Source organism: Ranitomeya imitator, chromosome 4, assembly GCF_032444005.1.
Source record: "Ranitomeya imitator isolate aRanImi1 chromosome 4, aRanImi1.pri, whole genome shotgun sequence".
In the NCBI taxonomy this organism is placed as follows: Eukaryota; Metazoa; Chordata; class Amphibia; order Anura; family Dendrobatidae; genus Ranitomeya; species Ranitomeya imitator.
Window position 1 is genome coordinate 674,454,208 of NC_091285.1, and position 144,179 is coordinate 674,598,386.

At 44.0% G+C, this 144,179-nt stretch overlaps 2 protein-coding genes across 2 annotated transcripts; one reads left to right on the top strand and one right to left on the bottom strand.

The window, feature by feature from the left end:
- Nucleotides 1-37,046: 37,046 nt before the first annotated feature.
- LOC138674682 (uncharacterized) lies at nt 37,047-80,119 on the top strand. Its single transcript, XM_069762497.1, has 5 exons — nt 37,047-37,236; nt 48,780-49,426; nt 56,474-57,823; nt 79,592-79,725; nt 79,834-80,119. The coding sequence occupies exons 1-5, from the start codon at nt 37,047-37,049 to the stop codon at nt 80,117-80,119; spliced, it is 2,607 nt and encodes an 868-aa protein (XP_069618598.1).
- A 4,637-nt stretch (nt 80,120-84,756) lies between these two features.
- LOC138674349 (tumor necrosis factor ligand superfamily member 6-like) lies at nt 84,757-96,532 on the bottom strand. The gene is made up of 4 exons (XM_069762203.1): nt 96,320-96,532; nt 89,321-89,360; nt 86,853-86,894; nt 84,757-86,233 (listed from the first exon to the last, which is right to left on the bottom strand). Exons 1-4 carry the CDS (start codon nt 96,527-96,529, stop codon nt 85,818-85,820), a joined length of 708 nt encoding a protein of 235 aa, XP_069618304.1. The 5' UTR covers nt 96,530-96,532; the 3' UTR covers nt 84,757-85,817.
- Between the last annotated feature and the right edge of the window lie 47,647 nt (nt 96,533-144,179).

Sequence of the window (144,179 nt, forward strand, 5' to 3'; positions counted from 1 at the left end):
AAAATACAGTGCTTTCAGACCTCAAATAATGTAAAGAAAACAAGTTCATAACAATTTAGAAACAACAATAGTAATATTTTTACTTCGGGAGAGTTCAGAAATCAATATTTTGTGGAATAACCATGATTTTTAATCACAGCTTTCATGCATCTTGGCATGCTTTCCGCCAGTCTTTCACACTGCTTCTGGTACATAAATGTAAGCAGCTCTTCTTTGTTTGATGGCTTGTGACTATCCATCTTCCTCTTGATAACATTCCAGAGGTTTCAATGGGGTTCAGGTCTGGAGATTGGGCTGCCCATGATAGGGTTTTGATGTGGTGGTCTCTTAATTTTTGCCCGAGCTGTATACTGAATGTGGAGGTCACTTTGGAGGCTGCATTTGCATTCAAAATCTTGATAGGGGTTAGATAAAGTCCTAGGAGACCTGGTAGTGCTACACATAGCTTTCAGGTCATTTGTAATTTTTGCAATTTGTCTTGAATCAATTTGCAATATATTAATTTTTTTATAACCAATTCTGTGAATTTCAAATTTTAACTTCACAAGATTTGCTCATTTTTAGCTAAGAGATTTCATAACTTGGAAAAGAACATTACAGTTCAGCTCCTATAGCATGTATATATACTGTAGCTACTGGTCTTTGTTTATTAACGTCCAACATCAAGTCATAACTAATTGGACAGAAATACTTTGTGATGATGACATGACGATGAGCTGGAAGTTGTAAAGGACTTCAACTTACTCGGATCGATGATAATTCAAGATACAGTAATAACATCGGAAGTCAATAGGAGAATAGCTATGGACAAATAAACAATTAAGTCACTGGATATGGTCTTCAAATCAGGGAACATTTCACTAGTGATGAAGACATGGTTCGTACATAGTTTGGTCTTTTCTGTGGTAACATATGGCTGTTTAACCTGATCAATAAAAAAACAAGAATCGACACCTTCAAAATGTGGTGCTGGAGAAGGATGTTATCAATACCATGGATGGCAAGAAGAACAAATAAATCAATTTTGGAACAAATCAAGCCAGACATGTCACTGGAAGCAAGGGTGACCAAGCTATGACTTGCCTATTTTGGACGCATCATACGAAGAGAGCAATCACTGGAGAAGGACATTATGGTCGTGTAAGGAGAAGACCCGGATCAGTCGTGCCTACTCCGTGACGGATCCGGAACTTTTGGGGCTGCCACCCAGGTTGCACGAGGGAAAGCATAAGACCCCGGACCGACCTTTACACTCTGGAGCAGGTGGTGCAGCTAAGATAAAAGAGCTGCAGTGTGCGGGAAATCAGGCAGACTTGATGGGTACGTGCAGCGCGCAGGAGGGCAGTGTCAGGGCTCCTACTGCAGAGCATTCAGACAGAGCAGGCCCAAGCCAGAAGGGTCTGAGAGCCGTGACCAGAGACTGCCGACAAAGACTTATCTGGTCCCCGCTGTTACCGCTGACCATGAGTGACAAACCCCGCAGACCAGACATAGACGCGCACATGCATCTACAGGGAAGCCAGGTCTCCCGCCGTGAGTGGTTTCCCATTCTATCTGCTGACAACCGTTTATTGTCTCTGGACTCTGACAAGGTACAGGACTGTGCTCTTTGCTGTATGTCATTTCTCAACTCACCGATCATCGACCGGACCACGAGGAAACACCGCTGCCGCCAGGATCCAGGATGCCATCTTCTGTAGGACTACACCGGACCCCTTACGCGCCAAGGCCTTGGCTCCAAAACGCACATCCCCAAAGCCTCATGCTGACATCGTCAGACTGATAAGTTTGCTATTCTTGAACTGCTTACCCTATTCACTACCCCTGTTTTCCCTGAGTTCTAAGTGTGGCGCCCCTGGGGTCCAGTCGCCATAGAGGTACTGCTACTCATCCAGAGGAACGGTAACCCACTCTCAGGTAAGGAGGGAGCACCACCCAGAACTCTAGCACTCACATCCAACACACACCAGTTCAGTCGGGGCACCTGGGCGTACCCTTGGGGAGAAAGGCCTCATCCCAGACTGGATGGGGAGTGGGTGGCGAAGGTAGAGTAGGGGAGGAGCTAATTAGGAGGGAAAGTTAGGCGGATTGTGAGAGCAGTGGAGCCGAGCAGACATGCGGCTCCTGACAGAATGAACAGAGAATTGAGAGGGAGAGACAGAAAGAAGCTCCCAGAAGGACAGAAGGGTTCCTAGGGGCATGGGAAGTGCAGAAGCCACCCGTGGGGCCCGTATCCAGATGTGGGGAGACCAGGTCGCAGTTAGTGGAATTTTTCAAGCTCAGCTAAGAAACCAGAAGCTGTGGCTTTTGCAAGAAGCACAGCCACATCCATCCATAATTCACCAAAAAGGCAGCCGTATAGAATCCAGGGGACTCAGAGAACATCACTCGAAAAGGTTTGTGGCTGCTGGATTGGGACACTGTGGGTTAGGTTCTGGGCAGGAGAAGTGGAAAGCCAGTGTAGTGAGATGCTCCGAGAAAAGTGTATGAAAGGAGTCCTGGAAAGGTGCATCTCAATCTACCTGGGAGTTTGCTGGACCACTGACTTGGAGAACACAGCATCTGGCTGACTTTTGTGGACTGGATAACTGTGAGTAAAAGTGGAAACTGCATCTTATTGCGTCCTTGCGTTATTCTTACAACACTTGCTTTGCCTACCACAATCACGATCATCTCATCACTTATACATACAGTTGCCCTGGGGTTTAGCTCTACCTGTGGAGAGCTGTACCAACTCTGCTGCATCACCAACAGCCCCAGCGAACTCTGAAGCAGGGTCGGCTAACACCTTTATTGCCGAGTACCACAAGTGGCGTCACAAACAAATCCCCTTTCCCATAAACTTTAGTTCACCTTTAATTGGACGCCCAGGGCCACAGACTGGGTCACTGCTGCCATAACCACATCCCCTTTAAGAATTGTCCGACCCGGCCCCAGTACCCCACTGCCCTTGGGGACGCTCCACAAACCCTTTGTTCAATTGTACTGTTTTACCCATTTTCTCCCTGCGAGGAGTATACCTGTTAAAAGTAAATCCCACGTTAAGCCTTGCTCTACCTCCGACCCGTTACTGCATCTTGCAACCTACTCAGTCGGAAGAATAGAAGGAACAAGGCAAAGAGGAAGACCAGTAACCTGATGGCTTGATACTATTTACATAACAGTGGAGAAGACATGGGTGGACCTATCTTGGCTTGCACAAGATCGATCTTCCTACAGAGCGTTTATCCATCAAATTGCTATGTCTCAAGATTGAGTCGAAGACAGTTAATTAGAGATGAGTGACCCCATGGATGTCCGGGTTCACCGGGTTCAACATACACAGAGTAAAATGCTCAGTTCGGACCTGAATCGACCTGAACCTCGACCTGAACCCAATACAGTCATGAGGGTGAGTCGCCCGCCAGGGCAGTCGAGTACTCGGTACCGGGTCTGGTCCTTAAAGGGGATGTCACGGTGGCAGGGACACGGTCTGTGGCCCAGGGGACTCAAGCTAAAGGGGAAGGTCTTTAAAGGGATTGATAAGGTGGTAAGAGTTCGTGACACCACCTATGGTTCTCTGTCAGAGGTGACCGACGCTGCTTAAAAGGGTCCTCTGGGGTGATGTTACTGCAGCAAAGATGGTGATGCTTCCCACAGGTGAAGCGGGGGCTCCAGGGCTCCCAAGGTGTATGGCAAGGATGGCATAGTGGATGCCGGCAAATAAATGGAGGACAGAGCGTTGTAACGTTTTTACCTGGTTTACTGGTGGTAGCAGGCCACAATCCAGGGTACCAGGAACGGGTGATGATATGGTCTGGCTGGCCTGGAGGCAAAGATAATCCCTCTCCCAGGTGAGGTCCTAAGCCTTCCTACTCACGCTCGTATGCTAGGTCCTTGCTGCCTGTGGCTTGCTGACAAAGTCCTCTCTTTCCTGTCCTGGGACAGATACCCATATGGTGGGCAGTCCAAGCCTTTTTATAGGGTCTCTATCATGACCCAGGCTCTTCATGTACTGCTGCACCTTCAGGTGTGGGTGCGGGCAAATTACTTAAAGTCCTTTACCTTCCGGTTCTGCCGTGTGCCTGGAGTACAACACAGTCTCGGGCTCCCGATGCCCGGTTCCTGCACTCCAGCTCAGAGGGTGCCCAGTCACAGTTCCCCTCTAAACCCTTTCCTTCGCCTGTGCTTCTTTCCTCAGATACTCATTACATTCCAACCCTTCAGGCTATCTTCTGTCCTGGAGCTGCGGCTCAGTCCTGGCTGCACGGCTCCACTCTCTGCTCTCACTCCCCACTCCTTCCACTGTCTCTACACAACTGCCTTCCTTGATCTCCCTGGACCAACTAACTAACTCCTCCTCCAGACCAGAATACTTAAAGTTGGGGAAGCTCCCCTGAATCTGGGTTCAGAGCTCCCCCTTCTGGCCTGGATTCAGAATGTGTTGCATGTAGGTGCATTACCTGGTAAAGGGCAGCACGGTGGCGCAGTGGTTAGCACAGCAGCCTTGCAGTGCTGGAGTCCTGGGTTCTAATCCCATCCAGGACAACATCTGCAAAGAGTTTGTATGTTCTCTCTGTGTTTGCGTGGGTTTCCTCCGGGTATTCCGGTTTCCTCCCACATTCTAAAGACAAACTGATAGGGATTCTAGATTGTGAGCCCCATCGGGGGCAGTGATGATTATGTGTGCAAAACTGTAAAGCGCTGCGGAATATGTTAGCGCTATATAAAAATAAAGATTATTATTATTAAAGGGAATCCTCCTTGCCTCCAAGCATGATATTACCCTCCCCGAAAGGAAGGCAACATCACTGTAACAACCGGTTACCTGGGATGTTACAAGGGCACAAACTTAGGTGCTTTAAAATGGCAGTAAAATGGTCAGAGTCAGGGCTGGAGGGCTGCAAAGAAAGCTAAATGGGGGTAAGAGCAGGACAAATTCCCTGCAAACAGTTGTGGATAGGGAAATTATTTAAAATAACACAGAATGAAAACAAAGAAAAAAATAATAATCTTGAACGACTAAGCTGCAGTCCAAATGAAGGAGATGGACATAGGTGGAAGAGGCAGGGGAGGCGATATCTAACATTGTTTTTGTGGGAGCTTTGTTTTTGCTAGGGAACTGAATTAAAAAAAACATAGAATAAAAAATAACAATCTAAAACCAGAAGGTGGAGGTCTAAGTGTAGGAGGAGATTGAGGTGAAGGTGTAGGAGGAGGAGATAGCCAACCCTCGTTTTTTGGGGGTTTTTTTGGAGAGAGGGTACTCAGAAAACAGGCAGCGTAATGATCTGCTGGCCACTGCCACTGTAATACTCTGCACTTGATTTTGTTGAAAACAATGAGGATAGCATGCTATAGGGTACATTGCCATGTTGCTGCTGGTGGTGGTGTAGCTGCTCCAGAGAGAGAGAGGACGTGGTCAATCTGTGCCCGTCACCGCTGTGCTCTGCTTTACGGCCGGCGCTGACACAGTCAGTGCAGGGAAGCTATCGGCCGGAGCACGTGGATTAGCAGCGCTCCTGCCGAAAGCAGTTTTAACCCTGTGGACGCCGGGGGACGTGACAGACATCAGAATGTGAGTATGTAGTGGTTTTTTTTTTTTTTTACTTTTACAATGGTAACCAGCGTAAATATCGGGTTACTAAGCGCGGCCCTGCACTTAGTAACCCGATGTTTACCCGGGTGCTGCAGGGGGACTTCAGCATCGTTGAAGACAGTTTCAACAATGCCGAAGTCTTTCCCCTGATCGTTGGTCGCTGGAGAGAGCTGTCTGTGTGACAGCTCCCCAGCGACCACACAACGACTTACCAAAGATCACGGCCAGGTGGTATCGCTGGTCGTGATCGTTGGTAAATCGTTTAGTGTAACGGTAGCTTAAGCTCTTATGGTCAGTGGGGTCCTCTCTCTCTCTCCTGTAGAGTCTAAGCTCTAATGGTCAGCGGGGTCTTCTCTCTCCTGTAGAGTGTAAGCTCTTATGGTCAGTGGGATCCTCTCTCTCCTGTAGAGTGTAAGCTCTTATGGTCAGTGGGGTCCTCTCTCTCCTGTAGAGTGTAAGCTCTTATGGTCAGTGAGGTCCTCTCTCTCTCCTGTAGAGTGTAAGCTCTTATGGTCAGTGGGATCCTCTCTCTCCTGTAAAGTGTAATTTCTTATGGTCAGTGGGGTCCTCTCTCTCTCTCTCTCCTGTAGAGTGTAATTTCTTATGGTCAGTGGGGTCCTCTCTCTCCTGTAGAGTGTAATTTCTTATGGTCAGTGGGGTCCTCTCTCTCCTGTAGAGTGTATGTTCTTATGGTCAGTAGGGTCCTCTCTCTCCTGTAGAGTATAAGCTCTTATGGTCAGTGAGGCCCTCTCTCTCCTGTAGAGTGTAAGCTCTTATGGTCAGTGAGGCCCTCTCTCTCCTGTAGAGTATAAGCTCTTATGGTCAGTGAGGTCCTCTCTCTCCTGTAGAGTGTAAGCTCTTATGGTCAGTGGGGTCCTCTCTCTCTCCTGTAGAGTGTAAGCGCTTATGGTCAGTGGGGTCTTCTCTCTCCTGTAGAGTGCAATTTTTATGGTCAGTGGGGTCCTCTCTCTCCTGTAGAGTGTATGTTCTTATGGTCAGTAGGGTCCTCTCTCTCCAGTAGAGTATAAGCTCTTATGGTCAGTGAGGTCCTCTCTCTCTCCTGTAGAGTGTAAGCGCTTATGGTCAGTGGGGTCCTATCTCTCCTGTAGAGTGTAAGCTCTTATGGTCAGTGGGTTCCTCTCTCTCCTGTAGAGTGTAAGCTCTTATGGTCAGTAGGGTCCTCTCTCTCCTGTAGAGTATGAGCTCTTATGGTCAGTGGGGTCCTCTCTCTCCTGTAGAGTGTAAGCTCTTATGGTCAGTAGGGTCCTCTCTCTCCTGTAGAGTATGAGCTCTTATGGTCAGTGGGGTCCTCTCTCTCCTGTAGAGTGTAAGCTCTTATGGTCAGTGGGGTCCTCTCTCCTGTAAAGTGTAAGCTCTTATGGTCAGTGGGGTCCTCTCTCTCCTGTAGAGTGTAAGCTCTTATGGTCAGCGGGGTCCTCTCTCTCCTGTAGAGTGTAAACTCTTATGGTCAGTGGGGTCCTCTCTCTCTCCTGTAGAGTGTAAGCTCTTATGGTCAGTGGGGTCCTCTCTCTCCTGTAGAGTGTAAGCTCTTATGGTCAGTGGGGTCCTCTATCTCCTGTAGAGTATAAGCTCTTATTGTCAGTGGTGTCCTCTCTCCCCTGTAGAGTGTAAGCTCTTATGGTCAGTGGGGTCCTCTCTCTCCTGTAGAGTGTAAGCTCTTATGGTCAGCGGGGTCCTCTCTCTCCTGTAGAGTGTAAACTCTTATGGTCAGTGGGGTCCTCTCTCTCTCCTGTAGAGTGTAAGCTCTTATGGTCAGTGGGGTCCTCTCTCTCCTGTAGAGTGTAAGCTCTTATGGTCAGTGGGGTCCTCTATCTCCTGTAGAGTATAAGCTCTTATTGTCAGTGGTGTCCTCTCTCCCCTGTAGAGTGTAAGCTCTTATGGTCAGTGGGGTCCTCTCTCTCCTGTAGAGTGTAAGCTCTTATGGTCAGTGGGGTCCTCTCTCTCCTGTAGAGTGCAATTTCTTATGGTCAGTGGGGTCCTCTCTCTCCTGTAGAGTGTAAGCTCTTATGGTCAGTGGGGTCCTCTCTCTCCTGTAGAGTGTAAGCTCTTATGGTCAGTGAGGTCCTCTCTCTCCTGTAGAGTGTAAGCTCTTATGGTCAGTGGGGTCTTCTCTCTCCTGTAGAGTGTAAGCTCTTATGGTCAGTGGGGTCCTCTCTCTCCTGTAGAGTGTAAGCTCTTATGATCAGTAGGGTCCTCTCTCTTCTGTAGAGTGTAAGCTCTTATGGTCAGTGGGGTTCTCTCTCCTGTAGAGTGTAAGCTCTTATGGTCAGTGGGGTTCTCTCTTCTGTAGAGTGTAAGCTCTTATGGTCAGTGGGGTCCTCTCTCCTGTAGAGTGTAAGCTCTTATGGTCAGTGGGGTCCTCTCTCTCCTGTAGAGTGTAAGCTCTTATGGTCAGTGGGGTCCTCTCTCTCCTGTAGAGTATAAGCTCTTATGGTCAGTGGGGTCCTCTTTCTCCTGTAGAGTGTAAGCTCTTATGGTCAGTGGGGTCCTCTCTCTCCTGTAGAGTACAAGCTCTTATGGTCAGTGGGGTCCTCTCCCTCTCTCCTGTAGAGTGTAAGCTCTTATGGTCAGTGGGGTCCTCTCTCTCCTGTAGAGTATAAGCTCTTATGGTCAGTGGGGTCCTCTCTCTCTCCTGTAGATTGTAAGCTCTTATGGTCAGTGCGGTCCTCTCTCTCCTGTAGAGTGTAAGCTCTTATGGTCAGTGGGGTCCTCTCTCTCCTGTAGAGTGTAAGCTCTTAAGGTCAGTGGGGTCCTCTCTCTCCTGTAGAGTGTAAGCTCTTATGGTCAGTGGGGTCCTCTCTCTCCTGTAGAGTATAAGCTCTTATGGTCAGTGGGGTCCTCTCTCTCCTGTAGAGTGTAAGCTCTTATGGTCAGTGGGGTCCTCTTTCTCCTGTAGAGTGTACACTCTTATGATCAGTGGGGTCCTCTCTCTCCTGTAGAGTGTAAGCTCTTATGGTCAGTGGGGTCCTCTCTCTCCTGTAGAGTGTAAGCTCTTATTGTCAGTGGGGTCCTCTCTCTCCTGTAGAGTGTAAGCTCTTATGGTCAGTGGGGTCCTCTCTCTCCTGTAGAGTGTAAGCTCTTATGGTCAGTGGGGTCCTCTCTCCTGTAGAGTGTAAGCTCTTATGGTCAGTGGGGTCCTCTCTCTCCTGTAGAGTGTAAGCTCTTATGGTCAGTGGGGTCCTCTCTCTCTCTCCTGTAGAGTGTAAGCTCTTATGGTCAGTGGGGTCCTCTCCCTCTCTCCTGTAGAGTGTAAGCTCTTATGGTCAGTGGGGTCCTCTTTCTCCTGTAGAGTGTAAGCTCTTATGGTCAGCGGGGTCCTCTCTCTCCTGTAGAGTGTACACTCTTATGATCAGTAGGGTTCTCTCTCTGCTTTAGTATGTAAGCAGCGTGTCATGTTTCTTTAGTGGTGAAGTTCCCAGGGGCACAACAGGCTTCAGCTATAGTCTAGTAGAAGAGATGTTGATTTCTGCATAATGGCACAATTCTTTGTGTTGGAGAGTCACTTAAAATTTGACCCAAAGAACGATAAAAGATTTAACAACATTTTTTAGATACTTTTTACCAATCTTGTGAGGTTTGCAAAAAAAATAAATGAATACAAGCAAGGATATGATGGGCAGAAAAGTTCTTAATAGCTGCACATTTCCTTCCTTATTTTTCTTGTGCAACGATCAGTGCGGTTTGTGTCGTCATTTAAGTTACTGCCGTGGAACGTTGTGTGGACATTAATATGTACAGACTGGTCAGTGAGCCACCGCTGAGGTGTCTGAACAACGTTCATGGAAAATTATGTATCCCACACGATCCGGCGCCTTCCCTTTCTGGTGAATTCAGACATATGATGTTCGTCCTTCGTTTTCGAAGATGACCATGACTTCAGGGTTAGAAGAGAATTAATAGTTATGGGTCCGGAGGTGGCTGATGAGTCCAATCCGGGCCCTGAAGGTTCGCCCACATACTTGACATACGAAAGCAGATGTTGTCAGTACACCAGATTCTGCTTGTGCCTTGCGTACAGCACGCTTTCTTTTTGCGTCACAGATTTTCCTATCTTCAGCTGCACGTGCTCCTGAGGTGATCCTGCCCCGCCAACCTGGACGATCCAGGGCAAGCTCTTCCCATTCATTGGTGTTGACTTCCAGGTTTTTGAGAGACACCTTAAGGCAGTCTTTATAGCGCTTCTTCTGCCCCCCAACTGCTCGCTTTCCTTGGCACAGTTCTCCGTACAGCAGTTGTTTCGGTAGTCGGCTGTCCGGCATTCGGACCACGTGTCCAGCCCACCTAGCTTGGACTTTCAGCAGGAGAGTGTAAACGCTGCAGAGCCCAGTTTGTTCCAGAATTGCCGTGTCTGGGACATTGTCTTGCCACCTGATGTGGAGGAGTCTGCGGAGGCAACTCATGTGGAAATGATTAAGCTGTTTAGCATGCCGGCTGTACACTGTCCAGGTCTCGCTAGCATAGAGAAGTGTGGTGAGGACCACCGCGCAGTAGACCTTCAGCTTGGTGGTAAGGCTGAGTCCCCTTCGTTCCCAGACATTCTTACGCAGTCTCCCGAAGGCGGCACTGGCTTTGGCGATTCTGTTGTTAACCTCAGCGTCTATGGTTACTTCACGGGAAAGTGTGCTGCCTAAGTAGGTGAAGTTATCGACTGCTTTGAGGTTTTGCTCCTTCACCGTGATACGTGGCTCCTTGTACAGTTTTCCTGGAGCCGGTTGATACATAACTTCGGTTTTTCTAATGTTGATCTCGAGACCAAAACTGTCACAAGCTTGCGAAAAACTGTCCATTTCATGCTGCATCTGCTGTTCCGTGCTAGCGATAAGTGCACAGTCATCAGCAAATAGTAATTCATGGATAACAGTCTCATGCACTTTCGTAACCGCCTTCAGGCGTTTTGGGTTGAATAGCTTGCCATCAGTCCTGTACCTAACCTGGATTCCATCTTCACAGTTGTTAAAGGCATCACTTAACATTGCAGAGAACAGCATACTGAACAGGGTTGGAGCCAGCACACAGCCTTGTTTTACGCCATTTGTTACTGGCAAAGCCTCAGATACGTCTCCATCGTTCAGAACCTTCACCATCATGCCATCATGGAACTGCCGGATGACTGAGATGAACTTGCTCGGGCAGCCAAATTTTGCCATGATCTTCCACAGGCCATCTCTACTGACTGTGTCAAAATCCTTGGTCAAATCAACAAAAGTTACATAAAGGTCACGGTGTTGCTCCTGGCACTTTTCCTGAAGTTGACGTGCTGAAAAGACCATATCTACTGTTCCACGTTTAGCACGGAAACCACACTGGCTTTCGGGTAATAGTCCTTGCTCAAGGTGATGTAAAAGGCGGTTGAGCAAGACACGAGCCAATATCTTGCCTGCAGTGGACAGAAGGGAGATGCCTCGATGGTTGTCACAAGATTGGCGATTACCTTTCCTCTTGTATATGTGGATTATGCTGGCATCTTTCATCTGTTGCGGAACCTGTTCCTTTGTCCACATATATTGGAATAGCTTGGTCACCGTTTGCATCAGAACAGGGCCGCCAGATTTATATACCTCAGCAGGTATAGCATCATTTCCGGGTGCTTTTCCACAAGAAAGTTGTTTTACTGCTTTCCTGACTTCATCTCCACTTGGAAGAACATCAAGCTCCTTGTTGATTTCTACCTGGGGCAGGCGAGCAATAGCCTCATCATTGATATTGGCAGGGCGATTAAGAATATTATTAAAATGCTCAGCCCACCGTTCCAGAATTTGTTTCCTTTCTGTCAGCAGCTTAGTTCCATCTGCGTTAAGCAGAGATGAAGAGCTTGATGACTGGGGTCCATATACAGCTTTGAGCGCATCGTAGAAGCGTTTCTGGTCATGGGTATCTGCATAGCCCTGAATTTCGTCGGCCTTCTTGCTAAACCAGATAACCTGCATCTCGCGTTGCTTGATTTGTACCTTTCTTTTTATGTTGGTAAAGGCACCTTTCTTAGCTAACGACGTGGGGTCATTTTGGTACACCTTATACCGCTGATGTTTCTCTTCTAGGAGTGTCTTTATTTCCTCGTCGTTTTCATCGAACCAGTCTTGATTATTTCTGGTTGCTGATCCAAGATGCTCCAGAGCAGTATTATAAACAGCATCTCTCAGAATTGTCCACTGTTCCTCAACGCCAATCTCCTCTGCCTGTAGTATATTTAACAGTCTGCCATCAAGGTCATTGGCAAATTCCCTTGCAATTCTTTTATTTTGCAGCTTATATATATTCAGCCTCTTTGTCGTTTTCTGCCCTTGGGGTCTCCTCGCAGGCAGGATGCGGAGTCTGCACTTAGATACAATGAGGCGATGGTCAGTCCAGCAGTCTGCACCACACATGGCCTTCGTCACTCTAAAGTCCATCTCATCCCTTTTCCTGGCAATGATGTAATCAATGAGATGCCAATGCCTCGAGCGTGGGTGCATCCATGATGTCTTCTGGCGGGTGGGTAAGCGGAATAAAGTGTTGGTGATGACAAGGTCATGTGTGGCACACATCTTGAGGAGCAGCAGGCCATTACTGTTACACTTGCCAGTGCCGTGTCTCCCAATGACCCCTTCCCAGTTTTGATGGTCTGTTCCCACTCTGGCATTAAAGTCTCCAAGTATAATGAGCTTGTCTGCCTGTGGGATTGCTGAAATAAGTGTGTCAAGTTCATCATAGAACTTATCTTTAATGTCATCCGGATTAGTCATCGTGGGAGCATAGGCACTGATCAGAGTCGCGCGTTTCTTGTTTGTAAGTGGGAGCTGAAATGTCATCAGACGGTCGTTGATGCCCTCCGGAAGCCAGGTAAGTTTACGAGCAAGATGAGTTTTGATAGCAAATCCCACGCCTGCTTCTCGTTTTTCAGTGCTGCCTCGACCACTCCAGAAGAATGTATATCAACGATCAGAGCGGTTTGTGTCGTCATTTAAGTTACTGCCGTGGAACGTTGTGTGGACATTAATATGTACAGACTGGTCAGTGAGCCACCGCTGAGGTGTCTGAACAACGTTCATGGAAAATTATGTATCCCACACGATCCGGCGCCTTCCCTTTCTGGTGAATTCAGACATATATAAAAATCTATATATACAGCTCTGGCAAAAATTAAGAGACCACTGCAAAATGTTCAGTTTGTCTGATTTTTCTCTTCATAGGTATATATGTAAATTGGTATGGCATGTAAATTGTTCTTTTATTCTATGAACTTCGGACAACATGTCTCCGAATTTCCAAGCAATAAATTTTGTATTTTTTTTTTACGAAACGGAGAAATGGTCAAAATTTAAAAAAAAACACCCAGTGCTTTCAGACCTCAAATAATAATGCAAAGAAACCAGGTTCATAATCATTTAGAAACAACAATACTAATGTTTTACCTCAGGAAGAGATCAGAAATCAATATTTTGTGGAATAACCATGATTCTTAATCACAGCTTTCATGCGTCTTGGCATGCTTTCCACCAGTCTTTCACACTGCTTTTGGGTGACCTTATGCCACTCCTGGTACAAAAATGTCAGCAGTTCTTCTTTGTTTGATGGCTTGTAACTATCCATCTTCCTCTTGATTACATTCCAGAGGCTTTCAATAGGGTTCAGGTCTGGAGATTGGGCGGCCATGACAGGGATTTGATGTGGTGGTCTCTTAATTTTTGCCAGAGCTGTAGATCAATATAGGGAATCTCAATTCACTTATGGATTGCAAAATAATTGTTGGTGACTGGCCACCATTGTTCCAGATTGGCTTGAGATTATAGATCTTGGTCAGAAATCCCCTGCTTAAGAAAAGACCAAGATTATTCTGACGTATTAGAGGGCAAAATAAAGGACTGACCCGATTCCCAGTATTCAGACGGACACTAATGTAGAAGTTACCAGATTACGTCCCCCAATTGGAGTACCCCTTTAAAGGGGTTGTGGCAGCAGCTATCAGGTGACATGAACAGCGCATCATTAGAGAAACATCCAATGAAGAGTTGTTCCATCAGACAAAACTCGAGTGAGCATCGAAGAAAGGACGCCTACGAGTGTCTGAAACGAGTTGCTGCATAGGTCGTCACGTGAACCTCGTCATTCACTTCGAACTTTAGAAAGATGTTCTAATTAACTTTGGAATATTATGAAGCTGGAACATCACTATTCTTTCTAAAATTTGCAGTTGCCTCTTCACATGGTTTTCCCTAGGAAATCAAATTTGCCGAAAAATTATTCTTCACAAATTTAATAACCCTTATTATGTTCTGGAATCTGTCCAAAGACCAGAGTATAATTAATGTAATATATATATATACATATATATATATATATATATATATATATATATATATACATCAAGAAAATCCTTATACTCACCTCACCAGTAACTTTTGCGGCCCCTCCGCTCCTACTCATCATTGCCACCAGGCCGGTCGTCATTGAATCTTTTGATCCCCTGCTGATTTCCAGGCTTCTCACATTGTACCGAACTTCCAACATTCATGAGGCTTGGAGGGTTCTGCTCAAGAGTGTAGGATGTCACGGTGTCATGATGGGCAGCACAATGACTCAGTGGTCAGCAGCACTGTTGCTTTGCAACGCTGGGGTCCCGGATTCAAATCCCACCATGGCCAACATGTGCAAAGAGTATATATGTTCTCCCAGTATTTGTGTGGGTATCCTCCGGTTTCCACACCCCAAACACATGCTGATAGGGAATGTAGATTATGAGCCCCAGTGGGGACAGTGATGATGATATCTGTAGAGCTCAGAACTCTCCCTGCCCCATGAAAGCGGTAAGTCCATCTTAGTTTGAGATATGAGCAGCAGGGATCGTAAGATGCTGCGAAGACCGGACGGGCAGCGGTGAGTAGAGGAGGAGCAGGACAGGTGAGTTTTGTGAGACTGTTTTATTTTTTTAACTTTTTGATGGCCCAATATATTTCTGAAAAATGGACCATTTTGCTAGATCAACATAGCACCGAATTACAAAAAAAAAACAGCATTTTGGCAAATGCATGTTTTTTTGGAAAATTTGCGTAAAATTTAGTGTTGAGCGAATATACCCATTTCTCGAGATTTCCCGAGCACGCTCTCCCCGGTGACCTCCGAATGTTTTTTAGTGCTCGGAGATTTAGTTTTCTTCGCCACAGCTGAGTGATTTACAGCTATTAGCCAGGTGGATTACATGTGGGGATTCCCTAGCAACCAGGCAACCCCCACATGTACTTATGCTGGCTAACAGCTGTAAATAATTCAGTTGAGGCAATGAAAACTAAATCTCCGAGCACTATAAAAATACTCGGAGGACACCCGAGCGTGCTCGGGAAATCTCGAGTAATGAGTATATTCGCTCATCATCACTAGTAAAATTCATTTGCGCTCAAATTTACTCCCTCATCTCCATTAACGATGCCTTGCTGTATGATATCGATCACCGCCACAGCACTGATGAAAACCAATGAGAGGTAAATTTTTAAATGGAACCTGTCAGGGTGATTTTACTACTGAAACTAGTGGAATGGCAGGATATATACCAGCACAACAGTATAATTGATACCTGTCTTGTAGTAATCTGATGTGCCAGTGCTGAGAAATTTCAAGCTACATGCAAACTAACCTGGAAGTGCATAACAGGCGTATCAGTATTTTTGGAATATATCAATACACCCACCTTGCTCTTAAAGGCTAATTTGCATGTTGCTTTTAAGGCAAATCGGATTACTATAAGGCTGGTATCAAGTAGGACTCAACGATCTCAGTAGTTTCAGGAGTAAAACCATCCTGACAGGTTCCCTTTATCTCAGTATATATATACTAGATGGTGGCCCGATTCTAACGCATTGGGTATTCTAGAATATGTATGCATGTATATAGCAGCCACATAGTATATAGAACAGTCCACGTAGTATATAGGAGCCATGTAGTATATAGCAGACAAATACTACGTGGCCTGTGCTATATACTATGTGGCTGCTGTATACATACATATTGTAGAATACCCGATGCGTTAATACAGGCCACGCAGTATATAACACAGCCACGCAGTATATAACAGTGGCCACGCAGTATATATAACACAGCCCAAACAGTATATAACAAAGCCCACTTACTATATAACACAGCCCACGCAGTATATAGCAGCCATGCAGTATATAACACAGGCCACGTAGTATATAACACTGGCCACGTAATATATAGCACAGCCCACGCAGTATATAGCAGCCACATAGTATATAACACTGCCCACGCAGTATATAACAGTGGACACGTAATATATAGCACAACCCACGCAGTATATCACACAGCCCACGCAGTACATAACACTGCCTATGTACTATATAGCAGCCACGTGGTATCTAACACAGCCCACGTAGTATACAGCAGTGTGGGCACCATATTCCTGTTAAAAAAATAATTAAAATAAAAAATAGTTATACACTCACCCCCTGGGATCCACCGAAGCTCCGACGATAGGCGCGCAGCTGCCGCCATCTTCCGTTCCCAGGATGCATTGCGAAATTAAACCGGATGACTTAGCGGTCTCGCGAGACCGCTAAGTCTTCTGGGTAATTTCGCAATGCATCGCCGGGAACGGAAGATGGCGGCAGGCGCGAGCGGCTCGGCAGACTGCGGAGGGTGAGAATAGCAGGTTTTTTGTTTTTTTATTATTTTTAACATTACATTTTTTTACTATTGATGCCGCATAGGCAGCATCAATAGTAAAAAGTTGGGGACACACAGGGTTAATAGCAGTGGTTACGGAGTGCATTACCCGCGGTATAATGTGGTCCGTTACCGCCAACATTAGCCCTGTGTGAGCGGTGACTTAAGGGGAGTATGCGGGCGCCAGGCAGTGACTGCGGGGAGTAAGGAGCGGCCATTTTCTTCTGGACTGTGCCCATCACTGATTGGTCGTGGCTGTTTTGCCACGACCAATCAGCGGCTTGGATTTCCATAACAGACAGAGGCCGCGACCAATGAATATCCGTGACAGACAGACAGACAGAAGGACAGATGGAAGTGACCCTTAGACAATTATATAGTATATATATATATATATATATATATATATATATATAACATTTTATTTTATTTTTTTTTCACTTTCATTACCAGTCTGTTTTTGTTTGGCCAAATTTCCTGACTTGACTTCCCTTTTACGTTTCCTTATGAGACGTTTGTAAAGGCGGAATGTTTTCTCTAAACGTCAATGTTCTTAATACCTTTGTTTTTGTCTTCCTGTCTTCACTACTTCCTTATTCAGCCATAATGATTTCTGTTTATTCCTGGATCTATTGTTACCAAAGGTTATAAACCTGCTATATGATTCTTGTAATTGTAGATGAACGCAATTTGAATTATTTGACGCCAATCGAATGAGCCCCAACTACCATTTAAAAAATCTGCTTTTATGATCAACTGGCATCTCATGATCCCAAGGAAACAAAACTGGAAGCAAACGGATTAACCTGAGTTGCCGTCGAAGAAGGATGAGAACAGCGCTCCCGAGGCTTGTACTGATGTAAATGGAGGGTACTGGATGAGCGGCACTCCTGCACCCTGCTGCTGCGGCATGCCTCAGGAGCGCTGCCCGCACGGGTCGTTCAGCAATACACAGGCCCACTACGGATGTCACAGCCCCTGTGTGCCACTATCGCTTTGCATTACAAAACAGCATACTCCCAGCCTGTTCCAGGTTAAGCGTCAGCTAATATACCAGGGGACTTGCCCTCCTACCCTATGCCTGCCACCTACATATGTATCCTAGCGTGCATCAAGCAACCCCATGAATAAGGCCCGAGAGAGTCGAAACGTTGGGTTTTGTGGCAACCTGTTTTGTGAACACAATAAACTGGTTATATATTTGCATCATACCATCTTCAAGTGTGCGGTAATTTTTGATATTGGACTGTTTTGGACCATACGGTCTGTTTTACCAGCACCTACTTACCTCTGACCTGAATGCACACCATTATTTCCTTTATGCTATTAACCAGTCCGCCGCTGGATTCCTGGATGTTCCTATCACTTGCACTCTGCCTTTCTTTTCTAGCATTACTTGCCCCTGGGATGTCCTGTTCCCGTCTGTGCAGCTTCCCAGACTCCCAACCCAATTTTTATCTTTGAATCTTCCCCGTTTTCTCCTCTGGGAATGAAAGTATGGCTTTTTTCTCCATACCTTTTTCAGGCCATCGGCCTTGGACGTAACAGGATGGACCACCGACATTTGTCACGGTCGTCATCATGCTGCGTTTTCTGTTATGAACTGGTGATTCAGAACCACAATGGACCTGGTGGTTACGAGCACAGAAAATGACCTGATAGTTGCTAATCACATAGGACGAGCTCTGAGACGTGGGAACTCTGCTGACCGCAATCCCTAATCCTATCCTACTACACTAGAGGTAGCCGTGGAGCGCTCCTGACCAGACCTAGGCGCCTCGGGCACAGCCTGAGAAACTAGCTAGCCCTGAAGATAGAAAAATAAGCCTACCTTGCCTCAGAGGAATTCCCCAAAGGAAAAGGCAGCCCCCCACATATAATGACTGTGAGTAAAGATGAAAATACAAACACAGAGATGAAATAGATTTTAACAAAGTGAAGCCCGACTTACTGAATAGACCGAGGATAGGAAAGATAGCTTTGCGGTCAGCACAAAAACCTACAAACAACCACGCAGAGGGCGCAAAAAGACCCTCCGCACCGACTAACGGTACGGAGGTGCTTCCTCTGCGTCCCAGAGCTTCCAGCAAGCAAGACAAACCAATATAGCAAGCTGGACAGAAAAAATAGCAAACAAAAGTAGCACAAGCAGAACTTAGCTTATGCAGGGCAGACAGGCCACAAGAACGATCCAGGAGAAAGCAAGACCAATACTGGAACATTGACTGGAGGCCAGGAACAAAGAACTAGGTGGAGTTAAATAGAGCAGCACCTAACGACTTAACCTCGTCACCTGAGGAAGGAAACTCAGAAGCCGCAGCCCCACTCACATCCACCAAAGGAAGCCCATGGACAGAACCAGCCGAAGTACCACTCATGACCACAGGAGGGAGCTTGACCACAGAATTCACAACAGTTTTCCCTCCGTTTTCTTAGTATCCATGTGACCTTCAGCCTTCTGGCCCTGAACCACTGCTTCAATAACTCTTATCTCCTGCAATCAACAATATCTCTAACTGTATCTTAAACTAGGAAATACTTCCCCCTATATTCTTTGCGTCTGGAGGAGAGAAGGTTTTTCCACCAACATAGAAGAGGATTCTTTACTGTTAGGGCAGTGAGAATCTGGAATTGCTTGCCTGAGGAGGTGGTGATGGCGAACTCAGTCGAGGGGTTCAAGAGAGGCCTGGATGTCTTCCTGGAGCAGAACAATATTGTATCATACAATTATTAGGTTCTGTAGAAGGACGTAGATCTGGGTATTTATTATGATGGAATATAGGCTGAACTGGATGGACAAATGTCTTTTTTCGGCCTTACTAACTATGTTACTATGTTACTATGTTACTATTACCAGTGCCCTTCCCTAACTGGGGCTGTTCCCATCTATGTTAACTATTACCTTACTGTTCCTAACTACTTCCAGAACTACAGTACCCCCCATTGTACTTTCCGATTTACTAACTATACTTATCACTATATCTTATGCCTATTCTCAAAACCTAACGTTACACTGTCCCTATCTAATTACAATAAAACACATTTGAGTAATAAACATGAGTCATCCACAATAAAACTGTTATAAAAATATATAAGCATTATTCACATTGCTATGAAAAGCATACCCTTTTTATTAGGACGGCAAGAAGCGCGTGCTTGTCCCTAACATTCTCTTACATAGCAAAATGGTATAACGAACCTTGTCTTTGCAGGAGCTACAAATCCCCCAAATTTTTCTGCAAAACAAAATTTCTCAAAAATTTTGCAACTTTGGGTATTTTCATACCAGTTTTAGCCATTTGACCCAAAGTGGGCTAATCTGGGGAGTATCTGGGTTGGGACAGAATATGGCAAAGCAAGCCTGACAAATTCATGAAATGTGCTATACTACCTTATGCCAAAAATGTATTCTAGTCCCTGACTGAAGTACCATTTCAGGTTAACGGAGGAGCATGCCAGTGATAGAAATGTGCCTAATTCATTAAGCGGCATGCATCTCATAATGAATTAGATACATCTTGACTTCAGTTTTTCTGTGTACTAGAAAACTGATCAAGTTTCATCAGTGATCCTATTCAGAGTTTCTTCTGAGTTTGATCCGAGTTTTTTTCGAGTGTAGATATTTTTCTTTTATGCGGCAGTCTGTGAAAATTGGACTACACTCGGATGCCTTCCAGGTGCTGTCCAATTTTTCCACAGACCAACAATGTATTGCCAATTTGGACCTGACATTCTATTTTGCACAACCCATTCGGGCAATGGAAAATCGCAGACATGTGATTGACCCCATTCACGATCGTAGGTAAAAGTGCTATCCTTGAAAAATTTGCCTTGCACTGCACTCAGGCACAAAAAACGGAAGTCTAAAGGAGGCTTTGGACTTGTTCGCATTGAAGAGTTTGAAAGGGGTTGGATACAGTCCTAGGAGACCTCAGAATGTTCTACATGTCTTTTCAGGATATCTGGAGGCTTTGATGTACTTGCGACTCATGACAAAATTGAATTACTGTGAATCAAATTTTGGGGAGAAATTTGGAGAATGTGGAGAATTTTAATCTGCAAAATATTTTCTCATATCTAGTTGTAGGATGCTAGCAAGTGCGTAGGATGCAGTGACACACAGGAGGCAGAACAAGGGTTAACAGGTTTCTTACGGGCACAAGGGGGCACAAGGGGGCATTCTTTGCGTCTGGAGGAGAGAAGGTTTTTCCACCAACATGGAAGAGGATTCTTTACTGTTAGGGCAGTGAGAATCTGGAATTGCTTGCCTGAGGAGGTGGTGATGGCGAACTCAGTCGAGGGGTTCAAGAGAGGCCTGGATGTCTTCCTGGAGCAGAACAATATTGTATCATACAATTAGGTTCTGTAGAAGGACGTAGATCTGGGGATTTATTATGATGGAATATAGGCTGAACTGGATGGACAAATGTCTTTTTTTCGGCCTTACTAACTATGTTACTATGTTACTATGTTATGTATTGGAATAGTAATGGTACAAGCAGGGCGGTAAGGAATGTGATTGGAGGATAAGGGAAAAGTCAAATGCAATAGAATGTAAAAGGTTAACTTATCAGTCTATGTGCGCTGGAGGAAGGCGGCTGGAAGATCCCTTGGCGGCACCTCAGATGGTACGAGATGTCTCCGATCTGGTCCCGCAGATGAGCGATACACTTTCTCCTTGTGATGACGAATCCTTCAGGTTCTTCGTTATGTGATCTCCTGATTCGTGCACATGGTGAGGCAAAGGTGATGGTCAGCGGCACAGAAGAAGAAGCAGAGAGTTCAGTGAGCAAGACCACAGTAGGAACACACAGTCCAGCGGACACCGCCACAGGCATGGGCCGGTCCTCAGCAGCCACCGCAAGGATGGGACTAAGCGGCGCCTCCGCTGTGGTGAGGGGAGAGAAGGTCCGTACTCTATCCTGGTCACTACCCGGTGAGGAAGTCTCTCTGGGCTGAGGGTAGGAAGCATCAGCAGTCTGGCTAGCTGGGGGTATAGGCACAGTTAGTGGGCGTGGGTCCGTGAAGAGGAAGTTAAACGTCTTACTACTCACAATCTCAGTCCTTGCCAAGTGTCCTGTCTTCCCGCTCAAACTACTATTTATGTCGGAACCGCCCCCATCAGTCAGGTGCCATGTACTGCTGCGGTCAGCAATCTCTTCCCCCTGCAACACTGTTGACAGTCCCGACGATTCTGGCCCAGATACTCAGGAGATACCATAAACTTGGTTCTCCTCCCTACATAGTCTGCAGGACTCACAGTCACAAACACAATTGATAGTTTTGTTGCCCAAGTAGCTAAAATTAATTTCATATAAGAGCTTTTGAGAAATGTTTGTTGAAGACAGACATTAATTTGTAATCAGTAGAGATGAGCGAATCTTTAGAAATTCAGTTTTGACAAATTTGCAGCATTTTCCCAGGAAATTCTATTTGTGGCAAATAAAGGCCTCCAATTGGCCTTAAAATGCTAATGACACTTTTAGATTTTCCTCACACACTAATGTTCTTCATTACTGTGCTTTCTCTCCCTATCTCATTCTCTCCTGCTGAAGAGTGATATCCAGATTTTCCAGAAAATGGCAGCTGTGTTCCCTGTCTCTGCTTTTATGCAGGCTATGATCAATCCCTCAATGTACTTTAGGTACTTTACCATATTATGTGATATCTGCAAGACATTAAGGAGACTCTTGTCTGATGTCATGTGATCCTTCTGTGACTGATGCAATCTTCTGTAATGTATAAAATGGAACTCTACCATCTGGGAATATTTGCAAGTAGAATATTGTGAATTGTGAAAATTCACTGGGTTCACCAAATTCCTAAAAGTTAGACAGAAAATCATTTCGCTCATTTCAGGTGCTCTCATACCAATGTGAACTGATGGCCAAAAATGTAAAAGATTTCCAGAGTGCTTGCATTGGAAATGTTGCCAATTACTTTTGTGGACACAGAGGCTTTCCGCAACCTCATAATGGCAGCTGTCTCTTGGTACTTGGTCCCCTGCTGCCACTATTTTTCTTTGTGTGCCAACCCCACCTTCCACCAGCATCTGTTCCATAACATCACTTGTGCCTTGACCAACGCAGTTTCTGGGAAGGTTCACTTAACAACAGACACATGGACAGAGATGCTAAGTTTCACTGACAGCACACTGGATACCTTTGTTGAGGCCGGAACCGAGTACACCCTCGCATAGCACATGTGCTACCAACGCCGAGGATTACTGGCCATAGTTTCATCAGGGTTTTGTTGACTTTGTACACCAGTTCCTACATTCCTTCCTCCTCTTCATCCTCCATCTCCGAATCCTCATCTCAGAGCATGTCATCCATATTGGTCACAAGCTGGAAGCACTGCAGCACTGCCTCGGTGAAGCGGCAACACGCTCTGCTGAAACTAATTGTCATGATTCCTCGAATCAGTGTGTCTGGGACTCAGTGATGGACGGCTCTGTCATCCTATCTAAAGTTTGTCACTAATTTGTCCTTGGATTTCATCACTAATTTGCTTTTGTCTGGTTAAAAAGCTGTTATTTGGGTGGTTGTTGCCTCCTGCTGTGATTGTTTGGTGAATTTTCTAGAATGAGTTCTGGGTGTCCTGGAGTAGAGGTGGCCATACAGAAAACTTGGGAATGTCTGGAAGGAGGTTCAAAGGAATATTGTGGTGACTCAGCTTCGTCAAAGGCGTAAGGCCAATAGGAGACATTTGGCAGGTTCCCCTTTCAAAGCTGGTGAGAAAGTTTGGTTATCGTCCAAGACTATTAGGCTAAAAGTACCTTTGGTGAAGTTGGATCCTATATTCATTAGCCCATATGAGATTCTGGAGGTAGTCGATCTGGTTGCCTTTAGATTAAAACTTCCGCAGTCCCTTTGAGTTCCTAATGTTTTCCACAGATCCCTGTTAAAGGAGTTTGTTCCTTCATTGTTGTCTGTTTCTCTTCCCCCTCCTTCAGTGTCTGTCGATGGAGGTTTGGCATAAGAGGTGCAGAGGATCATGGATTTTTGGAGGGTCTGAAATTACAACCCATATCTTGTTCATTGAAGGAGGTATTGACCTAATGAGAGATTCTAGGTTCTAGCTAATTTGGGGAAGGCTGATCACTTGGTGGGAGATTTTCATTGTTGGCTTCCGGGGATATCTGGGGTTCTAGTAGCCCCTTCCCTAGAAGAGGGGGTGCTTTCACGATTCCTCCTCTCAGTGTATCTGAGATAGTCAACTCTGCCATCCTATCCAGTGCTGGGGCATGATGAGCTGTAGGTGCTTTGAGTGACAGCTCAGTTGACTCATCTGAGACTGGGAGGAACAGAGATTTCTCCAGGTGCTCCCTGTTCTTAGTAATTGCCCTGCTGTTTAGGTGAGCTGTCTAGTCCAGGTGTATGTGCCTTATTTCTGCTAAGTGAGTACTGATCTATTACTGCCCGACCCTTGGACCATGTTCTGTTGACCTGTTTGCTTTGCCCCTTTGCTTAGATCTGCTATTTCTCTGGTATTCTGACCCCAGACTGTGACCTGACTTATGCCTTCATCTTTTCCCTTAGTTTACTATGTGCTCTCTTGGTACTGACCCCGTAACATCTGACTTCTCTGCTTCACGACCCGTCCATGAGTAGTGTCTAGTGTCACATTAAGTTGATTGTCACCTAGACAGCACACCACCACAGAGTTTTGGTAAGGTATAATAGACCAGACAGATCTCTGGCTCTCACTGCTGAAACTACAGCCAGGCATGGTCATTTGTGATAACAGCCGTAACCCAGTGGACATTCTGAAACATGGCAAGTTCGCACATGTACCATGCCTGGCCCACATGGTCAACTTAATGGTTCAACTGCTTCTGAAAACCTACCCAGCTATGCCTGAGCTACTTGTGAAGGAACACACCATGTGAACCCATTTCAACAAGTCAGCTACAGCTGATGCTGGTCTGGCAGTGCTGCAGTAGCGCTTGCAATTGCCAGCTCACCGCTGATGTGCAACGCTACCACGGGCTAGAACTTCACAATACACACGTTGACAAGGCTTTGTGAGCAGCATAGAGGACACCAGTTGATTATCAGCTACAATATGCCTGTTGGTATTCCGGTTACCCGCCGCACATAACAACCAACGAGTGGGCATGGATGTATGACATATGTGAGGTTCTTTAATAAAACTTTGAGGAATCAATCGAAAGCGGCGATGACACAATAATCAGATCCTTAGGTAGCCAAGGAGGAGAGGGAAGAGAGACATATACCAGGTCCAACAAAAGCAAGGGAACACCGTCAAAAGTCTGAGACAATTTCATTACACATTCCCAGCACCCAGGCCATGATGTATGGAGTTGTCTGATAACGAGGGAAATGTTTTTGAAGATGGTGAAGGAGTATCTAGTTGACCATACCAGTGTCCTTTCTGATTCCTCTGTGCTGTACAACTATTGGTCATCCATGCTGTACACATGACATGAGCTGTCCCTCTACACCTTGGAAGCGCAGGCCTGCCCTGTCACTACTGTTTTGTCAGAGCAGGTTTTTAATTCTGGCAGGAGCACAATAACAGATAGGCGCATCTTTCTGTCAACTGAAAATGCTGACAGGATGTGTATGAGACCTACCCCTACAATTCCCTTGCAGCGCCCCAGAGACCTGGTCGTTGCAGTATGGCGCTCTGCCGCTAAGGGGAGCAGCGGTACGTCTGATGGCACTAAGGAGTTCTCCTGACCAGGTATCACCAGAACACATTGCACTTCACACTCCGGCCACTAGGGGGAGAAAAAGGCTTTATTTATTGGGCCTCTCCTCACACTGGTAAAACTAGGGGCTGGGGAGGAAGTTAGTCAGAAGCTGACTGGGTTGGAACCAGGCAACATCCCGTGGCAGGGGGTGTTGCAGGGAGAAGGCACAGGGGGGTCCCTGTCAGGCGTGGGAACCTGGCAGGTGCCTAGCGAACAGAACAGAACGTTACGGAACCGCGCCTGCACACCTTGCAGCGGTATCCTAAGACAGAGACATGAAGGGAAGGATATTGTGGAACAGTGTAAACGAGATCAGCACAAAGGAGAGCCAGTAAGAGTCGTGCCGAGAGAGGAAGGCAACATCTTACTGAGGCGCGTAGTCGGTGGCCGGATCACTGTATGAGTAACTGCCTTCAGGCCTTACTTCAAATTCCACTGGACAGTTAATCATAGGTTGGCTGTCTACCTTCTACACCTACGAAGACATAGGGGGCAACATTGGGAGAGGGGCGTCTCTAGGGTCCCGGAAGACCTCCAAGCCTTCCCGTCAAACGGGTGGCGTCCTAGCCAAAATATACCTGGGGACGTTAGAAACTAGCAACATCTGGAACCAAAGAACGAGAGAGAGAGAAAGAAAGCTGTAGAGAACGAATGAGAGCAGCAGTTGTGAGGACTATTCCGAATGCTCAGCAAGGTAGGACTACAACACACAGGCGCTATTGGTAGGCAACGATTTCCATCTGCGAGGGAAACTCTGGATGTGCCCATCGGACCGGCCGGTCCCTGATAGCCCGGTTGAACGTGCTCTGGACTGAGTATATTGAAGCCTTCAGTAAAAAGGTAAAGAGACTGAAACCTTGTGTCCTCGTTATTGCCTGCACCTCACACCATCACCATCCACCTTACTGGGAAGCCCTGGGGATATACTTCACCTGTGGGAAGGTACACCATCCAGCTGCCATTCCATCACCCCAGTGGACCCCACAGCAGCGTCGGTCACCCTGACCGAACACCACAGGTGGCGTCAAGAACCCCTGACAGACTGTACTACCACCTTCATTGGACGCCCCTTAGCAGGGTCACAACCGGGTCCAGCCATCGTGACGACCGTAGAACCGAAGGAGAAGGGACCGGTACCGAGTGACTTATGGCCCTGTGTCTGGGGGCGCTCCAACTTGGCGTCACGAACAGGATCCTACTTAAGCCTGAAGAATTGGGTCATGTGTGCCTTGGAACTGTGATTGAAATGTGTTGGACTGTGATGTATTGCAAAGACTGTGAATTGCTATTGACGCATGATTCCCGCCAAAACCGCCGCCATTGCCGCGCCACGAGGAGCGCAGGAGAAGAAGGAGGGCGTGTCATGGGAGGAGATCGAGAAAACGGCGCGAACAGCAGAACCCACCCACTCCAAATACGGCTGCAGGAGGACGAGTTCAGGAATGGAGGAGCTCAAACCCCAGAGGATGATGGAGCCTCGTGCGTGTGCTGCAGACCCAGGAGCGGAGCTGATGGCCAGCGGGTACCTGAGTGACGACGAAGTGGCCCCGGAGCACCGCGGCCCAGCGGAGCCGGCCCAGGGCTTGCCATCACAGGGGAACCCGGATCCCCTGGAGTTGCCGGAGGAGGCCCCGGACCATCTGACTCCAGACGAGGGGTCGGCGACGGCGAGTAAATGGAAGTCGGAGCTGTGCTGGAAGGCCGCCCAGGGGGAGCCGTGGTCAGGGCCGCAGCGGACTCCAGCGTCCTCATCAGCGGAGCTGATCGACATCGGTGGAACCTCATCAGATGCAAGTACCAACAGCGCCCCTGCCCCACCGACCGTTCCGGCTCCGGTGACCGCTCCCCAGCCCATTGATGACTGGTGTCCCGCTACTGAGATCGTGGTGGCGGCCCTTTACGCCATGAAGGGGATCCTACCCCCACTACCGACACCTCTGGGGATACCAATCAACATCAGCCAGGGGAGTGGTCTTTGAGTGGAATGCTCCCCGGTTTCAGCCTGACGGGTCCCGACAGGAGGGCTCCTACGTCATCAGGCTCACCTGGGATCAGTATAGGCGAAGCCTGATCTCACAATGGGAAGATCGGGAGCGAATGGAACAGACTGTCCGACCCGAGGAACGAGTGCCCCTCGTCAATTGCTGCCCTGAGAGTTTGATAAAACAGGGGATTGTGCTGGCCTTCCATCGGGGGAGGGGTTGTGGCTTCATATTAGAGCCAGGGCTGCTGACCGAGGTCTATGTGACTAGCTGCAACGTGGAGACCCAGTCCCGCAGTATACCTCCACTCTGAAACTTGTACAGAGGGGACCATGTAACCTACACCCGCCACTGGAGTGAGCGAGGGTGGTATGCCAAGAGAGTCAAACGCTGTGCGTTAGTGGTCGCACCATCTACGATCACGACTGAAACTGGTGGCGGGACTCCACTGACCCCTGACCCCACAGGACCCAGCACTGCCACCTTGGCGTGTGGTGTCCTGCTTGCGGAGTCTAACACCGGCATCACCGCTCGTGCCCAGACCGCTGCTGATCCGACGACGGTGCTGGACTGTGACACAGGGCCAGACCTTCCCCGGCCGGGACGTGGTCACCACCGGCTGAAGTCGTGTCACCTATTACAGCACTAAACCTCGAAAACCCGATTTGTACATAGTTCGTTGTTTCCTGCTGCTACCTTCAACCCGTCCAGGGTTAACTCCTAGGGATCCCTTTGTTTACCTGGGATCCCTATTGTTTTCTATTGTTTTCTTTTCTACTGTTAACCAACGTTCATCATTGTTTTAAAGACTGTCGGATCATGGACGGTGAATGATTCAAAACTGTCTTGTAAATAGTTTGCACCTTCTTAAAGGTGCTCCCTACTGGTTTTATAAGTCGAAGAAGACTTTGCGAAGACCTGATGCAGAAGGACTTGCTGATTGCGAACTTGCTGCTGAAAGAAATTCCGCACCAGAGACTTGGGTCCCTCTTAAAGGGAATGTTTGACGATTACTTTCATAGAGGTTGAAACGTTAATAATGTTGGAGAATTTAGATAGTTAATAATGTTGGTAAAGATTGAGGACAGGAAAGCCTGGAAGTGAACCCGTAGGGGTTAGAGAGAGGGTCCTCTTGAGAAACGTAGAAAGATGGTTGGTACAATGACAGTAGGCCCAGCCAAGGAGCTAGGCGGTCCTGCATTGGGAAGTTAGAATGGAAAGAAACGAGTTATGTAGCATTTTATAGTAGGCCTTTAGTGGGTTCAGCGAACACGCCCTTAAAGGAAGAGTTAGTTATTTGTTCAAAATTTGCACTTAAGTAGAATACCCGGCTGGGTACTAAAGGTTATTTATAGTCTAAATGTTATTTAAAACTATTTAATCTTGTTATTGTTTGCAACGTTCAAGCGTCCTTACCTCCCATAAAGGGAAGCACCTTTTCTAATTACTAATTTTTTGTATGTCTTGCACTGTATTATATTGTTGTTCTTCTTTCCAAGTCCAGGAGTACTGGATTTAACCGGGGGGGGGGAGTGCAGCGCCCCAGAGACCTGGTCGTTGCAGTATGGCGCTCTGCCGCTAAGGGGAGCAGCGGTACGTCTGATGGCACTAAGGAGTTCTCCTGACCAGGTATCACCAGAACACATTACACTTCACACTCCGGCCACTAGGGGGAGAAAAAGGCATTATTTATTGGGCCACTCCTCACACTGGTAAAACTAGGGGCTGGGGAGGAAGTTAGTCAGAAGCTGACTGGGTTGGAACCAGGCAACATCCCGTGGCAGGGGGTGTTGCAGGGAGAAGGCACAGGGGGGTCCCTGTCAGGCGTGGGAACCTGGCAGCTGCCTGGCGAACAGACCAGAACGTTACGGAACCGCGCCTGCACACCTTGCGGCGGTATCCTAAGAGAGAGACACGAAGGAAAGGATATTGTGGAACAGTGTAAACGAGATCAGCACAAAGGAGAGCCAGTAAGAGTCATGCCGAGAGAGGAAGGCAACATCTTACTGAGACGCGTAGTCGGTGGCCGGATCACCGTAGGAGTAACTGACTTCAGGCCTTACTTCAAATTTCGCTGGACAGTTAATCATAGGTTGGCTGTCTACCTTCTACACCTACGAAGACATAGGGGGCAACATTGGGAGAGGGGCGTCTCTAGGGTCCCGGAAGACCTCCAAGCCTTCCCGTCAAACGGGTGGCGTCCTAGCCAAAATATACCTGGGGGACGTTAGAAACTAGCAACATCTGGAACCAAAGAACGAGAGAGAGAAAGAAAGCTGTAGAGAGCGAACGAACGAGAGCAGCAGTTGTGAGGACTATTCCGAATGCTCAGCAGGGTAGGACTACAACACACAGGCGCTATTGGTAGGCAACGATTTCCATCTGCGAGGGAAACTCTGGATGTGCCCATCGGACCGGCCGGTCTCTGATAGCCCGGTTGAACGTGCTCTGGACTGAGTATATTGAAACCTTCAGTAAAAAGGTAAACAGACTGCAACCTTGTGTCCTCGTTATTGCCTGCACCTCACACCATCACCATCCACCTTACTGGGAAGCCCTGGGGACATACTTCACCTGTGGGAAGGTATACCATCCAGCTGCCATTCCATCACCCCAGTGGACCCCACAGCAGCGTCGGTCACCCTGACCGAACACCACAGGTGGCATCACGAACCCCTGACAGACTGTACTACCACCTTCATTGAACGCCCCTTAGTAGGGTCACGACCAGGTCCAGCCGCCGTGACGACCGTAGAACCGAAGGAGAAGGGACCGGTACTGAGTGACTTGTGGCCCTGTGTCTGGGGGCGCTCCACCCTTACATATATGTTTTTAGCCCTCGCACTTAGTACATAGGCTTTACCAGTCAAGGAGTCTCATTCCTTTAATATGGGAAAAATGTTTTCAGAGGATTTCATCCTGTTTTCCAGGTTGTATTTCAGTCCCTCTTAATTTTTGACAGTCCTTGCAATGTGTGCAGGCACGGACTGGGGCTGAAATTCAGCCCTGGCGTTTAAAATCACACAGGCCCATGCTGTTCCCGTCCCCAAGCACCGGATGGAATATATTACTAATCTTTCCCTGGATGGAGGAAACTAAGATTTACTAAAAGACCAATATACTAATGATACCTGTGGCCTGCTGGAGTAAGTGATAGAATTAGCGACTTTGTGCTCCATCACAATTCTTAACATTATGGGTATCTTGAGAACACTGATTCTGTTAACAACATTGCAGACAAGGCAGTCCACAACCAGGCAGGCCCTTCTGGCATTTGCCAGAATTGCCAAATGGCCAGTCCGGCCCTGACTGTGTGCATAGGTTTTATGAGTCTAGGAGTCCCACTAGCTAACATTTTTAACAGAATATGTATGAGGCCCTCCTTTATGTCTAATACAGGGTGTATCGGAGTAAGTCTTCCTTCTAATTTGTTGCAGTTCTTGCATTGTCCGCATTGGCTTTGCGAGTTTCAAAGACCCTTCTTCATAAATTAAACAGGATGTGCCTGACCATGTCACACCCACCACATGACTAGATAAGGCAATAAAATGTTAAAATTACAAATACCGGTGACAACTGGTGGGTGTAGTTTTATTTCCATCTCTAATATGTCATCTACTGTAGTTATAGTCGACGGGAAAATTTGATGAGAGATGGTCTGGATGGCCAGGCTATTAAGGGTGAAGAAGCTTTTTTTTTTTCAGCTTTTTAATTTTGCCTCATATACAAGTCATTATACAGGATAGAATGTTTCCTAATATTTTTTCCTGTGAAATCCAATTTATCTTCGGTTTTGTATGTTTTATTGTCAGACCAAAAAAGTGGTGCAATACTCTGACACCATTGTTGGGAGTCAGAGATGCATCCAGGCATCTTCATCATGCGGTTCCCATTCAATTTGATTGCTGTTCCATTTGTATCAGTGATTTTCCTGCCTTCCTGTTAGGGTCTTACAGAAAAAAGTTTCCCATTGACTTCCATTATTCGAGTTACTCGAGTCAAGCCTGTCCAAGCGACCGACATGCTAGATTTGAGTACCGGGCACTCAAGCATTTTAGTGCTTGATCATCATTACTTCTAACATTTGCAACGACCATCAATGGTTTTATGGTTTGGTTTCATAATTTGATGAGAAATTTGACCTGACTCATCTCCTGACGTTTTTGTGCCCGACTATAATTTTAGATTTGATTCAGGATATTGCTTCATGATGATGATCTGAATGAGGATGTCAGACATTATCTGAACAAATAAGATAATTAATCATACATCACAAGAACATCTAAGAAGTCAAGCTTTTGGGGAACAGAACACAAAGTCCATCTGTACCTTCCTCATTCTAAGAAAACATACAGATGTGCGGCAATCAAATAATGTAGCACTAAGTGATCTGAATAATAATAATAAACCCACAAAACACCCAAACAAGTAGAAACAATGGAAATTACAAGTAATGATCAAATATCGAAAGAAGAAAGATAACCATAGAGAAAAATATCAGACCGTCAGAACTTGGGACTGTCCCTGGAAATTACAGCTCCACATGGTCCAAGTCCACCAACATGTAAACATTCGACAAGTTCATTTTATTTGACTTAGTCAACATAAGTTTGCTTTTTTAAACCCCTTGTGGCAATTGAAGATTTTTAGACATTAATATTATTTTCCTCTTTGAAATCTATTGATCAACACATTTTGGCAGGGCCATTAGAAAAATGATGGTATGCTATACATCTTTTGTACAGATTGTTCAGATGTTGTAAAATGTTGTGTTGTAGGCCCTCAATAAATTTTATCCATTCTAATAATGTATGTTTGTGTGTTTTTTGGTGTGTTTTTTGGTGTGTTTTTTTTCATGTTTTTATATTTTTTGAAATGTTTAATTTCATACTATAGCAATAAATATTTGGATGATCCTAGGAGGTCCTTCAATAATGTCAGGGCAATGTGCCCTTAAATAATGTCAGCTTTGTTTGAGGGATTGCAGTGATGCCATCAGAGAATGACCATTTTCTCTGCCAAGAATTGATTATGGCACTCATGATGACACTAAAGGTTCCTTCACACTCAGCGACGCTGCAGCGATACCGACAACGATGTCGATCGCTGCAGCGTCGCTGTTTGGTCGCTGGAGAGCTGTCACACAGACAGCTCTCCAGCGACCAACGATCCCGAGGTCCCCGGGTAACCAGGGTAAACATCGGGTTACTAAGCGCAGGGCCGCGCTTAGTAACCCGATGTTTACCCTGGTTACCAGCGTAAAAGTAAAAAAAACAAACACTACATACTTACCTACCGCTGTCTGTCCCCGGCGCTCTGCTTCTCTGCACTCCTCCTGCATTGACTGAGCACAGCGGCCGGAAAACAGAGCGGTGACGTCACCGCTCTGCTTTCCGGCTGACCGACGCTCACAGCCAGTGCAGGAGGAGTGCAGAGAAGCAGAGCGCCGGGGACAGACAGCGGTAGGTAAGTATGTAATGTTTGTTTTTTTTACTTTTACGCTGGTAACCAGGGTAAACATCGGGTTACTAAGCGCGGCCCTGCGCTTAGTAACCCGATGTTTACCCTCGTTACCAGTGAAGACATCGCTGGATCGGTGTCACACACGCCGATCCAGCGATGTCTGCAGGGAGTCCAGCGACGAAATAAAGTTCTGGACTTTCCTCAGCGACCAACGATCTCCCAGCAGGGGCCTGATCGTTGGTCGCTATCACACAGAACGATTTCCTTAACGATATCGTTGCTACGTCACAAAAAGCAACGATATCGTTAACGATATTGTTATGTGTGAAGGTACCTTAACACCATCCTTGACTCAGTCTTTATTGACTCTGTGCATTAGTAACTCTTCACTCTTATGATAAGGCTGGTGTAACACGATACCAACAAGAGACAATGTGGACCATCTGGTTTGTCAACTAGTCAGGGCTAAATCAAGGAGCAGAGTCTAGGGATAGTGAGTAGTTCACATGTGACCTCCACATAAAGGTATCAACTTTCCCACAGGAAACTTCCAAATTGTTACCCCAGGAATAATCGCTGATGGCCAAAGTTGCCACTAGGTTGGTATGAAGATCAAGGCCTACTACCAAGGTAGTAGACTGAACCAGATGTCAGGAAGATATAGATTTCTCATTATTAACAGGCAGGCAAAGGTCAGGACACACAACAGACCATGTAGGAGGTCAATAAACCGATGACACATGGACCTTAATGGTAAGGCCCAAAAGAAATGGTGCATGATCACTTATCAAATCTGGAGAAGCAAGCCATTGGGCAATGGTAAAGATAAATGGTGCCACCGGGCAATGGAGGATGGTAAGGATTATTGGCACTGCTGATATTTATAAGTTACTCAAGAGGAGATGCCAAGCATGAAGGCAGAGATCATGGCATTGAATACAGGAAAGGGTCAACCGCTTGAATCAGAAGTGGCACAGGAGTGGATGTCATGCAGGACAGATGGTTTAGGGTCACCTGTGGTCGCCACTAATTACGTCTCCCTAGTCCGATGAATATTGGACTATCTGAATATAAAATAGTATCTCCGTGGCTGTTACTCATGATAGATGACTAGCGTGTTATTGTGACTACTTTTTATGTCCAGCCCCGCTAACAACTGTCGGTAAGTTAGTAAATAGGTCAAGGTCTGCTGGAAACAGGAAATTCTCTTTTTATACTTTTATAAAGTCTTATGTTTAAAAACTTTTTGAAATTGTCAAAATATTAAATATCAATCTATTTTCGATAATTAGGATTAAATATCCCAGACAGGCGAAAACAGCAGAAACTCCCACAGTGGATCCCATTTTGTAAACTACACCTCTCAATGAATTCATCTAGGGAAAGGGTGTATTTTTAACCCTCGAATTATTTACAAATTGTATAACATTGGGCTGAGTAAATTAAATATTTCTATTTTTTACCACTAAAATGTTGCTTTGACCCCAAGTTTGCAATTTTCAAAAGGAGTAGTAGGAAAAGACAAACAGTGCAATGTGTTATGCAATTTCTCCTGAGTACATCAATACCCCATAAGTCATCAAAACTACTTTTGAGGCACAGAAAACAGAGCCAGAGTATGACTTGAAAACATGCATGATGTAAGAGCATGTTCACACTGGCTATGGAAACAAAGAAAAAACAAAGAAAAGACAATATGTGCATATACCCTAATGAAAATAAGTAAGTAAAAAAGCAAGCGCTTTAAATAACACAGGCTACTTAGTAAACGCTGTTTTTGATCAAAAAAGCATGAAGCTGTCCAGTGAGACAAGGTGTACCCAATTGGGACAGTAACTATGCTCTCTAATGTTATTATTATTATTATTATTTATTATTATAGCGCCATTCATTCCATGGCGCTTTACATGTGAGGAGGGGTATACATAAACTTAAACAATACAAGTCATAACTGGTACAGGAGGAGAGAAGACCCTGCCCGCGAGGGCTCACAATCTACAAGGGATGGGTGAGAATACAGTAGGCGAGGATAGAGCTGGTCGTGCAGTGGTTTGGTCGATCGGTGGTTACTGCAGATTGTAGGCTTGTCAGAAGAGGTGGGTCTTCAGGTTCTTTTTGAAGGTTTCGATGGTAGGCGAGAGTCTGATGTGTTGTGGTAGAGAGTTCCAGAGTAGGGGTGATACGCGAGAGAAATCTTGTATACGATTGTGGGAAGAGGAGATAAGAGGGGAGTAGAGTAGGAGATCTTGTGAGGATCGGAGGTTGCGTGTAGGTAAGTACCGGGAGACGAGGTCACAGATGTATGGAGGAGACAGGTTGTGGATGGCTTTGTACATCATGGTTAGGGTTTTGTACTGGAGTCTCTGGGTAAAGGGGAGCCAGTGGAGGGATTGACAGAAGGGAGAGGCCGGGGAATAGCGAGGGGACAGGTGGATTAGTCGGGCAGCAGAGTTTAGAATAGATTGGAGGGGTGCAAGAGTATTCGAGCGGAGGCCACAGAGCAGGAGGTTGCAGTAGTCAAATGGTGTACACTATTGTAAATGTAAAATTTGGAAGTATAGTGGTCTTTTGATTAAGCCTCAAGGACTCCTACAATCAGTGATGGTCTTATTGAGTTCAGAGTTCAATGGGGTTATGATGCAGTACTAGAGACATCTACACTTAAATGTTTGGTTGGGAATAAATACCTGGTCTTTACAAGGTTCTTGCATAAAGCCACAAACTTAGGTAAAAGCCAAGAATGACTAAGGTGGTGCTCATATTACTACAGACAGAACCAAAACTTATACAAGATTTCACATGAATTAAAGAGGTTGTCCACTACTTTAGCATTGATGACCTATCCTTAGGATAGGCCTTAGGATAGGCCATCAATGCTAAAGTAATGGACAACCTCTTTAATGTCAAATTTTGATGAAATCAGATGGAAGGATTGGTTTCACAAAGAGTAAAAAAATAAAAATCTATTAGGGGCAAATTGAATTTTCCTTGAATTTCCTGAAAAGTTTGAATTTGTAGAAATCTGGTTTCTTTGCCATTCACTTTGAGCTGGGACCTGAGGCTTTGTGGATAAATCTCACAAGGTGAACCTTACATCTTTGCTATGCTGGGAAGGTCTCAATCCCATCCTTGGGGCCAGTGGAGTCCCACCACAAACCTAAGAATATAAATAGATGAGCTTATTATGTTTTTATACAGCATAAGCTAAAACATTTTTGCTTTCACCATCGGAAACACTTTATGATGACATTTTTGTAGTTACAACTGAAGAAACCCTGGAGGAGATCCTGAAAATCCTTCATGAAGAACTGAGCCAATTATAGAAACGGTGGATGCGTGGGGAAAGGCTGTGAAACTTTTGAGCAATAAATCACTTGACAGGAATATTATTGTTGGTGACGATTCAGCAGGGATTTTCTTTGTTTTCTTGCATCGACCATTTTTGGTTTTTGTCAGCTTAAACTAAACATTAACAACTTCCCTGTTTCTATTTCAAAGGGAAATTTATAGTAGAAGCATGACATGGTATTTTCTATGTTATGGTCAAGAAGTGTACAAATCATAACCGAAGTAAAACGAGGCCACGTTCAGAAGCTTTTTGACACCATTTCACTCCTTAATACTCAGAACAGATGGTTCCCACCTGCCCCGTGAGGAAGACCAGCCTCGAATTGGCTCACTCTCTCCACAAACCACATGAGCTGATTTTGTAGAGCATACGTCTTTCACAACATAACTGTTTTAATGCTACCACTCTACCATACAAAGTACACTTCTACTGTACAGTCCATCCATTTAGAGCTGCTGACAGTGCTCTCTAGATAGTGTAACAAAACTCTATACATCCATATTGGCAAATCATGCAGCTGCTTTGCAGTTCTAAAACAAAGGTTGCCACCTCTTTTGACAGGAATCTTTTTAGATCTCCTTTCTTTATGAATAGTGGGGTAGATCCACTCACTTTGTCTCTTTAAGTCTTTCACAGGTTTATTATGTACACGCAACACAAACCACAGTGAAGTAAAAATATACGCGGCACTTAGAGCAAAACAGGAAAACAAAACAAAATGGTATATTACAGTCCATACATCAGAGGGGATCCTCCCGCTCAGGAGAAATCAGTATACAAAGGTTCAGCTTCCTTTAACAGTATACATAGCACTGGAGCGCCACTCTCCAGGCCTACCGAACTCTGAATGCCTCAAGAGGCCAACTACTTAAACCCCAGACCACACTCTGGATTGGAGATAAGGTGGACAACCTCCCACCCGCTCTATGATTGTCCACAAAAGCACAGCCCTTAAAATGGCTGATTAGCCCCTCTCAACACATAGCATGCTGGAGCAAACTTCTGGGTTACAAATCACTGAAGCTAATAGCCTCAGTGAAACATATCTCCCCTCCAGCACTTTGCCAGTGACTTTGTCATAATAGGTATACATAAACCTAAGGTTCCTCATATAAAATATTAAAACAACACAGTATTTTAGTATGGGTTTAACACCCCATACCTGTAAACGCTTGAGACAAATGAAATGAAAACCACTTTGTCCCCTCATCTGCTCTCCATGACCCTTAAGTTTGTTCTAGAAATGGTGCAAATTGAATCGCAGGACCTGGTCTATCAGCAATGGCGGGGAGTCTTGAGAACCACTTCCTAACTCTCAACCAGGAGTATAACAATCATGTTCGCAGAGAGTACGACCACAAACAGGCCCATGTGGGAGGTGGTCTGATGATACCAGCAGCTATGAAAGCAGGATTTTCATCGGAGGATGCAAATTCAGCTGAAAATGTATTGTGGAGCAGAGATCTGCCAGGTCCTTTCACCACAATACACACCACCAGGCAATCATGTAGGCTTGCAGCTGACGACGGCAGGCGGCGCATAACAGTGGCATGATATGTAGCCCATAGCAGGCATGCCGATGTTAGCTGCCTGCCTCTGCGCTGACTATAGAAGAGAATGCTATGCATTGTGGGAGTGGGGAAAGGTGAGTAAAATGGGATATTTTAGAGAACAGTTTGGAGAACAGTGGCAGAATAGGGAACAAATCTACATGGAAGAAATCCAGGATGGGAGGCATATATACAAGGAAGGGTCCCAGAATAGGGACATATATGTGTGTGTATATTTATATACACTGCTCAAAAAATAAAGGGAACACTCAAATAACACATCTTAGATCTGAATGAACAAAATATTCTCATTGAATACTTTGTTCTGCACAAAGTTGAATGTGCTGATAAGAAAATCACACAAAAATCATCAATAGAAATCAATTTATTAACCAATGGAGGTATTGATTTGGAATCTTGCTCAAAATCCAAGTGGAAAATCCAATTACAGGCTGATCCATCTTCAATGGAAATGCCTCAAGACAAGGAAATGATGCTCAGTAGTGTGTGTGGCCTCTACGTGCCTGTATGACCTCCCTACAATGTGCGGGCATGCTCAAGATGAGGTGGCGGATGGTCTCCTGAGGGATCTCCTCCCAGACCCAGACTAAAGCATCCGCCAACTCCTGGACAGTCTGTGGTGCAATGTGACGTTGGTGGAAGGTGGGAAACATGATGTTCCAGATGTATTCAATCGGATTCAGGTGTGGAGAATGGGCGGGCCAGTACATAGATTCAATGCCTTCATCTTGCAGGAGCTGCTGACACACTGCAGCCACATGAGGTCTGGCATTGTCTTGCATTAGGAAGAACCCAAGGTCAACCGCACAGCATATGGCACCCACTTAAGTTAGCTTCGCACATCCTTTTTACTTATGTTATGCGGGGATTGATATTGTCCCATTGGTTTGGTGAATTAACTATGTGACTATCAAGTGGGCGAGATGGTCACTAACAATTCTTGGACCGGCTATGACATTTAAAAAAAAAAAAATTTGGCATCAAGAAGATGCCTTAATCCATTCCAACTGTTGACAAGAGGAAAGGTAATTCCACCAACTCACGCTAATCATATCTTCAGCAGTGGCGTTGTTGAGCAAAAATATAAATTTGTTAGACCAGTTGAATCTTTTCGGAAATGTACAAAGTCTCTTTACTGTTTATTGTTGCCCAATATCCATTAACGGAAAGGAAATCAAAGGCGTCTTCTACTGGATAGTGTAAGATGACATAGGATTAAACATGGACCTCCACCACTACGTTGACGTAATCTGACTATTTCCAACTTCAGACATACTGTCCTTCAACCTTAATTTATTCACACAGATCGAGCGTTCATTTTTTGTTTCTGAGGAACTTTTTAAGCTCGCAAGTATCAGACCAGTAAATTTTTAGATACTCCAGTCAACAACAATTCAGTGGCAAAAGTTTCCCTTTTTATTTTTAAACTCGAAAAATGCTTGACCTTCTTGACCGTGGCTTTGTTCTCTGCAGTCAATTGACACTAACTCATAAAGTCTCTTTCCCATGTCTGTGACTTTGTTGCCCGATATCCTGTTCTTTGCTGCCAGTTATGAAAATCTTTTGTCTACTAGACAAAAAATGTAATATGACGTTGGATTTAATCATGTTCCTCTACCGCTATGTTGACATAATGGGACTATTTGAGCTACTGCCATCTTCAGCCAGACTAGTTGTCCTTCACCTTAGTTTATACCCACAGATCGGAGGGCTCCTTGGTTGTTTCTGGGGAACTTTTCAAGCTCCAAAATATCAAGAAGCCAGCATCTTTTGAGATACTTCAGCAACCAACCATTCAGTGGCAAAAGTTTGAGATAATTTCCTCATTTTTACGTTAGTCGTGAGAAACACTTGACCTTCTTGACAATGGCTGAAACTTTCAAACGTTTGGTTACAGACCATGTCTTACCAATGTACATGCATCCGCCATTCAATCCTATAAACAATATGGCTATATGTACCATGTATGACCAGAACTAGAAATTAATTTCCAAATTTCTCTTTTTTCTCCCGTCCTTGTTGACCTTTATTTTTCCACCACCACGCTTTGTGATCTTTTTGCTTCTGCTATTAGACTCCCACAGTCATCTTTCGTAACCAATGTTTGAAGTTTTCTTCTCCTCTGCAATCTATTGTCACATACATAATAAGAGGAGCTTTTCCTCTTTCGATATTACTGTGTTCTGTGATTTTCCAAAGGTTTACATTTTTTTTTAGCTCGTAAGGAAATTTGATAGAAGTGACAGTAGTTTGGGTTTTCAAAGGGGGCCTGTCCAGTTCCTGGACTTAGTATTTTTTTTTTCACTTTTTCACTTGTTTCCAGGTAATTTAGAAATCCCCCTTATTTAAGGCGTTTCTGCTGCAGAAGTCAAGACGCGTTTTTTTAAGTGCTTTTTATACACTACAAAAAACTGGATATGTTTTCATGATATCCCCACACTGAAATCGTTTTGGTACATTTTTTCTCTATAAGCATCTTCCGAAACAAACAGTTTCATTTTTTAGCCAGAATCAAAGCTTTTCTGTACTAAAAAAAATGCGTTCAAGACTCTGCTTCACATCTGCACCAAAAATGCATCAAATAAGAGGTAAAACGCAATAAAAGGTAAAAAAGACTCGTAGCGAACATGCAAAAATCTGAGAGAATTGTTGTTGTGTTGTGTGGTGACGGTGAGGACACCTGCAAAAAAAAAAAACAGGAGAAAGAAAGCAGCATTTATGCCATATGTGAACATGGCCTCAGCATTAATTTTTTTTTTACATTTTTTATGGGTTTAATAAAGAAAAAATATCAATCGCGTCTTTTTTACATCATTTACCGATTATCCTTAAATAATTCTGATCGCTATGTTGCGCGGGTTGTTATAATTACAGGGCCGCCAAATATTTCAACATTGTTTGCTGATTTGTGATGTTTGAAAAAATAATAAACAGCGAATAAAAAAATGACATTTTTTTCATTATTACGTCAGTATACAGGGAACATAGAAATGCATTGCTTTATACAATGTATCTCTAAGGACATGTATAGCCTGCTTCTGGTGTCACTGCCTGCAATACTGGTCAAGATGGCTAAAATCTTCTATCTACATCATTGTGGGCTGAGGCTCATAGATAGAGCTGCAGCCTGTGAACATGGAGATGTGAGTTTGAGTCCCAGGGAGACCTGATCACAGGAAGGAGAAGAAGTGAATAACATAATTTCATTAATAAGCAGGGATGTGGCCCCAACCCTCCAGGAAGAGGAGTTTTGGCATGACAAAGATGTCAGAGAGAGGTGAATACAAGAAGCCAGAACAAAAGCCCTGATGTTGTGGGACTGAGCCCTCAAATTGGTTCTAAAGTCCTCAGACAGTTCGGTTCTCCATGCATAGTAGGGCATGCACAATGCAAAGATTGAGTTAACTTCTCTCCTTTTTATTTGGTTTCAAGAGCGATTTTCATATTGCCCACACCTGTTACTTTCCACAGGTGAGTTTGAACGAGCATCACATGCTTGAAGCAAAGTTGTTCACCCACAATTTTGGAAAAATGCCATCAATTTTGTTAGACCCATTTTGGGGATTTTATGTGAAATGATGTCCAATTTGCACTTTTTCTTCTGTTTTTTTTATGTGTTATTCCAATACACACAAAGGAAATAAACATGTGCATAATAGTGATGAGCGAATGTGCTCGGTGATACTCGGATATCACGCGAGTATCTGGATGCTCGGATGTGCTTAGTACTCGATGAGCGTTGGGTGGTGCTCAGACTTAATGCTCGATCCCCCACCCCCATGTTTGGCATCTGTTACACAGTCAATAAACATGCGAGGATTGCCATAGCCATCTTGGTAGTGGCATTACTGTGATTGGCTGGCCGCATTGCCTCATCGGATGTTATAAAAGGACCGGTGCCACCACGCAGACGCCATTGGACAGCTCAGGGAGAGTTCTGGTTTGAGGGACAGATCAGTTGTCCAGACCTGTGTACATAGTTTTAGGAGTCCTCTAGTAGCTTTGCAGACTGTTGATAAAAATATGGCTGCTACACTTAACCACATTTTTTTGGGAGAAAGGTGAAAACATTGACTATATTGTCATCCATGCAGTTTAATGTACTTTCTAAGAAACCCCACTTGGTCAAGCTTGAGTTCCAGCTAGGCCATTCCAAAACTTCTGGATCTTCAAGAGAAGACATTATTTTGTTGATTTGGAGGTTGCTTAGTGTCGTTGTCATGCTGAAAGGTGTAGTTCCTCTTCATCTTTAGCTTTTCAGCAGAGGACTGAAGGTATTGCAAAATTGACTTATATTTGGAACGGTTCATTATTTCCTCCACCTTGACTACAGCCCCAGTTCCAGCTACTGAAAAACAGATCAAAAGCAAAATGCTGCCTCCACCATGCTTCACTGTAGGTATGGTGATGCGCAGAGTTGGCTTTGCACAAAACAATTCTTTTGAAAATATGGCCAAAAAGTACAACCTTGGTCTCATTAGACCATAATACATTTTTTCACATGATTTTTTAAGACTTGGTGTGGGTTTTGTTAAAACATATCCAGGTTTGGACATTTATCTTTGTAAGAAAATGCTTCCGTCTTGTCATCTTCCCCCACAGGCAAAGCATATGAATAATATGGCAGATTGTTGTCACATGCAGGACACAACCAGAATTTGCCCGAAGTTCCTGCACTTCTTTTAAAATTCCTGTCGGCCTCTTGGCAGCCTCCCAGGCCAATTTTCTTCTTGACTTCATCATTTTTTCAGGGATGTCCAGTTCTAGGTAATGTTACTTTTGTGAAAAATTAAAGCCACTTCTTGAAGACGTCTTCACAATGTCCATGGTAATGTTTTTGTGCCCTTCTGACTGATGACTTTAAACAATGAATTCCCTTTGCTGTGTTGTCAGCTGTTTACACAGCACGGTAATTATAAAATGTCAGGAAAATCCTACCAGAACAGATAAACTTTATATGGGGTAATGGGGTAATCAGAATCCCTGTAAATGATGCATTGACTACGGTGTAACATGAAGGTAAATGTGATTGGCTAATGCTGAACACAACCACATACCAGTAATAAGAGGGTGCTCACACTTAACCACATAATTTTTTTTAATTTATTTACTCACCCCCAAGGTGATTTCAGTTTGCTCCTCTATGGATTTTTACAGATTATGGGGACATTAAATGTGCAAAAAAGTTCCCAAATTGTACTTCTTGGTTTGAATTTTTTACATGAAGAAAACTGCTATTTTAACAGGGGTGTGTAGACTTTTTATATCCATGTTATGTGTGTATATTTCTGTTTGTATCTATATTTATAAATATGTGTATATACTGTATATGTATATACTGTGTATCTCTGTATGATTGAGTGTATATGTATATATATATATATATATATATATATATATATATATATATATATACTTTATATATAAACAGTTGTGCTCAAAAGTTTACATACACCAGTAGAATTTTTGCTTTCTTTTTCAGTGAATATGAATGATAACACCAAAACCCTTTCTCCACTCATGGTTAGTGGTTGGGTGAAGCCATTTATTGTCAAACTACTGTGTTTTCTCTTTTTAAATCAAAATGACAACCTGAAACATCCAAATGACCCTGATCGAAAGTTCACGTATGTTGGTGATTTTGGCCTGATGACATGCACAGAAGTTGACACAGATGGGTTTGAATGGCTACTAAAGGTAACATCCTCACCTGTGACCTGTTTGCTTGTAATCAGTGTGTGTGCATAAAAGCTGAGTGAGTTTCTGGGATCCAGACAGACTCTTGCATCTTTCATCCAGCCACTGACTGGATTCTGGATTGTGAGTCATGGGGAAAGTAAAAGAATTGTCAACGGATCTACGGGAAAAGGTATTTGAACTGTATAAAACTGGAAAGGGATGCAAAAAGATATCCAAGGAATTGATAATGCCAGTCAGATGCATTTCAAACTGTGATTAACAAATGGAAAATCAGCTCTGTGAAAACCAAACCACAGTCAGGTAGACCAACAAAAATGTCATCCACAACTGCCAGGAAAATTGTTCAGGATGCGAAGAAAAACCCACAAATAACATCAGCTGAAATACTGGATTATGTGAAAACTAGCGTTGTGGCTGTTTCAAGATGCACAATAAGGAGGCACTTGAGGAAAATGTGCTGTATGGTCGAGTCGCCAGAAGAAAGCCATTACTTCGCAAATGCCACAAAGTATCACCCTACAATATGCAAAACAGCACAGAGACAAGCCTCAAAAGTTCTGGAACAAGGTAATTTGGAGTGATGAGACCAAAATTGAACTTTTTGGCCACAAACATAAACGTTACATTTGGAGAGAGGTCAACAAGGCCTATAATAAAAGGAACACCATTCCTACTGTAAAGCATGGAGGTGGATCGCTGATGTTTTGGGGATGTGTGAGCTACATAGGCACAGGAAACTTGGTCAAAGTTGAAGGAAAGATGAATGCAGCACGTTATCAGCAAATACTGGAGACAAATTTGCACTCATCAGCCCGGAAGCTGCGCACGGGACGTACTTGAGAGGATCTGTAAGGAAGAATGGCAGAGGATCCCCAAATCCAGGTGTGAAAAACTTGTTGCATCATTCCCAAGAAGACTCATGGCTGTACAAGCTCAAAAGGTGCTTATACTCAATGCTGAGCAAAGGGGCTGAACACTTATGGCCATGTGATATTTCAGTTTTTCTTTTTTAATAACTTGGCTCCTCTAATTCTGCTGATGCAGCACAATCCTTCCTTGCAGAGTGCGGTATCTTTCTGTGCCGTGAGTCACCATGATGCGTTTACCAGTTTCCAGAAAGGGTTTCTCTGCTTCAGCAAGTTTTGTGTCAGGAGGAGGCGAATAAAGCAGATGGATTTTTCTCTTGTCACATGGCGATGTGATGAAACACTATAAACATTTTGAGTTTCATCGGGGAAAGACCCTGACATATATGAACGTTGAAACAATAGTGTGGGTGTCAGGATTGTCAATGCAGAGGGTAAATTATTGACAAATTAACCTGTCAGATACATGGAAAGAGGAAGTAGATGCTGCAGTAATAAACACCTGGCTCTGATGGCCCATGACAATACCAGCAGTAGCCTTATTGACTGTTATATCATCATCCACCAGCAGGGGGAGTGTTCGCTCACCGGCTCCTGATAACATTAGTGCAGCGCCCAGCCGCCACTAAGATTCCAGGCAGAATTTCCTGTCTCCATCAGCAAATATACCGCCGTATATTACAGCGAAGCGGAGATTTCACCAAATCCCATCCACACATTGATGAGCTTGGCCAGGACTTGTGGGTGGAAAATCCACTAACAATAGTGTTGGAAAATGAAAGATTTGATAAAATCTTATTGATATGTTGCAGGTAAAGTGTGTAACATAAATTGGTCAGCACTGTGAATTTGCTGTATTTTTCCCAATGTACACTTAATATGCATTTTATCAATATATATCTATCTCAGATTATTACAGCAAATTTCATCATTTGCATAGATGATAGAGATAAAGAGATATTAATGATGATGATAAAGATAGATAGATAATATATAAATACATAGATAGATAATAGAAAGATAGATAATAGATAGATAATAGATAGATATATAATAGATAGATAATAGATAGATGGATAGATAGATAGATAGATGATAGATAGATAATAATAGGTAGATAATAGATAGATAGATAGATAGATAGATAATAGATAGATAGATAGATAGATAATAGATAGACAGATAGATAGATAGATAGATAATAGATAGATAGATGATAGATAGATAATAATAGGTAGATAATAGATAGATAGATAGATAGATAGATAGATAATAGATAGATAGATGATAGATAGATAATAATAGGTAGATAATAGATAGATACAGTTAGGGCCAGAAATATTTGGACAGTGACACAATTTTCGCGAGTTGGGCTCTGCATGCCACCACATTGGATTTGAAATGAAACCTCTACAACAGAATTCAAGTGCAGATTGTAACGTTTAATTTGAAGGGTTGAACAAAAATATCTGATAGAAAATGTAGGAATTGTACACATTTCTTTACAAACACTCCACATTTTAGGAGGTCAAAAGTAATTGGACAAATAAACATAACCCAAACAAAATATTTTTATTTTCAATATTTTGTTGCAAATCCTTTGGAGGCAATCACTGCCTTAAGTCTGGAACCCATGGACATCACCAAACGCTGGGTTTCCTCCTTCTTAATGCTTTGCCAGGCCTTTACAGCCGCAGCCTTCAGGTCTTGCTTGTTTCTGGGTCTTTCCGTCTTAAGTCTGGATTTGAGCAAGTGAAATGCATGCTCAATTGGGTTTAGATCTGGAGATTGACTTGGCCATTGCAGAATGTTCCACTTTTTGGCACTCATGAACTCCTGGGTAGCTTTGGATGTATGCTTGGGGTCATTGTCCATCTGTACTATGAAGCGCCGTCCAATCAACTTTGCAGCATTTGGCTGAATCTGGGCTGAAAGTATATCCCGGTACACCTCAGAATTCATCCGGCTAATCTTGTCTGCTCTTATGTCATCAATAAACACAAGTGACCCAGTGCCATTGAAAGCCATGCATGCCCATGCCATCACGCTGCCTCCACCATGTTTTACAGAGGATGTGGTGTGCCTTGGATCATGTGCCGTTCCCTTTCTTCTCCAAACTTTTTTCTTCCCATCATTCTGGTACAGGTTGATCTTTGTCTCATCTGTCCATAGAATACTTTTCCAGAACTGAGCTGGCTTCTTGAGGTGTTTTTCTGCAAATTTAACTCTGGCATGTCTATTTTTGGTATTGATGAATGGTTTGCATCTAGATGTGAACCCTTTGTATTTACTGTCATGGAGTCTTCTCTTTACTGTTGACTTAGAGACAGATACACCTACTTCACTGAGAGTGTTCTGGACTTCAGTTGATGTTGTGAACGGGTTCTTCTTCACCAAATTAAGTATGCGGCGATCATCCACCACTGTTGTCATCCGTGGACGCCCAGGCCTTTTTGAGTTCCCAAGCTCACCAGTCAATTCCTTTTTTCTCAGAATGTACCCAACTGTTGATTTTGCTACTCCAAGCATGTCTGCTATCTCTCTGATGGATTTTTTCTTTTTTTTCAGCCTCAGGATGTTCTGCTTCACCTCAATTGAGAGTTCCTTTGACCGCATGTTGTCTGCTCACAGCAACAGCTTCCAAATGCAAAACCACACACCTGGAATCCACCCCTGACCTTTTAACTACTTCATTGATTACAGGTTAACGAGGGAGACGCCTTCAGAGTTAATTGCAGCCCTTAGAGTCCATTGTCCAATTACTTTTGGTCCCTTGAAAAAGAGGACGCTATGCATTACAGAGCTATGATTCCTAAACCCTTTCTCCGATTTGGATGTGGAAACTATCATATTGCAGCTGGGAGTGTGCACTTTCAGCCCATATTATATATATAATTGTATTTCTGAACATGTTTTTGTAAACAGCTAAAATAACAAAACTTGTGTCACTGTCCAAATATTTCTGGCCCTAACTGTAGATAGATGATAGATAGATAATAGATAAATAGATAGATAGATAGATAGATAGATGATAGATATATAATAGATAGATAGATAGATAGATAGATAATAGATAGATAATAGATAGATAGATAGATAATAGATAGATAGATAGATGATAGATATAATAGATAGATAGATAATAGATAGATAGATAGATAATAGATAGATAGATAGATAGATAGATGATAGATATATAATAGATAGATAATAGATAATAGATAGATAGATAGATAATAGATAGATAGATAGATAATAGATAGATAGATAATAGATAGATAGATAATAGATAGATAGATAATAGATAGATAGATATCTAGATAGATAGATAGATAGATAGATCCCGCCCACCATTCCCAGGAGTAAGCTGCATTTGACATGGGCTCCTGAAATTTAAGCAATTTATACCTTGTAATGGGCAACCTGTAAGACGAAACTTGGAAAATACGTGCTCCATGGAAGGCAAAAGCGAGCAGGACTAAAATACACCCAAGAAAGAAAAATATAAACCAGGATAAAAGAGGAATTTCGATGATAAGGAAGATCTACCCCCTGCACAGGATTCAAGCGGCAGAGCATATGAAAGCTGGAAGACCCCAGAGCTAAACACCAAGAGGTAAGGCCATCTCTCTGCATCTCAAACCCTTTAGCATTGAACTCTATAGAATCAAAACCTATAGAATCTCCCCAGAAAACAAGCACAATATAAAATAAGCAACATGGAAAGAAATAATATTTTGGATAATGAAAATCCCAGCACTATAGCTAAGCCCCCTATAGAGGTCAGTGCCTCAGCTCCAGCAGATGGCAGGGTCTCAGGCGTCAAGGAGATAACATATCCCAGAGATCACAGGAGCATGGGAGAAAAAAAGGCCATAAAACATTCCATCATCAAAGAGGAACCAGAAACTCTCTTTGCAGACTTTACTAAGAAACAGAATAGAAAAACAAATTATCTCTTCTATAGTGAGCAGCCTGAGGCATGGCACACAGCCTTGTGCAAATACTATAAAAACATTCTAAAAAAAATGGCATCAACAGGGGCCGACAAATCAGAGTAAAAGACCCACAAAACAAGGATATCTCACTCACCATCAATCTATACCACTCTGGCATAATATAAAGAGAAGTTTTGGCGTGCACTCAGTCTGCTAGAGGCGAGGTGCTGGTGTAATGGACCAATTGGTCCTAAGTATTAATAAATATTTGTAATTCACCGCACACTCTAATTGAATTCTGTACAATGAGTATATGCAAATAAAATGTGGATTTATTTATACACTTGGGAGCATAACAGAATAAAGCAGCTCATGCGATCTGACACAACGTTTCGGCTCCTCCGGAGCCTTTTTCACGTGATCGCTTATTCCAGTGTGAGAGGAACATACGAATGAGGGAAAGAGATCCCAATGGTGACACTTACACTAATGAGGTTGCAACGGCCTATGATTGACTGCTGGCCAGATGAGGGTACTCTGTTTCAGTCGCTGTGCTAAGCGGCGCTCCCGCGCCCTGCTAGTGCTGGGAGCGCCGCTTAGCACAGCGACTGAAACAGAGTACCCTCATCTGGCCAGCAGTATGTTCGTATGTTCCTCTCACACTGGAATAAGCGATCACGTGAAAAAGGCTCCGGAGGAGCCGAAACGTTGTGTCAGATCGCATGAGCTGCTTTATTCTGTTATGCTCCCAAGTGTATAAATAAATCCACATTTTATTTGCATATACTCATTGTACAGAATTCAATTAGAGTGTGCGGTGAATTACAAATATTTATTATTACTCTGGCATAATAGTCATACAGGGCAATGAGGACAACCTCGAGGCATTTGAGGAAATCTTCCCTCATATCAAACTCAAGGCTCAAAAATATAAAATAGAAAAGCCAGCACGTAGAAAGAGTGATGGGCCCACACGTACAAAAAAGACCACCAGGGACCCCCCTGCAGCCCAAAGCCCTAATAATGCACTCCCCTCATTGGACACCCTCAGAGAATGCCTGTCCCAGCTGGAGAGGGACTTCACACTGCTTAAGGAACAGATCCAAAGACAGACAAATGACCCAACAGATGCAGAGATAACCAGACTGAAGTGTGCACTGGACTCAGCGGTGCAGGAAATCAAACATGAACTATATGAACTACTGCAAGAAAATGCTAAATTAAAAGGAGAAATAGAAAACCTAAAGAGCCAGACACCACCCCTAACACAGGAGGGGGACCCAGGGAAGGAGACAGGTGAAGACACAATGAGAGCTAACAGCCAAACCACCACTAACTTAAAGAACTGCCTAAATATTGAGGGCAAAAGAGAAAATAACCAAGAACCACAGGATGGGCCCTACCCAAGCACCAAACAAACCCCAAGTCTAGAACAAAAGCAGACCACAACAACAGGACAGAGCAACAAGAAGAACGTAAACAGAATCTCCCATAGGAGCAGCCAACCAACATGTCCTGATATAGTCCTGATTATAGACTCCAACGGAAAATACCTCAATACAAGGCGACTCTTCCCAGGAAAAAAGGTCTCCAAAATCCGCTGCTCAACTATAGAACAAGCAAAGGCCATAATTGACAATCCATATTTCACCAACCCAAACCACATCGTCATACATACTGGCACCAACAATCTCCAGGACCAACACCAGCAGGTAGCAGGACAATTGTGTCAGCTGGCAGAGACCACACAACAGAAGTTCCCCAGCAGCAAGATCATCCTGTCATCTCTGCTGCCAAGAAAAGATTCCTTCCAATACATCACCCAAGACGTCAACAGAGAACTAATAGCCAAGATCAATACGATGCTAGACATCACCTTGGCACAACATCCCATCATAAACCTCCACCACCTGTATGATGACAAACATCTTAACAACCAAGGAGTCAGCCTTCTTGCCAAAGAACTTAAAGACATTGTACTCAACAGAGTCCCTGGACCAAGAACCCATACAAACCGAAAACCTATAGGAAGAGCACCAACTAACAGACCTAAAATGGAATATGCTCAACGAACTGAAAACTGCAACCTGTATGGAAAACCAGTCTATGAGAGACACAAACCATGGAAGACACCACCCTCTCCACACAGAGTGAAACAGGGCAGTGAGCTGGCAGAAATAAAGACCATGATCAGCTCCATGTGCAAGAAACTGACGCGACTGGACCAATTGCCTACAACAAGGTCACCAGTCAGCAACCCAAGATGTCCTATGCAGGACAGCCCATTACAAGGTATACAGCTACACAATGTCAACTCTAATCATTAGTAGCTGGAACATCCAGGGCCTGAACACCTCAGCCTTTGGATACAAGACAAATGACCCAGACTTTAACCAAAGACTGAAAGACATTGATATACAGATCCTCCTTGAAACATGGACTAAGGCCAATAATGAATCCTATGTCCCCATCGGATACAGGGAATTCTCTGTCTCCGCCCTGAAAAACAAAAACATCAAACAGGGCCGGAGCTCAGGAGGAATATTAGTATGGTACAAAGAAGAGCTCCATGAACATATCAGAGCAGTGAAGAGAGGAGACAGCCATATCTGGATAAGAATAAGCCGCTCCATCCTCACATCCGTGGCCGACATCTACCTCTGTGCAGTGTACGTAGCTCCTCCAGAGTCTCCATACTTCAACCCAGACAGCTTTGAGACCCTAAAGACTGAAGCTACCCATTTCCAGACTCTTGGGAACGTTCTCATCTACGGAGACCTCAACGCAAGAACGGGAAGAGAAAGAGACTACCTGACCACTGATGGAAACATCTATATACTTGGAGCAGATACCGACTGTGACAACCCAGTGCACACCGACAGGAACAGCTATGATTGCACAGTTAATAAAAGTGGCAGAACGCTGTTGAACCTATGCCGAAGCCTTGGACTTCGTATCCCCAATGGCCGCACCAAGGGAGACTCACTGGGAAGACATACCCTAAACTCCCATGTGGGCAGCAGTGTGATAGACTATGCCATCACAGATATGGACCCTACAAATATTGGCGCCCTTATAGTCACCCCACAAACACATCTGTCAGACCATAACCAACTGCTCCTATACATCAAATCCACAAAGAAATCACCCTCACAAACCCCGCAAATGACCGGCCTCTTTAGCCTGCCACCATCCTTCAAATGGTCCAAGATGTCGGCCCCAAAATACAAAGATGCCATCAACAGACCAGAGATCAAGGAGAAGCTCCAATGTTTCCATAATAACGTGTATGAACTCAACCCAGAAGGAGTACACCTAGCGGTAAGAGACCTTAACGACATTCTATATGCCATGGCAGAAATGTCTGACCTGAAAAGAAGCATCAACAAGAGACCGAGTAAACAAAATCCCAACAACTGGTTTGACAAAGAATGCAAGACCATACGGAAGGCCCTAAGAATGGCCTCAAATAAAAAACACAGAGACCCCAATAACCCCACTCTGAGAGAAGCCTACCACACCGTACAACGAAATTACAAAGCCATCCTCAGAAAGAAAAAGCAAAACGACATCTCTACCAAACTCCTCCAACTCCAAGATGCCCTTGAAGACAACAAATTTTGGGAACTGTGGAATCACCTTGGATCCAACCAGAAAAGCAACAGCCTCCACATCCAGAGCGGCAACATCTGGCTCCAGTACTTCAAGGACCTCTACAATGACATCCCAAGTGAAGACCTGAACCTGGCACAAAAAGAGCTTGTGAAAAAACTGAAAGATATGGAGGAAAAGTTCAAAGATTTCCAAAATCCTCTGGATATACCAATCACACTGACAGAAATAACAGAAAGGATCACACAGATAAAAGGTAAAAAAGCCAGTGGTCCAGATGGGATCCTCCCAGAAATGCTGAAATACAGCCCTCCAGATATCCAGGCTGCGATAACAAAACTATTTAATATTGTACTGCAGGCCGGCTGCTTCCCCAAAAACTGGAACCAAGGCCTCATAACCCCTATACACAAAAATGGGGACAAGTACGACCCAGCAAACTACCGAGGGATATGTGTCAGCAGCAACCTGGGTAAACTCTTCAACTGCATCCTGAACAAGAGGATCCTCACCTTCCTCACCGAGCACAACGTCCTCAGCAAGAGCCAAGCAGGGTTCATGCCAAACCACCGCACCACTGACCACATCTACCCTCTGCACAGCCTCATCAAGAGCCACGTCCACAATACAAAGAACGGGAAGATATACGCTTGTTTTGTGGACTTCAAGAAGGCCTTCGACTCAGTGTGGCACCCAGGACTATTCCTAAAATTGCTGGGGAGCGGAATAGGAGGCAAAACATATGATGTCATCCGAAGCTCCTACACAGAGAACAGTTGCAGTGTGAAGGTCAACGGAAGGAGGACAGCCTATTTCCAACAAAGTCGAGGAGTGAGACAGGGCTGCAGCCTCAGTCCAACGCTCTTTAACATCTACATCAATGAGCTGGCAGTGGCCCTAGAGTCCTCCTCAGCACCAGGACTCACCCTCCATGACACCCAGGTGAAATTTCTGCTGTATGCAGATGACCTCGTGCTGTTATCACCAACTGAGAAAGGCCTCCAAGATCATCTGAAAATCCTAGAGACCTTCAGCAGCACATGGGCACTGCCAATCAACGAGAAAAAAACTAATATCATGGTGTTCCAGAAAAGAAAGCAGAAACCCACTGGCAATCCTACCTTTATGATAGACAACCGTCCACTTACTGAAACCAACAGGTACACCTACCTGGGCCTAGAACTCAGCCAGTCAGGGAGCTTCAAGCAAGCCATAGAGTCACTAAAAGACAAGGCATCCAAAGCCTTCTATGCCATCAGAAGGCGTCTGTACCACCTCAAGGCACCAGTAACCGTATGGCTAAAAATTTTTGACTCCATCATTGCCCCAATTCTTCTATACGGTAGTGAGGTCTGGGGCCCAGTCTCATACCCAAACTGGTCAAAGTGGGACGCTGGGCCGACAGAAATATTCCACCTAGAGTTCTGCAAGCATCTTCTCCAAGTCCATCGGAGCACATCAAATAGCGCCTGCCGAGCAGAGCTGGGCAGATTCCCACTACACATCGCAATAAAGAAGAAGGCGCTGTCATTCAAGGCTCATCTACAAAGTAGCAGTCCCAGCTCCTACTATCACAAAGCCTTCCTACACCAGGAAGCCTCAGGAAGCCTCCCAAGGAAAAGTACCCAAAGCCAGTCTGACCAAGCCATCAACCTCCATGGCCTGACAAAAGGTGAAATCCAGAAAATGGTACACAAAGTCAAAGAGGAATATCTCAGCATCTGGAGGAACGACATAAACAAATCCCAGAAACTGACAATATACCAGAATCTACAGAGGGAGTACAAACTGGCCCCATATCTAGAGAAACTAGAAAACCCCAAAGATCGACAGATCCTGAGCCGATACAGACTGAGCGCCCACAGCCTACTCATCGAATCCGGGCGGCACCGACAGAACTACAAGCCTCGAGAGAACAGACTCTGCCAGCAGTGCCCCCAGGAGGCCGTGGAGGATGAGGCCCACTTCCTGCTGAGGTGCCCCAAATACTCCGCAGTGAGGGACACTCACTTCAAGAGGCTGTCTGATCTCCTCCCAGACTTCACCTCCAAGGAGGAGGAAGAGAAACTGCCGATAATACTGGGGGAAGAGGAAAGTGCAGTGGCCGTAGCAGCGGAATATGTCAGTGCCTGCCACAGACTAAGAGGAGCCTGATATGTCATGGACTCCCATACCCCAACACTGGACAAATCCCTATCCCCCGAGTAAAGAGCCCGATATGTCATGGACTCCTATACCCCACCCTGGAAACATCCCCTATCCTCTAAAAGGAATTTGATATTCCCTGGACCTCTATATGCCCCCCTCCCCCACCCCCGTATTTTTACCATATGCTTTGGCAATGCTAACATGTACTTAGTCCTGCCAATAAAGCTCATTTGAATTTGAATTTGAATTTGATAGATAATAGATAGATAGATAATAGATAGATAGATAGATAGATAGATAATAGATAGATAGATAGATAATAGATAGATAGATAATAGATAGACAGATAGATAGATAGATAGATAGATAGATAGATAGATGATAGATAGATAGATAATAGATAGATGATAGATAGATAGATAGATGATAGATAGATAGATAGATAGATAGATAGATAGATAGATAATAGATAGATAATAGATAGATAGATAGATAGATAGATAGATAGATAGATAGATAGATAGATAGATAGATAGATAGATAGATAATAGATAGATAGATAATAGATAGATAGATAGATAATAGATAGATAGATAATAGATAGATAATAGATAGATAGATAGATAGATAGATAGATAGATAGATAGATAGATAATAGATAGATGATAGATAGATAGATAGATGATAGATAGATAGACAATAGATAGATAGATAATAGATAGATAGATGATAGATAGATGATAGATAGATAATAGATAGATAGATAATAGATAGATATATAGATAATAGATAGATAATAGATAGATAGATAGATAGATAATAGATAGACAGATAGATAATAGATAGATAGATAGATAGATAATAGATAGATAGATAGATAGATAGATAGATAGATAGATAGATAGATAGATAGATAATAGATAGATAGATAATAGATAGATAGATAATAGATAGATAGATAATAGATAGATAGATAGATAGATATATAGATAATAGATAGATAGATAATAGATAGATAGATAGATAGATAGATAGATAGATACATAGATAGATAGATAATAGATAGATAATAGATAGATAGATATGTGACAATCTTAGCTCTGCTTTCACTGAGTCAACTCACCATATCACTGCCAACTTAGCAACGGACTCTGTGACAAATTCAGCTCAGCAATATTGCTGAGTCAATTGATCTGTACCACTGCCAGATCTACATAGAACTCTTTGACAAACTCATCTCTGCTCTCATTGACTCGACTGTGTTGTGAAGCTGTGACATAGCGCGACCCTGGCAGAGCCAGTACACACTGTGGGGGTCAATGTAATGTGATGTGGGGTGGTAGCCATTGGAGAGGTACTTGTCTTTCACACCCCAGCATGCTACATGAAGATGGGAGTACTGCCTGGTTGAGTGGACTTTAGATATGGAGGCCTTACACCCTTGCAGGCCGTGTGATGCTGGCAAATTTGGCTGGCCAGGGCCAGATGTTGTCAATGAAGGAGATCAATAGTGATGAGAGAGCATATTTCTAAGGCCTCTTTGACACTTGTTGGTGCAGACAACAAGGATTTGGATTCCTGGACCACGGTGTGAATTACTGGTACGATGGACTCCTCGCCAGAGACGGACTACACCTCAACAAACCTGGGAAACACACATTCGCCAGAAGACTCGCTACACTCATCAGGAGGGCGTTAAACTAGAAGAAGAGGGGACGGGAAGAAAAACATTAGACTCGAACAAAGACGACCCAGGAAAACATACTCAGAAGGGAGGTAAGAACATTTCTAAAACAATCCACAGTGAGGAGATTGGAACAAAACAAAATCCTCTAAACTGCATGCTCGCAAACGCCAGAAGCCTGACAAACAAGATGGAAGAACTAGAAGCAGAAATATCTACAGGTAACTTTGACATAGTGGGAATAACCGAGACATGGTTAGATGAAAGCTATGACTGGGCAGTTAACTTACAGGGTTACAGTCTGTTTAGAAAGGATCGTAAAAATCGGAGAGGAGGAGGGGTTTGTCTCTATGTAAAGTCTTGTCTAAAATCCACTTTAAGGGAGGATATTAGCGAAGGGAATGAGAATGTCGAGTCCATATGGGTTGAAATTCATGGAGGGAAAAATGGTAACAAAATTCTCATTGGGGTCTGTTACAAACCCCCAAATATAACAGAAAGCATGGAAAGTCTACTTCTAAAGCAGATAGATGAAGCTGCAACCCATAATGAGGTCCTGGTTATGGGGGCCTTTAACTACCCGGATATTAACTGGGAAACAGAAACCTGTGAAACCCATAAAGGCAACAGGTTTCTGCTAATAACCAAGAAAAATTATCTTTCACAATTGGTGCAGAATCCAACCAGAGGAGCAGCACTTTTAGACCTAATACTATTTAATAGACCTGACAGAATAACAAATCTGCAGGTGGTTGGGCATCTAGGAAATAGCGACCACAATATTGTGCAGTTTCACCTGTCTTTCACTAGGGGGACTTGTCAGGGAGTCACAAAAACATTGAACTTTAGGAAGGCAAAGTTTGAACAGCTTAGAGATGCCCTTAATCTGGTAGACTGGGACAATATCCTCAGAAATGAGAATACAGATAATAAATGGGAAATGTTTAAGAACATCCTAAATAGGCAGTGTAAGCGGTTTATACCTTGTGGGAATAAAAGGACTAGAAATAGGAAAAACCCAATGTGGCTAAACAAAGAAGTAAGACAGGCAATTAACAGTAAAAAGAAAGCATTTGCACTACTAAAGCAGGATGGCACCATTGAAGCTCTAAAAAACTATAGGGAGAAAAATACTTTATCTAAAAAACTAATTAAAGCTGCCAAAAAGGAAACAGAGAAGCACATTGCTAAGGAGAGTAAAACTAATCCCAAACTGTTCTTCAACTATATCAATAGTAAAAGAATAAAAACTGAAAATGTAGGCCCCTTAAAAAATAGTGAGGAAAGAATGGTTGTAGATGACGAGGAAAAAGCTAACATATTAAACACCTTCTTCTCCACGGTATTCACGGTGGAAAATGAAATGCTAGGTGAAATCCCAAGAAACAATGAAAACCCTATATTAAGGGTCACCAATCTAACCCAAGAAGAGGTGCGAAACCGGCTAAATAAGATTAAAATAGATAAATCTCCGGGTCCGGATGGCATACACCCACGAGTACTAAGAGAACTAAGTAATGTAATAGATAAACCATTATTTCTTATTTTTAGTGACTCTATAGCGACAGGGTCTGTTCCGCAGGACTGGCGCATAGCAAATGTGGTGCCAATATTCAAAAAGGGCTCTAAAAGTGAACCTGGAAATTATAGGCCAGTAAGTCTAACCTCTATTGTTGGTAAAATATTTGAAGGGTTTCTGAGGGATGTTATTCTGGATTATCTCAATGAGAATAACTGTTTAACTCCATATCAGCATGGGTTTATGAGAAATCGCTCCTGTCAAACCAATCTAATCAGTTTTTATGAAGAGGTAAGCTATAGGCTGGACCACGGTGAGTCATTGGACGTGGTATATCTCGATTTTTCCAAAGCGTTTGATACCGTGCCGCACAAGAGGTTGGTACACAAAATGAGAATGCTTGGTCTGGGGGAAAATGTGTGTAAATGGGTTAGTAACTGGCTTAGTGATAGAAAGCAGAGGGTGGTTATAAATGGTATAGTCTCTAACTGGGTCGCTGTGACCAGTGGGGTACCGCAGGGGTCAGTATTGGGACCTGTTCTCTTCAACATATTCATTAATGATCTGGTAGAAGGTTTACACAGTAAAATATCGATATTTGCAGATGATACAAAACTATGTAAAGCAGTTAATACAAGAGAAGATAGTATTCTGCTACAGATGGATCTGGATAAGTTGGAAACTTGGGCTGAAAGGTGGCAGATGAGGTTTAACAATGATAAATGTAAGGTTATACACATGGGAAGAAGGAATCAATGTCACCATTACACACTGAACGGGAAACCACTGGGTAAATCTGACAGGGAGAAGGACTTGGGGATCCTAGTTAATGATAAACTTACCTGGAGCAGCCAGTGCCAGGCAGCAGCTGCCAAGGCAAACAGGATCATGGGGTGCATTAAAAGAGGTCTGGATACACATGATGAGAGCATTATACTGCCTCTGTACAAATCCCTAGTTAGACCGCACATGGAGTACTGTGTCCAGTTTTGGGCACCGGTGCTCAGGAAGGATATAATTGAACTAGAGAGAGTACAAAGGAGGGCAACAAAATTAATAAAGGGGATGGGAGAACTACAATACCCAGATAGATTAGTGAAATTAGGATTATTTAGTCTAGAAAAAAGACGACTGAGGGGCGATCTAATAACCATGTATAAGTATATAAGGGGACAATACAAATATCTCGCTGAGGATCTGTTTATACCAAGGAAGGTGACGGGCACAAGGGGGCATTCTTTGCGTCTGGAGGAGAGAAGGTTTTTCCACCAACATAGAAGAGGATTCTTTACTGTTAGGGCAGTGAGAATCTGGAATTGCTTGCCTGAGGAGGTGGTGATGGCGAACTCAGTCGAGGGGTTCAAGAGAGGCCTGGATGTCTTCCTGGAGCAGAACAATATTGTATCATACAATTATTAGATTCTGTAGAAGGACGTAGATCTGGGTATTTATTATGATGGAATATAGGCTGAACTGGATGGACAAATGTCTTTTTTCGGCCTTACTAACTATGTTACTATGTTACTATGTTACTTCAGTCTTTTGGCGTCAGTCACTACCGACATAGTGACGGATTGACGGATCCGTCACAATTGTTGCGAAAACGGTTCTAACGGATCCGTTTTTTTGACGGATCCGTTACTTGGGGGTTGTCTGGGAGAAGTATCTACTTTTTGGAGCATGCGCAATTGAAAAAACGGATTGGGGCGACGGATCCGCCGGAAAAACGGTTGCGGCGGATCCGTCGCCCATAGGCACCCATTCTATGGAATGGCGGACGCGACGGATCCGTCGCGATCCGCCATTTCAGCGTTGACAAAAAACTTTCCAATGTCCGTCTATTTTCAGAAAACGTCCGCCAAATTTCGACGGATCCGTCGCATGGCGGATGGAACGGACAACCATCCGTCACAATCCGTCACTAATGCAAGTCTATGGGAAAATAACGGATCCGTAAAAAAAAATGACAGATCCGTTATTTGAGGAAAATGGCGGTTTTAGACTGACGCCAAATAACTGAAGTGTGAAAGAGGCCTAACAATACACTGGGGACAGGTGGGGGTGTGGGGGAGAGGGTAATGATGGTCGTGATGGGGGAGAACAATGATTGGGGGTGTAGAGGACAATGATGGAGGTCGTGGAGAAGGCAATGATAGAAGTCGTGGAGAGGGCAATGATAGAGATGGTGGAGAGGGCAATGATAGAGGTGGTGGAGAGGGCAATAATGGAGGTGGTGGAGAGGGCAATAATGGGAGTGGTGCAGAGCTAGAGGGAAAAAAAATGGTCCACACCAAGATGGCACCGCCGGCACCTGCGCAGTTCCATCTATATGCAATCCATTAAATGCTACTGCGCAGGCGCCGACGCCATTTTGCTAGAGGAAAAATATTGTCTTCATCAAGATGGTGCTGGCGCGTCTGCACAGTAGCATCTATTGGGTCTCATTAACTGAAAACTGAAAATAAAGATTAAACAACAACAACAAGATGGATTTCATCAACCAAAGTATCATTGTACTCAGTATAATGGCGCCAACGTGACACTGTTTCTAGGTTACTGAGTACAATCCTGCTGACAGATTCCCTTTAAGCTAGAAATGCTGTCCCAGGCCCTGTCCCATGTTAAAATATGGCCTGCTGGCTGGACCACACAAAGGATTTAATATAGTTAAATGTAGTCTGCTTTCTGAAGCATGCTATTCGTACAAACAATTTAGATTCTGAAATGTGAACTCCTGGCTGCAGAAAAAATTATAGCACTAAATATTTATGCACTGAAATGTGGCATTGTTTCAGGACCACGATATTAGCACAAAGAATTAATATTTTCACCTGTGCTAATACTGGGGATGTTATAACTGATAGGCACATCCGCATGTCAACTGAAATTGCTCTAGTCTGACCCTTATCGAAATGAACAAGGCCTGGATTGGGCCTGACTACTCTACACCACCGGATTACAGCAGCAGAACATAAACTCAAATCAAGTGGTATTTTTCTAGTCTATTTGCATGCACATCTTCCCATCCAAACAGGAGTATTTGCTTCAGGATTTCATCTTTTTTGTGTGGTCCTCCTCCCATTTGAGCACCATATCAACAGGGCAATCATGCTTCCCTCACTATAAATTTTTCTAGGGTGTTTGTGATTCCATTATTAACAATAGTTAGAGGCCTAACTCGAACATTCTTTGATATACCGACCAGTGGAAAATGTTTTTCAGCCCCTGCACTTAGGGTAATACCAGTCTAGGATATCCACTCCTTAATAATTGAAAAAAAAATGTTTTCTGAGGGCCTCCACTACGTCACTTCAAATGGGTATTGGAGTACCTCCTTCTAATTTTTGGCATCCCTTGCATACACTTTACTAGTGTAGGAGACCCATTCCTTAGTAATGAGAAAAATGCTTTTCCAAGGCTCCAACTTCTAGTTGAGGGAACCTTTTTGGAAACAGAAAAAGCTGGTGGGTTCTATTAATATATGATCCAGTGCCGTGTTGTGGGCGGTCAGGTGGTCGTCACATAGGGAGTTCTCATACTGCATGCAGGATATCTGTTGTGATCTGGTGGCCTAGTAGCAGCATGAGACGTACTCTGGAGAAGGTGGTACCTGTACTGACCGCAAACCCTGAACTAGCAGCGCAACTAGAAGTAGCCGTGGGGGGTACCTAACACTTCCTAGACCCATCGACACAGCCTAAGAACTAACTACCCCTAAAGACAGAAACGGGAAAACTATCTTGCCTCAGAGAAAATCCCCAAAGGATAGACAGCCCCCCACAAATATTGACTGTGAGAGGAGAGGAAAATAACATACGCAGACATGAAATCAGGATTTAGCATAGGAGGCCATACTAGCTAAAAAGAATGAATAGGACAGAGTACTATGCGGTCAGTATTAAAACACTAGAAAATATCCACCACAGAAAATACAAATCACCAGATCTGACTAAAGACATGGAGGGTATATCTGCATCTCCATAGACACAGCTTGGCTGCAAAAAATCCTTCACAGACAAAGCTGGACAAGACAAAACATGAAAATGCACAGAACTATAAGGTCCACAGTAGGTGGACAGCAAAAACAAAGCCAGGACTTATCTTTGAAGAAAAGCACAGCAAGCAGGAGAGACCAGCAGGGAAGTGAATCCTCCAAAAACAATGGACAACTGGCACTGACTAAAGGATCAAGCAAGGCTATATAGCCCAGCCCAAATTGCAAAAAATAGATACACCTGATAAATGCTGCGATCCAACTACCGCCGCACTACTACTCACAACCACCGGAGGGAGCCCAATAGCAGAATTCACAACAGTACCCCCCCCTTGAGGAGGGGTCACCGAACCCTCACCAGAGCCCCCAGGCCGATCAGGACGAGCCAAATGAAAGGCACGAACCAAATCGTCAGCATGAACATCGGAGGCAACAACCCAAGAATTATCCTCCTGGCCATAACCCTTCCATTTGACCAAATACTGAAGCTTCCGCCTCGAAAAATGAGAATCCAAAATCTTCTCAACCACATACTCCAAGTCCCCATCAATCAACAGCGGGGCCGGAGGATCAACAGAGGGAACAACGGGCACCACATACTTCCGCAACAAAGATCTATGGAACACATTATGGATGGAAAAAGAGGCTGGAAGGGCCAAACGAAAAGACACTGGATTGATAATCTCAGAAATCCTATAAGGACCAATAAACCGAGGCTTGAACTTAGGGGAAGAAACCTTCATAGGAACAAGACGGGAAGACAACCAGACCAAATCCCCAACCCGAAGCCAGGAACCAACACACCGACGATGGTTAGCAAAACGCTGAGCCTCCTCCTGAGACAACACCAAATTGTCCACCACATGAGCCCAAATCTGCTGCAGCCTGTCAACCACAGAATCCACACCAGGACAATCAGAAGGCTCAACCTGCCCTGACGAAAAACGAGGATGAAAACCAAAATTTACAAAAAAAAGGCGAAACCAAGGTAGCAGAACTAGCCCGATTATTAAGGGCAAACTCGGCCAATGGCAAGAAAGCCACCCAATCATCCTGATCAGCAGACACAAAGCATCTCAAATACGTTTCCAAAGTCTGATTAGTTCGCTCGGTCTGGCCATTTGTCTGAGGATGAAATGCGGAAGAAAAAGACAAATCAATGCCCAGCCTAGCACAAAAGGCCTGCCAAAACCTAGAAACAAACTGGGAACCTCTATCGGACACAATATTCTCCGGAATGCCATGCAAACGAACCACATGCTGAAAAAACAACGGAACCAAATCAGAAGAGGAAGGCAATTTAGGCAAAGGTACCAAATGAACCATCTTAGAAAACCGGTCACAAACCACCCAGATAACTGACATCCTCTGGGAAACCGGAAGATCTGAAATAAAATCCATAGAAATATGCGTCCAAGGTCTCTCAGGGACCGGCAAAGGCAGAAGCAACCCACTAGCATGGGAACAGCAAGGCTTAGCCCGCGCGCAAATCCCACAGGACTGCACAAAAGAACGCACATCCCGCGACAAAGAAGGCCACCAAAAGGACCTGCCAACCAAATCTCAGGTACCAAAAATCCCAGGATGGCCAGCCAACACAGAACAATGAACCTCAGAAATCACTTTACTAGTCCATCTATCAGGAACAACCAGTTTCCCCACTGGACAGCGGTCAGGTTTATTGGCCTGAAATTCCTGAAGAACCCGTCGTAAATCAGGGGAGATGGCAGAAAGAACCACCCCTTCCTTCAAAATGCCGACTGGCTCAAGAACCCCAGGGGAATCAGGAAAAAAACTCCTAGAGAGGGCATCCGCCTTAACATTCTTAGTACCAGGAAGGTACGAGACCACAAAATCAAAACGGGAGAAAAACAGGGACCATCGAGCCTGTCTAGGATTCAATCTTTTGGCAGACTCAAGGTAAATCAGATTCTTATGATCGGTCAGGACCACAATACGGTGCTTGGCCCCCTCAAGCCAATGACACCACTCCTCAAATGCCCACTGTCACGATATGGTATGAAATATCATAAGTAGTTCTCTTGCTAGCCTGCGTGGGCTAAGCCCCCCTTCTTGGAGTGATGCTGCAACAGTTTGTAGCTTCAAATTCCTTCCCTTTCACTCAGCCAAGAGCTGCTTTGCCAGTGTAGATGGGGGAGGAAGAGTTTATTACCTCTAGCTCAGAGAGCCGACGTATTTACGACCGGCATTCTTGCAGTGGAAAGTGACAGGCCAGAACTGGATTCTAACTTTCCAGAAATGCATGGAAGTCCTTTGTCTTGTTTTGTTAAGATATTACACAACCCGTTTACGTAAAAAACATGAAAATATATATTCTTTACACCCCTCGGTGGATCTACTCACCACGTAAAACTTGAGCTTCTAACTCCGTCTGGTAAAGAAGTAGGGTTTTCTCTGTAAATATGTATCCCAGATAGGACATATTTGATCTCATTAGAATGCTTACGTTAATCCGAGATGAATGATGAGTTTGTTAGGACTATGACATGTTTTGTAGTGAAGTTATAGAAATCAGAGAAAATAGTTTAAAGTTTACCCAGAATGTAGAGAGAGGAGGGTCTGTGTAAGCCAGCCTTTCTGTGATGTCACAGCCTTAAAGTTTTAAGTTTGTGGCAGGCTCCCCAGCTCAGTCTTCTTCTTGATTTCTTCTTCTGGACTTCAGCAGCACGTCCAAATGAGCTGGGACATATGGTTGCCTGCCATGCTTTGAACATGTGAGTGTTATCTTTTCTCCTTTATTCCCTTTATGTTATAATTACCCGTGTACATATTTGCAATTGTCTCATTTGTAACATCTTTATAAAATATTTTTGATAAAGCACTGCCTAATTTTTATGGAATATAATATTTAATATTAGTTTGTTCTCCTGTTCTAAACCGTACCCTAGGTCTTCTGAAGGGTAATACGCTACTGTTACTGTTGTGTTGGGTTAGCTTCGGACCCGTTTAATCGAAGCTGGTGGCAGTGATACCGATAGTGTGCAGACTTTTGGGTGATGCTGTAGCGGCTGCGGGGTTGATAATTATTGTTCCTGCCTGAGTGGGAGTAGTTATCGCGTCGCTGCAGCGTGCCCAATAGCCAGTACATAGCAGGCAGCCTTTCTGGCGACTAATTACCCAGGGTGCAGTACCTAATCTGACCTGAGAGTAAGGGGGGTGCCAGAGAGCTGCAAGTGTTAAGTGGAACTGTAAGCGGGATATACATAAATCCCTGCAGTTTGTGGTATATTGAAAGCAGTGGGATACCTAGAATAAGCCCCTGCTGTGAACTAAGAGGTCAATAGCCTTGTGTGTGTTTTCTCATCACATTGTTAGCAGTGGAGGGATAACTAAGATAAGCCCCCCTGCACATGTGATAGCCGTCTGTTGGCCCAAAGCCACCCCGACCCGTGACGTAGAGGTGACGGTCACGGTGTGAATTGTGACAAATTGGTGGTAGCGGTCAGGGGAATCCTGACACCCACTTCATAGCCAACAACTCCCGATTGCCGACATCATAATTGCGTTCCGCAGGCGAAAACTTCCGAGAAAAGAAGGCACACGGTTTCATCAAGGAACCATCAGAATTCCTCTGAGACAAAACGGCCCCTGCCCCAATCTCAGACACGTCAACCTCAACCTGAAATGGAAGAGAATCATCCGGCTGACGCAACACAGGGGCAGAAGTAAATCGGCGTTTAAGCTCCTGAAAGGCAGAAACAGCCGCAGAGGACCAATTCGTCACATCAGCGCCTTTCTTCATCAAATCGGTCAGAGGTTTAACCACACTGGAGAAGTTGGCAATGAAACGACGATAAAAATTAGCAAAGCCCAAGAATTTCTGAAGGCTCTTCACAGATGTGGGCTGAATCCAATCATGAATGGCCTGAACCTTAACCGGATCCATTTCTATAGATGAGGGAGAAAAAATGAAGCCCAAAAATGAAACCTTCTGCACTCCAAAGAGGCACTTCGACCCCTTCACAAACAAAGCATTATTACGGAGGATCTGAAATACCATCCTGACCTGTTTCACATGAGACTCCCAATCATCGGAAAAAATCAAAATATCGTCCAAATATACAACCATGAATTTATCAAGATAACTCCGAAAGATATCATGCAAGAAGGATTGGAACACAGATGGAGCATTAGAGAGTCCGAATGGCATCACAAGGTATTCAAAATGGCCTTCGGGCGTATTAAATGCAGTTTTCCATTCGTCACCCTGTTTAATACAAATAAGATTATATGCCTCTCGAAGGTCAATCTTAGTAAACCAGCTAGCCCCCTTAATCCTAGCAAACAAATCAGTAAGCAAAGGCAAGGGGTATTGGAATTTGACTGTGATCTTATTCAAGAGGCGATAATCAATACACGGTCTCAAGGAGCCATCCTTCTTGGCAACAAAAAAAAAACCTGCTCCCAATGGTGAAGAAGATGGCCGAATGTGCCCTTTCTCCAAAAACTCCTTAATATAGCTCCGCATGGCGGCATGTTCTGGCACAGACAGGTTGAAAAGTCGACCCTTAGGGAACTTACAACCTGGAATCAAGTCAATAGCACAATCATAGTCCCTATGTGGTGGAAGGGAACTGGATTTGGGCTCATCGAATACATCCTGGAAATCTGACAAAAACTCAGGAATTTCAGAAGAGAGGGAAGAGTAAATTGACATCAAAGGAACCGGACCATGAACCCCCTGACAACCCCAACTAGTCACAGACATAGATTTCCAATCCAACACAGGATTATGTAGCTGTAACCATGGAAAACCCAGCACAATATCATCATGCAAATTATGCAACACCAGAAAACGACAATCTTCCTGATGGGCTGGCGCCATGCGCATGGTCAGCTGTGTCCAAAACTGAGGTTTATTTTTAGCCAACGGTGTAGCATCAATGCCCCTTAAAGGAATAGGGTTCTGCAAAGGCTGCAAGGGGAAACCACAACGTCTGGCAAATTCTAAGTCCATTAAGTTCAGAGCGGCGCCTGAATCCACAAATGCCATGACAGAAAATGACGATAATGAGCAGATCAAGGTCACAGATAATAGAAATTTAGGTTATACAGTACTGATAATAACAGAACTAGCGATTCTCTTAGTAACATAGAAACATAGTAACATAGTAACATAATTAGTAAAGCCGAAAAAAGACATTTGTCCATCCAGTTCAGCCTATATTCCATCATAATAAATCCCCAGATCTACGTCCTTCTACAGAACCTAATTGTATGATACAATATTGTTCTGCTCCAGGAAGACATCCAGGCCTCTCTTGAACCCCTCGACTGAGTTCGCCATCACCACCTCCTCAGGCAAGCAATTCCAGATTCTCACTGCCCTAACAGTAAAGAATCCTCTTCTATGTTGGTGGAAAAACCTTCTCTTCTCCAGACGTAAAGAATGCCCCCTTGTGCCCGTCACCTTCCTTGGTATAAACAGATCCTCAGCGAGATATTTGTATTGTCCCCTAGTACGCTTAGGGCAATCAGAAATAACATGAGCAGAATCGCCGCAGTAAAAACACAACCTATTCTGACGCCTAAATCCTTGTCGTTCAGCTCTAGAAAAAATCCTATCACACTGAATAGGCTCAGGGCTCCGCTTGGAGGACAACGCCACAGTGTGCACAACTCTGTGCTCGCGCAAGCGCCGATCAATCTGAATGGCCAGAGACATAGAATCACTCAGACCAGCAGGCGTGGGGAACCCCACCATAACATCTTTAACAGATTCAGAAAGACCCTTTCTGAAAATTGCCGCCAAGGCATCCTCATTCCATTTAGTCAGTACAGACCATTTTCTAAATTTCTGGCAATACGATTCTGCCGCTTCTTGACCCTGACACAGGGCCAACAAGATCTTCTCAGCTTGATCCACAGAATTAGGCTCATCATACAATAACCCCAATGCTTGAAAGAAAGAATCAACATTAAGCAAAGCAGGATTGCCAGATTCCAGGGAAAATGCCCACTCCTGTGGGTCACCACGCAGCAGAGATATGATGATTTTAACCTGCTGATTGGGATCACCAGAAGACCGGGGTCTCAATGCAAAAAACAGTTTACAGTTATTTTTGAAACTCAAAAATTTGGATCTGTCACCAAAAAATAAATCAGGAGTGGGAATCTTAGGTTCTAAGGCAGGAGTCTGATTAATATAATCTGAAATACCCTGTACCCTAGCAGCAAGCTGATCCACCCGAGAAACCAACTCCTGAACATCCATGTCCTTACTAGGTTCCGTAGCCACCCAGAGATTAAGAGGGAGGAACAGACCAAACAGGCTAAGGAAAAAAATGGCTCAAAACCTTTCCTCCCTTCTTCTGAGATGCAATTAACTCATTGTTGGCCAGTTGTACTGTTGTGATCTGGTGGCCTAGGAGCAGCATGAGACGTACTCTGGAGAAGGTGGTACCTGTACTGACCGCAAACCCTGAACTAGTAGCGCAACTAGAAGTAGCCGTGGGGGGTACCTAACACTCCCTAGACCCATCGACACAGCCTAAGAACTAACTTCCTCTAAAGACAGAAACAGGAAACCTATCTTGCCTCAGAGAAAATCCCCAAAGGATAGACAGCCCCCCACAAATATTGACTGTGAGAGGAGAGGGAAATAACATACGCAGACATGAAATCAGGATTTAGCATTGGAGGCCATACTAGCTAAAAAGAATGAATAGGACAGAGTACTATGCGGTCAGTATAAAAACACTAGAAAATATCCACCACAGAAAATACAAAACACCACATCTGACTAAAGACATGGAGGGTATATCTGCATCTCCAGAGACACAGCTTGGCTGCAAAAAAATCCTTCACAGACAAAGCTGGACAAGACAAAACATGAAAATGCACAGAACTATAAGGTCCACAGCAGGTGGACAGCAAAAACAAAGCCAGGACTTATCTTTGAAGAAATGCACAGCAAACAGGAGAGACCAGAAGGGATGTGAATCCTCCAAAAACAATGGACAACTGGCACTGACTAAAGGATCAAGCAAGGCTATATAGCCCAACCCAAATTGCAAAAAATAGATACACCTGATAAATGCTGCGATCCAACTACCGCCGCACTACCACTCACAACCACCGGAGGTAGCCCAAGAGCAGAATTCACAACAGATATCACAGCCGGGACAGGAGAGTTTGCACAGTAAGTACAGAATATTCTGGTCTCCTCCATATCAAGATGAGCAGATGCAAAATCCTACACTTTATTCCCAAACAGGCTGGATGAAATAACAGTCCTTGATGCTGCTACAATAAACTAATTTCTTTTTTCAGGGCTAATTCAAATACATTCTATACTGTTATAATAATGCCGCTCTTATCTGTACTTCTTCTACGGTGAAGTGCAGCAGTTTGTATAGCGCAGGAAAGGCATCTAGTCAGAGATTATTGCTTTGTAAATTCTAAGCCTTTCTTCTGCTTATCTTCATGGACTCATTGACTGATTCATGTTTTTTATGGTGATCTGTACTTACAAATTCATTAAAGCTGCCAGTATTCCTTGCGTTCCGCCAGAGTTTGTTGCTGCCATGTTCTAGAAAAAAATCTTTTCAGCGCCGATTCAAATCCCTTCTATATTCCACAATAAAAAAAATTCTGCAATTCATCTATGGTGAGCTGTTGCAGTAGGTATAGCATATAACCAACAGCTAGTCAGGGATTATTGCCTTGTAAATCGTAAGCCTCGCTGCTGCTTTTTCCATGGACTCATTGACTGATTCATGTTTTTTACAGTGTTCTGCACTCATAAATTCATCAATGCAGGCAAAATTAACTTGTTTAATGCATCCATTCACAGTTTTTCTGTAGCATCTGTATGTAAGAGGTAGTGGTATGACACTTTATGCTACTGGAGCTGTAATTACCACTTCTGACCTCTCGACTGCTTTGTTTATGGTTGCTTCTTTAAGTAAGTTTGGGGTCAGTGTCCTGCTGGAAGACCCATGGCCTAGTATGCAAACCCAGCTTTCAGAACCCGGCCATTACATTACGTCCCAAAATCTTTTGGGAATCTTCACATCTCATGAAGCCTTGCACACAGTCAAGGCGTCCAGGGCCAGAGGCAGCAAAACAACAACAAAGTATCTTTGAACCTCCAACATGTTTGACTGTAATTACTGTGTTTTTTTATTAATAGGCCTCATTCCATTTATAGCAATCAGTGGAATGATGTTCTTTACCAAAAAACTCTATCTTGGTCTCATCTGTCCACAAGATGTCAGCAGACCCTCTAAAAGTAGTGTGGCCGTCTGCTATCCCTCTATAAATTGTAAATTTGTAAATTGTATTGCAGTAGCAATATACACCTATGGAAAGAATAGATGAAGGCCCTCCAAAAATGCTTAGTGAGAGCTGGCTGCTTGTCCTTTAAAATTAAAGTGAGGGCCATCTGATGGCCTTGTGACAATAGTGAGGGCCACCTGTTGGTCCTCTAACAATAGTAAGTGGCCCTCTACAAATAGTGATGGCCGCCTAATGGCCCTGAAAAAAAATTGTAACTTTCAGAGTCCCTCCTTCTTAAATTAAACAGGATGTGTCTGATCATGTCTCACACACCACATGGCCACGTAAGGTATTAAAATAACTTTACATTTCCTGTAGAATGTTTTTTTCCCCACTGAAAACAATGCAAAAGTGCAAAACGCAGCAAAACACTACGTATGAATGTAGCCTAAGGTGTGGCAGTGACCTGGGATTCAGAGATGCTTCCAGAGAGATCTTCCCTGTGCTCTTCCCATGCCATTTCACCTCTGTTTCAGCAATTTTTAGACCCCTATAGAGCTCTGGTGGGGGTGGGTGAGGGTGGAGGAGGGGGCGCTGGAAAATTGCTCGAGTTTCCCTTTGACTCCCATTTTGCTCGTTAGTCATTTCTCGTTACAATTTGCTCAACTTGAGTAACGAGTACCCAAGCATTTTACTGCTCGCTCATCTCTAGAGATCACCAATCGAACATAAACAGTCTTTTACTAAACAATAATTTGATGAGGATTATGTGAAACAGCGGGTTCATAGCTTCATGAATATTTCCTTTAGTACATAGAGAATCTTCACACACATTCTCTCTTTTCTTCTCTAGGTTTTCTTGTTTCTGCCTCAACTAGTTTCTCTGCCTTGAACACAACCCAGCACAGTACTTCAGGACCTTCCCTAGTGCCCACTAATGGTACCACAGTCCAGTAAGTGAGAATCTTGTGCTTCAACCCGCATCCTTGTTTTCTCCTAAGGGGAACTAGTTTGCCAATGTGGCCTATACTTAGCTTCTCCGTTTGCTAGTGCCTCGGAATTCCCATCGGTGCACTCTCTTCGTCTCACTTTCCCTGCTCTGTCCTGGCCCTCTCTGGATTGCCATCTCGGCCCCATACTGCATGGCGTCCTGTCCCAGGACCTGTCTCCAGTGCATCGTTCCATCCTTCTATTGCTTTTCCTTTCTCTACTCAGGATCACGCTATCCACTGCCTCGGTCTCCTCTCATATCAGGGATAATATTTCATGCGACTTAGCTCACTGATCAGACTAAAAGTCTTTTTCTACTTCAGGCTGAGCCCTATCTGAACTTCTGACAGGAAACTGTCTCTGTCCCTTCACTTTAGCCACTCCTACTCTGGGCTATTCCCAAACAATAACCCTAAGGCCTGGGTCACACTTGCGAGTGCAATGCGAGAAACTCACGCTAGTCTCTCGCATCAATACGGGACCAGAGTGTGTGGCTGCATGTATTTCTATGCAGCTGAATGCTCCAGTCCTGAGCCGGGTATTGATGCAAGTTTCTTGCATTGCACTCGCAAGTGTCACCCCGCCTTACTCTTTCGATTGTTGGGAAGAACACAACACTATCACCAATAGCACATCACAATACACATTACAACAATACGCGTGTCTTCAGTGTCTTCAAAGAGAAACGCGGGCAGCATGTCCATCTCCTTAAATTCTTACACCACTCCCAGCTTTGCATCAGATTCTGTCTCAACTTATCTCTACTATGGCTGAGTCAATTCAGTTTTGTTATTGCCAGCTCTACATAGAACTCTGTGACAAATGTAGCTCTGCTTTCAGTCAGTTAACTCTGCCATATCTCGTCCAGCTTTGCATTGGACTCTGTGACAAACGTAGCTCTGCTTTCAGTCAGTTAACTCTGCCATATCTCGTCCAGCTTTGCATTGGACTCTGTGACAAACGTAGCTCTGCTTTCAGTCAGTTAACTCTGCCATATCTCTTCCAGCTCTACATAGAACTCTGTGACAAACGTAGCTCTGCTTTCAGTCAGTTAACTCTGCCATATCTCCTCCAGCTTTGCATTGGACTCTGTGACAAACTTAGCTCTGCTATAGTGATGAGTCCACTAGTTTCCTTTATGCCATCTGGCTTACTTTGCTGCATTAATGTCATCTGTTTATGCTGCATGATAGCTGATCTTCCTGGCCTGGAGTTTCGAGGATCCATCTCACCAGCTGGGATTTAATAGATGGACAGATAAAGGTAAACCTAGAACATTTGCATATTTTTGAAATGCTTCACTTTTAACATTTAAGCCTTGCTCCAGATTTGCCCATGACCAGAAACACCCGCTTCTGTGCACGGTTTTGTGACCTCAACCGCGTTTATGGTCTGTTGTTCCTTTTTTTTTAAAGGGGTATTTCCATCTCGTACATTTATAGAATATCCACAGAATATTCATCTGCTGCCAGTGGATAGGTGAATGGGAATTCCCACCTCCTGGTCACTGACAGCAGAATGTGTCAGTGCCACACTTGCAAAATAGATCTACTATACATTTAAATCATATTTTTTAGAAACCAACTTTAACCCTATTTACTATAGTAATAGTTTACCCATGCTTAAAATTGTGTTGTACATGGCTATAATGTTCCTGCAATAGCACACCTTGTGGATAGGAGGAGTATTGCAAGTGCAAATTGTCAATGATGTTAATCTGAAACATTATCAATACTAAAGAAATGACAGGAATCAAAGTAATCCCATTTTTTAACGGGTATCATTAAATACTGCAAACTGTTCTTATGTCAATCACATGCTTCTGCAATTTTTATTCACAATTGCATCATTTCACAGCAGAAATCTAATGCAAAGAGAGACATCTATAGGTATTAAGTGGGAGCTGCAACTCTTCAGCACCTCCTCTCCCAACCCTTTGACAATTTTAGTGTTCTCAATAGTTTTTATTTTTTATTTCAAGACCTTTTTTTAAAATTTCACATCATCTTGGGGATTTTTGATAGCGGGATGAGTTGTAGTTTTGATTTACATTGTTAATATTACCATTCAATTTACTAATAAAATGGGAAATAAGGTGTGGTGAAATGGTGAAAAAATTGGATTTTACACACTAAAAATGACATGATAACATAATTCTCCAGATCAGTATGATTACAATACCAAAATTGTGTTTTATTTTATAGTTTAATATAAGTTTGCCCACTGACAAAGATATGAACAGGCTATAATTTTAAGGGTAGGTTTGTTGGGTGTTGAGTTCCCGCCGCTGCACAGAGGGAATCTCAAACCATGTCCTCTGCAGTCTCCCATTCTTCCCCAGCCATAGAGGAGTATGCTCAGCAGAGATGTCGGTCCCAGCATCTGGCTCAAGCTGATGCTGAGCACCTGGTTACTGCTGCAGTCCCAGGTTCAGCTATTATAACCAGCATTAATCAGCGGCGAGCAGACCCACAAGGGACTAAGTCCTGCTTTTTGTCTACTGAGCATGCCCTTATGACGACCTCTCATTGGAGGTCGGAGGTCACATGCTCAGGTCCTGAAGCGGCTCTGATTGGACCACTTGGAAGGTTCCGGAAGGCTGCGACTATAAAAGGTTTGCATGGCCGCTCGGCCACGTGCTAGTATAAACTAAAATCATGTATGTGTGGATGTGTGTATGCTACCTGATGAAAGCTCCTAATCTACCCCTTCCCTTGCATTGTTGTATGTGGTTTGGGTGTTTGGACCTGACTAGTGCCAGATAGTGCCATCCAGCATGAGGCACGATCCTACAGCGTCATTACAGCAGTATTCGTGTGTGCTTGCCTATCCCTAGTTAGGGCAGTTAGTAGCATTCGCTAGAGCGGCGCTTTATTAAGTTAGTTTTCTCTCTGGCACCGCAATTGCGGCACCGAGTGCTAGTGGGTTTAGGGGGACTCTAACCCTGTGTCCTGGGGGCAGAGTCCTGTGACCAAACACTAGTGTTCACTCTGCGGTATTGCGGCCCTTTGACACAACAGAGTTCGCCTCTACACATATCGGGTGACGCTAACCCGTGGGTGTTCTCATTATACCACCATATACTGTCCGCCATTACCGAGCAGCAGGTGTCATCTCTGCACGGAAGTCCCCGGGCTGTGAATGTACCTTATATTTTCCTACATATTATTTGGTGTGTTCCGCCAGCCCTAACATTATACTAGTGCCAGGGTCTGGCTAGTAATGGCGGACGAACAGCAGCTGGAGGGCAGGTTGGCGGCTCTCGAGCGCACAACCTCAGCTGTGGATGTTACCGCAGTAGCTGTTCAGTCTGCTAGCGTGGCTGCAGCTAGTTTGTCCACTGAGACCCCTGTTTTGACCTTATCCTGCCTCCCGTTGCCAGAAAAGTTTACTTGTGATAGCAAGTTGTGCAGGGGATTCGTGAGTCAGTGTGCAATACACCTCGATCTCCTGGCTGCAAGTTTTCCCACAGAGCGGGCAAAGGTGGGATTCATAATATCACTCCTGTCGGACAGGGCATTGGAGTGGGCAACGCTGCTGTGGGAGCACGACGACCATGTGGTGCAGAGTGCTCCGCGGTTCCTGAGCACTCTGAAACAGGTATTTTTGGGCATTGTTCATTATGAACTTTTTTGCCTACATGGTATGCTTGGCAAAATTGTCAGTGACTGAGGTCTACCCAGTACTGAGCTGTACCTCTCTTCAACTTATCATCCCGAGACGACCGGGGTGGTAGAGAGGGCCAACCAGACCCTGGTCACATACCTACGACATTTTGTTTCAGCCAGGCAGGATGACTGGGCATCCTTGCTACCGTGGATGAAGTTTGCACTGAACAACGCCGTAGCTGACTCCACTGAGCAGACCCCATTCCTCCTTAACTACTGCCAGCATCCACGTGTCACCGGGCCCATACCCATGTCGTCCATCGACTCTAGGGTGGCAGACTGGGCGGTGGTGGCACGTGACATTTGGGTCCGCACACAGGATGCCATCCGGGCCTCCAAGGAGAGAATGAGGGTCTCCGCTGATGCACACGGGCACCCCGCTCCGACTTTTGCTCCTGGCCACTTAGTGTGGCTCTCCGCCCGTAACATCAGGCAGCGAGTTGAGTCCACTAAGTTTGCGCCTCGCTACATAGGTCCCTTCAAGGTCCTGCAACAGGTCAACCCTGTGGTCTATCATCTGGCCCTTCCTCCATGCCTAGGTATCACCGACACCTTTCATGTGTCCCTCTTAAAACCCGTTCACATGTCCCGGTTTTCCGAGTCATCTGCCAGGACATCAGCTCATCCACTGACGATTATGAGGTGAACACCATTATTGGTGCAAGGTTGTATGTGGCAAAAAGTACTATCTGGTGGACTGGAAGGGTCATGGCTCAGAAGACAGGACCTGGGAACCTGTTGAGCACATTTGGGCTCCTAAGCTCATTGCAGCTTTTGAGCGGAGGGGGCCCTAGGAGGGGGGATAATGTTAGGTGTCAAGTTCCCACCACTGCACAGGGGGAATCTCGAACCATGTCCTCTGCGGTCTCCCATTCTTCCCTAGCCGCAGAGGACTCTGACTAGTGCCAGTTAGTGCCATCCAGCACGAGGCACGATCCTACAGCATCATAAGCGGCATTCGCAGTGCAGCGCATTGCACAACTATCCCAGAGTCAGTACGCTAAATCTTTCTTAAGTTAGTATTAAGTTAGTTTTCTCTCTGGCACCGCCGAGCACTAGTGGGTCTAGAGGGACTTTAACCTTGTGTCCTAGGGGCAGAGTCCTGTGACCAAACACTAGTGTTCAGTCTGCGGTATTGCAGCCCTGTGATACAACAGGGTTCGCCTCCACACGTACCGGGTGAAGTTAACCCGTGTATGTTCTCATTATGCCACCATATACTGTCTGCCATTACCGAGCAGCAAGTGTTATCTCTGTACAGAGGACCCCGGGCTGGGAACGCACCTTATATCTTCCTACATAATAAAATCCAGCAAATCTCATTGTATAAATAATATAAATTTAGTTGCATTTTGCAGTGAGAAATAAGTATTTGATCCCCTTCCAACTATTAAGAGTTCTGGCTCCTACAGACCAGTTAGACGCTACTAATCAACTCGTTACCTGCATTAAACACAGCTATCTTACATAGTCACCTTTATAAAAGACTCCTGTCCACAGACTCAATTAATCAGTCAGAATCTAACCCATTGATCCCCAACTCCGGTCCTCGAGAGCCACCAACAGGTCATGTTTTCAGGATTTCCTTAATATTGCACAGGTGATGGAAGTATTGCCTTTGCAGGTGATGCCATTATCACCTGTGTAATACTAAGGAAATACTGAAAACATGACCTGTTGGTGGCTCTTGAGGACCGGTGTTGGGGAACACTGCTATAACCTCTACAACATGGGCAAGACCAAAGAGCTTTCTAAGGATGTCAGGGACAAGATCATAGACCTGCACAAAGCTGGAATGTGCTACAAAACCATGACAAGATCATAGACCTGCACAAAGCTGGAATGTGCTACAAAACCATAAGTAAGACGCTGTGTGAGAAGGAGACAACTGTTGGTGCAATAGTAAGAAAATGGAAGAAATACAAACTGACTGTCAATCGACACCGATCTGGGGCACCATGCAAAATCTCACCTCGTGGGGTATCCATGATCATGAGCAAAATTGACCAAAATTTCTCCTGACATGTACGCAAACCTCATCATCAACTACAAAAACATTTGACTGCTGTGCTTGCCAACAAGGGTTTTGCCACCAAGTATTAAGCATTGTTTAATAGAGGAATCAAATACTTATTTCTCACTGCAAAATGCAAATAAATGTATAGAATATATACAATGTGATTTTCTGGATTTTATTTTTGATATTCTATCTCTCAATGTTAAAATGAACCTACCCTTAAAGTTATAGACTGTTCATGTCTTTGTCAGTGGGCAAATTACCAAATCAGAAAGGGATCAAATACTTATTTCCCCCAGTGTATATATATATATTGGAGGTTTAAAGAAAATTAAGAACTTTGCAAAAAATAATTGGATGGGGATGGAAACAGTGACCAAACCAAAAGCGTCAATTCTGACTTCTCATTAATTTTTTTCAATACACTATTTTAATTAATTTTAGCTTTTCATAGATCAGACTTTTTACAGATGCGACAATTCCAAACATATTTTTATTATTACTAATATTTTTTACGGCCATATCGGGAGAAAAGCTTGATTTGAATCTACAGTAGAAGTTTCTTCTTTTTTTTTCCTTTTTTTTTTTTTTTACACGTGGCTTAATTTTAACCCCTCTGAAATTCTTGAGCCTGCGATTGTTTGCTCACTTGTGCAATATACTGCAGTACTTTAATATTGCAATAAATTGTCAAAGAAACTATTTTCTATGAAGCCCAACCGGTAAGTGTACCGAGATGGAAGCAGATGCATCTAGATGGTTAAACAGCATCAACTAGAGCTACAGAAGTTACGGTCCCTGCTGTTAGAAGTAGATACTGACGATTTAACGCCATAGTCGTTAGCTGTTAAATAGTGAAATATGAATTTCTAATTTCAATTCTGTACTGGTACATTGCTTCACCCTCATGGAAGGTTTAGTTAACATTAGATGTGTTATTTCTTTACACTTAGCTCAGGGTACATGGTGGCACCATCTATCGCAACAGGTGCTACATGAGACATATATATATACCATGAGACACAGAGGGGGCTGGACACTTTTGATCTTACACTGACATCTGTCGCTGGGTCTATGTCCAGAAGCTGAACAGGTGTGGAATTTTTGGGCGTACAAATACAAAGGCTAACTTGCTCGATCCTGGATAAACAGCTGAAACGTGCTAATACGGCCTATGGTAACCCGTATAGACCCTCAAATACTAGCCAACTAGTCTAATGAACTAATTATGGACAAATGGACCATTTTGTAACTACTTCACATATTTTATATTTTGCCGCATTGACTCGTTTTGGTGGAAAATCCAAAGAAATCACAATGTTTTTCATCAGCATTATCGTGATATTTTCTTTGGAGTATCGCATCTTGTAAGAAGTCCTGAATAAATAAATATACAAAATAAGTATATTTAATATTGACTTGTCAAAGTCAGCTTTTATGGTGACTGTGTTGCCATTACTGTGCGCTCCAGATTCTTCTTCCTGATGTCAATTAGCATTCAACATCCTCTTACGCTTTTCCTAGTCACTGAATCCGGAAGCTCCTAGGCCTCAGGCGCCACCGCGCACGTCGTGATGTCACGTCATGTAAGAACGCTCCTGCGAAATCTGAGGACTAGTTAACGGTGAGTCAAGAAGGAAGCTGAAAAGGATGACGGACATTAATGGACACCAGAAAGACTAATTTGGAGTGGATGGCGGAATTCAGAGGCAGCGGAATGGAGACGCAACCATTATTTTCCTGTTTAACCCTCTTTCGGTTGTCCACCATTTTTGAAAAATTTGCACAAAGGGAATTGCAAAAATTTAGCATTTAGTAGAATCTGAAGTTTTCATAAAATTTGAGTAGAATTAAAATGTCTTCGAATAAATCCAATCATCTTTAGAAAAGTAATAGCGCCACAACTGTCTTCAGGTTGTGTGTGGTATCGCAGCCCAGTCCTATTTAATAAGTGGTAATACCAGATTCAACTTATGGGCAGGTGTGGGGCGCCGCTTCTTTATTACTAGTTTCTCCCTGATTTTAAAGACAAAATGTAGGTTTTCACTTTATATATAGATATATGTATTATATGTAATATTTGTATTCTTTTTTTTTCTGCTTTAGTCAGCTTCCTGTTTGAGTTTTACTTCTTTCGCTTTTTTTTTTGCATAGTTTAGTACAGATCTCACAGTACGGGGGAAACCACGAGAGGAAGCGATGTCTGCACCAAAGGGGCAGGGATTGGAGTATAGATCACAAAACTTGCGGTTACCTCATTTCTATAGATAACTTTTACTTTGCTCTGTGGCAAAGAAGGAGGAGGTGATAGATCGATAAATGACTTACTCGACACGACAGGCAGCAGATCTGACAGCCGAGATTCGGTTATCACTCATCAGTGCCCGAACTATCTGAGTCAGATTATACGGCAAATTTTAAACTATGTTTAAAGGGGAACTAACACTAGATTAAAAAATGGCCAGTTTTTGCTATTAATTTATTCCCGCTGCTCCCTTAAGTATTCTGGATTTTTGTTTTTAATAAATCCGGCACACGGTTCCAGAGATAGGAGCCTTTTTATTTGGTAAAAAAGCAGATAAAATTTGTCATCTTAAATATTGCCTTTAATGGGTAATTTAAAGTGGTAATTTGAACAGCTCACAGCTCTGCAGTCTCCTTACAGTCTCCTTACAGTCTCCTTACAGTCTCCTTACTTCTTGGTTTCTGGCAGGGCGGGCTCTTCTCCTTTGAGTGACTCTTCCAGTAAGGAGCAGAGCTGTAACACATTCAGCCATCAGTGGTTTGATGCTTCACAGCGTTCACTGTATTTAAGCTTAGAGAGAACAGGACATTTTAACAAGCACCAAACTCAGGAAAGGTTGGCATTTTATGTGTAGTAAATGACGGCTTTGCGATTTTCCCCATTTTTCATGAATGTAATAAAGATGTGATGCACACGCATCCTTTATAATCTCTATTTGTTACTCATATTCATGGAACGTGGGTGATCTTGCACAGCGGCCATTTTTTTTTTTAACTATTGAATGATAAGGGTGGCTGGGACCCTAGGAGGCAGCTATCATGCTATCGCAGAATTTTGGCTAAATAGTGGAGGAAGACCTGTGAAGACTCAGACATCAAGATTAGATTTCAGAAAGGCAGATTTTAAGGGATTTGGAAAGAGCATAGGAGGGATCCAATGACTGGATGTTCTTAAGGATAGAAATGGATGGATGGGAAATTTTGAAAAAATGAAATTCTCAAAGCACAATTATTAATAATCCCTAAAAGAGGGAAGAATAGGAAGCATTTAATGATGGTTGAAAACAGAACTTGAACACATGTTAAAAAGGAAAAAAAGAAATGTATATCAAATGGAAAGAGGGAGGAATATCTAAAGAAGAACATAATGCTATCTGCAGAACCTGCAGGGCACACTTCAGATTATGCAAAGCTGATAATAAATTAAGGCTGGCAAGAGATGTCAGAAGCAATAAGAAAGGATTTAGGGCTATGAAAAAAGTAAAAGAAAAGTCAAGAATGTTATAGGACTTTTACAGGATGAAAATGATGAAGTGGTAAAAAAAAATGTTGTTGATAAGACCAAACTTTTAAAATTCCCATTTTTCATCTGTTTTCTGATAAAAGTAAATGTAACATCAACAGATTTTCACTTTACTACTGAAGGTATAGGAGAATCCACACTATCTATAAACAGAGATGGTGAGGGAACACTTACATAACATCCAAGTCCAGATTAATTACATCCTAGGTTACTGAAGGAGATAGCAGAGGAAATATTTGAACCACTTTTCATAATCTTTGAAAATTTTGGGAGAACAGGAGTAGTCCCAGAAGACTAGAGAAGAGCAAAATTTGTTCCTATCTTCAAAAAGGATAAGAAGGTGGACCTAGGGAACTATATTCCAGTGAGCCTTACTTCTGTACCAGGAAAGATTTTTCAAGAAATTAAACAAGATGTATTTAAGTACCTGGATGAGAATGAAGTGATTAAACAGAGCCAGCATGGGTTTGTAACTAATAAGTCACGTCAGACTAACTTAATTTCCTTCTATGACAGAATCACTGACTGGGTGGATCAGTGAAATGCTGTAGATATAGTTTATTTTAACTTCAGCAAAGCATTTGACAAAGTATCTCATACCATACTTATTGAAAAAGTGACCAAGTATGGAATGAACAAGGTAACTTGTAGGTGGATTCATACCTGGTTTAGTGATCGGACTCAAAGAGTGGTCATAAACGGCTGCACATCCAGTTGGAAGAATGTCACAAAAGGCATACCACAAGGCTCTGTCATGGGCCCTGTGTTGTTCAGCATCTTTATCAATGATTTAGATGAAGGAATTGAGGGTAAACTGATTACATTTGCTGACAAAGCTATGAGGGCTAGCAAATACTAGAGAAGAGAGACAGGGGTCAAAAAAATCTAAGCAAACTGGATCTGTGGGCTGCAACTAGCATACCGTGTATACTTGAGTATAAGCTGAGATTTTCAGCCCATTTTTTTAGGCTGAAAGTGCCCCTTTCGGCTTATGCTCGAGTCATTGTCGGTGGGGGAGGGGGAGCAGCGGCTGTCACATACTCACCTGCTCCCGGCGCGTCTCTGCATGTCTCTGCTTCTCCAGCGCCCGCAGCTCTTCCTGTGTTCAGCGGTCACTTAGTACGGCTCATTAAAGTAATGAATATAGACTCCACTACCATGGGGTTGGAGCCACATATTCATTAGTTTAATGAGCGGTACCAGTGACTGCTGAACAGAGGAAGAAGCTGCCAGCGCCCGGAGACCATCTGTCAGTGCGAAGCAGGGACCGCGCCGGGAGCAGGTGAGTATAATGGGGGAGGGTGAGCATTTCATATTCACCTGTCTCCGTTCCACCGCTGCTCCATCTTCCGTGTCTTCTGGCTGTGGCTGTTCAGGTCAGAGGGCGCGATGACGTGTTAGTGTGCACGCCGCCTTTTGCCTGAACAGTCACTGCGGAGAGACGGGACGCTGAGGAGCAGCGGGCAGCGACAAGAGGTGAGTATGTCTTTTTTTTTTTGCAGCAGATAAACAGTATGGACAATCATATCAGCATAAACTGCATCTTATGGGGCCATAATCAACTTTAATGCAGCATTACATGGGGCATATTTTCTGTGGAGCATCTTATGGGGCCATAATCAACCTTTATGCAGCATTATATGGGGCATATTTTCTATGGAGCATCTTATGGGGCCATTATTAACCTTTATGCAGCATTATATGGGGCAAATGTTTCTATGAGGCATCTTATGGGACCCATCATGAACTGAATGAAGCATTATATGGGGCTCCTGATTCAATATGGATATTCAAAAACATTTATCCTACTAATGTCTCAATTAATTTTACTTTTATTGGTATCTATTTTTATTTTTGAAATTTACCAGTAGCTGCTGCATTTACCACCCTAGGCTTATACTCGAGTCATTAAGTTTTCCCAGTTTTTTGTGGCAAAATTAGGGGTCTCGGCTTATACTCGGGTAAGCTTATACTCGAGTATATACGGTAATCATTTTTAACACGGAGAAATGCAAATTCCTACATCTGGACAAGAAAAATGAAAAAAGTATACAGTCACGGCCAAAAGTATTGACACCCCTGCAATTCTGTCAGATAATACTCAGTTTCTTCCTGAAAATAATTGAAATCACAAATTCTTTGGTATTATTATCTTCATTTAATTTGTCTTAAATGAAAAAACACAAAAGAGAATGAAGCAAAAAGCAAAACATTGATCATTTCATACAAAACTCCAAAAATGGGCCAGACAAAAGTACTGGCACCCTCGGCCTAATACTTGGTTGCACAACCTTTAGCCAAAATAACTGCGACCAACCGCTTCCGGTAACCATCAATGAGTTTCTTACAATGCTCTGCTGGAATTTTAGACCATTCTTCTTTGGCAAACTGCTCCAGGTCCCAGATATTTGAAGGGTGCCTTCTCCAAATTGCCATTTTTAGGTCTCTCCACAGGTGTTCTATGGGATTCAGGTCTGGACTCATTGCTAACCACCTTAGAAGTCTCCAGTGCTTTCTCTCAAACCATTTTCTAGTGCTTTTTGAAGTGTGTTTTGGGTCATTGTCCTGCTGGAAGACCCATGACCTCTGAGGGAGACCCAGCTTTTTCACACTGGGCCCTACATTATGCTGCAAAATTTGTTGGCAGTCTTCAGACTTCATAATGCCATGCACACGGTCAAGCAGTCCAGTGCCAGAGGCAGCAAAGAAACCCCAAAACATCAGGAACCTCCGCCATGTTTGACTGTAGGGACCGTGTTCTTTTCTTTGAATGCCTCTTTTTTTCTCCTGTTAACTCTATGTTGATGCCTTTGCCCAAAAAGCTCTACTTTTGTCTAATCTGACCAGAGAACATTCTTCCAAAACGTTTTAGGCTTTTTCAGGTAAGTTTTGTCAAACTCCAGCCTGGCTTTTTTATGTCTCGGGGTAAGAAGTGGGGTCTTCCTGGGTCTCCTACCATACAGTCCCTTTTCATTCAGACACCGACGGATAGTACGGGTTGACACTGTTGTACCCTCAGACTGCAGGGCAGCTTGAATTTGTTTGGATGTTAGTCTAGGTTCTTTATCCAACATCCGCACAATCTTGCGTTGAAATCTCTTGTCAATTTTTCTTTTCCATCCACATCTAGAGAGGTTAGCCACAGTGCCATGGGCTTTAAACTTCTTGATGACACTGCGCACGGTAGACACAGGAACATTCAGGTCTTTGGAGATGGACTTGTAGCCTTGAGATTGCTCATGCTTCCTCACAATTTGGTTTCTCAAGTCCTCAGACAGTTCTTTGGTCTTCTTTCTTTTCTCCATGCTCAATGTGGTACACACAAGGACACAGGACAGAGGTTGAGTCAACTTTAATCCATGTCAACTGGCTGCAAGTGTGATTTAGTTATTGCCAACACCTGTTAGGTGCCACAGGTAAGTTATAGGTGCTGTTAATTACACAAATTAGAGAAGCATCACATGATTTTTCGAACGGTGCAAATACATTTGTCCACCCCCTTTTTTATATTTGGTGTGGAATTATATCCAATTTGGCTTTAGGACAATTCTTTTTGTGTTTTTTCATTTAAGACAAATTAAATGAAGATAATAATACCAAAGAATTTGTGATTGCAATCATTTTCAGGAAGAAACTGAGTATTATCTGACAGAATTGCAGGGGTGTCAATACTTTTGGCCATGACTGTATGCAGAATGGGAGGAATAGAGCCAAGCAACTGCATGTGTGAAAAAGACTTGAATATACTAATAGATCACAAACAGATCATGAGTCAACAGTGTGATGCAGCAGCAAAAAAAAGCAAATACAGTTCTGGATTGCATTAGCAGAAGCATAGAGTCTAGATCACGTGAAGTCATTATCTCCTTCTACTCCTCCTTGGTCAGGCCTCACCTTGATACTGTGTCCAGTTCTGGGCACCACATTTTAAAAAAGACATTGAAAAACTGGAGCAAGTTAAGAGAAGAGCGACCAGGATGGTTAGCTGACTGCAAAGTATGTCCTACAAGGAACGGTTAAAAGATCTGGGAATGTTTAGCTGCAAAATAGAAATCTGAGAGGAGACTTAATAGCTGTCTACAAATATATCAAGGGCTGTCACACCTGTAGAGGGATCATCCTTATTCTCATTTTCACAATGAAAGACTAAAAGCAATTAGATAAAGCTGAAAGTGGGAGGATACAGATTAGATATTAGAAAAAACTTTTTGACAGTTAGGGTGATCGATGAGAGGAACAGACTGCCACAAGAGATGGTGAGTTTTTCTTCAATGGAAGTCTTCAGACACAGGCTGGACAGTCGGGTGTCTTGGACAAGTGAATGCAGCATTGAGTAGGAGGTTGGACCAGATGACCCAGGAGGTCTCTTCCAACTATAACAATCTATGATTCTTCAGAGAGGAAGAAAACATACTCTAGCAGCACTTATTTGAAGTAGCAATTCTAAAAGTCACTATCTACAGTTAAACAAATCTTGCCATATGACTTAAGATAAAAGTTTACACAGTAAAATATCGATATTTGCAGATGATACAAAACTATGTAAAGCAGTTAATACAAGAGAAGATAGTATTCTGCTACAGATGGATCTGGATAAGTTGGAAACTTGGGCTGAAAGGTGGCAGATGAGGTTTAACAATGATAAATGTAAGGTTATACACATGGGAAGAGGGAATCAATATCACCATTACACACTGAACGGGAAACCACTGGGTAAATCTGACAGGGAGAAGGACTTGGGGATCCTAGTTAATGATAAACTTACCTGGAGCAGCCAGTGCCAGGCAGCAGCTGCCAAGGCAAACAGGATCATGGGGTGCATTAAAAGAGGTCTGGATACACATGATGAGAGCATTATACTGCCTCTGTACAAATCCCTAGTTAGACCGCACATGGAGTACTGTGTCCAGTTTTGGGCACCGGTGCTCAGGAAGGATATAATGGAACTAGAGAGAGTACAAAGGAGGGCAACAAAATTAATAAAGGGGATGGGAGAACTACAATACCCAGATAGATTAGCGAAATTAGGATTATTTAGTCTAGAAAAAAGACGACTGAGGGGCGATCTAATAACCATGTATAAGTATATAAGGGGACAATACAAATATCTCGCTGAGGATCTGTTTATACCAAGGAAGGTGACGGGCACAAGGGGGCATTCTTTGCGTCTGGAGGAGAGAAGGTTTTTCCACCAACATAGAAGAGGATTCTTTACTGTTAGGGCAGTGAGAATCTGGAATTGCTTGCCTGAGGAGGTGGTGATGGCGAACTCAGTCGAGGGGTTCAAGAGAGGCCTGGATGTCTTCCTGGAGCAGAACAATATTGTATCATACAATTATTAGGTTCTGTAGAAGGACGTAGATCTGGGTATTTATTATGATGGAATATAGGCTGAACTGGATGGACAAATGTCTTTTTTCGGCCTTACTAACTATGTTACTATGTTACTAAAAGTCAAACCATAATCTCAATTTATGGACACAGAAGAGGCAGTTTGCATATTTAATTACTCAGAGGAGCATTGCAAGGCTTATAATCCTCCTCACATTGGCATGCCAAGCTAAGCATGTCACTCTCCACCAGGAAAAATGTTACCCCTTATATCCGATCTTCATAGATAATAAATACATAAAGTTTTCTGGTTACCTAAAATTGAAAATCCAAGTCATACTCATGCTTCACAGATGAAAAATGCCTCAGATGTTAAATCTTTAATCATACCTTTTCTATATTATGCAATTTTCTGCCAGAGATTTAGAAAACGTCTTTACTTGTTGCATGTGGATTGGTTTCCTTAATAACCCTGCTGTTGTCTTCAGTCAAAAACGACCGACCTTGAATTTCAATATTCTTTAAAATATTCAAGATGCGGCTCTGAAACCCGTGGCCGACCGACCCATCCTCATGTAAGTCAATCAACCACAAGTTTCAGAACCGCATCTTGAACAACCCAAAATATACCAAAGTTCAAAATCGGTCTCCCCAGACCGAAGACAACAGCAGGGTTAAAGGTGTTGTCCAGTGAAAACAAGTTATGGCCTATCTGTGTAATCAGTGATAACTTGCTGACTGGTGGGAGTCCGTAACAAATAGCAGAACGTGGCATTTTTTTCCTCGAAAACCCATGCTTGACTGCCCCGCCAATAATTTTCTATGGGGCTGCCGAGTGCTGTGCTCGGCTTTTTCCACAGCTCTATAGAGAATGAAAGGAGTAACGGTTCGGCATCTGACTTGCCAGTCCAAGTTTGTGAAAAGGATTAAAGTTTCCTGTTCTTCCGATCAGTGCAAGATCCAGCGCTTGGACCCCACGGATCAGTAAGTTATCGCCTAACTTGTGGATAAATTGTTTTCAGCAGACAATATCTTTTATGATCCCAAGGCAAATCTAAAAACAGAAGCAAATCCTGGAGATGTGAACAGAGCCTAACACAAAAAGGACAAAACAATGTACATTCATACTTAAATTAGGGATAAATAAACAATATCAAGAAATAAAAGGTCCATAATTCAGCTCCTTGCGCTTTTTTAAAGATGTGAAGTCATTATTTTTATTCTTCTCATACCATGAACATTCCAAAGAAAGTCATTGTGTCCTCTTGGACACGGATGAGATCTTTATGCGACATGTTCACAAATACTTCATCGTCCTTTGTTAACATGAAGCTGCCGCCTAGGAAGCTGCTTCCCCTCCATACCAAGGATCCTTGGGAGTCGCAGAATCTCAGAATATTCTCTATCATGGGTATGTCCACGGCTGAGCTTCTCTTCAATACCCGATGGGTGTAGCGTAAATTTTCTGTCTTTTGAGGGCATTTGGATGATCCCAATTGAAGCTTGGAATATATGAAGTATAGTCCGCTTTTTGAGCACACAAGTGACCCATTGTTATATGCGACCTGGTGAAGGAAGGCTAGACCTCTGCTATGCTCCCACTGAAGAGAAACACTAGAAGAATTGTCTCTGACAACAAGACCTGGAAGAAAGATGGTTGAGTCAATACTTTTGTACCTTTTGGTATTTATTGGTCGTATGACACAAATTTGTTGATCGTCGATGAGTGTGCTGTCGTGACACCAATTTTCCCCCCATAGAGATACTTGAACCCATCAATTCAACATATAAATCTCATTGTGAAAGCGCTGGACAGGTACTATAGTGTTCAAAACTATGGAAATACGGCCATCATGATAAGACTTATATGGAAAGATGAGACTGGTTTTGTAGAAGGCAATGAACTGAGAAAGAAAGTCCACCTTTTTTTCAAAATTTTTGCCTAATTTTAGCCAACAAAATACCATGATACCATGTCAAGATGATACTTCCGTGCAAAGTCTAAATAATACCAACACATAATGTCCAAATAACATACAAATAAAAAAAAAATATCATCAAAAACCTCAACTAAATGAGACTTTGATTTCAGGTTGTCCTCTTGATTTTTCCTGGTTGTCTACGAACCATTGTCAGATATGCCATCACTTAAAACCAGACTTGGGATCAATATTTTTCATCTTTCATATGGAAGACGGAGAAATGCATCTTATTAATCTGACATATCGGAGCAGTGATATCATCTAACCAACCGTACGTACCTGTGACATGAGCTGAGGGCATAGGGTGCACATCTCGAAAACCTGTAAGACAAAGGCAAAAGATAAAAAATATGTCAGAAAGTTTGAAGACAATCCACCTACATTCCTCCCCCAGTGACCAATTCATCATTGCGCATGCGCCACTTTTAAGCGTGAATAATTTTCAATTACTGACTTTTTTCGTTTTCCAAAAATTCATCAAAGGATTATTTTTTTTGTTTTCAAAGTGGTCTTTTGATCTCTAGTTCATTTTCTGTTTTTTTTTTTTTACGTCAATGCAGTTTTTCTACATATTTCAGATGGATTCATCAAATGCAATTTTATTTTTTATTTTTTTTAAAGGTGCAACATTTTTTGCATATTCACTGAAGACATTTTTGAAAAAATGTTGCTCTATTTTTCGGAACCTACAATTTTTTGCTCTAAAAAATGCACAAAAAACGGCAAAAATAAGGGACATTGGTAACTTTAAGAAAAATTAATGAACCGTGTGAAAAATAATTTCATGCAATAAAACACCCACTTATACCACATGACAAAAAAAAAAGAATTAATTTTGAAAAAAAAATGCAAATGATGAATCGGGGCCTTAATCTACTCAAGTCATTCTCAGCTCATACCAAATCACGAGCCACCCAACTAAACCATGGCCAGCTACGACCAATCATGATCTACTCTACCTACATCATGCTCAGTTCTCGCAAACTTTTTCAAGTTCTTCTTGCCTAAGGAGTAACGTTTCTCCTTGTGGGGAGTGACAAGCCAAGTCTGGTATGTCAGAGTGAGGAGTCTTATAAGCCATGCATTTTCATCTTGGAAGCTAAATATGCAAATTGTCTCTTCAGAAAGAAAGCCGACTAAAACTCTAGCGCCATCTATTTAAAGCAGCGACCCTAAAAGTCAATATCGACTCTTTATCGAGTCTTTCCATATGACTTAGGATAAAAGCTAAACCAGGAATACAATTTGAAGATGCAGTGTTTCGGGGTTTTGCCCCTCATCAGTGTAAAGTATGAGACCTGATTTGGCCAAGTGAGAGGCTCAGGACTGGGGTTCTAGTTCTCTTCCTCTCTGAAGAGATAATTTCAATATTTAATTTCCAGAAGGTGCATGGATGGCTTAAAAGTGTCCTCACCAGGCTTGGCCACAAGGAAAAATGTTACCCCTTAGACCCCTGTCTCTAAGAGCCACTGCCGGAGCTGAGCTTCCTCTTACGGCTCCCATTGATGCCCTGTGACATGATCTGTCACAACCATCTTTTTACTCCAAAATTTACGCTATATACTGCGATGTTATACTGATCACAGGTTCAAGTCACACTGAGAGGAATAAAAAATAAAGTAAAAAATAGAAAAAAATTAAAATAGAAAAGTTCAAATCGCCCTCATTTTCCCCCATTGAAAATTAAAAAAATAAAAAAAATAAATATATTCGGTATAGACCTGTTCATAAAAGTCCAATCTATCAAAATATAAAATTAATTAAGCTCCATAACAAAAAAAATGTAAATGACAAATTCACCTTAACCCACCTTAAAAATAATGCGATGCAAATGTTGCATATAGGCCAGAATTGGTATCAATAAAACCAAGAGATCGTCACACAAAAAACAAGCCCTCGCCCAGCTCAATAGATGGAAAAGCAAAAATGTCATGGATCTCAGAAAAAAAAACATTTTTTTTTTACAAATTTCTAAAAAAAAAATCCAAATTTGTTATCTCCGTAATTGTGCAGTCCTGGAGATTCATGACTAAGACTCATTTTTTATCAAAGAATGTACACCATAACAACAAAACACAAATAATCATGTCATTACATTATGGCTTTTTTTTCTTTTTAATTTTACCAAACTTGAAAGTTTTTCTTGTTTTCAAGTATATTGAATTTTAAGTGAATGGAGTCATTTAAAACTACTATCCGTCCCTGAAAAAAAACAAGTGCTCATACAGCTACGTAGCTGGGAAAATTAAAAACAGTTATAGCTATTGGTAAGAAGGAGAGGGAAAAAAGTGCAAAATGAAAAAAATAAGTTGTCAAAACTTACAAAATTTCGTGTTAGGGAATTTTTAAGTTAATTTGGGGAACTCCAAGATTAAGAACCTACAAAGAGCATCTTTTACTTTGGAGGACCTAGAACTTCCATGCATTATGTGTCCATCCATTCATTCCAATAGGAACGGTGCAGTACTTCTCTGCTCCTCTGGGGGAGCTGCAGGAGATTGAACACCTGTGACAAGTTACCCAGTAAATTACATCTGATTGTCGGGGGTCTCAAAAGCGGGATTATCAGCATTGACCTTTTTCCTTCCTTTTGCCAGCCCCTTATCGGTCACAATTTTGCTGGATTTGCAGAAAGCAAATTGCGTAAAATTGCATCCTGGAATGTTAGTAATATTTGAGCAGAATTTAACTCCGCTCGAATTAATTCACCAAATTCTAGTTAGACTATTTTTTCTCCTGACTTTTACCTGATCTGGAGATCATTTTCTGGGCATTATTTTCTTGAGTCTGGAAGAGATTTGTTCCAAAATGTTAGAATTAGATACAAGAATGGTAGTTTAGACCTCATTTATCCCAAGAAAACCCATGTATATATAGACACGTGGTCAAAATTGTTGGTAGCCCTCGTTTAATGACAGAAAAACCACAATGGTCACAGAAATATCTTAAATCTGACAAAAGCAATGAAAATTAAAAATCTATGAAAATGAACAAATGAAAGTCAGACAATTGCTTTTCCACCATGCTTCCACAGAATTAAAAAAAAAATAAAACTCATGAAATCGGCCTGGACAGAAATGATGGTAACCCTGAAAATAATGTGACAAAAGGGACATGTTAAATCGCGGTGTGTCCACTAACCATACAGTCTTGGAATCAGTGAGTGGCCGGTATATATGGCTACAGATACTCACTGTGCTGTGTGGTGACATGGTGGGTATCACACTCAACATGGACCAGAGGACGCGAAGGAAAGAGTTGTCTCAGGAGATTAGAAAGAAAATCCTAGACAAATATGTTAAAGGTAAAAGTTATAAGATCATCTCCAAGCAGCTTGATGTTCCTGTGACTACAGCTGCACATATTATTCAGAAATGTAAGATCCATGGGACTATAGCTGAGTCCGACCTCCCTGGACGTGGCCGCAGGAGGAACATTGATGACAAATCAAAGAGACGGATAATATGAATGGTAACAAAAGGGCCCAGAAAAACTTCTAAACAGATTAAAGGTGAACTTCAAGCTCAAGGAACATCAGTGTCAGATCGTACAATCCATCGTTGTATGAGCCAAAGTGGACTTCTTGAGAAGACACCATTATTGAAAAAAATCATAAAAAAAGCCCCACTGGAATATACCAATCTACATGTTGACAAGCCACAAAGCTTCTGGGAGAATGTCCTATGGACAGATGAGACAAAAATGGATTTTTTTTGGCAAGGCACATCAGCTCTATGTTCACAGATGGAAAAATAAAGCATATCAAGAAAAGAACACTGTCCCTACTGTGAAACATGGAGGAGGCTCTGTTATGTTCTGAGGCTGCCTTGCTGCATCTGGCACAATGTGTCTTGAATCTGTGCAGGCCACAATGAAATCTCAAGATTGTCAAAGGATTCTAGAGAGACATGTGCTGCCCAGTGTCAGAAAGCTTGGTCTCAGTCGCAGGTCATAGGTCTTGCAACAGGATAATGACCCAAAACACACAGCTAAAAACACCCAAGCATGGCTAAGAGGAAAACATTGGACTATTCTGAAGTGACCTTCTATGAGCCCCGACCTGAATCCTATTGAGCATCTTTGGAAAGAGCTGAACCATGCCGTCTGGAAAAGGTAACCTTCAAACACGAGACAACACGAGCAGTTTGCTCTCGAGGAGTGGCCAAAATACCTGTCGAGAGGTGCAGAAGTCTCATTGACAGCTACCGGAATCGTGTGATTGCAGTGATTGCCTCAAAAGGTTGTGCAACAAAATATTAAGTTAAGGGTCCCATCATTTCTGTCCAGGCCTATCTCATCAGTTTTATGTTTTTTTCTAATTCTGTGGAAGCATGGTGGAAAAGCAATGTCTGATTTTCTTTTGTTCATTTTCATAGATCTTTTATTTATTATTACTTTTGTCAGATTCAAGTTATTTCTGTGACCATTGTGGGTTTTTCTGTCATTAAACGAAGGGGACCAACAGTTTTGACCACGTGTGTAAGAGACCTTGCAATGTCCCTAAAGATGTGGTCTAGATGTGATGCAGGCCTGTGATCCCTGTGCTAAAAAAAATATATATTTCACTTCATTTTTTTAATTGAAAAATAATGAGTACCTCTGACTCTGGAACTCCTTTTCTTTTTTTTACTGTGCCCGTCTGTTCCAAAGTTATGTCCTCCAGGAATGAGGGTGCAAATTTTTCCTTCAACTAACTGGGCGTGTGCCAGAGAACTTCCCTGTGGGTGTGTCAGTATTTTGATTGGCTACTGTCAGAGGAGAAAACGTTAACACCCACAGAGAAGATCTCTGGTACACGCCCAGGTAATTGAAGGGGAAATTTGCATCTTTGTTCCTGGAGGACATAACTTTGGAACGGAGGGACACAGACAAAAAAGAAAAACTGTTCCAGAATCAGTGGCACAGTGGCAACAGGAGAGGTAATCAGTTTAAATTTAAAAAATCTAATGAAAACTCATCTTTAAAGGCCTGACTTTTAGACCTCAGAGCTTCCTGTATATTCTAAATGAGCAAACAGTAATGCAGTGAAATACTCAAATATTTTTAGATGTAAAAAATGCATCTATATAATGTGCGCGCACACACAAAATGTTCTCTGGTGGAAAAAAATATCAAAAAGTCTATAAAGCGATGTCAAATTATTGGCGTTTTATAAGTGAGTAAAATAAATAAACACATATTTTTGAATATTAAAATAAAAAAAAATGTATTTAATAAAACTGAACAAAATAAAAAAAAATAATTTATATCCCTCTAACCTTAACAATTCAGATATAAAATACCCCACATCCCTTCAAAAAATCAATACAAAAAAAAAGCTGAAATGGCAGAAAATTACCTTAAACTTTAACTGTTAGGCTATGTGCCCATGTTGCGTTTTTTAAGCGTTTTTTCCCCCTTTTTTCCCCTGCAGAAACGCTTAAAAAACTCTTACAAAACGCATCCCATTATTTTTAATGGCATTCCGCAATTGTTGCGCCAGTGCTGCGTTTTTTTCTGCAGCGGAAACGCATCGTGGAAAAAAAACCGCAGCATGTTCATTAATTTTGTGGAATTGTGGCGATTTCGCAGCTATAGAACTATATAGTGGGACGCATGAAAAAATGCACGGAAAAAAAATATGCGCTATAAATGCAAAAATAATGCGAAAAAAAAAACGGTAGGAAAAACGTGAGCCGATTTTCCTGGCAAGGAAGTCCGGTTTTGATGAGGAAAAGTCTGCTTAGATTCTGCGACGTGGGCACATAGCCTAAGTGAGAACAATAGAAAAATATGTTATGGTTCAGGGATGACAGGGAGACAAAAAAAGTGAAAATGAGATGTGTCCTATGGGCCAAAATGAGCATTAAAGGGATTCTGTCACCAGTTGTATGGCATAGCAGCTAACAATATCGCCTTATTAAGCATCTGCTATCCATTCCCTACATCATTATAGAACCCCCGACTCCCCTTGTATACTCACAAACACATTTTTTAATGTGTCCCACGCTGTATGTTAATTTCTCAGTCCGGTCCGATGGGCGTGGTTTTGGGTCTCTACATCACGCCCATCGGCTGTTGGTCGCCATCCTACTTCATCGATAACGCCTCTTGTTCCGTGCGACAACTCGCGCCTGCTCAGAAACATAGCCTTTTGCGCCTGCGCAGTATGTTTGGCCCAACTGTGGACAAAGCCTAAAAACATAAGTGCACATGCGCTGGCAAACGTAGTTCGCTTACATGAGCAGGAAGTATGTGTCGGCGCATGTGCACTTATGTTTTTCGGCTTTGCCCACAGTTGGGCAAAGCAATACTGCGCAGGCGCAAAAGGCTATGCTTCTGAGCAGGTGCGACTTGTCGCACAGAACAAGAGGCGTTATCCATGAAGTAGGATGGCGACCAACAGCCGATGGGCGTGATGTAGAGACCCGAAGCCACGCCCATCGGACCGGACTGAGAAATTAACATACATCGCGTGACACATTAAAAAACATGTTTGTGAGTATACAAGGGGAGTCGGGGGTTCTATAATGATGTAGGGAATGGATGGCAGATGCTTAATAAGGCGATATTTTTAGCTGCTATGCCATAAAACTGATGACAGATTCCCTTTAATTGATCAAAAATTTTACGATAATAGCTATTATTGTGAACATGGTTGAATCTTTTCCATTGGTGGCTTAGACTGAAAATACATGGTGATTTTGGCATTAACATAAGACACAGGCCAAAGAAATAAATAATGTAAAAAAATGTAACCATGCTAGAACCTTTAATCTACCACATACTGAGCGGTCACATGGTGCCCACGCCAGAGGTTGATGCCTGGAGATCGGTATCGGGCACTGTACAGAAGGTAGAGGATGCAGTGCCATCTGGGAGGTGAGTATGCAGCAGGTATTTTTGTTTTCTGACACTATCCATTAAGATTAACTTGTATAGTATTGAGAAAACCCTGAGGCACTTTATCAGTTCGGAGATGTACTCATACAGTCAAGGCCGAAAGTGTTGGCACCCTTGAAATTGTCCCAGAAAATGAAGTATTTCTCCGAGAAAATTATTGCAATTGCACTTTTTATATGCATGTCTATTTCCTTTGTCTGTACTGGAACAACAACAAAAATGAAAAAAAGGCAAACTGGACATGGTAATCTGGTAATCTTCAGATTTATTGATGCCTTGTACACATTAAGGCACACAGTACCAGAGGCAGCAAAACAACCCCAAACCATCTTTGAACCTCCACCATATTTGACTGTAGGTACTGTGCTCTTTTCTTTGTAGGCCTCATTCTGTTTTTAGTAAACTGTAGAATGATGTGCTTTACCAACAAGCTCTATCTTGGTCTCATCTGTCCACAAGACGCTTTCCCAGAAGGATTTAGTCTTATTCACATACATTTTGGCAAACCGCATTCTATTTTTCAGTGATTTTCATATTGCTCCCATCTGTTACTTGCCACAGGAGAGTTTGAACGAGCATCACATGCTGCAAACAAAATTGTTTACCCACAATTTTTGAAAGGTGCCAACAATTTTGTCAATACCATTTTTAGGGTTTTGTGTCCAATTTAGTTTTTGTGTTGTTCCAGTGCACACATACAGTGGGGCAAAAAAGTATTTAGTCAGTCAGCAATAGTGCAAGTTCCACCACTTAAAAAGATGAGAGGCGTCTGTAATTTACATCATAGGTAGACCTCAACTATGGGAGACAAACTGAGAAAAAAAAATCCAGAAAATCACATTGTCTGTTTTTTTAACATTTTATTTGCATATTATGGTGGAAAATAAGTATTTGGTCAGAAACAAAATTTCATCTCAATACTTTCTAATATATCCTTTGTGGGCAATGACAGAGGTCAAACGTTTTCTGTAAGTCTTCACAAGGTTGCCACACACTGTTGTTGGTATGTTGGCCCATTCCTCCATGCAGATCTCCTCTAGAGCAGTGATGTTTTTGGCTTTTCGCTTGGCAACACGGACTTTTAACTCCCTCCAAAGGTTTTCTATAGGGTTGAGATCTGGAGACTGGCTAGGCCACTCCAGGACCTTGAAATGCTTCTTACGAAGCCACTCCTTCGTTGCCCTGGCGGTGTGCTTTGGATCATTGTCATGTTGAAAGACCCAGCCACGTTTCATCTTCAATGCCCTTGCTGATGGAAGGAGGTTTGCACTCAAAATCTCACGATACATGGCCCCATTCATTCTTTCATATACCCGGATCAGTCGTCCTGGCCCCTTTGCAGAGAAACAGCCCCAAAGCATGATGTTTCCACCACCATGCTTTACAGTAGGTATGGTGTTTGATGGATGCAACTCAGTATTCTTTTTCCTCCAAACACGACAAGTTGTGTTTCTACCAAACAGTTCCAGTTTGGTTTCATCAGACCATAGGACATTCTCCCAAAACTCCTCTGGATCATCCAAATGCTCTCTAGCAAACTTCAGACGGGCCCAGACATGTACTGGCTTAAGCAGTGGGACACGTCTGGCACTGCAGGATCTGAGTCCATGGTGGCGTAGTGTGTTACTTATGGTAGGCCTTGTTACATTGGTCCCAGCTCTCTGCAGTTCATTCACTAGGTCCCCCCGCGTGGTTCTGGGATTTTTGCTCACCGTTCTTGTGATCATTCTGACCCCACGGGGTGGGATTTTGCATGGAGCCCCAGATCGAGGGAGATTATCAGTGGTCTTGTATGTCTTCCATTTTCTAATTATTGCTCCCACTGTTGATTTCTTCACTCCAAGCTGGTTGGCTATTGCAAATTCAGTCTTCCCAGCCTGGTGCAGGGCTACAATTTTGTTTCTGGTGTCCTTTGACAGCTCTTTGGTCTTCACCATAGTGGAGTTTGGAGTCGGACTGTTTGAGGGTGTGCACAGGTGTCTTTTTATACTGATAACAAGTTTAAACAGGTGCCATTACTACAGGTAATGAGTGGAGGAAAGAGGAGACTCTTAAAGAAGAAGTTACAGGTCTGTGAGAGCCAGAAATCTTGATTGTTTGTTTCTGACCAAATACTTATTTTCCACCATAATATGCAAATAAAATGTTAAAAAAACAGACAATGTGATTTTCTGGATTTTTTTTTCACAGTTTGTCTCCCATAGTTGAGGTCTACCTATGATGTAAATTACAGACGCCTCTCATCTTTTTAAGTGGTGGAACTTGCACTATTGCTGACTGACTAAATACTTTTTTGCCCCACTGTATAAGATAAACACGTGTATAACAAAACATGCGTAATTGCAATAATTTCCTGCAAGAAATACTTAATTTTCTGGAAAAAATCAAGGGTGCTAACACTCTTGGCAATGACTGTATATTAATGAGTCCATCAATAAATCCGAGGCCTGGATGCACCTGGGACCTCTGCACCCCCTATAGTTACATCTTTGTAATAGACATGGAAACTTACGAGATGCAGATAATGAAAATGTAAAAAGTCACACAACGGAAGTGCAAAAACAAAACAGTAACACACAGAAATGCTAAACTTACTACTGATAAATTAGAGTTGGTGTATCTAATCCTACATATAGACCTGGACTGAAGTATCTAAGTCTATCACACCGCCTGCCAAGTCAGGGCATCTAAACCTATCATGCTGAGATGCAGTATCTAATCTTGACATGTGTATTGCTATCTGCTGAGCTGTTGTATCTAATTCAATCTAAGTCCATCCTGTGAGATACTATCTCTGGATACCAGGTCATCATTCTAAGTCTAGACCCCTTGCATGGACCCCACAGTGCGGTAGGAGCACTCACCATGTTCCAAGCTGCACCTAAGCTGGACTCCACCTTCAATAAAAAGTAGATTTCAGACGCGGCTCCACACAACGCCAGCACGGAGAATAAGAGCAGCACCAGCTGAATCAGCAGAATTCCCCTTCCAGCCTTCCTCTTCACCAGCGGAGGCTGATGGACATGGTCTTCCACTGTGAAGATGGACATTGGAGGTCTTCCATAGCTGTCCATTACTACCAGTGCACTATGGGCTTTTGTAGTAAGGAGATAGAAGTGACACAGATCTCTGACATGCGGGGGAGGAGATAACAGGGGAGTTTCAGATCTACGACCACAAAGAGGGAAATTCAATCAGATACATCCGACACACGAACTGCACAGTCACACATGACATTAAACATCAGCGAAAGCTGAAACTTTACAGATGTGTAATGGTATCTGAGGAACCCATGTTGCTGGATAAAAAACATACCGTTTGACCATCTACTATATAATTGTCTAAGGGTCACTTCCGTCTTTCTGTCTGTCTGTCTGTCACGGATATTCATTGGTCGCGGCCTCTGTCTGTCATGGAAATCCAAGTCGCTGATTGGTCGCGGCAAAACAGCCACGACCAATCAGCGACGGGCACAGTCCGGAAGAAAATGGCCGCTCCATACTCCCCGCAGTCACTGCCCTGCGCCCGTATCCTCCCCTCCAGTCACCGCTCACACAGAGTTAATGCCGGCGGTAATGGACCACGTTATGCCGTGGGTAATGCACTCTGTTACCGCCAAAAAACCTGCTATACTCACCCTCCGTAGTCCGCCGAGCCGCTCGCGCCTGCCGCCATCTTCCGTTCCCAGCGATGCATTGCGAAATTACCCAGATGACTTAGCGGTCTCGCGAGACCGCTAAGTCATCTGGGTAATTTTGCAATGCATCCTGGGAACGGAAGATGGCGGCAGCCGCGCGCATCGGGACAGCTTTGCTGGATTGGATCCCGGCGGGTGAGTATAGAACTATTTTTTTTTTTTTTAACAGTGATATGGTGCCCACACTGCTATATTCTACGTGGGCTGTATTATATACCGCGTGGCTCTGTGCTGTATACTACCTGGCCAGTGTTACATACTATGTAGGCTGTGTTATGTACTGCGTTGGCTGTGCTAGATATTACGTGGCCAGTGTTATATACTGTGTGGGCAGTGTTATATTCTACATGACTGGACAATATACTATGTGGCTCTGTGCTGTATACTACATCACTGTGCAATATACTACGTAGCTGGGCAATATACTATGTGGCTGGGCAATATACTATGTGGCTGGGCAATATACTATGTGGCTGGGCAATATACTATGTGGCTGGGCAATATACTATGTGGCTGGGCAATATACTACGTGGCTGGGCAATATACGTCGCTGAGCAATATACTACGTGGCTGGGCAATATACTACGTGACTGGGCAATATACTACGTAGCTGCGCAATATACTACGTGACTGGGCAATATACTATGTGGGCTGTGCAATATACTACGTGGACATGCCGATGTGTTAGAATCGGGCCACCATCTAGTACAGATATAAATACCTACATACAAATCTTGTGAACCTCAGGGTAAGACAAAAATAGGAACAGAAAACATACACAATTAAAATAAGACACAAAACAACAACACAAAGTAGAACTTTACAAAAAGAAATAGATATGAAGACAATGGAGCTCCAGTCACGACTTTGAGGACCATCAAAATATTCACTGCCAAATATTATTCGACTTCATGAACTTCAACTCAAAGAAATCTTCCATTTTCTTCAGTTTTTCTGCCTGACCTTGTGATGGGAGAAGATAGCATAGCTCTATATGCGGCGCCCCAGGGTCCTGGTCGCCACAGTAGCATTGCTTTCCTCACGGGGAGAGTGATGTTACGTTTGGAAGCGATGAAGGATATCTTTTATCAGGTAATCACCATACACACAACATGTTCACACTCCAGGCCACAAGGGGGAGCTTTTGATCCTATTTCTAGGTGACTCCCCTATATATATATTGTGGTTTGGAGAGAAAGAGAGGTCAGATTGTCAGAGAGACAGAAGAGAGCAGACCGACATAGAGTGTCAGAAGGTCTGAAGTGGCCGTGTAGTCTGAAGTACTACAGCTCCTAAAGAAAGAGACATACACAAGGAAAGAACATCCTTCAGTGAGCGTGCAGGAGAGCGAAGCACAGGAGAGGAGATATCAGGGTAGACCATCTACGAGCAGGCTGCCTCCCTCTGAGGCGCAGATAACCAGTAGCCGGACCACCGAGGTTGTAAGGGACTCTAGGACTTACATCAGAACCCGGCAGGACAGCTGAACTGCAAGAGTTACCTTTCCGCCACACACACCTGAAGACACAGTACCACATAGAGCCCGGGGCGTGATAGAGTCCCTGTAAAAAGGCTTGAGTTACCTGTCATGCAGGTATTGTCCTATCCTATATGGAGGACAGAGAGAAGAACTGTGAGGGCATAGGCAGTAAGGGACTACAACACTACCGCGCTAGAGGAAGGCTTTTAACTCCACCTGGTAAAGGGGACTCTGGATTCGCTTCCAAGCCGGCCGGACCCTGCCTGCCCTGTGATCTGGTGCCCTGGACTGTGGCTGCCTGAAGCTTCAGTAAACCAGGTAAAGAGACTGCAAACCTGTGTCCTCATTCTTTACTGCGCCATTCACCATCTTCCATCTACACACCGGGAGCCCTGGGGATACACTTCACCTGTGGGAAGGGATACCATCTAGCTGTTATAACAGCATCCCAGAGGACCCATTAAAGCAGCGTGGGACCCACTGACCGAATACCACAGGTGGCGTCACAAACATAAACTTTATTCAATTTCCCCTTTTTACATGGGCGCCCAGGGCCACGGACCGGGTCGCCACCGTGACATCACCCTGAGAACACCGGACTCGGTACCGGGTAGCCCACGGCCCTGGCAGGCGACTCATATACATCCACAAGACACTTGCAGAAATTTTAGATTAGAATGTCAAAATCAAGACCATCGAATCTTGAGAATGTTTTGTGAATTGATGAGTCTACATCTGAGATATCTGGATCTCAGGCAGTGTGTTCACCACAAAGGCATTGAAAGACTCTTTAAGACCCCACCTTGCTTTACTAATGGTCAGAGGCTTGGCTGGGTGAGAGGTCTTTGACATGAGTCTTGGAAGAGGAAATTTATGTTTGCTATTCACCAAGCCATTCAGTAGGGACTAATGAGACTACATCTGAAAACAAGAGCAATGGGAGACTCTTGAAAAGACACAGCACTCTTGACCAAAGGTTACAGACCTGGCTGGATGAGATGGTATAGGACATATCTGTGGGGATTCATGTTTATTCTTCAATCAGCCAAGCAGTAGAACATTTGACATGTGTCATCAAGTGAGGAGAAGGTCATATCCAGTAATGAGTCTACATTTGAGACATCTTAAATTAACAGTAGACAGTTTGCTAACTATGAGAACAATGGGAGACTCTTGAAAAGATCTTCTATGTATGATCAAACCTGAAGACTTAGCTTTTGCAAAAGTGTTGGGGAATTACTGTTTGTTCTTCACGCATCCAACCAGTAGAACCTTAAATATGGGTCATTGAATATGAAGAATGTTATAGGGACTGACGAGTTTACGTGTGATATCTCTAAAATTAACAGAAGGCAGGCTGTTAACTACAAGAACAATGGTAGACTCTTGAAAAGACCTATCACGCTTGGTTAAAGTTTGGAAACTTGGCTAGAGTCTTGGGGGGACATGGGTCAAAAGGGGATTCATGTTTCTCCTTCAATCAGCCAACAAGTAAAACCTTTCACACGTGTCATCAAATCAGGAGAAGGTCGTATCCACTAATGAGTTTATATCTGAGATCTCTGGAATAAATAGTATACAGTTTGCTCACTCCAAGAACAATAGTAGACTCTTAAAAAGACCTTTTATGAATAAACAAAGGGTGGATACTTGGCTGGCTGGGCTGCTTTTGACATAGGTCTTGGGGAATTCCTGTTTGTATTTCACCTATCCAACCAGTAGAACTTTTGACTTGGGTCTACTGGAGCACTAGATCTGTGCAAAAGACCTCCCACCCTTGTTCTAAACTAACAAAGGGAAAGAGCAATGTAGCAGTCTACAGATAACTGTCTTTCCATTGAAGGAGACTGGTCTGGCAGATATCCTTAGACATCTTGCATGACTAGTGTAGTGCAGCAGGGTTGGTGCAGTGTGACAGACAGATAGGGACCACAAAAAGTTCAACGTAAAAACAGTGTCTTTATTGGCAGACTCACATAAAGGCACAGGCACAGTCCGTGTTCCTCGCAAATGGCAAACATTAAAAAGAGCAACAACATGTCCCAATCCCTTCTATCCTCAGAAACTGCCCACTTCAACAGGGACTTGAGGGTTTTGTTAAAGCGCTCGATTAATCTGTCGGTCTGGGGGATGTACATCGACGTGCGCAAATGCTTTATCTTGAGGAGCTTGCACAGTTCCTTCGTCACCTTGGACATAAAAGGAGTACCCTGATCAGTAAGGATCTCCTTCGGTAGTCCAAGGTGACAGAACATGGCAAACAGCTCCCGGGAGATCAGCTTAGCCAAGGTGTGCTGAAGCGGGATGGCCTCTGGGTACCAGTTGGCTTAGTCTTCGACCACTAATATGTGTTGGCGGCCCGGGGCAGGATTTTACTATGAGCCCTACCAGTTCCATTGCAATCCACTCAAAAGGTATCTCTATAATTGTAGAGGTACCTACGGACTCCGGTAGTTTGCGGTTGTTGAAGTTAGTTCGCACTCAGGACACGTTTCACAGAACCTCTGCACCTCTGTGTAGACCCCAGGCCAAAAAAATGATGCAATATGCACTCCTGCATCTTTTTGGTCCCAAAGTGCTGTACCAGAGTGTGGGTGTGAGCCATTTCTAGCACGCCTGATGTCATGGTTGGGGCACTTCCAGTTTTTCTACCACTTTGTCCCGGATTTTATCAACCCTATAGAGTAACTCGTGGTTGATCGCCATGTGTGGGAACACTGACTCCACACCCGGTTGCTGAACCACCCCATTTACCTCGATTATCCTTTCCCGTGCCGGTGTCAGTGTGGGATCCGGTAGCTGGGCTGTTCCTGGGGCACTTCCAGCTCGGGGATTGTCAGGTTCTCCTCGACCTCTCCTGCCGTCACCTCTAGAGGAAACATTTTGGATTCACACTCTTTCCCTATGGGGTTGACTGTTAGGAATAGGTAATTCAGAACCACAATAGACCTTGAAGTTCAGAGCACACAAGTGACCTGACAAAAACCACAAAACATAGGACGAGCTCTGAGACGTGGAAACTCTGCTGACCGCAATCCCTAAACCTATCAAACCACACTAGAGGTAGCCGTGGATTGCGCCTAACGCTCCCTATGCAACTCGGCACAGCCTGAGAAACTAGCTAGTCCTGAAGATAGAAAAATAAGCCTACCTTGCCTCAGAGAAATTCCCCAAAGGGAAAGGCAGCCCCCCACATATAATGATTGTGAGTTAAGATGAAAATACAAACACAGAGATGAAATAGATTTAGCAAAGTGAGGCCCGACTTACTGAATAGACCGAGGATAGGAAAGATAGCTTTGCGGTCAACACAAAAACCTACAAACAACCACGCAGAGGGGCAAAAAGACCCTCCGCACCGACTAACGGTACGGAGGTGCTCCCTCTGCGTCTCAGAGCTTCCAGCAAGCAAGAAAAACCAAAAAAGCAAGCTGGACAGAAAATATAGCAACAAAAGTAACACAAGCAGAACTTAGCTTATGCTGAGCAGACAGGCCACAGGAACGATCCAGGAGGAAGCAAGACCAATACTAGAAAATTGACTGGAGGCCAGGATCAAAGCACTAGGTGGAGTTAAATAGAGCAGCACCTAACGACTTAACCTCATTACCTGAGGAAGGAAACTCAGAAGCCGCAGTACCACTCGTGACCACAGGAGGGAGCTTGATCACAGAACTCACAACAGTTGACCCCAACGGCAGGAATCCCTGTGTCAGGATCTTCAGGCTCTGCACCCAGAAAAATATTTGTCCCTGGAGGGTTAATTTCATTTTTTGACAGAGACCAGAAGAGGGGCAAATCACTCCCCAGGGCAGCCTCCTAAGGAAGGGTCTTCATTACCCAACCACATGTTTAATCTCCCTGCAGGGCATAACAAATGAAACCTCCACTGTCAGGTACTCGTAGAGTTCACCATGAATACAAACAACACCCACATTTTTCCCAGTTGGTTCTAAGGCCAAGATTGGCTCATGCACAAGTGTCACTAGACTCCCAGGAGGGCCTCAGCCTGGTGTCTGTTAACGCGCACCAGGCACAGATGTGGTTCAACCACTGGGATGAATGCATCCGCAGTGAAAATGTCCTGGGCATACATCGACATACAGTGAGTATACCTGCAGTCCATAGGTTCAGCTGTCAGGGGGAACTTGGCAGCCACACGTCCTGGCCCATTAGGATAGAGCACATATTCATTACTTTAATGAGCGGTACCAGTGACCGCTGAACACAGGAACAAGCTGCTGGCGCTCGTCGGAGACCATCAGAGAAGCAGGGACGTGCAAACCGTACCAGGAGGATGGGTATAACGGGGAGGGTGAGCCATGCAATATTCACCTTTCCCCGTTCCACCGCCACGCTGTGTCTAACGGGTCCTCTGGCTGTGACATTCAGGTCAGAGGGCGCGATAACGTGTTTAGTGCGCACCCTCTGCCTGAACAGTCGCTGCAGAGACCCGGAAGACACAGCGGCGCGCCGTGGTGGAACAGGGACAGGTGAATATCGCAAGTGCCGGTGTCACCGTCTGCTCAGGACAACAATGTACAGCATGGAAAGAAGCTAGTTACAGAGGAGGCAGAATATCACAGGAAAGTAGGGATCCCTGCAGCGAGGAGAGAAAAGCCTAGAAGTCAGGGAAAAGTACGGTCCAGTGGAAAAAGGGACCTTGGGAAAAGGTAGCGCCCTGTTGTGAGTGCTAAAAACAGGAAGCTTCGTCTCAATGGCTGGCCCCTGGGACTGCCTTAGCTTGCATGTCTTGTGGCTGTTAGGCAGAGTGAACACATGCGGGGATTCCATAACAGACAGGCAATCCCTTCATGTGATGAGGGTGTCTAAAAACCACAAATCATGCAGCTGCAGGAACTAGAACATAATATACGAGCACGCCCAAAATACTCGGATAACACCCTAGTAATGTCGGATAAGACGTTATCCGAGCACGTTCACCCATCCCTAATAACCTGTAATCCCCTGTTCACCAGTTTGGCTCTATATAAAATGGACATTGCTTATAAGGACTAGTCTGGCTTATTGAGTGAAGCGGTTAACCTGAGCGGGACTGCACTAAATGCTATGGAACCGACAATGGCAGCAGATCCAGGTACAATGCTGCACACACCCCCAACAACAAAAAAATTCTCAGTAGCTTACATCGACGTGGAAATGGTGGACAACTCACACAACCAGTTTACAAGTCTCCCAGGGTGTATCGGAGTCCCTCTTCCTTCTGATTTTTGGCAGTTCTTGCATTGTCCGCATAGGCTTTGGGAGTTTCAGAGTCCCTCTTTCATACATTCAGCAGGATGTATCTGACCATGTTTCACACACCACATGCCCAGATACGGTGGTAAAATGTTAAAATTAAATTTACCAGTCAATATTTTTTTTCACTATTGAAAGCAATGAGAAAATGCCAGAAAGCAGCAAAAATGTGTGAACATAGCCTAAGGGGTGAAGGAGGGTTTTTTTACCTCTTTTTTTTTAAATTACCTTATATGCGAATCATTATACAGGAAAGAATGTTCCCAAATATTTTTTCAGTAAAATCCATTTTATCTTCGGTTTTTGATGTTTTATTGTCAATCCATAAAAAGTGGTGTAATACTCTGAACTAGGAGTCAGAGATGCATCCAGGGGTCTTCCCCACTCAGTTCTCGTTCCATTTCAGCACAGTTTCCCCTCCATATTAGTGATTTTCTGGCCCCTCAGCTCTTTCTGGGAGGGTCTGCCGGAAAAATGCTCGAGTTTCCCATTCACTTCCATTATACTCGTTACTCCAGTTGAGCCTGTCCAAGAGTCCGACCTAAAAAGAGGACCTTATCTTCACTTTTGTCTCAGGCCCTATAATATCTGGGCTCTGGTAATGGGGACTTTGTGTAGAGATGTGAGAAAATTTGGAGACATTGATGGAAAGGTGAAGATCCCAAGATCTACAGTACATGCACTGGATTTTGCAGTGGCAAGATGTAGCCGGGAGAAATCTTCTTGTCGGTCTGGGCCGGTTAGAGGATAAAAGACAATGAATGACTCCAGATTCACCGGAGTTTTCTATTCTGGAAGCACTTATATGGTCTGCTGGTAAATACCATTATACGGTCATGGTGTGGTGGTAGTATTCATACATTGAATTTTTGATAGACCATAGTAATACTACTCAAACCCATATATCCAAACAACAAGGTGGTGGTGGGGGCTCCAGTCCAGAATTTGCCATAGTATTCTAGTTACCCTGATTATGCCCCTGTGTGTATAAATAGGGCTGTTTCTATATGATCGCTGAATAATATATAATGTGACGAGAACTTCTGATTACATTGTAAGTAATAATGAGTTATCAGATCAGGAAGTGGTGCACAGAGGAGAGTGTTTGTGGTTCTTGCCTAGCTGCATGTATATATATATACCGCTCTATACGTGCTTCATCTCACCACATTTCTACAATTATGCTAGCAAATAAAACACTGTGGTGACCTTTTCACCACACCGTGAAGATCAGTGTATGAAGGGCTACAAGAAGGAGTGAGGTCTACACAAGCATCAATGCCCAAGGGCAGAGGGGTCACTAATGGGCAAGTCTATATCATGCCAAAAAGAATAAATTAAGAGATAGGTATTCAGAAATAGCCAGGCAACTACAATACGTACACAAGTAATACACACATTGACAGTGTCGTAACGAAGTTCTAGGATGTATTAAGGGAAGCATAGGGTCTAGATCGCGTGAAGTAAGTATCCCCCTCTACTTCTCCTTAGTCAGGCCTGGGATACTGTGTCTAGTTCTGGGCACCACATGATAAAAAAGACATCAAGAAACTGGAGCAAGTTCAGAGAAGAGCGACCAGGATGGTGAGCTGACTGCAACGTATGTCCTACGAGGAACGGTTAAAGGATCTGGGAATGTTTACCTTGCAAAAAAGAAGGCTGAGAAGAGACTTAATAGCTGTCTTCAAATATCTGAAGGGACATCACAGTGTAGAGGGATCATCTTTATTATCAGGACAATAGGCAAGCAGCTTGGCGAGAAGGCAACAACTTTTGGCACAGTTATTAGAAAATGGAAGAAACATAAGATGACTTTCAGTCTTCCTAGGTCTGGGGCTCCATGCAAGATCTCACCTCGTGAGATGATTCTGAGAAAGATCAGGAATCAGTCCAGAACTACACAGGAGGGCCTGGTCAATGACCTGAAGAGAGCTGGGACCACAGTCTCAAACATTACCGTTAGTAACACACTAAGCAGGCATGGATTAAAATCCTGCAGGGCACACAAAGTCAATCTGATCATGCCAGCACATGTATAGGCCCATTTGAAGTTCGCCAATGACCATTTTGATGATCTAGAGGAGGCACGGGAGAAGATCATGTGGTCAGATGAGACCAAAATAGAACTTTTTGGTATAAACACCACTTGCCGTGTTTGGAGGAAGAAGAAGGATGAGTACAACCCCAAGCACACCGTCCCAACTGTGAAGCATGGTGGGGGAATCTTCATACTTTGGGGGTGATTTTCTGCAAAGGGGACAGGATAACTGCACTGTATTGAAGGGAGGATGGATGGGGTAATATATCACAAGATTTTGGCCAACGACCTCCTTCCCTAAGTAAGAGCATTGAAGATGGGTCTTGGCTGGATCTTCCAGCATGACAATGACCTGAAACACACAGCCAGGGCAACTAAGGAGGGGCTCAGTATGAAGCATTTCAAGGTCCTGGAGTGGCCTAGTCAGTCTGCAGACCTGAACTCAATAGAAAATCTTTGGATGGAGCTGAAACGCAACGTCGCCCAGCAACAGTCCCGAAAACCTGAACGATCTGGAGAAGATCTGTATGGAGGAGTCAGGAAAAATCCCTGCTGTGGTGTGTGCAAACGTTGTCAAGAACTAGAGGAAATGTCTGATCTCTATTAATTGCAAACCAAGGTTTCTGCACCAAATATTAAGTTCTGTTCCAATGTATCAAAAACTTATTTCATGCAATAAATGCATATTAATTATGTAAAAATCAACAATGTGATTTTCTGGATTATTTTTTTAAATTCTGTCTCTCACAGGTGAAATGCACCTAAAGTAAAAAATTACAGACCTCTCCATTCTTTGTAGGTGGGAAAACACTTATTTTTCCCACTCTATGTCTTACACACTGGTATATATGTTCCCCTTCCTAGCCCCATCCTGGTATATATATATCCCCCATCCTGGTATGTATGGTCCCCATCCTGGGTCCAATCCTGGTAAATATTTCTCCCATCCTGGTATATGTCCCCAGTTCCGCCTCTGTTTTTTAACCCCTTAGTGACAGAGCCAATTTGGTACTTAATGACCGAGCCAATTTTTGCAATTCTGACCACTGTCACTTTATGAGGTTATAACTCTGGAACGCTTCAACGGATCCCGCTGATTCTGAGATTGTTTTTTCGTGACATATTGTACTTCATGTTAGTGGTAACATTTCTTCGATATTACTTGCGATTATTTATGAAAAAAACGGAAATATGGCGAAAATTTTTAAAATTTTGCAATTTTCAAACTTTGTATTTTTATGCCCTTAAATCAGAGAGATATGTCATGAAAAATAGTTAATAAATAACATTTCCCACATGTCTACTTTACATCAGCACAATTTTGGAAACAAACTTTTTTTTGTTAGGGAGTTATAAGGGTTAAAAGTTGACCAGCAATTTCTCATTTTTACAACACCATTTTTTTTAGGGACCACATCACATTTGAAGTCATTTTGAGGGGTCTATATGATAGAAAATAATGAAGTGTGACACCATTCTAAAAACTACACCCCTCAAGGTTCTCAAAACCACATTCAAGAAGTTTATTAACCCTTTACGTGCTTCACAGGAACTGAAACAATGTGGAAGGAAAAAATGAACATTTAACTTTTTTTTGCAAACATCTTAATTCAGAACCATTTTTTTTATTTTCACAAGTGTAAAAACAGAAATGTAACCATAAATTTTGTTATGCAATTTCTCCTGAATACGCCAATACCCCATATGTGGGGGTAAACCACTGTTAGGGCGCACCGCAGAACTTAGAAGTGAAGGAGCGCCGTTTGACTTTTTCAATGCAGAATTGGCTGGAATTGAGATCGGACACCATGTCACATTTAGAGAGCCCCTGATGTACCTAAACAGTGGAAACTCCCCACAAGTGACACCATTTTGGAAACTGGACCCCTTAAGGAACTTATCTAGATGTGTGGTGAGTACTTTGAACCCCCAAGTGCTTCACAGAAGTTTATAACGTAGAGCCGTGAAAATAAAAAATCGCTTTTGTTTACACAAAAATGATCTTTTCGCCCACAAATTCTTATTTTCACAAGGGTAACAGGAGAAATTAGACCACAAAAGTTGTTGAGCAATTTATCCTGAGTACGCTGATACCCAATATGTGGGGGTAAACAACTGTTAGGGCGCACCACAGAGCTTGGAAGAGAAGGAGTGCCGTTTTACTTTTTCAATGTAGAATTGGCTGGAATTGAGATTGGACGCCATGTCGCGTTTGGAGAGCCCCTGATGTGCCTAAACAGTGGAAACCCCCCACAAGTGACACCATTTTGGAAACTAGACCCCTTAAGGAACTTATCTAGATGTGTGGCGAGCACTTTGAACCCCCATGTGCTTCACAGAAGTTTATAACGTAGAGCCGTGAAAAAAAAAATTGCATTTTTTCTACAAAAATGATCTTTTTGCCCACAAATTTTTATTTTCACAAGGGTAAAAGGAGAAATTAGACCACTAAAGTTGTTGTGCAATTTCTCCTGAGTACGTCGATACCCAATATGTGGGGGTAAACCACTGTTTGGGCGCACCGCAGAGCTTGGAAGAGAAAGAGTGCCGTTTTACTTTTTCAATGTAGAATTGGCTGGAATTGAGATCGGACGCCATGTCGCGTTTGGAGAGCCCCTGATGTGCCTAAACAGTAGAAATCCCCCACAAGTGACCCCATTTTGGAAACTAGACCCCCCATGGAACTTATCTAGATGTGTGGTGAGAACCTTGAATGCCCAAGTGCTTCACAGAAGTTATAATGCAGAGCCGTGAAAATAAAAAATATTTTTTTTTCCACAAAAAAGATTTTTTAGCCACCAAATTTTTATTTTCACAAGGGTAACAAGAGAAACTGGACCCCAAAAGTTGTTGTCCAATTTGTCCTGAGTATGCTGGTACCCCATATGTGGGGGTAAACCACTGTTTGGGCGCACGGCAGAGCTCGGAAGGAAGGAGCGCCGTTTTGGAATGCAGACTTTGATAGAATGGTCTGCGGGTATTATGTTGCGTTTGCAGAGCCCCTGATGTACCTAACCAGTAGAAACCCTCCACAAGTGACCCCATTTTGGAAACTAGACCCCCCAAGGAACTTATCTAGATGTGTGGTGAGAACTTTGAATGCCCAAGTGCTTCACAGAAGTTTAGAATACAGAGTCGTGAAAATAAAAAATATTATTTTTTTCACAAAAAAGATTTTGTAGCCCCCAAGTTTTTATTTTCACAAGGGTAACAAGAGAAATTGGACCCCAGAAGTTGTTGTCCAATTTATCCCGAGCACGCTGATGCCCCATATGTGGGGGTAACCCACTGTTTGGGCGCACGGCAGAGCTCAGAAGGGAGGGAGCACCATTTGACTTTTTGAGCGCAAAATTGGCTGTCGTATTTGGAGACCCCCTGATGTACCTAAACAGTGGAAACCCCCCAATTCTAGCTCCAACCCTAACCCCAACACACCCCTAACCCTAATCCCAACCTCATCCATAATCCTAATCACTAACCCTAACCATAATCACAACCCTTACCCCAAAACAACCCTAATGTCAACCCTGACCATAACCCTAATCAAAACCCTAAATCCAACACACCCCTAATCCTAATCTCAACCCTAACCTCAAACCTAACCCTAATCCCAATACACCCCTAATCACAACCCTAACCTTAACCCTAATCCCAAACCTAACCCTAATCCCAAGCGTAACCCTAATGCCAACCCTAATCCAAACCCTAACCCTAATACGAACCCTAATCCAAACCCTAACCCTAATCCCAGCTCTAACCCTAACTTTAGCCCCAACCCTAGCCCTAACTTTAGCCCCAACCCTAACCCTAGCCCTAGGGCTACTTTCACACTTGCGTCGTTTGGCATTCCGTCGCAATCCGTCGTTTTGGACAAGAAACGGATCCTGCAAATGTGCCCGCAGGATGCGTTTTTTGCCCATAGACTTGTATTGCCGACGGATCGTGACGGATGGCCACACGTCGCGTCCGTCATGCACTGGATCAGTTGTGTTTTGGCGGAGCGTCGGCACAAAAAAAGTTCAATGAAACGTTTTTTTGTACGTCGCATCCGCCATTTCTGACCGCGCATGCGTGGCCGTAACTCCGCCCCCTCTTCCCCAGGACATAGATTGGGCAGCGGATGTGTTGAAAAACTACAGCTGCTGCCCACGTTGTGCACAATTTTCACAACGTGCGTCGGTATGTCGGGCCGACGCATTGCGACGGCCCCGTACCGACGTAAGTGTGAAAGAAGCCTAACCCTAAGTTTAGCCCCAACCCTAACCCTAAATTTAGCCCCAACCCTAACCCTAAATTTAGCCCCAACCCTAACCCTAAATTTAGCCCCAACCCTAGCCCTAACCCGAGCCCTACCCCTAACCTAACCCTACCCCTAACCTAATACTACCCCTACCCCTAACCTAACCCTAACCTACCCCTAACCCTACCCCTAACCTAACCCTACCCCTAACCCTAACCCTACCCCTAACCCTACCCCTAACCCTACCCCTAACCCTAACCTAACCCTACCCCTAACCCTACCCCTAACCCTACCCCTAACCCTACCCCTAACCCTACCCCTAACCCTACCCCTACCCCTAACCCTAACCTAACCCTACCCCTAACCCTACCCCTAACCTAACCCTACCCCTAACCCTAACCCTAACCCTACCCCTAACCCTACCCCTACCCCTAACCCTACCCCTAACCCTAATTTTAGCCCCAACTGCTGTTCTCCTGCTGGCCGGCAGATGGAGACAGATGGCGGGCGCACTGGGCATGCGTCTGCCATGTTCTGCTGCCGGCGGCCAGGAGGAGCAGCAAGAGGATCCAGGGACCTAGGTGAGTATGCTAGGGTCCCCGAATCCCCCTATTTCTCTGTCCTCTGATGTGCGATCACATCAGAGGACAGAGAATTACACTTTACTTTTTTTTTTTTTTTTTTGCGGTCGCCGGTAAACAGTTAATTACCGGCGATCGCAAAACAGGGGTCGGTAATACCGACCCCGATCGTGCTCTTTGGGGTCTCGGCTACCCCCGGCAGCCGAGACCCCAAAGATTCTCCCGGTGCCGGCCGGCGGGCGCACTACGCATGCGCCCGCCATTTTGAAGATGGCGGCGCCCACCGGGAGACACGAGGAGCATCGGGGGAGCTAGGTGAGTATTGGGGGGCCACCTGGGACCCCTTTTCTCTGTCCTCCGATGTGCGATCACATCGGAGGACAGAGAAATTAAAAAGAGATCGCTTTTTTTTTTTTTTGCGATCGCCGGTAAACGGTTAATTACCAGCGATCGCAAATGCGGGGTGGGTTAAAAACCCCCCGAATCATGTTCTCTGGGGTCTCGGCTACCCTCGGCAGCCGAGACCCCGGAGAAAATCGGCCTCTGGGGGGCGCTATGGACTTTTTCCACAGCGCCGTTAATTAACGGCGCTGTGGTTTAAGTACCCTTAGCGGCCGCCGTTAAAAGGCGTATCGGCGGTCGCTAAGGGGTTAAAGCAAAGAAAAAAATAAACAATTATTCTCACCTTCCCTCCTCTTCTGAAGCAGGCAGCTGACTTCAGTGTGCAAGACACCACCGAGATGCGCCCCCGGCCCCCAGTCATGTGACATCAGCTGCTGGCCTCTAATTGGCTGACAGCATGTATGGTCGAGCATGGACCCGACAGGTCAAAGAAAGCACATCCAGTTGAAGTGTCTCCTTGCATTGGCGGGCCCCCTGTTGTGAATTCTGTGGCAGAGTTCACTCCTGTGGTCACAAGTGGTACTTCGGCTGATTCTCTCTGGGATCTTCCGTTTGTGGAGGAAAGTGGTACTGCAGCTTCTGAGTTTCCTCCCTCAGGTGATCTGGTGAGCTCGTTAGCTTCTTCTCTACTTAACTCCACCTGATGCTTTGATCTATGCTTCCTGTCAATGTTTCAGTGTGGGACTTGTTTTTTCCCTGGATCATTCCTGTGGCCTGCTGCTCTGCAAAGCTAAGTTTTGCTTATGTTATTTTGTTGCTATTTTTCTGTCCAGCTTGCTTTATTGGTTTTTCTCGCCTGCTGGAAGCTCTGAGACGCAGAGGGACCACCTCCGTACCGTTAGTCGGTGCGGAGGGTCTTTTTGTCCCCTCTGCGTGGTTTTTTATAGGTTTTTGTGCTGACCGCAAAGTTATCTTCCCTATCCTCGTTCTGTTTAGCTAGTCGGGCCTCACTTTGCTAAATCTGTTTCATCTCTATGTTTGTGTTTTCATCTTACTCACAGTCATTATATGTGGGGGGCTGCCTTTTCCTTTGGGGAATTTCTCTGAGGCAAGGTAGGCTTATTTTTCTATCTTCAGGATTAGCTAGTTTCTCAGGCTGTGACGAGGCGCCTAGGTTCTGGTCAGGAGCGCTCCACGGCTACCTTTAGTGTGGTTTGATAGACTTAGGGATTGCGGTCTGCAGAGTTCCCACGTCTCAGAGCTCGTTCTATTATTTTGGGTTATTGTCAGTTCACTGTATGTGCTCTGACCTCCATGTCCATTGTGATTCTGAATTGCCATTCATAACAGTACAGGAAGCCAAAAGTGCTAATGATTCTCAATAGAGGGAAAAAAGAAGTTCTGAGACCATTTTTTTTTCTTTGCACGGTGTTTTGTCTTTTTTTTCCCCTAGACATTTGGGTGGTTCAGGACACAGGTGTAGCAATGGACATTAAAGGTCTGTCTTCATGTGTGGATCAGCTCACGGCAAGAGTTCAAAATATTCAAGATTTTGTGGTCCAGAATTCTTTGCTTGAACCGAGAATTCCTATTCCAGATTTGTTTTTTGGAGATAGAGGTATATTGTCAGAAATTTAGAAAGTGGTCCGTGCTCACTCAATGGAATGAATCTGCGCTGGCAGCTATGTTCAGAAAGGGTCTCTCTGAAGCCCTTAAGGATGTCATGGTGGGATTTCCTATGCCTGCTGGTTTGAATGAGTCTATGTCTTTGGCCATTCAGATTGGTCGACGCTTGCGTGAGCGTAAACCTGTGCACCATTTGGCGGTTTTACCTGAGCAAGAATATACACGTCTGAATGGTCTGTGTTTCTACTGTGGTGATTCCACTCATGCTATCTCTGATTGTCCTAAGCGCACTAAGCGGTTCGCTACGTCTGCCACCATTGGTACTGTACAGTCAAAATGTCTTCTGTCCGTTACCTTGATCTGCTCTTTGTCATCATATTCTGTCATGGCATTTGTGGATTCAGGCGCTGCCCTGAATTTGATGGACTTGGAATATGCTAAGCGTTGTGGGTTTTTCTTGGAGCCCTTGCAGTGTCCTATTCCATTGAGAGGAATTGATGCTACGCCTTTGGCCAAGAATAAGCCTCAATACTGGACCCAGCTGACCATGTGCATGGCTCCTGCACATCAGGAGGTTATTCGCTTTCTGGTGTTGCATAATCTGCATGATGTGGTCGTGTTGGGGTTGCCATGGCTACAAGCCCATAATCCAGTATTAGATTGGAAATCCATGTCGGTGTCCAGCTGAGGTTGTCAGGGGGTACATGGTGATGTTCCATTTCTGTCAATTTCGTCATCCACTCCTTCTGAGGTCCCAGAGTTCTTGTCTGATTACCGGGATGTATTTGATGAGCCCAAGTCCAATACCCTACCTCCGCATAGGGATTGCGATTGTGCTATCAATTTGATTCCTGGTAGTAAATTCCCAAAAGGTCGATTGTTTAATTTGTCCGTGCCTGAGCACACCGCTATGCGCAGTTATGTGAAGGAGTCCCTGGAGAAGGGGCATATTCGCCCGTCATCGTCGCCATTAGGAGCAGGGTTCTTTTTTGTAGCCAAGAAGGATGGTTCGCTGAGACCTTGTATAGATTACCGCCTTCTTAATAAGATCACGGTTAAATTTCAGTACCCCTTGCCATTGTTATCTGATCTGTTTGCTCGGATTAAGGGGGCTAGTTGGTTCACCAAGATAGATCTTCGTGGTGCGTATAATCTGGTGCGAATTAAGCAAGGTGATGAATGGAAAACTGCATTTAATACGCCCGAGGGTCATTTTGAGTATCTAGTGATGCCGTTCAGACTTGCCAATGCTCCATCAGTGTTTCAGTCCTTTATGCATGACATCTTCCGAGAGTACCTGGTGTAGCGTGGCTAAAGGATGTCTAATCGATGGGAGATATGTCCCTTATAGATGGCTTGCTACTGTGATGTAACCATAGCTACCTATATGTGTTTCAGGACCTGTGGTGATGTCACAACCACATGTCTGGTCATGTGATGGGTTCTGGGTGTGGTTAGACATATAAAAGAAAGCCTAATGCTTAACACAGGTAGATATGTGTGGAGGTGAAACCCTTCTGAGTGTGTTACGGCTTCAGGACTGAGCCGGATGAACTGGACACTTGTTTTTTCTTTGCCTGAACCAAAGGCTATTTGCTTTCTGTTGTTTTGTCATATGGTTTATGGAGTAATAAACCCAGTGAACTTTAAAGGAACCTGCCTCCTGAGTGTCAGCCGTCGCAGCTGAGTGAGTGGAACCCCTACAATTGGTGGTAGACATGCGAGCAGCGTTCCCAGCGGAGAAGTGAGTTTATTTTTGAATGTCCTGGGTCAAGGCTGTTGCAAGCCAGCAAGCATTGCCGGAGAAAATGGAGGACTTGCTGAAACACTTGGTCCAGCAGGAGCAAAGGCAGCAAGAGACCAACAGGCTGTTGATGCAGCAGATACAACAGAGCCAGCAGGAGCAACGGCAGCAGTTACAACAGAGCCAGCAGCAGATGCAGCTTCTGGCAACCGCCATCCAGGGCAAGGCGAGCGCCCCAACCCCAGGTTTGGCTGATGACACCCACGTCCGAAAGACGGTAAGACGCGCATTGCAGAAAATGACTCCCGGGGATGATGTTGAGGCCTTCCTGACGGTGTTTGAGAGGGTCGCTGAGAGGGAAAAACTTCCGCCAGAGCAGTGGGCAGAGGTACTTGCGCCATACCTGACAGGAGTACCCCAGAAGGCGTACTATGATTTGACCTTGCAGGATGCCAAAGATTATCACAAATTGAAAGCCGAGATTCTCGCACGTTTGGGGGTGACACTGACTGTCAGGGCACAGCGAGTTCACTCCTGGGGCTATCACCGGGACAAACCACCTCGTTCCCAAATGTTTGATCTGTTGCACCTGGTCCAGAAATGGCTGCAGCCAGAGTCATCTACGCCTGCTCAAATGGTAGAACGGGTGATGATGGATCGGTTTGTCCATTCCCTCCCGAGGCCTATACAGACTTGGGTTGCCCAGGGTGATCCCCAGAATGCCGACGAGCTGATCGGACTGGTTGAGAGATACCAAGGGTTGGAAGGCTTCTTCAGGAGGCAGCCCATGCCATACTGGGGGTCCCAGAAGGAAGCTGAGCCCCAAAAAGGGGTGGCGCGTCCAAGGTCACCAAGGGCGGGGGAGGTGGTGCCCAAGGTCCCTACGGGTGATATTGTTTGTTGGAGGTGCCACAAGCCAGGACATATAGCTGCCCGATGTTCCCAGACCACTGAGCAGATGGACTGTAGCATGGGACGCCGTTGTTCATACTATGCGTATCCAGCCTGCAGTGTGAACTGTCCGCCCAACGAGGGACCTCAAGCGTGTCCCGTAAAGGTGAACGGTCGAGCAGTAACGGCACTGTTAGACTCGGGGAGCCTAGTGACCCTGGTGAGGGCCACTTTTCCTCTCCACCTGCTCCCGGGAAAGAAGGTCGGAGTGCGGTGCATACATGGTGATGCAAAGGACTACCCTGTGGCCAGTGTGAACATTGAAACGACATGTGGCATGGAGTCCCACATAGTCGGCGTCGTTCAGGACTTGTTGCACCCTATAATTATTGGCCGGGATTTCTGTTTGTTTTGGGATTTGTGGGGGAAAGGTTCTGAGCTCCCTAGCAAGAGTAGGGAACCAGTGAACCCTGGAAGGGTGGTGCCACACCCAGAGTCAGACAGGTTTCCTTTTTGTGTCCTGGCTGGAGATGAGGAGGAAGTGTCCCCTGCATCTGACATTCTGGAGTTAGAGGTATCCGGTGAAAATTTTGGGACTGCCCAACATAGGGACCCCACTTTGAGGGAAGCCTTTAATAATGTCACAGTTATTGACGGGGTGGTACAGGAGCCGGGGGCAGACACAAGATTTCCCCATTTTCTAATGAGCAGGGAGTTGTTGTACCGGGTCACGAAAATAAGGGAGGAGTTGGTAGAGCAGTTGGTAGTGCCGGGTCCATATAGACGGAAGGTGTTGGACATGGCCCATTCACACATCTTGGGTGGACACCTAGGGGTGGAAAAAACGCAGGAACGGGTTGTGCAGAGGTTCTATTGGCCTGGGTGCCACCGGGAAATAGTGAACTATTGCAGGTCCTGCCCTACATGTCAGCTAACTGCTCCCACTCCTCAATTCCGAAACCCCCTTGTGTCACTGCCCATTATTGAGGTGCCATTCGAGAGAATTGCCATGGACTTGGTCGGTCCCTTAGTTAAATCAGCCCGGGGCCATCAGTATATATTAGTCATCCTGGACTATGCCACACGCTATCCTGAGGCAATTCCCTTGAGAAATTCTTCTTCAAAGAGTATAGCTCGCGAGTTGGTCCATGTCTTTTCCTGGACAGGTCTGCCGAAGGAGATCCTGACTGACCAGGGGACACCTTTCATGAGCAAGGTGATGAGGGAACTATGCAAAGCCCTGAAAATCTCCCAGTTGAGGACCTCGGTGTACCATCCCCAGTCAGATGGCCTTGTTGAGAGATTTAACAAGACACTGAAGAGCATGCTGAGAAAAGCTATAGAAAAAGACGGTAGAGACTGGGATTGTCTCTTACCCTATTTGATGTTTTCCATTCGTGAAGTTCCACAGGCCTCCACAGGTTTCTCACCGTTTGAGCTTCTGTATGGCCGACATCCACGAGGACTCCTGGATATAGCCAAGGAAACCTGGGAAGCCGAAGTCACGCCCCACAGAAGCGTCATTGAGCATGTGGCCCTGATGCAGCAGAGGATTGCAAAGGTGATGCCTATCGTGAAAGAACACCTTCTCCAAGCACAAGAAGCTCAGGCCAGGGTCTGCAACCGGTCTGCAAGAGTGAGGCAATTCAATCCGGGAGACCGAGTTCTTGTGTTAGTTCCGACAGTGGAAAGCAAGTTCTTGGCCAAATGGCAAGGGCCATATGAGGTTGTCGAGAAACTTGGTGAAGTAAACTATAAAATTCACCAACCAGGAAGACGGAAACCATTCCAAGTATACCATGTCAACCTTATCAAGCCGTGGCAAGATAGAGAGCCGACAGTAACTCCATCGTTGTTAAGCAACCCAGAAGATGAGGTTGGAGCGGTTACTATAGCGGAGATGCTATCGGTGTCCCAGAAACAGCAATGCCGGGAGTTACTCCAGAAAAACAGGGACCTGGGTACACGAAGGTCATAGAGCATGAGGTCCTGACAGAGCCCCATGTGCGCGTGAACGTGAAGCCCTATAGAATTCCTGAGGCCCGTCGAGAAATAGTCTCCAAGGAAGTGGAGCGTATGTTGAAGCTTGGAGTCATTGAGGAATCCAAGAGCGGTTGGTCGAGCCCAATTGTCCTGGTCCCAAAACCTGATGGGGAGTGGAGATTTTGCAACGACTATAGGAAGTTGAATGAGGTCTCTAAGTTCGACGCATATCCCATGCCCCGCGTTGATGAGCTCATCGAAAGGCTTGGGCCCGCCAGGTACATAACCACCTTGGATTTGACGAAGGGGTATTGGCAGATCCCCATGGCACAGGAAGCCAAGGAGAAGACGGCGTTTTCTACACCAGATGGGTGCTTCCAGTATGTCCGGATGCCATTTGGCCTACAGGGAGCTCCGGCCACCTTCCAAAGGGCTATGGATAGAGTCCTTGCACCCCACAAGGCATACGCTGCTGCGTACCTAGATGATATTGTCATCTTTAGCCCGGACTGGGAGAGTCATCTGGAGAAAGTCCAAGCGGTGTTTGATGCTATAAGAGAGGCCGGATTTACAATAAACCCGAAGAAGTGTGCATTGGGTAAAGAAGAAGCTAAGTACCTTGGATACATAGTGGGTCATGGAGAAATAAAACCCCAAATCAGTAAAGTGGAGGCAATTCAAACATGGCCAAAACCACTTTCCAAGAAGCAAGTTAAAGCCTTCCTGGGAATCGTGGGATATTACAGGAGGTTCATCCCAAACTTCGCCACAATGGCGGCGCCTCTGACTGACCTGCTAAAAGGGACAAAATCAGTAATGGTTAAGTGGTCCGAAGAAACAGATTCAGCCTTCCAAGAAATGAAAGAGGCTTTATGTAAGCAACCCGTTCTGATGGCCCCAAACTTCAAGAAAGAGTTTATTCTTCAAACAGATGCCTCAGATGTTGGGGTGGGAGCAGTCCTTTCCCAAGAACTACATGAGAGGAGCATCCTGTTCTCTATCTGAGTAGGAAGCTGTCCTCGTCTGAAAAGAACTACTCAGTCGTTGAAAAGGAGTGCTTGGCCATAAAATGGGCAGTCGACACATTACGGTACTATTTGCTGGGACGTAAATTTAGACTGATATCCGACCATGCCCCACTTAGGTGGATGAGGGAAACGAAGGGTAGAAATGCTAGGGTCACCCGTTGGTTCTTAGCCCTGCAGGACTTCTGTTTCCATGTGGAACATAGGGCCGGAAAGCTGCACGGTAATGCTGATGCCCTGTCAAGAATCCCTTGTCTAGTGGGAGAAAGTGCCAAGCCCCACGGCTTTAGGCAGAGGGGGGAGGTATGTAGCGTGGCTAAAGGATGTCTAATCGATGGGAGATATGTCCCTTATAGATGGCTTGCTACTGTGATGTAACCATAGCTACCTATATGTGTTTCAGGACCTGTGGTGATGTCACAACCACATGTCTGGTCATGTGATGGGTTCTGGGTGTGGTTAGACATATAAAAGAAAGCCTAATGCTTAACACAGGTAGATATGTGTGGAGGTGAAACCCTCCTGAGTGTGTTACGGCTTCAGGACTGAGCCGGATGAACTGGACACTTGTTTTTTCTTTGCCTGAACCAAAGGCTATTTGCTTTCTGTTGTTTTGTCATATGGTTTATGGAGTAATAAACCCAGTGAACTTTAAAGGAACCTGCCTCCTGAGTGTCAGCCGTCGCAGCTGAGTGAGTGGAACCCCTACACTGGATAAATTCCTGATTGTGTACTTGGATGACATTTTGATCTTCTCGGATGATTGGGAGTCTCATGTGAAGCAGGTCAGAACGGTTTTTCAGGTCCTGCGTGCTAATTCTTTGTTTGTGAAGGGATCAAAGTGTCTCTTTGGTGTGCAGAAGGTTTCATTTTTGGGGTTCATCTTTTCCCCTTCTACTATCGAGATGGATCCTGTTAAGGTCCAAGCCATCCATGATTGGACTCAGCCGACATCTCTGAAAAGTCTGCAAAAGTTCCTGGGCTTTGCTAATTTTTATCGTCGCTTCATCTGCAATTTTTCTAGTATTGCTAAACCATTGACCGATTTGACCAAGAAGGGTGCTGATGTGGTCAATTGGTCTTCTGCTGCTGTGGAAGCTTTTCAAGAGTTGAAGCGTCGTTTTTCTTCTGCCCCTGTGTTGTGTCAACCAGATGTTTCTCTTCCGTTCCAGGTCGAGGTTGATGCTTCTGAGATTGGAGCAGGGGCTGTTTTGTCGCAGAGAGGTTCTGGTTGCTCAGTGATGAAACCATGCGCTTTTTTTTCCAGGAAGTTTTCGCCTGCTGAGCGTAATTATGATGTGGGCAACCGAGAGTTGCTGGCCATGAAGTGGGCATTCGAGGAGTGGCGTCATTGGCTTGAAGGAGCTAAGCATCGCGTGGTGGTATTGACTGATCATAAGAACTTGACTTATCTCAAGTCTGCCAAGTGCTTGAATCCTAGACAAGCTCGTTGGTCGTTGTTTTTTGCCCGTTTTGACTTTGTGATTTCGTACCTTCCGGGCTCTAAAAATGTGAAGGCGGATGCTCTGTCTAGGAGTTTTGTACCCGACTCTCCGGGTTTATCTCAGCCGGCGGGTATCCTCAAGGAAGGAGTAATTGTGTCTGCCATCTCCCCTGATTTGCGGCGGGTGCTGCAAAAATTTCAGGCTAATAAACCTGATCGTTGCCCAGCGGAGAAACTGTTTGTCCCTGATAGGTGGACGAATAGAGTTATCTCTGAACTTCATTGTTCGGTGTTGGCTGGTCATCCTGGAATCTTTGGTACCAGAGAGTTAGTGGCTAGATCCTTTTGGTGGCCCTCTCTGTCGCGGGATGTGCGTGCTTTTGTGCAGTCCTGTGGGATTTGTGCTCGGGCTAAGCCCTGCTGTTCTCGTGCCAGTGGGTTGCTTTTGCCCTTGCCGGTCCCGAAGAGGCCTTGGACACATATCTCTATGGATTTTATTTCTGACCTTCCCGTTTCTCAAAAGATGTCAGTCATTTGGGTGGTCTGTGATCGCTTTTTTAAGATGGTCCATCTGGTACCCTTGTCTAAATTGCCTTCCTCCTCTGATTTGGTGCCTTTGTTCTTCCAGCATGTGGTTCGTTTGCATGGCATTCCAGAGAATATTGTTTCTGACAGAGGTTCCCAGTTTGTTTCGAGGTTTTGGCGGGCCTTTTGTGGTAGGATGGGCATTGAATTGTCTTTTTCCTCGGCTTTCCATTCTCAGACTAATGGCCAGACCAAGCGAACCAATCAGACCTTGGAAACATATCTGAGGTGCTTTGTTTCTGCTGATCAGGATGACTGGGTGTCCTTTTTCCCTTTGGCTGAGTTCGCCCTTAATAATCGGGCCAGCTCGGCTACCTTGGTTTCACCGTTTTTCTGCAATTCTGGGTTCCATCCTCGTTTCTCTTCTGGACAGGTTGAGTCTTCGGACTGTCCTGGTGTGGATACTGTGGTGGACAGGTTGCAGCAGATTTGGACTCAGGTAGTGGACAATTTGACCTTGTCCCAGGAGAAGGCTCAACTTTTCGCTAATCGCAGACGCCGTGTGGGTCCCCGACTTCGTGTTGGGGATCTGGTTTGGTTATCTTCTCGTCATATTCCTATGAAGGTTTCCTCTCCTAAGTTTAAACCTCGTTTTATTGGTCCGTATAGGATTTCTGAGGTTCTTAATCCTGTGTCTTTTCGTCTGACCCTTCCAGATTCTTTTTCCATACATAACGTATTCCATAGGTCATTGTTGCGGAGATACGTGGCACCTATGGTTCCATCTGTTGAGCCTCCTGCCCCGGTTTTGGTGGAGGGGGAATTGGAGTATATTGTGGAGAAGATTTTGGATTCTCGTGTTTCAAGACGGAAACTCCAGTATCTGGTTAAATGGAAGGGTTATGCTCAGGAGGATAATTCCTGGGTTTTTGCCTCTGATGTCCATGCTCCCGATCTTGTTTGTGCCTTTCATGTGGCTCATCCTGGTCGGCTTGGGGGCTCTGGTGAGGGTTCGGTGACCCCTCCTCAAGGGGGGGTACTGTTGTGAATTCTGTGGCAGAGTTCACTTCTGTGGTCACAAGTGGTACTTCGGCTGATTCTCTCTGGGATCTTCCGTTTGTGGAGGAAAGTGGTACTGCAGCTTCTGAGTTTCCTCCCTCAGGTGATCTGGTGAGCTCGTTAGCTTCTTCTCTACTTAACTCCACCTGATGCTTTGATCTATGCTTCCTGTCAATGTTTCAGTGTGGGACTTGTTTTTTCCCTGGATCATTCCTGTGGCCTGCTGCTCTGCAAAGCTAAGTTTTGCTTATGTTATTTTGTTGCTATTTTTCTGTCCAGCTTGTTTTATTGGTTTTTCTCGCCTGCTGGAAGCTCTGAGACGCAGAGGGACCACCTCCGTACCGTTAGTCGGTGCGGAGGGTCTTTTTGTCCCCTCTGCGTGGTTTTTTATAGGTATTTGTGCTGACCTTAAAGTTATCTTCCCTATCCTCGTTCTGTTCAGCTAGTCGGGCCTCACTTTGCTAAATCTGTTTCATCTCTATGTTTGTGTTTTCATCTTACTCACAGTCATTATATGTGGGGGGCTGCCTTTTCCTTTGGGGAATTTCTCTGAGGCAAGGTAGGCTTATTTTTCTATCTTCAGGATTAGCTAGTTTCTCAGGCTGTGACGAGGCGCCTAAGTTCTGGTCAGGAGCGCTCCACGGCTACCTTTAGTGTGGTTTGATAGGCTTAGGGATTGCGGTCTGCAGAGTTCCACGTCTCAGAGCTCGTTCTATTATTTTGGGTTATTGTCAGTTCACTGTATGTGCTCTGACCTCCATGTCCATTGTGATTCTGAATTGCCTTTCATAACAGCCCCCCATCCGCACGGGCCCAGTCTCAGTTGCGAACTCTGCGACCATGGGCTTTATGCCCCTGCACATTGATGCACATATGTAAGTTCATACATTACACACTCACCGTGCATGTATAAAACAATAGCCATACTGTATGTAGATAAATAGGTTATTATGCCCCCTGCCTTGTCATTTTATGCTCCAACACAAAAATAGTGCCCATACTGAAACCTATTAACATTCTACCCACAGCTATCCCTATCATGGCCACACCAGAGTACAATGATTTCCCTCACCGTGTTAACTCTCCACACAGTATGATGACTCAAATATGTCCCTTTACATACTATGATGGCCCCCACAGTGCCCTGCGCACACCTTATGATCCCCCACGTATTATGACTCTACAGTACATTTCATCCATACTATGATGCCCCACAAAATGATTATCCCATAGTGCCATCTTCTCACATAGCATTGTGCGTACGTTTATGCCTTCCCGGCAATATTATGTCCCTAAAGTGCCCCAAGACACAATATGTCTTCCATAGTGTCCTCACACAAAGTATGATTACCCCATATTGTCCACACAGTATGATCGGCCTACAGTCTTACCCTCCCACACACAGTATGATGCCTCCTACAGTGCCCCCACACAGTTTGATAGCAATACATCGCCCCCACATAAAATGATGAGCCCAGAGTTTCCCCAACATAGCCTGATGCCCCCACATAGTATGACGCCTTTACATTGCCCCCACACAGAACGATAAATGCATAGTGCCCCACACGTTTTGGTGCATGCGCATCGCCTCCTGCATAAAATGTTGAATCCACAGTTCCTCAGTACAGTACAGTGCATCACAGGGCATCCCCTCACAGTTGGAGGCCCCCACAGTACACCCCCTCACAGTTTGAGACCCCCACAGTGCCTCTCCTCACAGTATGATGCCAACACAGTGCCTCCCCTCACAGTATGATGCCAACACAGTGACTACCCTCACAGTATGATGCCCCCACTGTGCCTCCCCTCACAATATAATGCCCCCACAGTGTCTCCCCTCTCAGTATGATGCCCCCACAGTGCCTCCCCTCACAATATAATGCCCCCACAGTGTCTCCCCTCACAATATAATGCCCCCACAGTGTCTCCCCTCACAGTATGATGCCCCCACAGTGCCTCCCCTCACAATATGATGCCCCCATAGTGCCTCCCCTCACAATATAATGCCCCCACAGTATCTTCCATCACAGTATGATGCCCCCACAGTGCCTCCCCTCATAGTATGATGCCCCCACAGTGCCTCCCCTCACAATATGATGCCCCCATAGTGCCTCCCCTCACAATATAATGCCCCCACAGTATCTTCCATCACAGTATGATGCCCCCACAGTGCCTCCCCTCACAATATAATGCCCCCAGAGTGTCTCCCCTCACAGTATGATGCCCTCACAGTGCCTCCCCTCACAGTGCCTCCCCTCACAGTACGATGCCAACACAGTGCCTTCCCTCGCAGTATAATGCCCCTTCTTCCTACACAGGATAAAGCACTTGGTGGTTTTTTACAGTAGGCGTGACCTGGTGACATCATTGTGCTCGCTGCACCGATACACACAGGCTGAATGGTGGAGCAGGGAGTTGACAGCTCCATCATTGTATTCACATTTACCTGTATCCTGAGGATAAAAATGGATTTTAAATCAGGACATGCCCCCCCAAAAAACAGAGACAGATAAAAAACCTTTAAAATCGGGGAATGACCCCCTGGACTTGGGAGGGATGAATGATTCATGATGTTTGGCATTCCAGAGCTTTTTAATGGCCAGAATATTTTAATTTCTCCATATTACTGAGCACCAGATTATACTTTATACTACAGCTATACAGCCTGCCAGCATTATATAGCTATTGGGTGAGAAGGCTAAAGAAGAGTCTCTTTCCACCATGTCCTTCATCATCTCCAGACATTGTTTGTGTAAGCAGTAATTTATTCTATTATGCTCTTGACTTGATTTTTTTCAGCTGTCTCTTCTATGACCCAGCTTTCTTCCTGCTTCCTTACTGTCTGCGTCATTCTCAGTCTTGTATTTGGCCTTCTCGGCCTCAGCTTCCTGACTACCACAGGTCCAGTTCCGATGCTCGTTAGAGAACTCTTGTAAACTGTTTGTTTATACCCATGATGCATATATACTTTTGTACTTACAACTGCCATATGACCCGGATCATATACCCGCATCATGGCTGATGTCTGACTAAGTGTGATCAGTCTATGTGATATTTGGACATTATTACGTCCACCATCATTTTTTAGTGGTGGTAATACCTTTGGTATCTGTAACCCGTGTACTTCTGTAATTTTTGTCATCTATTCTGTTGTCTTAGTAAGTGCACTTAAGTGTGGTCTCCCATTTTGTTCCTTTGTCCTCGGCGCTTCCAGCACCTTTTTTTCTGTATATTGATTTGGTCCAGTCTGTCCTGTCTCTTCGGTGTCCGCCTCTGGCCCATGGCGCTGGTTTGGGCATGCGCGCTGGGCCACGGGCGGTCATCTTGGGACGGGATGACTTCACTTCATGGAGCTTACTGCGCAGGTGCCGGTGTGCTGGGCTTTGGTCGGGGTGTCTCCTGCTGTGCTGGGCCCGCCTGGTTTGCACTGCGCGCGCGTCGGTCTGGCGCGTGCGCACTTGCATCGGTGCGGGCGCATCGCTGTGGGAGTCCCCGCACTGCGCAGCCGCCGGCGTCCGTGGCTACTTCCGGGTATGCGGAACATGTGGATCCTCCGTACACCCCCTGTCTCCAGCTGTCGCTATTCTGCTAATTAATATTAAGGTATTTAACCACACTCTTTCAACACTAGTGTTACTGCCCCTGAAGAAGCCAGTTTACTGGCGACACGCGTCGGGCGTTTGTGCCCGGTGTTTACCCCCCATTATTGCCATCTGCTATCTTATCCTGTTATCATTGCCAGGAACGCTGCCTTGGAAACCTGATTCATTCTATCAGGTAGTATAGGACGTTTTCATCTTGTCCAAGCCATCTCCTATAGGGTTATATAGGGGTCTTTGGTACTAGGGTATTGCTGCCCCTTTAATAGACCTCTTGCATATTGATTGACCAGGCAGCTTATATACATAGGGGGACACTGTGGCTTGACCTTATCTTGGGTCTTGGTTTCATTTTCTTTGTACTTTATAGTGCAATTTTAATTGTTTTTAATTATTTTTGTAGTGTTTTTGTGTGGTGTAATAATAAAATTGTTATATTTTGCTACTACTTGCATGGTGATCCCTTCTTTTGTGCATGCTACTCTTTTCTCGTTTGTTGATTGACCACCGCTACATTCACATAAATTCTTGGGATCGCTGGAGGTCCCAGAGGTCGTACCCCTTGCAATCGGGAAGAAATTCCCCATAGGTAGGGAATAACTTTTAACCTTGAGAATACCCCTATCTATAACTAATCTGGCATACTTTTCGAATGATGATGAGCATGAAAATAACAATGGAAATGCAAAATTGGTCCTTTAGAAAAAACATTGGTCCCGATTCATTAGACTAGCATTTTGTATGGAAGGTCTTACGGAGGACCTTGCAGAAATAAGATGTGCTGAATTCATGAAGAGGCACACCTTTCACCTGGCAGCTTTATAAAGTGTTTTATGCCACAACACTTAGATGAATCGGAGAGAGATTTTCTGTTATTAGAAAGAAAATTAACGAACGTGCTTCAAATTCGACATCTTTTTGTTTGTCTGTTGTGTTCCATTTCTACCGATATCCAGATGAAAACACTCCCCATGCTTGAAACTGAGCACAATGCGATTAATGGAGAACACATCTGCACGGGAATGGAGGACTTGCAGTTTCTGGGACGTTCTGCCATCCATTTTCTCGTATTCTCATATGCTGTTAGAAGTTTACCCACAAGCTGATGGACAAACTCTCAGACACAATTTTGAAAGCCTTCTACAATTTTCTTTCACTGTCCTTCAACCGACTCCTAATCTTTAGGAAATTGCCTGATCAGAGTAGGAATAATTGTTCCCCCCTTGACTTGTTGATCCTCAAAAATAGCTGAGCCAATAGGTAAGTGCATCACTGCTCCTATCCAGAGACTTTACCAACTGCTTCATGAGTCTAAGTTATTCTTTCATTTTTCATTTTTGCACTTAAACATTTTCCTCCTTTTCTTCCAAGAGCCTGGCTGGATGAAAGATGCAAGAGTCTGTCTGGATCCCAAAAACTCACTCCGTTTTTATGCACACACACTGATTACAAGCAAACAGGTCACAGGTGAGGATGTTACCTTTAGTAGCCAATAAAACCCATTTGTGTCAACTTTTGTGCACGTTATCAGGCCCAAACCACCAGGGTGTGTGAACTTTTGATCAGGGTCATTTGGATGTTTTGGGTTGTCATTATGATTTAAAAAGAGAAAACACAGTAGTTTGACAATAAATGGCTTCGCCCAACCACTAACCATGAGTGGAGAAAAAGTTTTGGTGTTATCATTGATATTCTCTGAAAAAATGTCAAGAAAGCAAAACTTCAGCCGGGGTATGTAAACTTTTGAGCACAACTGTAAGTGCTGTGTATGTACTACATAGGTCATATACAGTATGGCTGCTGTATGATAATGCTAGTGTACAAACATATAAGACAAACAGGGATAACAAAAAGCAACTAACATACAAAACACCCACCAAAGTTAGAGAGGTATATAGCGAAGGAAAGGTATGTACCAGCCAAATGGAACTAGGACAATGAAGAAAGCATACACCCAAAAACAGCACGTAACAATCTCCAGCAGCAACATCGATCTCTAACACAGCAAAGGGACTCCAAAGAGCGAGGAAGTAAAACTTTAACTAGCGAGGAAGAGAAGATCTGGACAGATTTTATAGGGAGAGGAAATGACCAGGTCGGGAACAGCTGTGAGATAGAGCTGCAAGTTTCTAACCAGCATAGAAAGGGTCACTAACCTCTTCTGCACCAAAGGAAATGAAATCCATTTAATATGAAACACAAATACACAGTCTAAATGGAAGATCTGCGATTCACAATACGTAGTGATCTTCTAACTACAGAACTCCCAGGAGAACGAGACCCACTTGTGTCAAAACTGCAAATCTTTTTCTATTCATCTGAATCATGTGAATTCTTTACCAACTGCGGAGCACACCCGCAATTCTTTTTGGTATAAGTGCAGATTGTTCACTCCTTAAGGAATTACCTGTCATCCCAATAAAACAATGTGCTGGTCCTGTCATGGTCCTGTGTTAGTGTAAGAGTGGTGGAGCTGATGGTCTGCTCCTTAACACTCTAAAGGGTTAAATGTATTTTATATGCATGCATGTTGTAAAATGGTAGCACTCCCTGGGGCTGCTGTCTAGCCTAGTCAGGCTTCACTGTAATGGCCAGCTCAGTTTAGGAGGGGAACTGAGTGCTATTGTGAGGTTTGGGAATTGTCAGACAGTTGAGGGACAGCAGTGTGAAGTGGCAGCAGCAGTCTCACGCATTGGGCAGCAAGGGACAATGTGAGCCTAATTCTCGGGGCAGTGGATTGTCGAAAATACCCTTCTGTGTGATTCCGTCTACCAGCCTGGCGAACCAGAGCGTAAATTGTGTCCGGTACCCGTGGGATAGACGAAAAACCATCGGGCCTTATCCTGTATGCCTGCTTGTAAAGTCTGCCATTCATTAAGTAAATGTTCAACAGTTTTTACAAACCTTGTGTCCCCTGAATCGATTGCTGCTGAGGTTTCAGAAGTGGAAAACCTGGAGCCAATGAAGCCCTGCATGCCAGAAGTAAATGTGATGCCACACACGGCAGCACACCAGGATGGGTTCACGTGTTGTCTGTAGAATGAAAGAGTCAGTGGGAGCAGCAACTCACCCACAACTACCTTGCTTGGTCATTCGGCGCAGCCAACAGGATGCACATTGCTCGCACGAAGAAAGCTGGGAAAAGCCAACTCAAGATATGGATGGAAGAGTACTGAAAGATATGCAGCCAAAGATGGTGGCCAAAAGAATTTACTCCAAGATAGCAACGGTGGTGGTGAAGAGAAAGAGATGAACCGCCTATCGTGGATGGCACCTGAAAGCAGGAAAATATGTCCAACCCCCACGAATGTTGGCCTAAAGGACTATGGGCCCAGCAGTCGAAGTTCGGCATGGAAAGGGAGGTACGTTCTGTAGGAGGGTGCGGTGCAGCATGAGGCACAGCCCACTGAGTGGAAGATGGCAATGGAAGGAGAAGAAGGCGTTACCGGGATTGAAGTGTGACGTAACGGTCATGTCAGAAGTTCAGCCCAGGAAGAGGTGGAGCTGGGAGCGCAGGAAGTGCATCACCAGAAGACGACTGGCGACATTTTCCTTGCACACACACGAGGAGTGAGGAGCATGCAGGAGATCCTCCAGTGTCAATGGCGCATAGTGAAAGGGACCACCCCATGGATGTCAGCGACGAGAAGGAGATACCAGAAATTGTCACCTCTGGTGCCACAGTGGGAAGCTACCAGTCAATGTGTGCTGCCCAGGGGCCGGAGCCTCCACCCCAGATGCTGATCCAGTGGGCAACCATGCTACAGCCAGATATGGGTCTTTTGCTCCATGAACTGAAGGTGCTCTGCTGGAGCCGAATGCCAGAGGAAGAAACGCCCTCGGCTGTGGGAATGAATTCCTCAGGAGCCGCTGGCATGGAAGCGATGCTCCCAGGGGTGAGGGGCGACCATATCCTGATGTAGATGGCTCCAGTTACGGTTTTAACCAGGGAATCCCTGAGGTGGAGACAAGGGTGCACATGCCTGAGATCAGAAGGCCAAAGGTAAGGATGAATAACAGGAGGGCCCCTTACATTAACTGGCAGGGCATAGAGTGGGAAATCATGAACACTCCACCAACCGACTGCCCCCTGATTATCGTCCGGAGGCCGTGACTGAGCATCCCCCCAAGATGGACCTGGAAATGTACTGGTCTTTGACTTCAATGTTGACAAGGAATATGGGTTCCTAGAGGAAGAATTGACCGAGGACGAGGTGTGTGTGAGCTGTGATGTGGTGAATTGGAAATATATGCCTTCACATGTCCACGTGTCCATGTACCAGCCACATCAACACGTCCAAGTGGCTGGTACATGGTGGATCTAGTGCGCATGGGAGGTCATTTTAAAAAGGAACCAGGTCTACGAGCAGAGAGCTGGCATAGATGAGCTGAAGATGCTTCCAAGCGTCTAAGGAGGTATGCCAATATCTTCCCAGAAGTGGCTCAATCTTTTAGTAAGGCGCAGTCCTGCAGTTTGCCAAATATGTGAGCTGGAAACTCAGGCTCCATGAAGTCAGGGTCCATGGAGGACCACAGCAGACCAGGTGGCTAAAAAGTTCAGAGTCACCAGCTATGCTCCTACCCAAGTGGGTTGCGGAATCATTACTGCTGAAGAAGAGCAACCTGGCTAAGCAAGTTTCCAGACCAGCCCTGGAAAAAGAGGAGGCCACCCTCCCCCACTGCCTGGACCACTCTCATGAAGGAGATGCGAGTTGCCCGGAAGAAAACTTGAAGAAGAGAGGTGATCAGGACTCAATGTACTCAGTTGTTAAGGTGAAAGTCGTTACAGGGCACCATCTCAGACCAATTAGGCGAGACGACTGCAGAAAATTCCAGTTGAGGGCAAACTGCCTCGTTTCAAGCAAATGACTGTTTTCATGAAGTTTAAAGTGGTGTGCTAGTTAAGAGAAATACGAGCGAATGTTCCTTACCTTCAATGCTGGAAAGGCCTGAAGGGGTTTATTTTTGCTGCTGGTTTTTGCTGCACCTGTCGCACCTTTTTCTGCTGAAATTGCATGTATTAGTGCCACTCTGAGGGTCTGATACCCTTAACAACAGAAACTGTGCATTTCCTGGACTGTGTTTTGGAAAAAAAAAGGGAAAATTATTGTTGTGTTGGCCCAAGAGGCCATGTTGATGAAAATAGACATGAACACTTTGCTTCCGGGGTCCTTACCAAAGAGGACCAGTGGTGCTGAAAGTTATAATGTTGACCAAAATATATGTACAGTATGTGCTTGACTGTTTCACTTGCTGTTCCAGGGAAATCAACCAAGAAGGACCGAGTGTTCTCCAAGGTGGAAGAAGAAGACGGGACCAGTTTACGGCTTAATGAAGTTTTGGAATGTTTTAACCTTTACACTAACTTCTCTTTTAAGGTCTGCCATGGTCGATCATGACCATAAATAAGTAATGGAGGAATGTAGGAGTGGTGGAGCTGATGGTATGCTCCTTGACACTAAAAGGCTAAATGTATTTTATATGCATGCATGTTGTAAAAGGATAACACTCATGGAGGCTGCAGTCTAACCTAGTCAGCATTAACTGTAATGGCTGGCGCAGTATGAGAGGGGAAACCAAGCGTTAATGTCAGATTTGGCAATTGTCAGACAGTTGAGGGACAAAGTGGCAGCAGCAGTCTCATGCATTGGACTGCTAGAGACAAGATGGGTCTAATACTCCGGGCAGTGGACTGCCAAAAATACCCTTCTGTGTGATTCCGTCTACCGGCATGGGAACCTCGAGATGGACATCGAGGCTTTTGGTCACACTCAACCTGTGAAGCTACAGGGAAAGATGGACTCAGACTACATGGGGTGGAAGGTATTGCAATCTCTAGTGCTAGAGAAATTAGCAAGAAGGACACCCCACCCATACTGAGAACCAGGGGGAAAGTTGTGTGAGGTATAGTGACAACTAACCTGTTGGGAGTTATCCTACAGCCTGTTTCTAAAGTCTGCCATTCATTAAGTAAAAGTTGGACAGTTTTTACAAATATTGTGTCCCCTGAATTGTATGCTGCCGAGGTTCCAGAAGAGGAAAACCTGGAGCTAATGGAGGCCTGCAGTCCAGAAGTAAGTGTGATGCACCCAGCACACAGCACCACGTGTTGCCAGTAGAGTGCCAAAGCGACTGGTAGCAGCGACTACCTCGCTTGGTCACTTTACACTAGGAATAAGGAAACAAAGGCCATTGTTTTCGGGAATGATGATCCATGTGGCTGGATCTCCACCGATCGGACACAGCGTCATGTTTCCTCTTGTTGCAAAGTATCACATCATATTATGTTCCAGTTGCTTATTTTCAGCGTGTTACATCAGATGGGCTGAGACTCAGAGGACAGGAAACACAATACACTAAATAAATGCTTTTTTGATGAGTGTTTTTGGTTTTTACACCCCCTCACTTTCCGTAAACAACACAAAACAAGCAGGTCAGGTCGTCGTTTCTTCTAGAACCTCGGTTTTCTTCATAAGTTTCCCATATGAGTCTTTCTTTTCATCCTCCCACACCGCTCTCCTTTCCCCTAAGATTCTCCAGCCCCAAATCTTCGCTTTCCCTTCCATTATGAGCATTTGCCTTCATTGCTTTACTGTGCGGAAACAATATGCGGTGTCATGACATGCAGAGACGCTAACCACGCGTTATTCCGGTCAGTAAGAGGCGCTGATACCCAGAGACGAAAAACAAAAGAAAAGATGCGCAGATGTGTATACACAGTTTGAAAAAGAGCCTCTTGTTTTTGTGTCGCCATCCTCTCAGAGCGGGCAGTTTTACTATTTTACGTTCACCGAGCTTTGCGAGGGATGAGCTTTTTACGAGACAAGCTGCCTTTTGTTTTGTTTTTTTAATCACTTTTTATTGCACTTTTTGGAAGGCAGAATGATCAAAAAATTGCAATTCTTAATCAGAGCCGCCGTGTCAGGGCTTGTTTTTGAGTTACAAGCTGTATTTTGTAAAAGTACAATTTTGGGGGAAATACAACTTTTTGATGACTTTTTGTTGCATTATTTATCAGGACTGATGAACAGTGAACAATCGATTTGGAAATTCTTCCTGGAGCAGAACAATATTGTATCATACAATTATTAGGTTCTGTAGAAGGACGTAGATCTGGGGATTTATTATGATGGAATATAGGCTGAACTGGATGGACAAATGTCTTTTTTCGGCCTTACTAACTATGTTACTATGTTACTATTCAATGCAAATCGAATGTTCCTTATTATGTGGTGAACCATAGGGGTCAAAGTATAGCAAAAACAATATACACACCTCATTGCCTACCTGTCTCACCACCACAATCCCTTCCCCAGTTCTCTGCCAACTTTAATCTCTCCTGTTCCAGTCGGCACTTTCCAAACCAGAAGGATGGAAGAGGGTCACTCAAAAATTTGGATCAAATCTATTCATTTCAACAGAATCTGCTCATCTCTAGTTGATATCATTATGATGATGATACCCAACCTATAAAGTGGAAGGGTTGTAGGGTAGTGTCACGGATCCCTACGCCGTAGTGTCACTTATTCGTCACATGCCTGCTCTCACATGTGACTTGGGGTCGTGCCTGCAAGGGTTAATCTATCTCCCCTCTCTCAGTCCAGCATTCAACCTCTGCCCTATGCTGTAATGGGAGCATAACTCCCACACCGACCCAGGCCACACACTGGCTCATACACGCTGCCACCACTCATCGAATACACGGGCGATGAGTCCCGGACTAATAATAATACTAATAAAAATATGTCTATCACTCATAAGGCTCACACACCTTAGGCTATGGATTCTTTTAGAACATTCAAGGTTCAACTTGTTAAAGTTTATACTTTAATAACAAAAGGTTCAATGCTTACAATAAGAAAAAGGTATACAAATGTGATAATAAAAAGACATACAACTTATGCAAAACAGTGTCAAAATAAATAGGAGAAAAATTTACAGAAATCATCTCACTGGTAGTTTGCTTTCTGCTCCCTGAGGGGGGGTGAATGGAGTTGGTGGAACACATCAGCTTCTCAGGCTGCCCTCACATGTGAACACAATTCTCTGTCTGCAGCCTAAATTTATAACTTTGGTCTGAGGTCAGGTTGCTAGATCGGCCCCTCAGGTTAATATCTTAATTGCTGGCTTGTTGATTGGCCACAGCCGCTCTACTAATGAATATATATTATTTTCCTCTTGAGACACTTGTGAGATGGTTCCCAGGAATACATCACCTCAGGCCGCAATTTAGCATCTCCCCTCCAAGACCTCAGAGGTGCCAAATGTTAGCTTTCTTATTGGCTCTAGCTAGACCTCCTGGTGTGATATGGAGACACAATTTCTACTAGTCCCAAGGAAGTACCTATTAACACCTAGGTGCGACTTGCCTTCAGGACAGATGTTACATTATCACTAGTCACACATATAACCCTAGACATATGTCACTACACACATATAGATATATATATACACATATTTCACCACAGGTAGTAAAACGTTTGCACAGGAAAATGACTTTTAAAGAAAAGATATACATATATGTTTTGGTTGTTTCATTTTGAAACCAATGACTTTTCTTATTTTTCCATCACTCAAGCTTCTGAACTTGCTTCATACATTCCCCGCAATCTCCGAGCTGAATGGATCCATGTTGGATCTCTCATGGATTTATGTTGCATCTCTACTAAGTGGCAAGTTGCATCTCTTCTAACTTTGATTGCTCTCAGGGAGAACAAAGTAAGATGGGCGAGGGCAGATAATGAAGACGTGATACCAAGCTCATGGAGGCCTTCACTCACAAGGATTAGGGTTAATGGTTAGGGTTAAGGTTAAGGATTAGGGTTAATGGTTAGGACCAGAGCCGGACTGGCCATCTGGCAATTCTGGCAAATGCCAGAAGGGCCTGTCTGGTTGTGAGCCGCCTTGTCTGCTACATTGTTAACAGAATCGATGTTCTCAAGATACCCATACTGTTAAGAGTTGTGATGGAGCACAGTGTCGGTGACTCCGTCAATTACCCCAGCAGGCCACGGGTACCATTAGAAATTTCCTCCATGCAGGGTAATATTAGTAATATATCCCCATCTGGTTCATGGGGACGGGGACAACATGGGCCTGTGTGATTTCAAATGCCAGGACTGAATTTCATCCCCAGTCCGTACTTGGTTAGGACTAAGAGTTAGAGCTAAGGTTGAGGGGTACGGTTATGGGTTAGGGCTAAGGGTTAGAGCTAGGGTTATGGCTAATAGTTATGGGTTAGGGCTAGGGTTAAAGGTTAAGGGTTAGGGCTAGGGTTAAAGGTTAAGGGTTAGGGCTAGGGTTAAAGGTTAAGGGTTAGGGCTAGGGTTAGGGTGTAATATTTCAATCATGCCCTGGATTCCCATACCAGTCTATGAGGCCAAAAAAGATGTATATATGTCATAAGTTGAATGTGAACATTGTAAAAAAAAAAGTGGTCCACCCATGCTTAACCCCTTCATCCCCAGGCGATTTTCCGTTTTTTCATTTTTTTTTCTTCCCCTTTTTCCAAGGGCCATAACTTTTTTTTATTTTTCTATCCACATTGCCATGTGAGGACTTGCTTTTTGCAGGACGAGTTGTACTTTTGAATGACACCATTCATTTTATCATGAGGTGTGCTAGAAAGCAGGAAAAAAATCCAAGTTCATTAAAATTGCAAGATTGTGAGCCCTCGCGGGCAGGGTCCTCTCTCCTCCTGTACCAGTTGTGACTTGTATTGTTCAAGATTATTGTACTTGTCTTTATTATGTATACCCCTCCTCACATGTAAAGTGCCATGGAATAAATGGGGCTATAACAATAAATAATAATAATAATAATAATAATAATAATAATAATAATAATAATAAAATTGCAAAATAAAACAGTGCATTTCCTCAATAGTTTGGGTTTTGTTTTTATTTACCATGTTCACTGTATGGTAAAACTGACCTGGCAGTATGATTCTCCAGGTCAGTGCGAGAACGCAGATACCAAACATGTCTAGTTTTTCTTTTTATTTAACTCACCTCTTATTGCATTTTATTGCAATGTTGCAGCAGCCTAAAAAAACATAATTTCAGCCTTTTGATTCGTCTTTTCATTACACCATTTACCGATCGGATTAATTTACTTTATATTTTGCTAGATCAGACGTTTTCAAACTAAACATGGGTGTGAGGGGGTCAATTATACTTTTGCTTTTTTGGGGGTTTTTTTCATATTTTTTTTAACCCCTTTCTGACATTGGGCATACATTTACGCCAATGTCGAGGTCCCTCTCTTTGATGTGGGCTCCGGCGGTGAGCCCACATCTTTCCTGGCACATGTCAGCTGTTTTGAACAGCTGACATGTGCCCCGCAATAGCCGCGGGTGAAATCGTGATCCACCCGCGGCTATTAACCAGTTAAATGCTGCTGTCAAATGCTGACAGTGGCATTTAACAAGTGCTTCCGGAAATCGCGCTGGAAATCTGCCCACTGGTGACCCCCGTCACGTGATCGCGGGTCACTGGTGTGTTGGCTTGACAACCGGAGGTTTCCTGGAAACCCCTATGGTTGTCAGTGCTGGCTTGCTGTGAGCGCCACCCAGTGGTCGGTGCTCATAGCAAGTCAGTAAATCTGCTATATAGAGGCGATCTGATCATTGCCTGTATGTAGCAGAGCCGATCAGGCTATGCCAGCTTCTAGCCTCCCATGGAGAGTATTGAAGCATGGCAAATGCAAAAAAAAATGTTTTTAAAAATATTAAAAAAATAAAAAAATATTAAAGCGCAAATCACCCTCCTTTCGCCCCAATCAAAATAAAACAATAAAAAAAATCAAACCTACACATATTTGGTATCGCCGCGTTCAGAATCGCCCGATCTATCAATAAAAAAAAAGGATTAAACTAATCGCTAAACGGCGTAGCGAGAAAAAAAGGAAAACGCCAGAATTACGTTTTTTGGGTCTAAGCAACATTGCATTAAAATGCAATAACGGGCGATCAAAAGATCGTATCTGCACAAAAGTGGTATCATTAAAATCATCAGCTCAGCACGCAAAAAATAACCCCTCACCCAACCCGAGATCACGAAAAATGGAGACGCTAAACAAAGTTTGTAATTTTTTTTCACCACTTAGATAAAAAATAACCTAGACATGTTTGGTGTCTATGAACTCGTAATAACCTGGAGAATCATAATATCAGGTCAGATTTAGCATTTAGTGAAGCTAGCAAAAAAAAAAAAAAAAACAAATGTGAGATTGCACTTTTTTTGCAATTTCACCGCACTTGGAATTTTTTTTTACCATTTTCTAGTATTCTAGCATTAGTAAAACCAATGATGTCGTTCAAAAGTACAACTCGTCCTGCAAAAAAATAAGCCCTCACATGGCCATATTGACGGAAAAATAAAAAAGTTATGGCTCTGGGAAGAAGGGGAGCGAAAAACGAAAACGTAAAACCAAAAAAAAACTCAGGGGGTTAAAACTTTTTATTTTCATTTTTTACAGAATTTAATAGTCCCCTTAGGGGACTTGAAGCTGTGATTGTCCGAGTGCTTGTACTATACACAGCAGTGCACAATCATTAACATCGGCCATGGGATGGCTTTCACAGGTGTATCATAATGACAGGTACAGGGGTCATCAGCAGAACTGTCATGACAACCCATCCCGTTGCCAGAGATACGGCTCCATTCGTGGCGGATAAAGGCACATGACGGCTGCTTAATTCAAAAGTCAAGAAGACATTAAAGGGATTCTACCAGCAGGATATTGCTCTGTAATCCGAGAGAAGTCTGATGTAGAGGCAGAAAATCTGATTCCAACAAAGTGTCCCTTACTAGACTGCTTGATTTTTAAAAAATTTGGAGGAGGAAGAGATTACCAGGAGATTATCACTAGAGGAATAGTTGACTGGTGCCATCTAGTCCTCCTGTTTGGTGTAACCCCGCCCCTCACCACTGATTGGCAGCTTTTTGCCTCTGTACAGCGCACACAGAAATCAGCCAATCAGTGATATGGGCGGGGTTACACAGAGCTCAGCATTCAGAGAACTGCTAGATCTGCAGCTGAGAACACTGTGATTTCATAAAAAATCTGTAGCAAGCAGCCCAGTAAGTGACACATTGCCAGAATCAGGGTCTCTGCCCCTACAGGATTCTGCTCTCAGATGAGGTGGAAAAACCCGGTGACAGATTCCTTTTAATGATAAATTTTCACAGTTGAATGTGCAGGGAAATAAAGTGCGCAGGGCAGAAGCCGAACAGCGCAAATAATTTTTAATGAAACCCAAATGCAAATTTGATTTTTAACCCAAAATTCATGTATTTAAGTAAAAAAAAAGTTCCCCAAAGTGGACAACCCCTTTAACTTTAAAGTTCATGTATTAGCCTAAAAAAAATACACACCAGCGCATTTTTATATTTATCCTCGTAATTACAGAATATATAGAAATAAATAGTGGGGTATACAACAATAAGGCCGGCGTCACACTAGAGAGAAATACGGACGTACAGTATGAGAGGCACAAAAACTACGCATTGCACACGGACCAATGATTCTCTGTGGGGCAGCTCCTATCTGCCGTATATTTCTCGGCTGTATTTTATGGGCGTAGAAAATCACAGCATGCTGCGTTTGTCAGCGTATTGCGCAAAAAATCCGCCAATGAAAGTCTATGGGGGTGAGAAAAATACGGATCACACACGGACCAACAGTGTGACTTGCGAGAAATACGCAGCGGTGTTAGAGAAAAAAGCTGGCAATTCAGTGCGGTGTACAGTAAAATCACACTGACAGGTTAAAATAGATCAAATAAATGTCTACACATAGTATATATTTATATACATTTCATACAGAGCTAGATAGCAGAAAAGCCGGTAATTCAATTACCGGCTTTTGCTATCTCCTTCCCAAACCCGATAGGATATGAGACATGGTTTACATACAGTAAACCATCTGATATCCCTTATTTTATTACATATCCCTAACTACTAATGTTAGTAGAGTATGTGTGAAAAATTTGGGGGCTCTAGCTGTTAAAATAAAGGGTTAAATTGCGGAAAAAACTGGCGTGGGCTCCCGCGCAATTTTCTCCGCCAGAGTAGTAAAGCCAGTGACTGAGGGCAGATATAAATAGCCTGGAGAGGGTCCACGGTTATTGGCCCCCCTGGCTAAAAACATCTGCCCCCAGCCACCCCAGAAAAGGCACATCTGGAAGATGCGCCTATTCTGGCACTTGGCCACTCTCTTCCCATTCCCGTGTAGCGGTGGGATATGGGGTAATGAAGGGTTAATGCCACCTTGCTATTGTAAGGTGACATTAAGCCAGATTAGTAATGGAGAGGCGTCAATAAGACACCTATCCATTATTAATCCTATAGTAGTAAAAGGTTAATAATTCACACACATATTAAAAATAAAGTATTTTATTGAAATAAATACACACATGGGGAGGTAAAATCTTTATTATACGCTTAATCCACCTGAAGACCCTCATTCTGTAAAAAAAAAAAAAGCAACATACCTTTCCAGCGCTCATTCACGTCCCATGCTGTAAATCCATCTGAAGGGGTTAAATAATTTTACAAGCAGAAGCTCTGCTAATGCAGCTGTTGCTCCTGGCTGTAAGATCTGGGGAATGAATGGAATGCAGGGGAATGTAGCATCGTAGACTTGCGGTGCTGCGCCCCATGCTGGCATAACCTCATATGAACTCTAGCGTGGGAATTTTTATGAATATTTTCTCACGCTAGAGTTCATATGAGTTTATACCAGCAGGGGGCGCAGCACCGCAAGTCTACTATGATACGGTCCCCTGCTTCCCGTTCATTCCCCAGATTTTACAGTCAGGAGCAAAAGCTGCATCAGCAGGCTCCTGGCTGTAAAATTATTTAACCCCTTCAGATGGATTTACAGCGTGGGACGTGACTGGGCACTGGAAAGGTATGGGATATTGTTGCTTTTTTCTTTTTTTTCTTTTACAGAACGAGGGTCTTCAGGTGGATTAAGTGTATAATAAAGATTTTACCACCCCATGTATTTATTTCAATAAAATACTTTAGTCCTAATGTGTGTGTGTTTTATTAACCCTTTACTACTATAGGATTAATAATGGATAGGTGTCTTATTGACATCTCTCCATTATTAAACCGGCTTAATGTCATCTTACAATAGCAAGGTGACATTAACCCCTTATTACCCCATATCCCACCTCTACTCGGGAGTGGGAAGAGAGAGGCTAAGTGCCAGAATAGGCGCATCTTCCGGATGTGCCTTTTCTGGGGTGGCTGGGGGCAGATGTTTTTAGCCACGGGGGGGGGGGGGGGGCAATAACCATGGACCCTCTCTAGGCTATTAATATCTGCCCTCAGTCACTGGCTTTCCCACTCTGGTGGAGAAAATTGCCATTTTTTTCCACGATTTAACCCTTTATTTTAACAGTTAGAGCCCCCAAATTTTGCACACACACTCTACTAACATTAGTAGTGAGGGATATGTAAAAAAAAAGGCTATGAAAAGGTTTACTGTATGTAACCATGTCTCATATCCTGTCGGGTTTGATAAGGAGATAGCAAAAGCTGACAATTGAGTTACTGACTATTATGCTATCTAGCGCTTTATGAAATATAAATATATATATGCGTCTCACAAATATATATATATATATATATATATATATATATATATATATATAGACTGTATATATGTTTTCTGGAATAATTGAGCCCATGGATCCATTGTATGTCCATTTTGCAAGGTTGCGAGAAAAAAAAACAGTACGGATGCCATACGGAGGTTTACATGCGCAAAATACGCTGTCACACCCTGCCTACGAATGACATACGGATCACTGTTTTGGGATCATTTCTGCGTATTACGCCTGTAAAAAACGGACCGTATTTTCATACGCCAAGTGTAACGCCGGCCTAACAACTTTATCTCCCTGACCCCTTCCTGCTCTATGACGGACTATAAGGCTATGTGCCCACATTAAATATCTGAAATTTCTGCACGGTTTCTGTATCTCTTGGCAGGAAAAAAGCAGTGTAAAATCAGCACGTTTCTGCATCATTTTTTATTACTTTTCTACATGCGCCTTTGTTGCAGATTTTTCCTCACTCATTCTTATTGGTGACAGAACTGAAATGCAGATTTTAATCTGCTCCAAATCTCAAAGTCAAAAGTAAGCAACGTGTGCACGATGTGTCAGGATTAGCATTCAGTTTGCGGGCATCAGGAAACCCTTCAGGTTTAAAAATAAATGCAACATGTGCACACAGCCTTATATCGAGCATCATGTGCAGGTGTGTGCAGGAATCGAGAACGCGCCATGCTGGCCTTTGGCTGGCAAACTAGTTCCAATCACATCTGCTTAACCTCTTACATACTGCTGACCATCTCTGACAGCCACAGCTGAAAAGGTCCAGTCACCAGGTCGACCATGCCACTTTTTGAGTTTATGTTATTCTCGCTGCTCCCCTGACAGTTTCATTTTTTTTATTTTTAAAATCCGCCATACGGTTCTTGAGATATGGGCCTTTATATTTAGTGCTATTTTTTAGCATCTTTAACAAGGGGGCGTGGCTCACAGGATAATAAAGCAGAGGAGCCTAAAGATCCGCCCCCGAGGAGCCTGTGGGATTTAGCAGCAAGTAAAAAGGCTCGTATCTCTGCATCCGTATGGCGGATTTATAAAAAGTAAAAAACAGAATACTCAGGGGAGCAGCTGGAATAAAATAAGACGCTTTGGGTCTGACGACAGGTCCTCTTTCAGTGGCATATTCCTGACGGGGAGTACTTCACCTCTTATCCCTGCAAATCTGATGTTTTTCCAAAGCAGCCAGGGGCTTCATTTAAGATCATTTTCTGTACTGTATATTGCAGTAAACAGTACAAGCAGCTATAAGTCTCCTGTGAGGGATGAAAAATAACATCAAAGATAAAAAGATAAAATTCTGGGAAAAAAAACGAAAAACAAATAAAAGTTGTAACCCCTTCTTTTTGTCCCATCCATAAGGTAACAAATGAAAATAAATACATTTTGCATTTCTGCATCCGAAAAAAAAATCAGATTTATGATAATAAATAATTTAACCGATAACGTAAAAGCTGTAAAGAGAAAAAACTAAAATGCTAAACCCATTGCACAAATGCAACACAATGCAACCAAAGTATTGTTTGGTCCTCAAATAGAACTTGCAAATACTACACATCAGGAAGCAGAAATGTTATGACGTGTTGTTATTGTGGTATTTAGTAGTAAATCCACTACGTAATCAGAACCAAAGTGCACAAAATAAGCCGAACTCTGCTACATCCAACTCTGCTACATCCAGCTCTGCTACATCTGTGCAGGAAGAAAGTATTGCCCCAGCCTGTTCTGCAGTGTGTGCGCACTGACCTCTAGTGGCCGAAAGACAGAATGCACAAGGAGAATATAGAACCTCTCTATTGTGCATGGAGGAAGTATCGCTGCTCTGTGCGTGGAGGAATTGTGTCTGCATTGCTTAGAAAACAATGAGGAGAGCATCTAAGGGTATGTGTCCACGTGCAGGATTGCATCAGGGTTTGGCGCAGGTAAAATCGGCACCTGAGGTCACTGGCAGGTCACCTGCGTTTTTGATGCGTTTTTTGACGAGTTTTTTTCATGCGGATTTCTGTGTTTTTGTAAGCTCAATAAAGATATACCAAAAAAAAAGGGTGATGTCATTTCTTGTCCAACCTCTTCATTTACATACTCCATTGAAGAATAATGTTTACACACAGACAGATAGATCGATAGATAATAGATAATGGATGATAGATAGATATGGGATAGATAGATAGATAGACAGATAATAGATAGATAGATAGATAGATAATAGACAGATAATAGACAGATAATAGATAGATAGATAGATAGATAGATAGATAGATAGATAGATAGATAGATAGATAATAGACAGATAATAGATAGATAGATGATAGATAGATAGATAATAGATAGATAGATAGATGATAGATAATAGATAGATAGATAGATAATAGATGATAGATAGATAATAGATAGATAGATAGATAATAGATAGATGATAGACAGATAATAGATAGATAATAGATAGATAGATAGATAGATAGATAGATAGATAGATAGATAGATAGATAGATGATAGATAGATAGATAATAGACAGATAATAGACAGATAATAGACAGATAATAGACAGATAATAGATAGATAGATAATAGACAGATAATAGATAGATAGATGATAGATAGATGATAGATAGATAGATAGATAGATGATAGATAGATAGATAGATAATAGATAGATGATAGATAATAGATAGATAGATAGATAGATAATACCAAGCCCGATGTTTAGTATATCTATGTATCTATAGATATATCTATCTATAAATATATCTATAGATAGATGGATAATCTATCTATATAATCATCTAAGGGGTACTTCCGTCTGTTTGTCTGTCTGTAACGGAAATCCCGAGTCGCTGATTGGTTGCATACGGCAGTCCAGCCGCGAATTGGCCCCTCCCTACTCCCCATCCCGGACCAACTTTTTTACTATTGATGCTGGCTATGCAGCATCAATAGTAAAAAGATATAATGGTAAAAGTAATAAAAACAAAATAAAAAATCATGCTATTCTGACCTTCCGTCGCCTCCGCAGCTTTCCCGCTCCTCCCGATGCTCTCGGCAGCTTTCGTTCCCAGAGATGCATTGCAAAATTACCCAGCTGACTTAGCGGTCTCTGGCAAAGACCGCTAAGTCATCTGGGTAATTTCGCAATGCATCTCTGGGAACGGAAGCTGCCGGCCGCATCGCGAGGAGCCGAAAAGCTTTGGTGGACGACGGAAGGTGAGTATATAACTAATTTTTATTTTAATTCTTTTTGTGGGCTGTGTTATTTACTACGTGGCTGCTATATACTACGTGGCTGCTATATACTACGTGGCTGCGCTATCTACTGTGTATGCTGTGCTATATACTACGTTGGCTGTGCTATATACTACGTGGGCTGTGTTATATACTACGTGGGCTGTGTTATATACTACGTGGCTGTGCTATATACTACGTGGCTGCTATATACTACAAGGCTGCGCTATCTACTGTGTTGGCTTTGCTATATACTATGTGGCTGTGCTATATACTACATGGCTGTGCTAAATACTACGCGGCCGACCGCGACGTACATACATGCATACATATTCTATGTGGCCCAGCCGGCTGCGACCAATCAGCGATATTGCAGTGGGATTTAAACACCACTTCGTAAATAAACTACATACATATTCTAGAATACCCGATGCTTTAGAATCGGGCCACCAACTAGTAAATATGTAATAGCAAGGCCAATGTTTATGAATGAAAGTTTAATTTAAAAAAAATGGGAAAAAAATGGCATGGGCTTCCGTGCAATTTTCTGTGCCAGAGGGGGAAAGCCGACGGCCGGGGGCCAATATTTGCAGCCTGGGAAGGGGGTAATACCCATGGCCCCTCTCTAGGCTATGAATATCAGCCTGCAGCTGTCTGTGTAGCCTTTACTGGTTATAAAGATAGGGGACGCCTCCAAAAAAGATGTGGGGTCCCCCTATATTTTATAGCCAGAAAAGCTACACAAACAGCTGCGGGCTGATATTCATAGCCTAGAGAGGGGCCAAGGTTATTGCCTTTCCCCCCCCCCCCCCGGCAAAAAATACCAGCCCCCAGCCACCTCAGAAATGGCGCATCTGTAAGATGTGCCAATTCCGGCACTTAGCCACTCTCTTCCCATTCCCGTGTAGCGGTGGGATATGGGGTAATGGAGGTTTAATGTCACCTTGCTATTGTAAGGTGACATTGATCCGGGTTAATGGAGAGGCGTCAATAAGACGCCTCTCCATTATTAATCCTAGAGTAGTGAAAGAGTTTTAAAAAAAATAAAGACACAGCCAGAAAAAAGTATTTTAATATTATTATTTTAACCATACTTACCATACTCTATCACCTGCAAAGAACGTAAAATAATAAACCGTGTACTACCTGTCCGCCGTTGTCCAATTAATAACGAGTGTCCCACGACGATCTCCCCTATAGAACAGTGACATCGGGTGATGTCACTGCACTATAGGACCTCCAGTGACACACTGACAGGAGACAATGGCTCCTGCAGTGCATCACTGAGAGTTTACTGCAGTTCAGGGTCTCACTTTATGGCATTGCTGCGTGGGAACTTTCTCACA

Coding starts and splice junctions, on each gene's coding strand:
- LOC138674349 (XM_069762203.1), bottom strand. CDS start 96,529: ATGGACAGCTATGGAAGACCTCCAATGTCCATCTTCACAGTGGAAGAC. Junction 89,361..96,319: donor TAGGTGCAGCTTGGAACATG/GTGAGTGCTCCT, acceptor AATCTCTTCCAG/ACTCAAGAAAATAATGCCCA. Junction 86,234..86,852: donor GCCCTCAGCTCATGTCACAG/GTACGTACGGTT, acceptor TCTTTCTTCCAG/GTCTTGTTGTCAGAGACAAT.
- LOC138674682 (XM_069762497.1), top strand. CDS start 37,047: ATGGCGGGGAGTCTTGAGAACCACTTCCTAACTCTCAACCAGGAGTAT. Junction 57,824..79,591: donor TGCTCAGGAAGGATATAATT/GAACTAGAGAGA, acceptor ATCTTCAAAAAG/GATAAGAAGGTGGACCTAGG. Junction 79,726..79,833: donor ATTAAACAGAGCCAGCATGG/GTTTGTAACTAA, acceptor TTTTAACTTCAG/CAAAGCATTTGACAAAGTAT.